Source organism: Pezoporus wallicus, unplaced genomic scaffold (genome assembly GCF_028554395.1).
Source record: "Pezoporus wallicus isolate ANWC-B61680 ecotype Strahan unplaced genomic scaffold, APGP_CSIRO_Pwel_v1 contig_1181, whole genome shotgun sequence".
NCBI classification, from domain to species: domain Eukaryota; kingdom Metazoa; phylum Chordata; class Aves; order Psittaciformes; family Psittacidae; genus Pezoporus; species Pezoporus wallicus.
In genome coordinates this window covers 600,401-708,430 of record NW_026641428.1, presented here as the reverse complement: position 1 = coordinate 708,430, position 108,030 = coordinate 600,401, and the positions used below count along the sequence as shown (strand labels likewise).

The following is a 108,030-nucleotide window of genomic DNA, read 5'->3' as shown; positions in this document are numbered from 1 at the left end:
CATAGACTGTGTAAATACTAGTAAAATTGGATGTGCCTGGGAATATTTCCAGGCACTAGAATGAGATTGCCTCTGCTATTAAACTGCTAAAATGCTCCCTGTCATGAATTTGACCTCTTTCAATTAACACTCTGCAAACAATTTCTGGGCACAATTTGGTTGCTAGAATGGCCCCAACAGGCAATTTGCAAGCATAAACTCAGGTCTTTCTGTGCCAGTTGGCCTCAGTGCCCAGGAATGTTTTCAGGCGTGTTGAGTTTAGTATAGACCTATCCCTACCTTTATATCCTGCCCCAAGACTGCAGCTACCACCGTTCTGAAAACAGAGGTCTGAGCCTGCCAGTTTTCTTGGTGAGAGCAACCTAGTCCTTGTGAGCTAACTTTGGTAGGGTTTCTGACTATAGAAAAAAGGATACATATTTTCAGGCTAGCAACACCCACAACAAAATTACAATTTTATGCTGCACTGTATAGAGTCGCGTATGATAAGAGAGGGGCTGTCCTGAACAAATGATTTTCAAAACAGACAATAGCAGAGCATGAAAGATGGGGAGAGATGAAATCTACAAATAGGAAATTTTATTTCCTTTTAATAAGGTTGTAAGAAATGCATGTTTTGCCTTTTCTTCCGGGGATCGTGGGGGAAAGAAAGATATCAGAACTTGTTATATCGTTATATCTAAGCTGTAGAATATTTAGTCACTTATGACATAGAGTTAAAGCTGACATGAAGTTTTTTCCAAGCAGTTGCATAATTGAGAATGCAATTATTCCTTCTTCTACATATTAACAAAAATACCACAACTGCAGCATTTCGTTTTCAGTTTGCAGTGTTAATAAAATAAATGTACTCTCCACCTCGAACCACTGAAGCCAGGTCCTCAATTATAATGAATGATTGCTTTTTTGCATTTGTTTTTGTTGTTTTTTTTTTTCCCACAGGCACCTTTAGAAGTTTTGCTCCACAACAGGAAATCTGAAAAAATGGGATTTTTACATCTCTCCAGGTATGCTCACTTGGTAGTCGTAATGCTCCATCGAGCTAGCACACTCCATGAGGGAACAATAAAAGGCGTTATTTTAGAGGAGCCTTTAAAGAGTTGCTGTGCACACAAAACCCCTCCGCCTTGGCTGGGTTGCTCTAGGACCCAGAGTGACTGGGATTGACAGAAATCTGCACCTGAATGAATTTCCCCTTATACCTTATAAGGAATCCAGGGAAACAAGGAAGTGATAACCATGTTCATGTTACTTTACGCACAGCTTGCCTCTTTACCTGCCCAGGTAGCCCTTGTTTTCACTTTAGTCATACTCTGTGCTGGTAGGGCTGAAGTTTCCTTGCAATCTGGTGTAGGTGACACCTGAAAACATACCCTCCAGGACTGAGTGATTTTTACGACATTCTACCTTTCTGCAGATGATAATTAACACGCTAATACTTTCTTGTCACGCAGCCAGCACTGAAACCGAATGGGGATTGAATTGCTTTGCCTCTGTTTCCTGTTTCTGCACAGAAATAACAATGTGCAAGGTAAGGCTCAGGGACAGAGAAATCCATTTCAAAACCATTTTTGCATTGTTTCTTGCTTGAATTTGACACAAAATCACTTTCTGTCTTCAATATTTAATCATTGCTTTTTGTTTAATGACTTTTTTTTTGTTTGTTTGACAGACTGCTGTAGGGCTGCCCTGCAAATTCGCCTAAGATTTATGTGGTCATTATGTAGCACGACATGTATGAAAGAGATGGGCATTTGAGCAATTTTGCTTATATTAATCACAGCTTGATTTGCTGAGAAACTTGATACTATATATGTGACTGAGTGTTTCATTGGTACTTGCATGATAAATTAAAATCATATCAAGTATCTACAGATGTGAGTGAAACAATTTTAAGCATATAGAGTGAACATAAATCTGCTCTTTTAGTACCCCTGCTTATATTGGAAATGTCGTACCTACACCATAGCAGAAACACATGTAACACTATCAGGTGCACAGGAGAAAACAAGTAACATTTTCTCAGTGGATGGCATCCATAAAACATGCAAAAGTGAGTATGCTGATTGCCAGCAATTATGTGATTTTAATTTTAATTAGATGGTAAATCTACTAATAGAAATACTTTTACAAAGGAATTTTATCAGTAATCTTAAATATGGCTAAAAGTGTCCATTTTTCACCTCTCACATTCTCTAAAAGCCAACATTCTTCATGTGCTGAATGATTAAACACATTATTAATATTTTTCTTTATCTTCTTGGATTTAAATTTAGGGACCTGTTCTCAGGAAAGTGCAGTGACTTGTGAAGATTGTTTGCTTTCCGGACCACACTGTGCTTGGTGTTCTCAAGAGGTAGAGTAAATGATACAAAAAAATTTCAAAGTAAGACTTGAAGTGGATGTACTAGCTCTGAATGATGAAGTATTGACTTAATTGGGTCAGTCTGTGGTTTTGTAATGCATGCAGTGCTTAGTGAAGCCTTCCTGGGAATCAAAAGTGGAATTTTATCTAGCCTTTATGGTCTATTGTTCACAGTTTTGCTGCTCTGTTTTTGTTTTGTTTTGTTTTTTAAAGACAACCTTCCTCATCTAAGGCAGAAATAAAAGTGCTAGCAGAGGGGCTCAGTTCATCAGCCTCAGGGCTGACTCACTCATGGTGCTGATGATGAAGAACTAGACATCAAGTCAGAGACCAGACTCCATCTTATACATTACATGCAAAGCCAGACACTGTAAACAGAAGGTGCTTCAGTCAGTTTGCATATACAAACGACTAATATGTGGTTGATTTTAAGTATGATAATACTGTCAGTTTAATAACTAGCATGATATAGTTGTAAGTGCTTTGGTTAAAACATGAGGCTTAAAAAAGAAACCTGGATTTTTCCCCATATACCTGTTGCAGACTCTCTTTGTAACCCCATACAAGCCACTTAACATGTTTGTGTTTAAAAATTTCACCTGTAAATGATGCTAAATAATATCTCCCTACTTCACAGTAAATGTTCTAGGACTTATTTTGTGTAAGCAAGATATCAGCTATCACAATTAAAAACTTGCCAGAAATAATAAATAAAGTCTTTTTCATTATAGATTCTGATTTACATCTTTGCTGTTAAAAATATTTCTTGCTTTTCTGAATAGCAAAATGATAGCTAGGATGATACTAACACAACTGCTTCATGAAGTAGCTGACAAAGACTGAACAGCAGGGTTTTTTTAAAAAAAAAGTTTTCCAAAAATAATATAGCAGTTTGCAAAAAAAGTTCCTATGGGGAAAACCCCAGCCACAGTAGTGTGTTTGCAGTATTTTTTATGTTTATATTTAACAACCAAAGCTGAAATGAAATTTGATCACAGAACTTTGACTCCTGCCAGGGATTTTCAGAAAACAAAAATGAAACACAATTTCATGATAATAAATAAATAAATAAAAGTTTATCCATTGAAAGCTTCAGAGTAGTAAACATGATTTTTCAACTTCTTTGTAGGCTCATTCACTTGTTTCCTAGACAGCAACACATCAAGAGTGCCAAAGACATAGGAACTTTAGTGTCAGAGTAAACACAAGTGCCTCCAAAGAAACCATTGTTTACTGTAGGATAAAAACGCACCTTGCAATTGTATTTGAAACATGAGTTTGACTTTTCACATGTTTTGAAAAGTCAGAAAGCATGTAACTAAAGGAGATGATATGGATGTCCCTGTGAAAGTTTTATAATGGTACATGACTTCTATGAGCATTGTATTCAAGAAGTAGTTGGTGAGATTGAACCACTTTTCAAATCAGGTGTCTTCCCATAAAGTATATAAGATCCCTGATAATTTTCAGGCATGAAGGGTGGCATTTTGGTGGACATAAGGGTCCTAGTTCTGGTTTTAATAGGTTCTAAGTGAATTTGTTTTGCTTTGGATGGGAAGTTTTTCAGTGGGCTGAATTTAGGAATATCTGTGGCTTAATGGCTGAACCCTGGATTCTCACCCAAATCCAGGAGAAAAGAGCAGCCCCATGTATGGGCTCATTACCATCATCCAGCAATTGAATGTTTTGGTGCTGTTTCTGCTGGGCATTGATGAGATTTTGGTCAAAAGGTCTTGCAGGCCAGAGCAGTGTCCAGTTCAGAAGGCAGCTGACTGATTTTGAAGATCTAAACTCTAGACATAGCTCTAGGAAATGGTAATAAGGCACAGAAGCCTCTTTGTAGCCATTAATTTCTGCAGCAGTGTTGTGGAAAGGAATGCATATCAAGTGCTTTGAAATGGGTAACAAAAATAAACTGCAAGCTATCTAACCAGTATTGATAGGGCTTGTGATTTCCTCCAGATGAGAAAAGGTCAAGTAGGATGGTGGGCCAAACATAACCAGATAGATGTGGGCATGCCAGCAGCCCTGCTGATGCTGGGAAATGAGGAAAGGAGGCTCTGGGGCTTGTTAGGCACCAGGCAGAGTAACAAGGACTTGCTACCTGCTTCAGTGAACATGTTAAATGGATGTTGAGGAGAATGAGTAGGTCAGAATAAAACCAGTTAACACTAGGTACCGCACTATTTGCAACAAAATCTGTAGGAGTCTATTAGCTGCAAGACCTCTTCTGTTATTAAATGATGCTGTTCTATCAGCAGCTCAAAATTGTTCATGGAAGACTGATGAATTTGTGGCTTGATCCTGTCATAGAAAAAATATGGTCTTATAGGGGTTTGTGTTATCATTCCCAGTACTGTAAGAAGCCAAACGCAGTGAGTGGCACAATTCCCATTCCCCAACAACAGAGCAGTTTCTCCCAGAATACCAAACTGGTGTAAATTACATTATTTATACACCTGCATGACACAATCCATGAAGGGCAAATTTAGATTTCTGTGCCACCTATATTTCTTTCTGCACTAGTTTGCACTAGCTTGCACCTTTGTTTCTGTTCCCTGCATTGGATTGACCTTTCATCAGCCAGATGCTTGTGGCTGGTCAGTAAATATGTTTAACTCATCCCTTCCTTCTCCTGTTTGCTTTAGAATTACACAGACTCAGTTGGAACTCACGGGAGGTGTGATACCCCAGAAAACCTTTTGTCAAAAGGATGCCAGTTGAATTCGATTGAATTTCCCTTTTCAGAAGTAGAAATTCACAGAAATAAGCCCCTAACTGTAGCGTCCCAGAAGACAAATTCTGATGTTACACAGATATCTCCTCAAAAACTAACTCTCAGGCTTCGACCAGGTAAGTCACTCAGTTCATAGACGTGGGATATAAATGTTTTCATACTGAAGCTTATCAGACTGATTGGTCTTACAAAAAAACATAATCTTTATAGAATACAGATAAAAACCCTGTGTTGAGTCCAAAATTATCTGTTGACTCATCAGATGAAAACTAGGTTTGAGTGAGTGAGCTCAAAACACTTCCAGCAGTGCTGGGAACATTCAGAAGAGCTGGGAACTCTATTGAGATTGCAGGGAGAGAATGGAAGCCCCATATACCACCCCAACCCTGTCCCTCTACGTTTCAGGTCTGACAAACAGCATACCTCAGAGGCAGCATAGAATCTTGCTTTGAGGATTTTCAAGGTACCAGTGACGTTTATGGAAACACTCCAGACCTACTTTGTGGTCCTTAAGATGTGAATTTTTCCTGGAGAAAATTTGGAATAAAGAAATGTAGGAGACACTCAGTTAGGTCATATCATAGTGTTGGAACTGAGAGTAAAACCGGTGTGTACACTCTGGTTTTCTTCAAATATCCAAAGTATGTCCCATTAAGCACTACCTTTAGTTTTAAATAGCTACATAACTAGTTTTCTGAAGCTACATACTGCTGAAGTGATTTTCTCCTATTTTTTCAAACAGAGCAATCAGTTGTAAATCTGTGCTTACAGCTTTACTGAAGAACAGTTTAGGAAAAAACCCACTAGAACTGCTTTTCACTTTTTAGATCCCTGTTTGAGATTTTCATTGACAGAGAATTTTTAAAGTGATTTTCTTTATTCTGCTGGTGATTTAAAATATTAGATGATTTTCACCATATATATATTTAGGAAAAGTTGGCATTGCTCATAACTTCTGTGTAGAAGCACTAACATGTATCCCACTTTCTCATGACCTTAATAGGACATGAAGAAACAATACAGATCAAGGTTCGGCAAACTGAAGATTATCCAATTGATCTATATTACCTCATGGATCTTTCAGCCTCCATGGATGATGATCTGAATACAATCAAAGAATTGGGCTCAACTCTCTCTAAAGAAATGTCAAAACTGACAAGCAACTTCAGACTGGGCTTTGGATCTTTTGTTGAAAAACCAGTTTCACCATTTATCAAAACTACAGCTGCAGAAATAAGCAACCCTTGCAGGTAGGCAGCAAAAGTACCCGCATCTGTTTGTATGACAGCATTAAGTCATAATATTAATCTTTAGGATAAAATTCAATTCAGCAACCTCACTAGAACCTCTTCCAGCTGTAAATGAGTCAGTTTTGGAAGCAAGATTTAGTTTTTATTTGTTTCACACTCTCCTCATTATTCTGTTGAGTCTTACGTTATTTGGAGAGAGGAATCTGGGAATGATTCTGCTTTCTAGCTTTTGCTGCTAGTCATAAATATCCTTAACAGGTTAACACATAGGTACGCAGAATATATATTTTTATTTAATTTGCTAGAATATATAGATACATATAAGAATTTTATGGCACTGCTATACTAAGCAGGTGCAAGCTCAAACCCAACGCAGAATAGCATTTACCCATCAATGTTGTTTCCCTGCTTTTTTTTCCCCTTAAATTCTAGCAGTATCCCCTAAACTGCGGCTGCCCTAACCATTTTCTAATTCACGTGGAGGAGAAGCTGTGCTCTACAGCCTGAAGCAGGACTGCAGCAGCTTGGCGATGCTCTCTGTATGTCATTAAGGGACTGAAGATCCTAATGTGCTTCTGAGTACTAAAACAAAGCACAGCAGGGAGCATGGCAAAGACTGCATGTGTTTAAATGGCTGAATTACTCTGATCTCAAAGACATTTCCCAGGCTTTATGCAGACCGCTTTGTACTGCCCACCCTACTGGATGCTCTTTGATCTTATGTTTTTCACTAGATCTGTCTCAGACACAGAAGATACATGACAAAAACTTAATCCAGACAGGCCTGCGAAGTAGCCATTGAAGTGATTTTTCACTCTGTATTATCCATAAGCTGTCTCACTTGTCTTGTAGAAGTGTTCCCTACGATTGCTTACCCACCTTTGGATACAAACATGTTTTGCCACTAACAAATGATGCTGAAAAATTCAATGAAATTGTGAAAAGACAGCGGATCTCTGCTAATATAGACACTCCAGAGGGAGGTTTCGATGCAATTATGCAGGCAGCTGTTTGCAAGGTAATTGAAACTTCTCAGGTATTTTATTATTCTGTTTATTTCTACTTCTGGTATCATATGGTTGTATTTCAAAGCAGCAGATCATTATTTTTCAGGATTTTGTTCTAATGCAGTCCAAGAGCCTCATTAGCTTTGTGTGAAAATACTTTTGGCTCTATCAAGTAAAACATGCGTATTGCAATACTTTAGTGTTTCTTTTTAGTCGCCAGGGATTAAAAAAAATTAAACAACTGTGTAATTACTGGGTTCATTTTCTTGATTGTTTTTTTCTTTAAATATTTTCGATTAACTATGTTTAGAGTGGTAAGCAGATTGCAACGAACACGGCCTGCCCATATTACTAAACACAAGAATGGGGAGACAAAATGTTAACCAAAGACAATGGAATGAACATTATCTCTTAAGAAATGTTGTGATGATTTTGACACTCCCTTGAAAGTTATTCTCTTCATTTATTTTGAGGAGCTGTTCTCCAGACCTTTTGCTGCTTTTCTCTATTGTGTGTGCAATACAGCTTGCTAAACTAATGCATTTTAAATGACAGGAAAAAATTGGATGGAGGAATGATTCTCTACATTTGCTGGTGTTTGTGAGCGATGCTGATTCCCATTTTGGGATGGACAGCAAACTGGCAGGGATAGTTATTCCTAATGATGGGAACTGTCATTTGGACCACAATAATGAGTACTCCATGTCAACTGTTCTGGTAATTTGCTATGAATCTTATACAACTCTTACATTCTGGAAATTAAAGGATGGACATGAGAAAATTAAAAAATTAATGAAAGTATACCTTTACCATTGAAATGTGTCAAAGATGGGGAATCCAGATATTGCATGTAATGTATTTTATTTGTAATTACAGATTTCAGTGAAAAATGTGTTTCTGTGGAGCTAGGATAGACTACAACTAGGAAAAAAGGAAGCACAAATCTTATTCCTACTAACCTGGAAAACACATGGAAAGGGACTGACTGATATTTCCTTCTACAGAGAAGGCAAAATTCACATTAACCTTGTTCCCTGTAAGGGTTTGGTTTTAGGAGTTCAGTAACTTGTAGGACAATGTGTAAGAGAATTTACCATCTTAAGATTTCTATTAAAAAATGCTGAATATATACACTACGGTGTTCAGTGTAGGACAAATACCCAGTTGCTCTGGTGCAGTGTTATTCTTTGGATTATATATATATATATCTCACAGAAGCTACTGAGCCAAGCGTCAGTACTGAGGCCAACACCATACTTTTCTCAGAGGGGTTTCCTTAAAAACAATGCAAGGAAATTATATGCGCTATCTTTTATTTTGTATACTTGTAGTGCCTAATTATAGTTTATAGTACACAGAGAACACAGTGCTAATCATGATTACTTGAATGTGTGTTTCATGGGAGATAATTAGCAACTGGATGCACATGAAAAATGGGTTAATGCGGCTCTCTTCTGTCTGTTTGCAGGAGTATCCCACAATCGGACAATTAATTGACAAACTTGTGCAAAACAATGTTTTATTAATTTTTGCTGTAACAAATGAGCAAGTTCACATATACGAGGTAAGCACATTAAAACATTCAGTTCACCAGTACTTGTTTTAAAGGTTACCCTTTTTCACAGCTGATACAATAATTCTAGTACTAAGGACTGAATTCTGCAAGATATCTATGTAATAAAAGTAGCTGGGAAGTTATATATCACAGTAAGACTTTTACTTAGGAAGTGCTTCTTCATGTAGTGAATTTGATATTCTCAAGTAACTCTTACGCTAGATTTTAAGTTGAATCACACTAATTTTTTAATTCAAGGATTGTCAAAGTAAGCAATGCATAACTATTCAGTGCAATCATTATGATTAGCCTTTTGTATTTTATAAGGCTAAAGAAGGACAGTTGAGCCTTTTCCTACATTTCTAAGACACATTTGCATTCTGAAAGACACAAGTTTCCTCAAGCCCAACTCTGAGATTGTGGTGTTTTTTTTCCTGCTGATCTGAGAGTTTTATTAATTTTTCTTTGTTTCTGTGTCTCTTTCCAAAGAGACAAATAGGAAACTAGGGGCGAGATTAAAAATACCCAACATGATGGACAAAGTCCTCTTCCTTCATGTGTCGTTCCTCATGTCTACTGAGGGGAAACACTTCATTACAGGAATTTTTGACATTAAGACTGGCAGAATCCTGCTCTGTGAATTAATCTTCTGCTCTGTGAAGTCATGTCATGGTAAAAGGGAGCCAGAAGAGAGGAGAGAGTAGAGCAGCAGTGCTCACGGATATGCAAAAGCCTTACTTTTAATAAATTTTATAGCATTCATACCCGCAGATCCATCAGTCATTTGTGCAGGCACCCATTTTCAGCCTCCACAGATATAAACCCTCCTGAAGCCCCATGCTTCTTTTGGCCTGTTGGATATTCAAGCGGTGAGTTGAGGCAAAGTCGCAAACAGCCACTTGACTGCTTTTTGCAGTGAATATGAGCAAAACCCCTCTATGATAAAATCAGAAGGGTATTGGCAATTCTCATTTCCTTTTCTGTCCAGTCCTGCTGCTGGGGAGAAATCTTCACATGCAAAACCAAATTTTAGATAAGAATTCAGTGAAGATAAAAAGGGCGTTTGCAGCGTAAGCTTGGCTGCCTGGCCACGTGCTGCTGTGTGAAAAGGGGACAAGAGAAATTGTGCCTCTGAATGTATTCAGGTTGGTTGAGAGGGAGTCAGTAAGGGTGATCCTGGTGATGCAATAAATGTAACTTTCCAAAGGAAAAACCTTCACTTGGCATTCCTCATTAAAAACCAAGAGTAAATAAAAGTGCTCCTCCAGTGTGGTAACCTCATGGAAAACAGAAAAGCTAGGGGAAAAGGCCCTGTGTTACAGCAGAGAGCATATGAGTCCTTGAGGTACTCACCAGTATGATTGTTTTCTCTATCTGTCCTCTCTGTAACCCAGGGAAGACCCCCCAGTGCTTCTGCAACTGATTCCAGTTGTAGAGTCACCTTGAGTAAGACTAATGCTCCAGGAGTTTGAGAAGAGTTACAGGAGTCATATCTTTCATAAACTGTTTCTCAGATTACACACTTGACAAGGGAGGATGCAATCTGCATCTTGGAGCACTGACTACCTGACTGTGTTAAATACTGAGCTGAAGTGTGAAAATGTGGATCAACTATGTAGAAGTCAATCACTTAAAAGTGAAGTGGGATTCTATAGTCATAGCATACATTAGACAAAATTTGCGCATTAAAAACCTTTCCTGAATCTCATTCTTGCTTAACGATTTCTTAATAGGGGCTCAATTAATGACAAGTGAAACAGTTTTTCTGATTTTAATAGGAACTGCATGAATAAGGGCTGTTCTAGGAGGTAGTTCGGAACTCTCTCTTTGATTTACAAAGCCTTATTTAGTCCAAAGAAGCTTTCTATTACTGATGGCATTATATTTTCCCTTGGAATTGGTGGCAGTCACCCTCAGAGTTGGCCAACAGTGCTCTTACCAGGAAGGTTCTATTTCAGTAACCCTGTGTCAGTGTTACACCAGTATCAAAGTTATCAAGTGGCACTCTTTGCTCGCTGGGAACACTAAACAAAGATTTATACCTAACAAAAAGTGTAAGCCATTGTTAATTCCACTGGGGAATGGCTTGTTCTTGTTACTTTCTTTGTTAGGAAAAAAAAAGTGCAACTATCTTCTATCTTGTAGGGTCTATAGTAATCCCGCTCAGTATATTCTATCTGCTGCTTTTGTCTTTTAATACTGCTTTCTGTCACTTAATAGAATAGCTATAGTTGTTATGGTCTGCTTTCTGTCCTGGAGGTGATGCAGAAAATCAGTCATAGGAAGCACAAAAATCATGTATGTCTCACAGTGCAGATTTTCCACACTACAGTATACTTTCAAGGGTATATGTACAACCTGCAAACAGAATAATAGTGTTGTGTATTCATTTGCATGGTTCAAATTTGTAATATAAATACAAACAACAAGGTATTCATGCTTAGGACTGTAAAAAGAGCAAAGCAAGACAATGAGAGTTATTCTGGTGTTACGACAACTGAGGTAGCCTGGAAGAGCTGGGAGAGGACTCTAAACTGTCACTTGGGCGCCACAATTAAACCACTCTTGTCTTTGTGTTTTGTATCTTTTCAAACACCTCAGTGATGGAGATTCTGCATTCTCTCTCGGAAAACCCTCCCAGATTTAATTATCCTTTAAGGTGGGAAGCCTCTCCCCAAATATTCTGAATCTACTTGAACTCAGCATCTTACTATATCAGACCTCAAAACCTGACCACTGCTATTGATAGTTCAGTTCTTAGGGAAAAATGTACATTAAAATGACTGTCAGGACTTAGAAAGCACCTCTTGAAATAGACTTGATGGATTCCATTAGACTTAAGTGCAGTTTTCTGATTGCCAAATATGCATTTTATATTTCTAGCCCTGTATAATCCCCAACAATTTAGCCCCAAATAAGTCAGTCATCTAATATTCTTGATCCTCTTTAACTGAATTTTCAGTTTATCCACTTACATGTATGTGTATTATTATCTAACACAGAAATATTACTGATTGCACAAGCACAGAATATGTATGCTTGTAACATAGCTGGTGTTGGTTTTGATCCTTCTATGCAACCCAACAGCTACTGCACTACAATGTAGCTGCTATTACTGTAGATACTTGTTTTCAAGTAGAATTCTTTAAAAATTTATTCAAACTTAGATAAAGGAAAAGACTCTTCTTTAGCCCTGACTAAGCACCACTTCTCTTGAAAGAGAAATTGCTCTGCTTTGGACAAATGATTTTCTTTTTATATCACAGGAGAATACATCTTGAAAATTAGGTTTTCAGCCTGATTTCCACTGCTGAAAATTGAACTAAAAATACTCCAGTCTCCATACTTGTGCAGAATATAAAATATTTTTTATAAATTTGGCATGGCACTCTAGTATGATGAAAATTCTTAGATATGACCGCATTGAACTGAAATACATAATTGTCAAAGCTCAGTAACACTAATCAGAGTATCTACATAATGGCAGTTCACCTTTTAATGAGTATTTATTAAAAGGCTAAATTCTGTTACATCCCTTGGATGTTTTACAACAGTATCACTCCAAAAACATCAGTCTGCCTCACCTTGTTAATGGTTAAACAAAAATATTTGCTAAAAGGTAAGATTTAACCAGTGGAGATACACACTTAGACTGGCCTTGCAATGTCATCCTTGTGTCACCATGCAGAAAATCTTTGTTCAAAGAGGAAAGATCAAATGAAGTCTCCAGAACAGTATATCCTTGCTGTTTGGTTTGCATACCGCAGATTAAAAGGTGCTATACTTTATATTCCAGGTTTATCGTATTTTCTGTAATTACCTTCCAATCAGTCCACGCGTACAAAATGAGGAGTTTCAATATTCTAAGAATTCTTGAGAGAGCACTAATCACAGAAGGAGCCAGGAATACAAAGTCACCAGCTGTAACAAAAAATGCAGTTAAATCCCATTGATTTACAATAGCACTTTAGAAATCTAATGAGTTATAAGTATTCCTTATATAATATATAAAGTAATCACAGGGCTTTTGGAGATGTGAAGTATAAAAGAGATAATAGGGTAACAAAATATCCATGTTTATTAAAAGCTCTCTTGATTTTTTTTTAATTAAAACCACAGCATTGTTATGACAAATTGAAAAAGAAAATGAACATTGCAATGTGTTTCTTTAATGATGAACACTTATTATTTTCCAAAGCATGGGTACAAGCAAGAGGAGTTCATGCAGTTAACAACCAGGCAACATAAATTTTAATTAAACGTATTTAAAATCTGTCTGTCATGTTAGAATCACAATGCAATTTAAGGGAAAAAGAAAAAATAATTTATCATTGAAATAAATTGTTAAATTGGCACTACATTATTAACACGAAGTTAGCATACAATTAATAATAGCCACAGACCACTGGGGTACATGTGGGGTGTGCCTCAAACATAAATGAGCAACAGTTTTTTAAAGAGTCTTTGTTCTAAGTTCTTGTAGCTCTTAGTTTAAACTCCTTAACTTCTGTGCCCTCACTAATCAGAATCCAAGATTTTCAGCTGCTTGCAAAGGTAAAAAAGTGACTGAGGGAGGGTTGAATGGAGGGCCCAAGACTCTCGAATAGTACAGCAACAGTAGAGCAGCTGAATCTGATTTTGGTTATTTTTATTAGAGAAAAACACAGCTGTTGAGAGAATATATCTTCCTACTAAATCTGAAAAATCAGAGCTGAAAACTACTGGAGTATCAAACCTCCAAGCACATAGAGGTGATTTAGCAATATATGTCCCACCAATTTTCAGTGAAATCAGAACTTCTGCATAGGACTTTTTCAATAGGACATGTGTTACTGAGCCTGCAAGGGTCCTTGAAAACACCAAAAACTTCACTATTGTTTATTTTAGTTGGCTTCAATATATTTTGTTGCTTGTTTTGGTTCTGTTTTTTCAGATAGTAGTTTCTTGTCACCTAGTCTCTTTTTTTGCTTTAAATTCTTTCTTGTATTTTCAGAACTATGCAAAGCTTATTCCTGGAGCTACTGTTGGACAATTACAGAAGGATTCTGGAAATATTCTCCAGTTGATCGTTGCTGCATATCAGGTAAGATGGTTATAATGTGTTTTCATCCTGCATGTCTGTATTCTCAAAATTAGATTGCAATTTGGTAAAAACAAGCGTCTGATTCTTCCTATGCACTGATTCCAAGAGCATAATTTTTTATGCTTAGGTGCTGATCTTAAACAGTTTTGTTCACTCTGAATTTTAAGAGCACAGAAACAAAATCCCAATAACCTTCCCAATAATTCCTTAGTCCTGGTGGAACGCTAAATTCACATCAGTGTCTCATCTCTCTTGCCTTCTTCATAGTCCTGTATTTCAAAATTACTTTTAAGCCTTCTTTAACATAGGTATTTAGTTTTATATCTCAATAGAGACTTAACCTTCTTTCCATCAGCAGATGTCAACAGAGCAGATGCACGATTGGTCTGCAGGAATATCTGGGGAAAAAAAGCACTATCTTCTGCTCAGTGCTCTTCTCTGCTTTAGCAACTTGATGCTGCCCCTGTGAGGCTGTTCTGAGGTTTTTTAAAAGCAGAATGCAGGAGCTGAAATGGGTTTGTTTAGATAATAGCAAGAAATGTAAGGATGACAGGAACATAAACACAATGCTGCTCTTCAGAGTTTTGTTTGTAAAACGCATCCTGGCTGCCTGGTTCTCTTCTGTCAGGGGAAGTTTTTTTGACAGTTTTACACGTATTCCCACAGATATTTTAATTCACATATATGCTGATATGGATCAGTGATGACCTTGGTACAGCTCAGGTTGTTTTGTTCAGTCCCGGTTTCAGCTGGGTTTGGTAGGTGCTCTGCACTCAGTGCTTTCTCTGATCCCATAGCAGCAGGAAGGAAGCTGCAGAACAGTGCTCCTGCCTTTGGGCCATGAGTCGTGTCCTCGTTCAGGTACAGCATGTCTGGACTATGTGCCAGAGTTGCTCATAGGTTCATAAAATCCCGCACATGTATAAAGTGACAGTAGCAACATGTCACACTCAAAATTTCCCGGACACCATTTTATTACACTTAAAGGTTAAAAATCTTATTGATTCATGATTTAAAATGTTCCAAGCAGGACACACTGAAAGCCACCTTATTTGGCATAAGTTGAGACATCTGAATTTCTGGGGACTGGGACTGGAAAGGGGGAAGGCAGACCTATGGTTAAAAATCACATGCAAAGCAGAAGGCATAATTCCATTTTTGTCAGTCTTTCCATGATACTCTCAGCAGTGTAATTCAATGCCTGGTGTCTCTGTTTCTTTACTCACAAGAAAGGAATAAACAACTATTTGCCCCCCAAGAGTAGAGAGCTAGGCTAAATCTTTTAACACTTTGAAAGTGCTTTCAAGTCTTTGCTGGCTGTACAAACACAAGGTTTGCTAATGCCATTCACCATGTGCTGCTATCTAAAAGCTTCAGAGGAGGAAGTAAGCAAGTTAAGAAAGTCTGAGCTGTCAAAATATTTGTTACAAGGAGATCTTGTGTTCTTTCCAAGTATGATTCATTTTCTTCTGTAAGCACATTTCTGCCTGCTTTGTTTAACATTGAATTCTGCATAGCTTTGCAATGCAGAGCTGTGCGCTAGAATGCATTGTGACAGATATCAGGCCATTTGATTGAAGTCATTCCAGGATTTTAAAATTTCAGAAAAAAAATCCACTCTTCTTTTTTCAGTGCTTGTCCTTTAACTTACAAGAAGATTAGACCAAAGAAACACAGCATGTTAAAAAAGGACAGGTAACACACGGACACAAGTTTGTAACACTGCTTCATCTGTTGTTTCATTCAGAAATTCTTTTGAACCACAAATGTTTCTCTGTGTATGGCTTAAAGCTCACTAAACTGTCCGCAGTTTGTCCCCAAACTATGGCCAGGCAGCTTAGTAAATTTAAAACACCATTAGAAGTCCTCACATATATTAAGATCTAATAAACTTGAGTTTGTCACAGTTTATGTGTTTATTTTCATGATGTAAGATGTGTAGTTTGACCTCCCACAACAATAAGGCATATTCAAATGGCCCAGTACAGACCCCAGAATTCAACGTGTTACTCAATGAACATAATTATTCAAAGACTTGGTGTTCAGGAGCATTTAATTTTCTCTCACAGTTGCTTTCTATTTGAGCCTTGTAGTTTTGCTGCTGGAAGAGGAGGGATTGTTTGGTGATACTTCCAGCAACATTAGCACATACCAGCATCCACAGTTTTACCTAGAGGTTTGCAGTATTTGGTTCTTTTGTGAGAGCCCAGCTATTGCAAACTGTTTCAGTAGCAGCATAAGCACCTAACTCTAAAACAAATGCAAAGGCAAAATTGGACATATCCAGAGCTACCAATATTACCAACCAGATGCCCAGGGCACAGTTCTACTGCTTTGGCTGTGTGCTGGAAAGAGCACTGTGTCTTGCATGACTGTGTCTTGCTTTGGTTTACTGACAAGGCTTTCCAAATGAAAAGACGTTACCACCAAAGACAACCCTAAGAAAAATTTCCAGGGAAGCCAGAACACATACATAGGACAGGGTGTTGTCATCCGTGCAGGTTTAGACCTATTCTACTTTTAGTTTGTTTTACCACACCAGACTTTTATTCCAGTGAATCATCCTGATGCCTTGACTAGAATGACTCACTGAAGGAAGGTCAGCAAGCTCTTCATGGGGGTATTTTGTAAAGCAGTTAAGCTGTATGAGCCAAGCCAGTGAGACTTTTTCTCAGCAATTGCTAAGGTACTTTTGAAAAGATTCCACTTGCTGGATCCACAGCCTAGTGAAGTCATAGGGAATTTCCCCACGGTGTGCTATAGGCTCGGATTAAGGTTAAGCTGTGTAAGCAAAATTGCTATATAATATTTTAGATAGCTGAATATAAAAACTTGGTATGAGAGAGTTCAGGAAGTAAGATTTTCACTTAAGAAATGAAAGTTTGATTGGACAGATTGATTTAAGAAATGAAAACATTTTTGAATACAACTTGAAATACCACCAAGAGCTCGTGAGGCAGGAATTTTCATCAGAAGAAAGGAAGGGAGCAAGCCTCCTGGCTGTGGGAGCTCACCATGCCACTCAACTCTGGCTCTGGTCCAGGAAACATTGGGCTAGCTCATGGAGGCCCCGCACTAAGGCAAAACTGAGCTCAGAGCCTGCACTGCTGTGAAAGAGATTGTAAGGTTTGATTCATACAGTCACAGAATACCAGGTTGGAAGGGAAACAGTCTAGACAAGATGGCCCAGCATCCCATCCAGCTGAATCTTGAAAGCATCCAACATTGGGGAATTCACCACTTCTCTGGTGAGATTATTCCAATGGCTGATTGGTCTCATTGTGAAAAATTTTTCTCTTGTGTCCAATCAAAATCTCCTTGGGATAAGCCTGTACCCATCACCTCCTGTCCTTTCCCCGTGACTCCTTGTAAAACAGGAATTCTTCATCTTCTTTGTAGCTACCCTTTAAATACTGGAACATGATGATAAGGTCTCCCTTGAGCCTTCTTTTCTCAAGGCTAAACAAACCCGGTTCTCTCAGCCTTTCCTCATGCAGAAGGCTTCCCAGTCCTTTGATCATCTTTGTGGTCCTTCTCTGGACCGTCTCAATGTATAGCTCCTGAAGAACCCTTTCTTGTAGTTTTTGGCATCTCTGTCCAGTTTCAATCAGAGCTGAGATTTTGCTTTTCTAACTTCACACCCTGACAATGCCTTTACAGTTCTCAATGGTTAATTGTCTGCTTTTCCATCTCCGGTACACTTCTCTTTTGGTTTTGAGCAGACTCAGAAGCTTGCAGTTAAGCCAAGCACGTCTCTTGCTCCACCTACTTCCCTTATCTTTAAAGGTGATGAACTGGGTTTGTGCTTTGAGAGCAGTCTTGAAAATGTCCCAGCACTCACTAGCTCCTCTATACTCCATACGAACTTCCCATGGAATCCCTCCCAGCTGAGCTCTGAATGAGCTAAAGTTTGCTCTTAGTAGTAGCCTTCAGCAGGTTCAGCCAGATCCCAAACTCCACAATATTTTGATCACTGCAGCCAATATTATCACTGAGACATTACAATGCAGGTTTTCTCTGTTCGTTAGTAGCAAGTCCAGCAGTGCCTCATTCCTGTTGGTACATCTAACATTTGTATGAGGAAGCAGTTCTCTGTGTATTCCAGGAACTTGATGGATGACATGTGAGCTGCTGTATTGTTCTTCCAGCAAATGTTTGGGTGGCTGAAGTCACCCATAAGAACCAGGTTCTGCTGATCTGACGCTTGCTCAAGTGACCCAAATATTGCTTCATTGGCCTTATCACCTTGGTTTGGAGGTCAGCAGCAAATGCCTACTGTAAGATTCCCCTTGGAAACAACCTCTCTGATCTTGACTCACAGGCATTCAACAGGACTTCTGCAATCACCATAGTTGACTTTTATACATCCAAGGTTCTTCTTAACATAGTGCGGCTCCTCCTCTTCTACCCTGCCTGTCTTTGTGTAACAGCCTGCCAGGAAATTCTACCAGAAGAGATAAAGAGGGAGCAATATTGACATAGGCTAGCTAATCAGGAAAAGCCCAGTGCTAGCAATGCAATCAGGGAGACAAATCCTTTCCTCAGTAAGACCAGAGCTGAAGGAAAACCTGTATCAGCCAGCAGAGCACTTAATAATGAAAGATGATTTAATAAAACATTGAATTTATTCTCCTGCAAGGGCAGGAAATAAGCCCCGTGATAGTGGATATTAAACTGATACCACCATTGCTTCCCACTGAAAGCTGGTTCTGTCAGCACTGGTTTTGTTCATTCCCCATTTTTTTTGCACTAGAGAAGTTCTGTAAATAAAGTGCCAAATCCACAGATTTACCTGTGTAAGTCAGGGTAAGTTACAGTCTATCTTCCACAGACATGGAGCAGTAGTGCTCTTGGCAGTGTTATTGCTCCATTCTTCTCACACCTTTTTCCTTTAAGGAGCTGAGGTCCGAGGTGGAGCTGGAGATCCTGGGAGAGACAGAAGGTCTCAATCTCTCTTTCACAGCCATCTGTAACAATGGGACCTTTTTTCCACATCAGAGGAAATGTTCTCATGTAAAAGTGGGAGACACAGTAAGTAAAGCACAAATTCTCAAAAGACTTGAAGCCCAGAGAAGGTAAGACACCAAGGCAGAGAGGTAGCTCTTTAAGAAATCTTCCTCTGAAAAAGTTACAGAAAAGTAGGTGGTATCTGTGACCCTCCTGTTCTGTCCTCTGCATGTGCTTCCAGAGTACCCTGCAGAGCTACGTGTGCTGCAGCTCCAAACAGACACCATCTTCTCTTCCAGGTCTCTTTCAACATGACTGTAAGTCTCTCCTCTTGTGAAAAAAACAGAAGGCATATTGTGATAAAACCAGTGGGGCTCAGTGACATGCTGGAAATGGAGATTGATCCCCAGTGCGGCTGTAGCTGTCAGGCAAAGGCTGAGATGAACAGCCCAAAATGCAACAACGGGAAAGGATCGTTTGAGTGCGGGGTGTGCATCTGCAGCCCAGGGTACGTGGGGCCACACTGTGAATGTGACGAGAGCTCCCTCAACACCAGCTCCTGCAAGGGCTCAGCAGAGCAGAGCTCCTGCAGCGGGAGAGGTGACTGCTACTGCGGGCAGTGCGTCTGCCACCTCTCCCTGTATGGAAAGGTGTACGGGCCACGCTGTGAATGCGATGACTTCTCATGTGTGAGACACAGAGGGCTCCAGTGTGCAGGTATGGTCCCTTGATGGTATTTTTCATGTCTGCATTTTAGAGTTTTATTGTCTAGCTCTTAGCTGTGAGCTTGTGAATCTGCATTTGCATCATATCTGCACTTGCACTCAATGCTGCATAAAGTGTACTTTACCATTTCTGAGTGATCTTAAGAAGCAATTTTTAACTCTGTTTTCAAATTTAAAAATGAGACACCTTTAACCACTCCATAGCTAGTCTAATTGGTATGGCTTTACTGGGCCATATTGGCTACCATCACACTCAATCAGACTTTTAATGGCTATTGATGATTGTAGCTCCAAGAAAGTTTAGGTGAGTATATTGACATACATCTGACATACATACATGACATTAGGTAAGTGTATTGACAGTGTACAATTTCACTCCGACATCATTATCAAAGCATAGCAATATTAATTGATTAATCTTAATCACTTTTTAGGATAATTCTGATCTTTTTAGAATTTTAACACAGTAACCTCTATTATTCTTGGTTTGCCTTAGTGTCCTTGTTAGTAGGATATAATCAGAATTTGAGAATTTGTTTTTATAATTGTTTTCCTGGGCTATGCCATTATAAATCAGAAGTGATTCTACTAAAACAATGGGAATAGTTAAACTGTCAGGAACCAGCAACAAGAGTGCTGAACAGATAGGCTGAAATTCTGCTGCTATAAATGAAAGAGGATTTACTGATTAGGTTGTTTACTGTTGGGAGATACGATCTGTGTGGAGGACTCCAGTGAAGAGAATGGAGCTGCATTTGGCTTACAGCCAGTCTAAGTGAAAATTTGATCCTCTGGCTTAACACTGCAAATGCTGTGGGAAGAAGAAAGACGTTTAAGAGTGAGAAGAGTTGGAGAGGGGAAAATATCTGCTATTAAGGAGAACAATTTCAAAGGCTATCATTCAGATTCATACTAAGAAACTGATCTGAAGTATAATAAATGTTTTTTCCAGGTAATGGTGACTGTGACTGTGGGGAATGCATGTGCCACAGTGGATGGACTGGTGAATACTGTAATTGCACAACTGACACCAGAGCTTGCATTGCTGAGGATGGGACACTGTGCAATGGGAGAGGCGAATGTGTCTGTGGGTCTTGTGCTTGCACCCATCCAGGAGCTTCAGGCCAGACTTGTGAAAAATGTCCTCTCTGCGGTGACCCTTGCAGTTCCAGGCGGTAATGTGCTAGTTTTATGTTTGTATCATCCAGGTGTCTCTTTCCTATGCTGCCTCAGCAGTGTGCTTACTGTCACTACTGTAAACTGGATTTACAGACCAGAAGCCAAGAGCTTTTTTGCCCTTTGAGAGGCATAGTCATGACTTGTACATCTACCATTTATTGGTATTGCTCTTGTAAAAGAGCTTTCTGGAATACGATTTAATCCTCTTCAAGCAGCAGAAGTAAAGCATCACGCTTCCACTGCTGTCCCTGGCTGTCCAATTAACCAGAATGGTGACTTTATGTGATAACATCAGATAAAACCAGATGAATCTCCTTCCAGTTCACAGTACAGATTGAAATCATCTCAGTATTGCTGATACAGCAAAAATGAGGACTCGCAGAAAAAAATGGCATTTGTATTACTGCTCTCATGCCTATGAATAAGGTCACACTGCCTGCTCAGGCTTTATACATGTGAAATTCATAGTCCAAATTCAGTTAACTTGGGTGAATCAAAGAGGCCCAACTATGATAAATTAGGTTGCAGTCTGGGGATGAAATCAGTGGGTAGCTGTATGTCATATATAATTTGATGATAAATTGATTGTAAATGGTCAAGTGTCTTCTGTTCACTGAGCATACAAAATTTATGTAACTTTCCTGCTGTGATGCATGGTGTATGCTACAGTGCATGATAGGAAAAGCAACCAAAAATATGTGTGACATAAAGCTGACCACTCAAAGTAAACCCATGCTTATGCTTGTATTTTGTGAACTCTTGCAGGGCTAAAGTCAGCCCAAAATAAGCAGGTTTTAGTAGAAATTTAAGCTAGAAGACAAATCAGGCTCCACAGAACGTGTTATTAATGCCCCTATTTTTGCTTGCTGAGTGCCAAGTCAGTTTAAGTTGCATTAATGTTTCATGACGATGTCATGTCTACTTACTCAGTTGAAGCTCATTTCTCTTCCACAGCCACTCTCCACCAGTGTTTTTCGCATGTTTGCTGTTGCAGCCAACCCTGTATCTGAGATGAGAAACTCTTCTATGGCATGTGATTAAATTGCCACTTATATTAGTGCTGAATTTGACCCACAAAAGTGAGCCTATAGGTTTGTTCAAAGCTTTAAATAAAGAGAAATTCTGCATGCAACTACTCTAAACATGAGGGATAATGCTGCTGCTTTCTTCTGCCCAATTTGGCAGAGAATAAGAAATATAAAGTTACACAATGGGCATTACATTAGCCTATTTAAACATGTATATTGTATGCAGTGTTAGATCTTTTCTCTCTGTTTCAGTGTTTTTCCTTGCTGAAATACAAGGCAAGGAAAGTCAAAAGAGAGAAAACATTGGGAATACCTGAGTAGGGTAACTGAGAAAGCTGAAAGACCAGGTCAGAGGGGATGGAGATCAATGGCTAGGCAGCTGAGGAAAAGAGTGGTTGTATGAGAAACATGGCAAATATGACAAAAACACCAACAACACTGAATTTTTCTCCATGAGATAGAGGCTATCTCATTACCTGCTCGCTTTTACTATTTGGCCATCTCCAGAGTGAGTGGTAAGGTCATCTGCATCTTGTGAAGATAATCTCTGCAGTCTCAGCATATTCCCATGGATATATGTAACTCAGTGCAACAGGAGATGGCCAAGGGTTTTGGGGATGTTTTGTTGCAGTTCCTCCTTTTCTTTCTTTTCTTTTCTTTTCTTTCTTTTCTTTTCTTTTCTTTTCTTTTCTTTTCTTTTCTTTTCTTTTCTTTTCTTTTCTTTTCTTTTCTTTTCTTTTCTTTTCTTTTCTTTTCTTTTCTTTTCTTTTCTTTTCTTTTCTTCTCTTTTCTTCTCTTTTCTTCTCTTTTCTTCTCTTTTCTTCTCTTTTCTTCTCTTTTCTTCTCTTTTCTTCTCTTTTCTTCTCTTTTCTTCTCTTTTCTCTTTTCTTTTCGCAATCAGTCCTTCAGGCTGCTTCTCAGAGTCTCAGCCCATCAGTTGAGCTGAAGTTGTTTGTAAAGAATCAGCAAGATACATTTTGCATCAGAAATTTTCATATATGAATATTTCACTGTTTTCTTTTTCCATGAATAAACTCTGGATTTATTAAAATCCTCACTGAATTTCTGGGAAGATTTTCAATGATTTCTAAAGGAATTGGTTTAGATTCTGTGTTTTGAAAGACTATTGCAGTCATTTCACCATTAAATAAAGTAAACAATTTTACAGTAAATTGCATTATTATAATTAGGATCTAAGTAAATAATTCCTGAGACAAATAATTGCATTCAAGAGACATCTGCTGAGATACCTGAATAGTGTTTTAATACATTATTCAACAGAGTTTCAGCAAAGGAAGAATTATAGTAGGTGCCCCAGCTTGATCTCTCTGAAGTCTATTTCAGATATTGTTCATCCAATAGACATTCCTTTGGCTGGTATTTAGCGTAAGCGTAGTTCAGAATATTTCTTTTTGAAAATGAATGTTATGTGTGAGTAACTCCATGTCTTTGATAGACCGACATGAATAATGTTGCCTGGGGTTCTGTCTGGTAGCTAATTAGCTGGGAGAGAAAAGAGGACAAGAAAGAGCTTATCCACAATACCTTTATTTGGGGGGGGGGGGGTGTTGGTGGCAATACCTATCATATTTCTGAGAACTACAGTATCCATAGTACAAGACCTTTTGTTTAGCTTCCTTTTAAAATGCAGATGCATACGCTCAGGCTTTTGTATTGTTGCTTTGTGACAGGCAGAGATTGATGAGCTACTGAATTATTTTATACAGGAGTTGTGTGGAATGTCACTTGGCTTCCGATGACAAGTCACCGGGAGAATGCAGTGAAAAATGCAAATTGGTTGATGCAACTGTCAGCACCACAAAGGGTTTGTACACTCAGTCTTCCTTTTCTGTGTGTGTGTGATTAGTGATAGTTTCCACTTTCAGTAGCAGAAAGTAGCCTCGTTGTTCTGCCATGGAATTGTATTAAGGCTTATGAGGCAATTGCTGCTTTTCTACAGTTCTGTGGTAAGTAGGAAATACAGACCACGGCTGGTATTATCCTTCCCGGTTAACTCATTGGATCATGCCTGCTTTCTAAGCAGTTTATGTAAAAAGCATAGGATTTAATAAATCAGTGGCTAATGAAGGCCCCTCAGTTTATATCATGCCTGTACCAGGAGCTCCAGTGTGGCTTTTTTTATCATACGAATGCAAAACCTGGCTCCAGTCCTTATGCAGACTCTTAATTACAGCTGGCAACTAGACACAGCCCTTTAACCTGTGGCAAAGACTTTTCTAGTATTCCAGAGACTAAGCACATCTTTCAGTTGTTTGCTTTAATTCAAAACTGCCTTCCATCAATTGGAATTTGTGGAGTAAGAATTAACCTTGAATAAAATATTGCTCTCAGGAAAAGAAAAAAAAAGTAAAAGAAAAAAACCACAACCAAAACCCCACCAAACTTTAACTGAAATAGTGCATCTTTTTCTTTACTGTAGCGGAAGGGACTTGCCTGTTCAGTAGGCAGTCTGTACTTATTCTAATGGCAATTCTGGTCTCTATCGCATGGTAAAATGCAATTGTTAGGTGAAGCAGGACATAGCTACAATCTATCCACATCACAGATGTGGATAAGCATTAAGTAAGACATATGTAAGAACTAGGATGACAATGCAGAATGCTGTATGCACATCTAAGGTTTGTGCCTACAAACTGTTGGAAGCCCATTCAGAGCTGCATGTATGCATGCATGCATGCATAAATTTCACTGATGTTCAACAAAGATCTGCCTTTTGGTTTTGATGTCATTACTCCATAATGCAGAGCTCAAAAGTTGCAAATGTTGCCTTAATGAAAACTAATTGTAATGTTGTGGTTTTATTAAAATTATTATCATGCTTTGCCTTCCTAGACATCAATATTTGTTTATAAACATAAAATTGTCCTTGCAAGCTTCAAAAGCATATAAGCACTATTTAGTAAAGTTTTCGGGTTGTTGTTGCCAGATGGCATATATTTGTGGCTAGGAATATATAATATATTCTACTTTCAAATATAATGAATAATAATCAAGAGCAGAAACAGTTGCTTACGTGGCTCTGTTCACATACACAGAGGTCACAGGAATATGAGCATGACAACACCATCTCCTGTTCCTGCTTATTTCCTTTTTCGCAAGTCCTGTGCTTCGCTGATTGGGACTGTTAGTTACCACTTTAGATTTAAGATTTATTTGCAGCAGTTACAGCAACTGCTGTAGTGAGGGCTGGGTAACTGTTCCCATCCTAACCCCTCAAAACCCCCCCCAAAACAAATGAAGAGGCTGTTGCAAACTCTGTTTCATCTTAAATGCTTGTGTAATAGCTCAGAGGATTTGGCAGAAAGGTTGCCTCATTAAGAAGTCCCGAAAGGTAAAAAAATTAGTTTTCAGAATAATAGTAAAGCACTTATCCCGAAATCAAAATTGTTTTACCTAAACAAAAAAAAAAAGGATTTTGAAAGTGGTATAACTAGCCCACCACATATTTCAGACAGATTATTGAGCAGCTTCATCCAGTAGCATACTGCTGCTTTCTGGTTTATATTTCAGTTTCTTTAATGCTTCAAGGCTTTTTGAAAACTAGAAACAGCTCAAGGTTAAATAAAATATTAGCACTTTAAAGATTTGCTTTCTCTTTTGCATGCGTATGTCGCAACCCAATGACTGGAAATGTGGAGCAATAAAAAAAGCGTAGGCTTTGCATTTTCCTTTTTCATGGGAATGCATGTTTTAGCCTCTGAGCCTGCCTGGGGATCCAGTAGGACACAGGATGGTACAGCAACTCCAGAGGTGCTGATGGGTTCACATTTACTGGGCTTATCTCCACAGCAGGCATCACTTTTGAGTCTTTATTTTCAGCCATTTTTAAGATTTGAATATTAAATAGGGATAATCCTCCTTTGCCAGATGGGTGTAAGAGGAGCCCCTGTTGCTCTACTTGCTACCCAGGAAGAACCGATTACTAAAGTGGCTCCTGCCACCACCCCAGCCACAGGGCACCAGGCTGCTTCTGCCACAAGCCCAGTATGGACTCTTACACTTTCCTCAGAGAAACTGAGTTTTTCCTACCCTAGAGTGTTGACACCACAAAAATTCCCAGTACAGCAACAAACTGGATGCTAGAGCCTGAATAAATCCCTGTGTTAGCACTGCTCTGTTGTTCTGACTCAAAGTGACATGAAGCTGTTCAAAACCAGCATTTTGTTGAGCAAAGGACAAATAAGAAAGGGTATAATGACATTTAAATTTGCAGTCAATTTTTGGTTGTTGTTGAATCTTTTATCTAAGTATCTGCTAAGAAATAGCACCTTGGAGCTCCAGCTTACCACTCTTACACAATTATTCTTCCAGTGATTTTAAATACCACTGAAATTAATGGAATTAGGTTGCAGGCAGAAGTGGGAGAAGTATGATGGTTTACTGCAGAATGCAGAAAATTACACAGGTGCAAATTACAGCAGTTTACCTACCTAGGCAAATTTTAGTGCTGATGAACTGAAAATCATGTATGCAATAGTCTCTCTTAGTGATCCTTCATCCTAAAAATAACATCAGAGAAATGAAAATACTAAGCGTAAGCAGCATTTTGAATGGCTTGAACTGGCATCTTTGCTTTAATTTCTTCATCCTTGCACACGATCAGATTTCTTCTCCCCTTGGTCTGAAATTAAAAGTTACAATTTAGATATAACTAATATATTTGCAGTTACTGCCTTTTGGATGATATTTGGAATATGCCTGCAAGTTTGTCTCTGCCTTCAGGACAGCTAACAACTATCCTTTTCCTTTTTTTTTTTTTTTGAGCAAGCTAATATTCTCTGGATGTTCTTGCTTGAAAGAATTGGGAAACAACCAATATTGCAAAACTTGTGACAGCATTACTGGAGTTGTGACTAGTAATGAGTGCTATTAAATCAGCACACTCAGTCTGCAGTTTGTGGCTCTTCTAACAAAACCAAATCTTGTTAAATCAGCAAGTCTTGTCTGTCTGTCACCTTGATAGACAACACATTGCTCTGCCACTCAGGACAGGCAACAGGTTAAGTACAAGAGTATCACAAATCATTAGCATGTTTCCATTAAAATCTACCCAGATGTGATTATCTTTTTATAACAAGCAGAGAAAAGGTCTCTAGGGCAGTCCCCTATTTATACTTTCATATTTTGTATGGTGTTCAGCAGTGCTGTCTGTAAGACCAGACTTTCTGACAATAAGCAATATAGACAAAAACACCAGAAAGAAAAGTGAGCACTTTTTTAAAAGCACTTTTTTAAGCACTTTTAAAAATCCATATCCTGTCTGATTCCTGCTTTGTATTTCATTACTAATTTTGAGAACTTAAGATTTTCAGCACAGTTGCTTATGAAATTTTAGAAAGAGTTTTAAATGGCTAAGAAATAATGGAAAGTGACAACTATTTTTAAGGAAATGCTTGAGAAATTTACTGTTTTTTCTTACCTCTAAAAACAACACCTAAGAAGATTTTCTAAAAAATGTATTGAAAAGCATACCTAGATTTCCAGTGCTGTAAAAATAGTGGGTTATACGGAAATATAGTAAGTCTTCAGCCCCAAAGGTATTGTGAGGTCAGATGTTTTGCTCTATAAAAATACTATGTAATTGTTAGGCTTCAAATTACGGTATTTCTGGCTCTGGACCTGCAGTCTCGATTTTCAATCATTTGCCTTACATTGTCTCTTAGAGCCAGCTTCCTCCTGCCTCTCTGTTCCCTGTGGATGAAGTTTTCTCAGCAGAAAAGGCTTCCTGGTTAGAAATTATATGGAAAAAAAAAATAAAATATATAGATTTTTTTTTGGTGCAGATCTGCATGAAATTGAGAGACAAATAAATGGGGCCAGAGTGTCATCTCAGATCACTTTTTATCTGCTTCCCTCAGAATCACATTACAAAGATCCTAGAATCACAGTTTCTGTTATTAATCTATATTTACCATTGTGACAGTGCTGGACACGCTAATCTTTGGGAGGGCTACTGTGGAAGAAATAAATGCAGCCCTTTTAACATTATCCATTGCTGTATGTATGTCTACTTCTGAAACATAATCTAGACATGGTAAGAGTAGCTGTAAACCAAAGAGAACATACTGTTTACTTTGTCCTGTAACTGGGGACTATTACATTTCCTATACAGCTGGTGGTAAAGCATCTTGGAAGCACTTCCAATTCATTGAAATTCACAGTACACTATGTGGTCAGTGCAGATTGACAACACCTGAATCTGCTCTTTGAAGATAGAAGTGGAAAACTGGAAACAAAACAAAGCTTGGGTTAAAAGAAAGGTTGTTAAATTTTGTAGAAATTCTGAGGTTATTTCTGCTTTCATCCTTCACTCTTTACCATCCACAGATGAGGCTGTGACAAACACAATGCCAGCAGTCTCTTTTGCTATTACATGTTAAATTTCATCTGATTTGAACAATGACTTTCTCTCCTTCCCTCTGCAGATTATTCAGAGGATAAATCCATTCCCTGCTCTTTGCAGTGGGAAAATGAATGTATAACCACATTTCTACTGGCTGTGGATGAACAGGGAAGGACAATCATTCATAGCATAGAACAGAAAGGTAAGCGGTGAATATTGCTTTTTCTACATAAATCGAATTTAAAATGCAGGCAAGGTGAGCTATCTAGAAGCTGAGCATTTTTAAGCAGCACTGAACTTCCTTGTGTTTATAGCTCACTTCTGCCCAGCTAGAAGACCACCTCCTCAAGTACTTGTTTCATGCACTAGTAAAATAAATACTTGGCCTTTAATGAAAGATTGTCAGAATGATCCCTGGGCTGCAAGAGTAAGTTATTTTTTCTAAATCCTTGTGTAAATCAAAGATGATAATACCAAATGTCTTTTGCATTATATGAGAAAACTATAAGTCACTTTGAAATTACATATATTTCGAAAATGGACAAATATCCAAGACAATCTAAGTGGGTATACCTGATGAACACATTTATAATTACCTTTATTGTTCCAGTACCATTAAGTTTTGAATATTTTACATAACTGATATTCAACAGATCTCTTTATATCCTTTCATTTTATTGCTACTTTATTTGCTGCTACTTCACTACTGATGTTTCATTAAAGCTTCTAATTATGTAGGACAGAAAAGAACACAGACACTGCTTTTCATCTGCCAAACACTTTAGTTTCCAGGCAATAAAAATACTTCTGTTTGTTTGCTTGTTTTGACACACCCAGTGTCTCAGGGTTAAATGTTTTTTAGTTTTAGAGAAAGCAGATTTGTAGCCTTGTTCTGTTAGCACAAATGGCACTGATTTTTTAACCCTTTCTGAAGCCTTTGTCTAGCATACATGTTAGAATAAAAGTGATCTCACTGCACAGATAAAAGCAGCTTCCACCATAAGAGTGTTCTGCTGGAACTGTAACCTACACAAAACCAAAGACAGTTATAACAAAGCTAGTACTAAAGAAGCACATCCCTTTGTAAACTACACCCCTAAGAGTCAAGAATTTAAGAGTAAGATTTTTCTCTTTATTAAATACATTTACTATGCATTTTATGTAGATCTGAATAAAAGAAAAAGTGAAATAAATATCTTAAGGGAGACCCAGCTCATTAAACCCTGTGTAGTGGCCCTCCCATCACTCTACAATAACCAGCTGTGTAGTCATATGCTGTTCAGCTCCTGGGCCTTGAAGCTACTGCGCTGTGGTGGCTGCAATGTGTGCAAACGTGAACTGAGATAAGGCCTCCAGAAAAGCTCTATCCAGCAGCTGTTAACTGACACAGTAAACTACCAGGGGAAGAAGTTAGCAATTAATTTTTGTAACATTTTAATGCAGTATTTTTCAGCCAGTTTCACACTTAGCCAGTTTAGCAGCTAACAGGAGAAAAACAACATGGACTTGAAGTAAAAGGCATGCACAGTTCTCAGTAAATGAAAAGCCCAGCATGCCTCTTGGCTGTTTTTGATTGCCTAGAATTTATTGATTAGATATCCACAGTCATAATTGTTTTTGTTTCCACAGATTGCCCACAGCTTCCAAATATTCCAGTGATAATGGTGGGTGTCATCCTTGCTATCCTTCTCATTGGCATTGTTTTACTTTGTACATGGAAACTACTGGTGTCAGTTCAGGACCGAAAAGAGGTGGCCAAGTTTGAAGTGGAAAAATCAAACGTTAAATGGCAAACAGTATGTTATGAATGAATTTTATACAAGATTCTTTAATTTAGTTGCATGGTGCACAACAGCCTTTAAAATCATCTGTCTTGGTTTTGTTCTTTTACATTGATAGATTTTACTTGTAGCTTTTCACTGCATACAGTATTCCATAAAGTGCAATTAGGATTTTTTTAGGTATGAAAAATAGCTAGAATTTGATCACCTGGTTTAATTCCTTCCACATGTCAAAGCATGTAGATAACATTTTCTATTAGTTCTTTTTTTAATTAGTACCTTAACTTTGAGTAATCTTAGCAAAGTTATTCACTGCCTATGTGATTATCAGAGGTGTACCCCTCTTCCTAGAAACAGAGCCCATTTTAGGAAAGAGACATTACTGGTGACCCCTGTGTAATAATGTAAGCTGACTTACACAGAGCAGCAATGAATGTAGGCTGTCCAAAATGCAGGTAAAAGAACAAAAAAATTCAGGCCATATTTCCTATCTATAGCTTGTGGGTGCTTAATGCAAGCTTTTACCACATGTTCCCTTTTCTTCTTTCCTTTCTGCCGTTGGCTTTTTTGTTCTTTGCAAAATCTTTAAGACTTCTGAGGTTCTTTGGAAAAAAGTATGTTGAGTAAGCATTTTTGGTGGGTGTCAGAAGGACAAGTGGTATGCTGGCTTTCTCATATTAGTGAGATACCAAGCTCCAAAGACGTCAAAAGGCATTATTACACAATACGTGCTTAGGGCATACCATTTGCTTCCAAAGATATTCTGGATGATAAAAGTTTGCATGGATTCAAAATGTCTACAGACAAATCCATAAGGGGAAGACAGCCCCTCTGACCCTGGAGATTTGTGAAATGTGTGTCAGCTTTTCCTTGGCAGCCTGATTTGCCCGCTGTTGGAAGTACATTGCTGGGCCAGGCAGGTCTCTGGCCGGAGTTTCTCACAAAGTAGCATACAAATCATCTTCTGCACATCGGGAAGCAGAGTGATACTATCTGGTGCATGTACAACCTGCACTGTAACGCTGGGTCAGGAATCATGGACCAAAATGATCCCTTTACTGCAGAGTGACACTCAAGGCAACGGTATGCAGCTACTTTTGCTTGCAGCTGAAGCTATGACAAAATGAGTTAAACATTGCCTGACTCCCTTTCTTCTGTTTGTGTTTGCTTCTTTTTTTTTTTTTTAGGAAACAAATCCACTGTACAGAGGCTCAACAACCACTTTTAAGAACGTAACTTACAAGAATCAAGAAAAGCAAAAAGGGGCCATGGCTGCAGATTCCTGTTAGCACCTCCAACACTACAAACTTAGTTTTACTGGAAGGAAATCTAAAACCACTTGTTTCTTCTCAGCTGATTAGGTGATGTTTGTTTACACATTACAGTGGTATAACCATTTTGTCAGAGAAAATCTGTCTTGTGTTGGCAAAACTATAGATAACATATGAATGGTAAAAGTTAGAAATATTAAAAAAAACACACCAACTTTAATATTAAAGCCCTCAATCTTAAAAAAACCAAAATAGCATCACAAATATTTTTATTTTTTTCATTAATAGTGAGGATTTAAAATCATAATATGTATATTGTATAGCCTATTTTGTGAAATTAGGTATATACAATGAGCTGTATACTGAATTCCAATCCCATATATTTGTATTAAGGAATGTATTTGTACCAGTCTATTTGGTGGGCTGGATTAAATTTTAGAAGATAATTTTTTCAGGAATGCAGCTTAAACTACTGAGGTTAGAGGTTCCTCATAGCACTTGTGTGACCCAGTAGTCTTTCATCAGAAACAAGTAGTATTATTACCCATCTTCTGTGCACCTAAGGTATACAGAAACATCTCTCTAATTCTTCTTTCTTGCTGTGTTTCCCTCTTTCCTTGTCCTTGTTGCTGTTTGATGTTCTTTAAGAAGCCAGTCCCTGCGGTTTTCTCAGGGAAAGTTAAATCAAGCCCTCATTCACTTGCAGAGTTGTTTCCTGTTCCAGACATAAACTGCTTTTTCTTTTTAATTTTTTTTTCTTTCTTTCTTTCCTTTAAATTCCAGTAGAGAGGATCCAGAGCAAAAGAGAAACAATTGTAGATTAGAGACCCTGGTAAAGAAACTTTAAACCAGAGGATTATCAGAACTCCATTTCACCCTTTAGGCACTCAAAATAAACCTTGCATGCTGGACCATTACATGAACAGTTGCAGAAGCCCTTTAGATGCGGGAAAAGATCACACACAAAGACTCAGTATCACACACAAAGACAGTAATCTTTTGTTGATATAACCAAAATTGTGAGGTTCTTTCAATGCCCAGCACTCAAACCATTTATTCATGTGTGAAATAATGTATTCAGCTTTTTTTGGGCCATTTTCTGTTTTTTTTCCAAACTGAGTAACAAACAGATCTATGGATGCCACTTCATATTCATTTCCAAGACAATAATGAGCTTTTTAAATCTCAGTTGTAGCTAGTTACTCCTGACTTGCCATAAATTCTTAAATTGTAATGCCGTTATCATGCATAGAACCAGGGGGGAAAAAAAAAAACAACAACAAAATCAGCAAACATGCTGGCATGAAAAATTACATTATTGGGCTATTTTAAACTAACAATATGTACTTTACTTTTTAATACCACTTTTCATCTGCATTTTTAGTACTCTGGAACAGACAGTCAAAATGTACATATGAATGTACTTACAAAAGAAGACTTCTTAGACATCAAAGGTACATTGACACAGTCACAAACTTATGTACATTCCCTATAGTAAATCATATATTTGAACTAAAAAACTTGATGTCCATTTTGTAATAAATATTTACAAAGTCTGTGCAACTTCAGTCTCTATATCCTCTACAGTTCCTGGATGTGAGACTGATATATTAGCTAGCTCTCACCCACGCCTGTTTTAGGGCCTGATCCAAAGCCTACTGAGTCAATGGCTACAGATGAGGATCTAGTTTCAGTGAAACTATTAATTTTGGTTTACAAAGATTTTTTTGTTTAAACAAACTGGTTAATACTGTCTATTAGTGGATTAGAACCGATAGTATATATTTCTGTGCGAAGATAAACAGTATCAGATGCCTTTGGAAAGAAGGTGATACTATAACCACATATTAAATACAAAATTATTGCAGTGTGAAGGAAATGATGGCTGTCATTAAACTGGAACAGATTAGTTACAGGTTCACATCTGTACCCTTCAGTATTTCTACGTATCTCATAGTGGAAACTGTGCATGGACAAAGGCTTGCATCTGCAGCCCTTGCAACCACTAAACTCCCACAGATGTCAGCGCAAGTTACATGTGGGACCAAATCCTGTTTTCCTGGCACATGGATAAACTGACAGGAGGCAAAAGTGGACCCTGAATTTTGTCTTGGATTCCAATTGGGTCACCATTGCCTAAGGGACTAGGGAAATCTGGATTTAGTTCATGTAATCTGTTACTCTTTTGTTTTTCAAGTAGAAGTTAACAAATAACAAACCTTCTCTGAAAGAAATTACAATATTTTTATTACTTTTAAAGTAACAAAAAGCTATACTGTTTATTAAATACCTTTTAAGTTCTGTTTCTGAGAAGGCTGATTCTGCTACTCAATATTAGGGTTGAAAGTCCTTCTTCTGTAGGTCACTCATTTCAATATTGAAATGCATTTCAGTATTCAAACATTATTAACAAACTGGTGCCCGCATTTCATATCAAACACTTGCTGGTCTACATTCCCTGATCCTAGAAGAGGTTTCATTTCACAAAGCTACCCACTCTCTTCCCATCAATTGCACCTTCTCATCATGAGCAAAGTTCCAACTTGGTATGCAGACAATGTTTACAGTTCAATTACTCCTTCTAGCAAAATATCAAAAATGTACAGAAATCAGGCAGTATGTTTTGAGATTTCACTGCTGTGACTGCCTGTACAATGAATGGTCAGTGCACCTTCAAAGAATTCATCAGAAGAGAGAAGGGCTTGGTGAGGAAGGTCTCTGTTATTGAGGGATATTAAAGAAGTAGGCTCATGTATATGAGCCATCCTTTTAACAGCAATAATTTAGATAATAAAATTTTACTAAACCCTCAGATCTCAAGAACTTTCAAGACCCTACTTGGCATTCACCCTAAAAACAAGAGTGGTGTTCATCTTATTTTTATTGACTATATTGCTTTTATCTTGTAGCATTTGTACCAAAGTTCACCTTCTTTATTTTTTCCCTCCACCAAACGATGAACGGGTTTGTGTGTGGTGAGTGAGTCTGCTGATTTCATGAACATTGTTTTGTCCTGAGGCTGGACCTTGAGAGTGGCCAAAACATTTTTTAATAGTAATACTTTTATTCACTGAAGAGTTAAACTGAATAAAATAATCATAAGCAATTTCATGGTATTTGTGTATCTTTTACACCCTGTAGAATGGTAATTTCAGTAATACATGTCAAATGGATCATTTTTCATTTAATTTATAAAAGTCGCATATTAACCTGTATTGTATGTGTCCAGATTGCATTTAACTTTGTTTTGTAATATAATTAGCGGGCATGGAGCCTGGGATACACGACTTGGATGTCAAGTGCAATACCCTCCATGTCTTGTCTGCCTTTATAAAGGAGTTCAAGTTTGGTTTGCAATAGGCACAAGGGAGTTATTGCCCCATAAAACTTATCACACACAATCTAAAAGTAAAAAAAGAGACAATTTTTATCGTAGTCTAGCTGAAAGAAACAGGTAAATGCTCCAGCTTTTTTTCTGTAAAAAAGGAGCTATCTAACCTTGAATAAAGATTGTAAAGTCAAATGCCTTTTTAAATGTATTTTATTGTTCTTTCTTCATTTTTCGTTTTGGCATGTGTCTTTATCATTGTTTTCACAAGATTTGATGCCTCTTAGCAAATATATCGTGCTTTGGCATACCTTAGACCTTATAACTCCTCCCCCTGCTTTTTTAAGACAGCACATGAGATTTCACATCTGGATTTTCTTCTATTTTTGATCTTTTTACTTTTTAAGGAAATGAGTTAATGAATGAATGCTGTAAGCAACCTATTTCTGGAATTCTGATTGATTACATATGGCATTCTTTTATAGAGTGATCCCTAAATTGTGTAACTTGCTTAAAGCTAAATATCCATCCATTCCTCAAGTTTAACAGCCGTAATATATTTTTGGAACTACACAGCAAAATGCATATTTTCTCTTTAATCTCTTCAATTCCTTTTTTTTTTTCCTCTAATGAAAAGTCATGTATTTTGATGTCTGCTAATTTCCTCTGAGAAAGAGAACATTCCTCTGCACTCCTGACAGAACTGTACTTAAACTTCATTGTATTCTCCAGGCAAACAGTAAAATCATTCTCTTGCATTTCACAGTGGATTGTAAAAACTGAAACAATTGCATAATGTATACTCATGGCAAGTAATTTAGAATGTATGCTAGCCTGAAAAGTCTGTACTTTTTTGGTGGTTTTTGTTTGGTTTCAGGAATGGTTCATGCTTAGAAACTTCTGTGTTTTCACTGACATACACATGTATCAGCTAATATTGACAGAGAGATAAAAAAGCACAATAATGACAGGTATTGTACATAACTGTAAAGGCTTTGGCTTTTCAAAGGCCTTGGTAGATGACAATTTTGTTTCTTGAAGATAGCTCAGCCTCTCTCTTCTGCCAATAACTATGCCAATGCAAGAAAGAACCAAAACCTGATTTTCATTGCAAGCTGTCCCTTCTTTGTCCTATTTATGCTACAGTTTTAGTATAAAACTATTTATTTTTAAAAATTCAGTCTTAGTTTTTTTAAATTTTAAATATTTTAAATCGTGTTTTTTACTTTTTTTTTAATTTTTGATCAAAATAGACAATTTAAAACAGTTTTAAGACATTTCTGTATTCAGGTGGATGAAGTTCTCGAGGTATGATGTATCTTTTTAAAAAGCCATTTCTCCACAGGGAACTTTTCTCAACAGTAATTTTTTTCATTACTGTTTCCACATTTAGAATAGGTAGGAGTGTAAATAAACCCAAGGTCTTTTTGCATGAAGGAACAGGAAATTTCTATTTGCTGTTTAGCAGTTGAATGTTACCTGTGTTTGGAAAAGTGTTTACCACCAACTTCAGGCTACAATGTTAACAACTCTAGTTCAAAGTCAGATTGTACCTCCTGTCCATCTTCTTAAGTGAGAGGTTAAAACTTGCTTTCTCTAGAATTCTCAGCTGACATGAAAAACCAGACCTATATGGTATAATTACCGCATAATAAACTCCCAGTTGCTTCTATTTTAGGTTATTTATTATATGAAGAACAGATTAAAAAAGGGAAAAAGAAAAATAAAACAACAAAACCTGGGAATTTTATTGGTTTTCTCTATACCAAAGGCCAAGATACCTGGCCTGAATGGTTTAATAGCATTGGTGGCAAGTCATTCCCACTGGTTAGAAAATGTTTTTGCTTTTTCTATTGTCTTACCAGCATAAAATTCAGAGAAGAGAGTAGAAATTTTAACAAGTGGTTCCCTGCTGCCTACCCATATGTGCAAGTGTGGACATAGTATAAAAATATAATTATATAAGTAACAAAGACACATTCTACCACCATGAAGGCAATGGGAGCTCTGGCTTCCAAACTTTCTTAAATCCCAGCTCTTAAATCCTCAGATATGAGACTGACTGTGTATCTGATTTACCACAAAACAGAAAGATAACAAATAAATGTCTAAACCTTACTTTGTAGTCAATAAAATGTACCTAATGCAAAAATTATTCCGAGAAGAAACTGTTAAAGGAAAGTAAAATTGCTTTGGGTTTCTCTGTATATTCTCTAATGAGCACAGTAAATGTTTCCATTACCTGCAGGGTTTCTAAATGTAAACACACAGCTAAAAAAACAGATCAGCTCTTCTGAGGGGGAGTGCACAACGTGCAAAGGCACACCTACTCCCAACTTGTAAAGTCATATCAGCACCAGGTACACATTATGCCTTAGAATTTGTGCAAGCATATATCCTTACATCCAGACAAGTTTGTTGGTTTTGGGGGTTTTGTTTCCTTTTGGTTTTCCCAACGAGGTTGATGTTAAGAGGTTGTCTATCCTTCCTAAATTGTAGTTCTTGGTCTTTTAGTAAATAACAGAGCTTAAGGCTATGCTCAAGCCCCACTTCTGCTGAGTTACTGTCTAAGCAGACAGGAGAGTGTTGAATGGCTGTGTAGAGTACCTAAATAGAACGACAGATCAGCTCAGACAAGTGCACATATATATATGGGCCCAAGTATACACAAAAGAAAGAATGGATCATCAACAGAGAAATTAAGAGAAAAGTATTTACAAAAAGTGGGTTCCAGACAGAAAATGAAATAAAGGAGCCAAATCACTACAGCAAGTGCTTTGAAGAAAAGCAGGTAAAACAAACAAACAAATACAATTGGAAAGTTACACAGTTTGATGTGTAAAATAATATAAACTATGTCATCAAGTTTTCTTCAGAAAATGTTGTCAACCGTGTTGGTTTTACAAGTCACTATGCCAGCAAAGATGTCTTACTATGGTAATTAAGTAGGGATAGCTTAGCTATAAATACCCAGGCCAGTATAAATGCAGCTAGAAAGGATTTACCGGTTTAGAAAGACTAGGACAGATTCTAGACAGTAAAAACCTGTTTAGTCAAAGAGATTCATCTGAATAGCTAAGAAAAACCACTCAGAATTAATAAATGCTCCTTTGCATTTGGTAAAATATTTAAAAAAACATTGTTGATATGTTCATTATTGGGAATCAGAATGTGCTTACTTTGATCTTACTGAGTTAAGCAGAAAAACCCATCGGAGGTCAGGAGCAGCTCACTGGCACCTTCACTTTCAAATACGGGATCACAAACACAGCGTGATCTCAGCGTGACCCAAGAGGGGGCTCTGGAGCAGCAGAGCTCTTTGCTGAAGCTCACGACTCAAAGCAGTGGCCAAATACTCTTGAAGAGCTGTAGACAGTTCTGAGTGGCCAGATCTTCATAAATGGCCATTTACAAGCTTCTCTCTCAGAATCTGAAATTCTCCGAAAGCTGCAGCTTTCCTGAGAGGAACACTGCAGTTCCTGTGGAGTTACAACCCTTCTGTCTTGCAGAGCCAGGTCACTGCTCAAACAGCTTGTTCAGCAGTTTCCTGCTGTTTGTTCTCTGCCAGACATTTTTATCATCTGTTAACCTGTTTGGAGAAACCCTCCTACTTACCTGCTTCTTTCCAAGTGTTTGGCTTCACTTGCTTCTCAATTCCTTCTACTAAACTACCAGTGAGAAACTCTGCCTAAGCCCAGAGGTTTCTGTTTCCATCCTTGTGTTATGATTGAGATGGACATGGGGGAACAGAGGCTCAGTTCAATTATGCTCCAACACTGTACGTTTATTTTTGTACATTTATGAATACATTTGTATACTTGCCTGCTACAAAGAACCATGCAGAAACATGCTTATGCAGATTAAAACCAAACTGGCCTGCTGATTCCAGTAAAACTGCTCTATCTTTAAAAGTTCTGCTTTCAAGTTTCCCTCTGCTATCCATAGCTTCCGAAAGACTCAAACTCAACCCAAGTGGGGCAGCTCCCTCGAATATTCTATTGAAGAGCCTAACAAAATGGAAGAAGGCAGTCATTTTTCCCCATTCCAAAATGTAGTGATTTCGAGCTGACAAGCTGACCCAGCTAAAAACCCAAGTCACCCAAGTGGGGTGTTTAGAAGTGAGGCTGCTCAGGGACAGCGCAGAAAACCTGCAAACATGGCCTGTGCTATTGATGATCTCCCACCTCCAGTGTCTCTGGGTATTTCTCGGTTCCTTTTTAGGATAAAAGTACCTGGAGCATAGACATGATAAAGTGTTTTCGGATGGAAAATAAGATTAATACAGAGCTTTTTGTCTGCATGAATCCACAACCCTGATTTGGGCAAGCGGCCCGAGCTGCATGAGCGGCGCTTCCCCCTCCGGCCGGCCCGTCTCCGGCGGCGTTCCCTCTTCCCGGGGAAAAAGGACGCGGGACACGCGGGACGCGGGACACGCGGCACCGGCGCGACTGCAGCGACCTCACCCCCCGCAGCCCCTCCCGCAGCAGCACGAGGGAAGCCCGCGGGCCTACCCCAGGCCCGGGCCGGGCAGCCCCTCCTCCGCGCCGCGGGGCGCCGCAGGGTGGGATCGCTCCTCTGCCCTCCCCGGGGCAGGGCTCGGCAGGGCCGGTGCGGTGGAGCGGAGCGGGAGCGGGTGGGCGCAGTGCCGCGGCGATGTGGGGCGTGCGGCTGCAGCTCCTGGCGTGCTGCCTGCTGCTCGGCGGCACGGCGCGGGGCTCCGCTGCCCTCCGCCGGGACGAGGTGCCCCCCCTTCGGAGTGAGTGACGGCTCCGGCGCCGGCCCGGGGAAGGGGGGCGGTGCGGCGGGTCGGGGGGCGGCATTGGTCGTGCAGCGGCCCCGGGCTGAGCCGTTCGCTTGCCGGACGCCTCTCAGCCCCGTCCCTCGTTTCCGCGCTTGCAGCTGTGGGGAAGCCTGCGGGCTTTGGTGCAGTGGGCGGCCAGGAGGCGTCAGGGCGGGGGGAAACTCCTGCTGGGGTCCGCCCGACCCCGGCTAAGAGGGGTTGGGTAGGGTGAAGGTGTCAGTCCGTCCTGAGGTGAAAGGGCCTGGAAGCCCTCGCTATTCCACTGCCCGTTGGTTTCTTTGCACTTAGAGGCAATAGAGGTGACCTTTTTTTACCCTTTCCAATAAATTCCAGTTATTTTCTCAATTGCCACATAAGCAGTCCTCACTGCCTTTTGAGGGGGAAGGAAGTGGGACGTGAGGAGGAAGGAAATGAACATATCTTGGTCTCCTAGTTTTGCTACAGCCATTTATTCACTGTGTTGAACCTAAGTAAACAGGAACTTGGAGGGACTGGTCTGCTATTAGCTCTTCATCTATGGCTTCGTGTGAGCTTGATGCTTCACTTCTGCGAGTTTGTTTCTTGTCACCTTGTTGGTTTATGGAAGAACCTGGGTGTAGGAGAAGCTGGCTGTTTCCAACTGACAGTGTTTCTCCACCCTCTCAATTTCTAAAGTATAAGCTGTCTTTTTCTCCTTGGGTCCTCTGGGGCTTGAAAGTTTATAAAGCCATTGACAGCTCTTTATATGCAAGACTTTGGGCACAGGATCCTCCCAGCCCCAGTGGCTTTGTAACAAAACCCTTTAGTGAGAGCACCTGTAAAACAGATGACGTAGCTTCATAAGCTGAAAGAAGGGAAGCTTTGGAGGTGTTCTGAAGGCTGGGAGCTGTTCCAGTTGTCTCACTGCCCCACTTGAGAGGACTGAGCTGGGGCCCATGGAGCTGCCATTGAACCTGCCGTCTCTCATGTCTTACTTCTCCCTTGAGCTGGCAGTTATCTGGCAGTCCTTGGGCCAGGATGGCTCTCTTGCTAATTGCATCTTCCAGTTGGGGAGCAGAAACCACATTTGGAAGGGGGCTGTGTGGCTCAAATGTCACGGTCTGGCCGTTCTTGGCATAAGTTGCTCTAGGGTGCAGAAGGGAACCATGTATTATTCACAGATATCATCCAGTGGAATTACTTGTGTAGAGTGTGTAAGACCCTTATCTTTTCTCAGCAGTTCCTGCAACTCTTAAGAGCCTTACAAAGGCATTCAAAGGTTGAGAATCCTTCATCTTCGGGTTGATGGTGTTGCTCCTTCTACCCCCAGGAAGCTGCTGCATGGAAGTTGGTATATGGTGTTGAGGCAGAGGTAGATTGGGAGTTTGCATAAGAAGTTTATTCAAGTGTGAATCCCAGTATCATGGTGAATTAACCTCATTAATCAATGTTTACTGGTGCTAACAACATCACAGCTTCCACTTAACTAGCAAATGAACAGTATTTTCTTGGCTAACCAAGAAAAGACTGCTGTGTGAAAGACATGAGAGACAGAAACCCTTTCTGGACATGTAGATAGAGACACCTGCATTGCCCATGGAGGATTGGGTTGGATAAGAAGATGAAACCAGCACAAACTGCACAACTTCACCGAAAACTCAAAGGTGGAGGGCTAGACAGGCAAAGTGTATCTGGCACAGTGTTGTCTGATGGTTTTTCAGTGAGTTTAGACACCTCAGAACTGTAGAGATACAGTGATTAGAGGAACCTTGCTTAGCCCCAAAGGGTTAAGGACTTAATGTCAGACAGCTATTGAGTGCTTAGGAGCTGCAATTATATATAACAGGCTGGTTCTCACCTGCTGTCAGTCAGAAAGGCTTATTCCTGCTTTCTACACCATTGCAAGCTACTAGTGTCTATAGCTATGTGGAAAGTGCCCTTGCTACCAGTGCTATGATTTGCAGTGTGACTGTCCTCTTTGTAAATCGGACTTCTTGATGTGCTTTGTGCAGAATTTGTAAGCAAAAACCTCCTCATAATTTATATCCTCTTTGTTCTGCTTGTCGTGTGTGCATCTTATTGGTGAGCTGTCTCCTGTCTGTTACAGCACTGTCCCACTGCTGCTCGAGAGAAATCTTTCTTCTCTAGAGATACACCTAAACTGTATGTGCTAAACCCAAGATAGCATCAGGATGGACCTTTACATCTCGTATTTTAGGTGTGGGCTGTGTCAGTTTGAGAGGGTTTGGATTTTTTTTATTATAGTTACTGCTTCAGAATGTTAGATGTAGTGGATTACAGTAGCTAGAAAGCACACGTGGCAGAAATCATCGCTGTGCAATTTCAAGATAAAATGGAAGTATTGCTCAGGTTTTTCAGCACATAATCTCCTGAGGCATACAATAAATATCTCACTTATAATGTGAGAGGAACTCCATGGGTTAATTACCATTGGATTTCAGAGTGAATAAAATAGATGAGCTGTTACAGGTTTATGTTTTGCTGATAACCAGTTCCTCAGCTTTTATTTTTTTCAGTCTATATGCTCAGTTAAGCATTTGCTCCCAAGACATTAAACAGTTGGCTTTTTTTCACATACTTAAAATGTGATGTCACATAATTCAGGGAATTTCTACATGATTCCAAGAAAGCTGGGATGTCAGGCTTACCCCGCAACATCTGCTGTGGTCCATGGTAGTCATGTGTGGTTGAACAATATGCATTTTGTAGGGAAGGCATACTCTAACCCTTAGCCACCAGCTCTTGTGGTATAGATGAATCCTACCCATTCTGTATACTCTTGTATTTACTTGTATTTATTTACTCTTATGTAAATATTTTCTTTCTGCCTCTTTAGTTGCAGAGGGCAAAGAATGAATATGGCAGAGAATATGGCAATATCAGCCTTAAACTTTTACCTTTCACTTTAATTGCACTCTCTAATCCCCCTCCCTGAGAATTATTTTACAATATACAGTATGACTTCCTGTAACACATAAACCTGTACTCCATTGCTGGGTGTTTCTTGGTGACCAGTGTCTTGGTTTGTTTTCTTTGTATAGGACTGATGTTTCTGGGCACCCCTTTTTTATGGCTATTGAACTTGAGAAATACTACCTAGCCTTATTTTTGTGATCTTGCAAGTGGTCCACGTGTTAAAATCTCAGCTGGCAGTGTAGTTAAACCAGTACTATTGTTTTGTAAAGTGACAGCTATTCCGATGGATATTTTCGGGTTTCTTCATAAATAGCTCCAACTAAAATATTTGTCTTTTAAACCTATTTGATCAATTGCAGTGTTCTACAGAACTAAACATATTTTATTTTCTTTATTTCCTACAGATAAAGGGATATTTATTATCCAGAGTGAAGATTCCAACTTATGCATTAAAGTGGACACCCTTGGTCTTGTTCTGGAAGACTGTGATCAACTATCAAAAGACATGTTATGGAAATGGGTATCCAATCGCCGTCTTTTCAACATAGGCAGAAGTACCTGTCTAGGACTGAACATCAGTAGGCCAGAACAGCCGTTAAGCATGCTTGAATGTGATTCAACTCAATACTCGTTATGGTGGAATTGTGATGGAAAAGCATTAGTTGGTGTATCAGAGTACAAATTAGCCATTGAAAGCAGCAAACATATTGTGGCCCAAAAACATTCTACTTATCAGTGGAAACAGTTTATGTCCTATGATGAAGACCTCTGTGAACACCCATTTCAAGGTAAAAGTAAAATCTTGTGATAGAAATATAGATGGGTATAGTTTTTAAAAGTTCTTTTGAAGCAGTGTCAGGTGCTTGTGATCTGGCTTCTATTGTGGTTTGGGACTAGAAGTTTGGGGATTTTATATGCAATGGTTGAAGTGAGCATACTGCCACTTGTCCATGAACCAAAAAAAAGCACTAGTATCCTTGCAAACCAGGAAATGCTCATTTCAAATCCCTCATAAAATAAAAAGGGGAACTAAGGATTTGTAATTGCCTGTCCTGCAGATTTCTTTATCAGATAAACCCAAAGAGAGATAACAAAGGATTTGGAATTCCCATTGCTGAAAATCAGTCTGTGATCAAGTGTGCTTGAAATGAATGTTTGCAATGTTTAGCACCTGGACTCTGAACATGCCGAACTTTGGAGCAAAGATCAGGCTTTTGATTATTCCCACTGTACTTCTAGCAAAGGCATAGGAATGTGTGTCAAGATCCAGGTCTGCAGACCTGACCAGTTTTCCAGGTATAAGGACTAAGATAAACCCATTGACTACAAACAGCAACAGACTGTTCCTTGACCCCTTCATTGGCATTTCTGTAGAAGGAAAGACCTAATATTTGCACGGTGTGTCTCAGACTGGGGCTGTTTATTCTCCCCATTTAAACTAGGTGTTTGGGTTGCAGATCTGCTCTCAGTGGTTTCCTCTGTAGCTGGGATTGGCCTCTGCTTTCAGCAGTCCTTCCTTTGGGACCTGGGATACCTGGTAAAGCACTGTAGCATCCAGACTCTTCTTTAAAACCTGGTAAAGTTTATATTGAGACCAGACAGAAAATATTTAAACCCACAAAAAGTCTTACACATATGCTATGTACAACCAGGGTGATGAATGTAGACCTGCTTTAGCCCTAGTACTGCAACATCTGGGAGAAGAGGATCAGCCTTAGGTGGGTGCTTCTAGCCTAGTTTCAGAATCAAGGTAGTTGATTGCAATTGGAAAAATCTCTTTCAACTCCAGTTTCTGTTTTCTTCCTCCTACCTCAGTTTATGCACATGTAAATGCAAGCCAGGCTGTTAGACCACCAGGCTGGGGGAGTATCTTTAAAGAAAAAAATGTTATATAAATGTGGTGAGAGGTTTATAGCTGACAAATTTAGTTTCTTGCCAGGACTTATTATTTATTTTTTTTATATACCCATGTCCTTTGAAGCACCTGTTCATATCAGAAGGCTTTAAAGGGGATTTACAGTGTGTAAACTGCTTTTTTATATGTGCTCATCCAGTCATTAACTCTGGAAATCTCTAAGAACCTGGTGGTATGTACCAATTCTGTAGTTGAAGGACTTTGATCTTTAAGCTATCAACATGGGATTTTTGACAAACAGAAAAACAGTTTCATTGTAAGTGTGGTTGTGGTTCTTTGACCTTTTGCAGAAGCTCTGAGGTTAAGGAGACACTGAGGTAAAGCTTTTGCAACTTTTAGTTGCACTGAATTGTCTCCATGTTTTGGTACTCAAAAGTACAATAGGAAAATACTGAAAATATTTTGTAAGGCTTTAATTGATTGTGGCAGCAGGTGTATATAACATCAGTTCTTTAGCTAGGTATTATTCCCCTTGGCATTAAAAACTTAAAAAAGGTTTGTTTAATATTCCTTTGTCTTTCACATTTCCTTTCCCATAGAATGACAAAGAGAGTGGGAAAAACATTAAAAATCCACTTTATAAAGAGTGGGAGGAGCAGGGGAAATGATGCTAAGTTGCTTGTCTATCATAGACTAACAAGTGAAAAAAAGTAAAAAAGAGGTAGAGTTTGCATCCGAGTATGTACTCATTCTGCTAAGGATTGTTTTATGTAGTTGTTCTGAAGTGTAAGTGAGGATTTTATATGTTAATTGTTCAGGTTTTGGCTTTGGGGTTTTTTTTGTGGTTGTGGTTTTGTTGTAGGCTGTTGTTTGGGTTTTTTTTTCACTTGTACTAAGTTATGAGAATGTGCCTTGATCCATGGTGACAAATTTCATAAGCTTATCATTCCCAAATTCTGTTTACTGAAGTCATGCAGCTCATACTTGTAACACTGTGTTATCAATTATAAAATGAAATCCGAAAATAACTTTAGACAATTTATTTCTATCATTGCTGCTAAAAATGGGAAGAATGCAATATGGGGGTGAAGAAATTTCTGTGGTTTGCATTCTTTTAATCCCTGCGTTTTGTTTATTCCAGAAACATACACCTTGCTGGGAAATTCCTTTGGTTTCCCATGCAGTTTTCCATTCAAATATAACAACAAGTGGTATTATGAGTGTACCAGAGATGGAAAGGAATTTGCCTGGTGTGCCACAACAACTCACTATGAGCAAGATGAAAAATGGGGGTTTTGCCCAAATGCTGGTAAGATAGTGTTTGTCTTCTGTCTCCCCCCACTTCCCAAGAGTATCTTTGCTCTTTATTTGTAATTCTAAAACACTCTCTTTCTTGGCCTAATTACTTTCTGTTAAAGGGGAATGTCTTTCTTAAAAATGCAAAAGAATACTTTAGCAAATTGCATTGTAATTTATCAAGTTTGGCCTTTGGAGACCCAAATCCTCATCCCAAAAGCAAAAGTATGATAGGGCGGAAGCAGAAGGGTGTTATTCCACACAGACCACTGATGTAACCCTGCAGCTAAAGCTCTCCTCTGTCCCAGTGATATATATATAGAGCATCTCTGAAGCATGTAAAGGCTGTCCTTCCAAATTCACGTTTTGCTTTTGACTGTATTACATCTTGCACATTCTTCTGCGCATACTTGGACATGTCTTGGGCCTAAAACACATGGAAGCAATAGCCTTAAAAATAGTTGCTATCAGAAATATTTTGGATGTATGATCTCTATGGATATTCCAGCTTCTTGTATAAATAAACAAAATAGTATTTTCTCTCAGCAGAAGTGGTTTGGAAAAGGCCTCCCTGCTTAAACTACTTTTCAGATCTTTGTTGCAATGCTTCTTAAAACCAGCTGGGCAACCATTATAATAGATGGTATTTTCAGCCTTGCTTATACTTTGTAATTACAGTAAGTTTATTGTCTTGAGTACAAGATAGAAGGACACCCAGCGACTGCTTCTCTGCAAGTTGGGTGAGGTGTTCATAGTTTGAATATTTTAACATTCAGCTTTAGGATCAGCTGGTATAAATGAAAATGTAGCTCTGTGGACTTTACAAGTGCTGTGAAAATCACCACCACCTGCAGATCAACTCCCAAGTATTTTATCAGCTGTATTAAATATGGAGCAACATTTTATTCTGTTAGTGCCCTAGTTCCATATGTTCGTTAAAAAAGGAACATGAAAGGAGTTCAGAATTGTTCTTCCATTGGGATGCCATTGTCATTAATTGAATTGTTCAAGTTACTGCATTTCTGATTAGTTTGTGGTCTCGGGCTGTTGGTGATGGGTTTGTTTTTAAGCAGAGAGTGGCTGCGACGTTTTTTGGAAGAAGAACCCTGACACAAACCTTTGCTACCAGTTCAACCTTGCATCTGTGCTGACCTGGCGTGAGGCAAGAGCTGCCTGTCAGCTGCAAGGAGGAGACCTGCTGAGTGTCACCAACCCCGAAGAGCAGAACTACATAAGCAACCTAAGCAGTGAGTAGACATTTCTCTGGGGACCTTGTAGTAACCAGAGATGTAGTTAGATTTCCTCTTTACCTGTGAAAAAGAGGTAAGCATTGGAGCTTGTGATGTCTCCCCCGTTGCTGCTTGTGAGTCTTTGTTTGAAAAAGCAAGGGTGAAGATAAGCTACCATCTTAACAACCTGAGCACAGAAGTGGTGGTGTGTGTTAATGGAGGGTATAATTGTCTTAATTATCCCTCCTCACAGAGAGTCTCATTCTTTCTTGCAGCTGTTTTATGGAGTGTGTTTGTTTTCTTTGGAGGATTATACAAGCATTTACCTTCTCCACAATGGTGTCCCTTTCTCCTGTTAAGCTTTCTTTGCAAGAAAATAAATTATCTTGCAAATGTGAACGATGAGAACATTTTGCAAGCTTGAAGTAAATATCCTGTATGGGGGAAAATGGCAACTCTGCTTCCATAAATGGATGGTAGTCCTCCTCTGATAAGCCTTTTGTTTTCCCCTGTACGGCAAGCATCTCAGACAAATTTTGTGGAGCCTTCTGACAGCGTGAGAGCCTTCTGTGGATATTCAGCATGTGTGGAGAGGACCAAATGGAGGAATGGGTGGGAAAGCTGTGATGCAAAAGGCTGCCTCAGGTTTCTTTCTCAGTGCTTCCCATTATTGCAAATTTTCAATTGCAGGATATAAGCCAACAGGAAGTTTTTACAATTATTTCATCAGCTGCTTGATATGCCTGTAAGCTGTAATGGGACTGAGCATGGTTTATGGAAAGCTGGAACAGGCTAGCATTTATGTAGCTGCTTGTCCTACATTAACTTTTAAGGTTGGCAACAGGAAGGGTTTGCAGGATAAGTAGCTTTTGAAGGATGCAGACTTCTGAGTTTATTGCTTTTAATCTGTGTTGATTAACAAAGTAATAGACATTTTCTAAGGACAGAGAAAACAGCCTGAACTTTCTGAAGGCTGATTTGAAATTTTGTTTTATTCCTACTGTAGTAAGTCAGGACAGCAGGTCTATACCTGTAGATGTTTTAAAACATGGAGAAAGAGTGAAGTATTACTTTTTTTTTTCTGTTTCAGTGCAGTTAAATGCCACAGACATGATGCTGTGGACAGGCCTCAACCACCTGGAGGAAGATGCTGGCTGGCAGTGGTCAGATGGAGCACCACTAGTATTTGTGAACTGGAGAGCAAGTACTTGATGTTCCTTTTGTATATGTTATAGCGGTGCAATTATTTGCTGTCTGTAACTGCTGCTTGATACAAGACTGCTGTTCCTACAGCTGTGTTTGAAAAGTGAATCAAATGAACAAGTGTACTTCTTTTTTCGGTCGGAATATTTATTCATATTCATGAACTAAAAGCTCCTAGAGATGTAGCATCAATTGAAATGATCTGTTCAAAGCATCGACCATCTAGCCCTTTTGTCGTTTACCTTTAAAGGCATTTTTAAGATTCCAGTTGCATATTTAAAAGCTATGATCTAGCTAGTTTAATGAAAACAAAAGGAGTTTGAGTTTGTTTACATTAACATCCTGTTAAAGCACATCAGCATGTAACTCGGTTTGCTCCATTTTGAGTCTGCCCACCAACAGGTATAAATAGATACTAGAGCTTATTTCAGCCTCTCATCTCATAGCAGCAGCCAAAGAGGAATTGCTACACATGTATAACTCATGGTCAGTGTTCAGCTGTTCATGGTATTGGTGTTTGGGTGTGCAGAGATGCATGTACATGCGTTCAGTAAGATGCAGAGCACCTTGCAACACCATCTTGCAAGAACTGATTTTTTTGTAATCTTGTGCTTCTCAAAAATATGTTTGCAGATGTCTCTGATAACCGGTTTAGAGAAAATCATTGTGCAGTGATAAATTCAAAATTGAAGTATGGTTGGCAAAGTTATTTATGTGAATCTGGATTGCCTTTTGTATGCAAAAAATACTTAAATAAGACAGAGCATGAAACACTGGGTAAGTCTTTCAGTATTACTGTATCCTGTTCATGGGTGTGGAGGGAGAACAAGAGAAAGCCACATGAATATAAAGTCAGCAGAACAGAGTCTTAGCTGGATTAAATATATAGGTTTGCAAGTTTAAGTTGAATGCAGTTTACTTTAAGTATTGTAATAACACTTCTGTTTATATGCAGTCCTGGAAAACATGTTGAGAGTCTTGAAGCTAACAAATAATTTTAATATTGGTAGCATTTAAGTGGTTCCTTACATGACCAGAGGCTTACAGAATACTCATTCTCTTTATATTACTATAAAGCCACACTTTTGAGTTTGAAACCAGGTTTTCAGCTTTGAACCCTGGCCCACAGTGAATAAAGTTGGACAAATGCAGCACAAAATTTGCAGTTATTCTTATGGCATGCTGTACTTCTGATGTACAAAATCACTGTGTTTGTATTTTTTTTAAGTGTTAATATCATGAGTGTAGGGTAGATGGTACATAGAATGCCTCAGACTCACATTCTGTGGGGAAGTTAAACATAGAATTGGGTTTATTCAGAGATTAATTCTTGTTTTGATAAGAACGGCTTACATAGGTTCAACTTCTTCCTGATAACTGTGAAGAAAGTTTTCCCACTTGTTTCAGATAAAGGACTTACCCAAGCTTTTTGTAGGTAATGCATCTGAAAAACCTTTAGCTGGCTTTGAATCAGGTTCAGAGGTAATAAGGGAGATACAACCTCTTTTAAATTGGATAATAGATTCATTAGTGTCTTTGCACTAGTCCAGCAGCCAGAATGGTTGAATCATAAAATAAAGTGGGAGTAATTTTAGTTTGTTTGGTATGTGATGTTCCCTAGGGTATGCGTTTTGGCCTTCTTAAGTCATCTTGGTCAACTCTGATTTCAGTGTATGAAGATTAATAAAGTAGATCTGAATGTGTTATGAACATAGCATAACCTTAGTAATTCTATCTTAATATACACAAATTTTGTATGCTTAATTAAAAGATACGTGGAAGTATTATGCCACTCGTTGTGATTCTGGCTGGTACCCACACAATCGCAACTGCTACAGACTTCATAGAGAGGAGAAGAGCTGGAATGATGCTTCTATCTCATGCCAGAGTGACAATAGTGGGCTCATAAGTATATCCTCCATGGCAGATGCAGAGCTGCTCCTTAACTTGCTTGAAAGTGGTAAGGTTTGGGAGTTAAAGTGTTCAGTGTTTCTTGAGGTGTTTCGTGATGCTCTTTCGTGCAGCCCTTTAGCATTGTCAGCCATTTCAGCTCTATATTACATGTCTCACCCAAACGATGTTTCCCAAAGAAAAAAAAAAAGTGTGATTCCTACTCCTTCCAGGAGTCTTAAAAATACATAGCATCACCGTCTCTAATAACCATACTTAAATTAAAGAAATTAATCAACAAGGTAACCACAGTGAGGCTATAGTAAACAAGCTGGCTTTTGTTCTTTCCTGTTCTCGACTGGTCCCTTGCAAAACTGTTGCAAAATACTCTGTGATCATCCTTACGCAAGAATTCTGCCTAGAAGCTACAAGCAATTCAGAGTATCTTTTGCTTTCAAGCTGGCCTTGTCCACACTGCAAAGCAGCTGCTGCTGCTCTGTTGGCAGAATCCGTTCTGATGGCAGCAGGGTGTATCAAAGGGGTCCTGCTTGTCCACATTGTCCTAAGAGGTAGTATAATTAAACAAGGGACGTAATGAACAAAAGCTCTTTGCAGCGACGCCAAGACCTTTGCTGTCATAAAAGCAGCAAAGAGAGTATTTTGTGCCTGCAGCTGACATCAATGTGCTGGCAGAGCTGCACAGTTTGACCGTGAGTTTAAGCTTCCCAGACCTGGGGCACAGTGACATGTTTTGTCACCCTGTCCCATCAGCTGTGGTTGCAGGATGGTGTGTTAACCTGGGTTTACTGGACATAATCTCTCATTATCATCCCTCCCACCTCCTGTCCTCTTTGCTGCCCTGTCTGTCTTTCTTAGGAGATTAACCACTTCATCATCTTCCTCATCTGTGTTAATAACCTCCATAGATACCAAATGCAATTGTTTCCAGAGATGCTGTAATGGATAGATGTAATTGTTCTCAGCTTGTATTCATCTTCAAAGTCTACTGCTTCTATTTCATCCCTTCTTCAGGCTTCTCTTCAGGAGAAGGGCTTACATGCCTGAAAGTCTGTCTGCTTTTTCTGGCTGTTGTAGCTGGCCAAGTAAGACATTAGATCAAACCACAAACCCTGCCTTTCCTGTTTGCCAGCCACTGTGGCTACAAGTGTGCTGTCCCTGGAACTTACAAACACCACTCAGAGAAACCTGAAGCTGAGTATGCCATGAAAGATTATAAAAAATAATCTTTCTCTTCCATGTCAGGCTTTCTCCCACATGCACTTCAAAAAAGTGCGTGTGCCCTTGATTTGTATTTTTCAGGATTTCAAAGCATATTATTGTGTACGTTGATCTATTTTTTCAACAGTTTAGCCTTCAAGGGCAGTACAACATTATCTCAGCAGTAAGTTTTCTTAAGGTTTATACAGCTGTCATCCTCCCCCCCCCCCCCATCTAATGAAGGTAATTCTTGTGAAAATTCCATTAATAATTTTTAATGGTGGTGTTGATGTTACAGGAGCAAAAGGCATTATTTTTTCACCTTTAAAATCTGAACTCATTCTTTTACAGAAAATGTAACTGAAACATGGATTGGGTTATACAGTAAGAACACCTCTGCTGTTTTTGAGTGGTCAGATAGCACCCCAGTAAAATTCTCTAACTGGCACAGCCAGGAACCTAACACCTTTGAAAGAACAGGACAGCTCTGTGTTTCAGCACAAGGACCTGTAAGTTTCCTTTTCTTTTTGAAAGAATGAGACAAACACTCTCATTTTAGCTCATGATAATTTCTTTTCTCACTGCATATTTTTTTAAACCATGACCTGTAGTATGACTGGGTTTTGACTCCTAATATGTTTATGTTGCGATAAATGCAATGTAGCCATTAGAAACTAATGCAGTTTGCAGTGCTGATGCACAGAAAATTAGTCAGAGATTTTGAGCTTATGTTCAATAAAAAATGTTACATATGTAAAGCTTGCCAAATGGAAGAGAACAAATAAGGGTAGGTATTTTAATAGACAAAGCAATTTAATATTCAAGTAGTCTATATCATAATTTATGATGCATCAGTTCTTGCCTTGAAAGCTTCAAATTCAAGTTTTGACTGTCAGCTGTGTCTATTTTATCTTCTGGTCAATAAATTTTATGTAGCATCTTTCAAAAGCAGATAGTAGCCTAAACCTACATAAAATTACAGAAATTGACAGCAGGAAGACTGACCCCAAATTGTTCAGTTGTTGTAAAAGTAGGAGTAATGTTCAGATAACACTATGTCCTGTCTTACCGGTATTTGTGGCCCTGTTGGTTGTGTGGGGTTTTTTTTGGTTTGGGTTTTGTTTTTTTTAATAATTTGGTCATAAATTTATTTTACAATTACAGTACTTAAATTCACTAATACGTGACTTATGTAAGTAGCACTATAATCCTTTATTCTTTTTTTGAAGTATGTTTTGTCTAAGTGTGAAAACTGTATCACAAAGAGTTTCTGTTATCTCTCTAGTAGTGGGTTCATATTGCAATCTTAAACTCACAGGAAAGCCAAGACAGTTAGAGTGACCTGGAAAAGTGGGTTTCCATTGGAAGCAGTAAAATTGTGGTGTTTAGATACACAAAACCATATTTTACTCAGCTTATAAAACACAAAGGGAAAGGAAGTTTAATATATGTGCAGTGTGTATAGAGATTTAAAAATTATATCATACAAACTTTGTAATATTTTACGTAAGAGCTGTTCAAATATAAAGATTAATCTGACAAAGAATTAAAATAGATAGGAAGAAAGTTCCTATCTATTCTGAAAAATGCTTTGGCATGGCCATAGTGTTTGTTAATTAAGGTAGATTACATCCCAAATAGTTATTCAAACAGACATTATTGATTTGCAAAGTCCGTCTGACAGTGTTGATAGAAATAAATGATCCAGCTAAGGATAAATAAATAGAGTGAGAAAAATTCTTTGGTTTTACTGAAAAGTTAAAATAGGAGGAGGAAGTGTAATAATCTGATATGTGTATAGATATGCAAGACAGTATGAGTATGTACAGAATATGCTTCTTTTTATTCCTTAGGAGGGACGCTGGAAGATTAAAAAATGTGAAGACAGATCTTTCTATGTTTGCAAAAAAGCAGGGGAATTCAATAATGTCTCTCCTGAGCTGGAATCAAGTTGTCCAGAAGTAAGGGGTTTTGTGGGTTTTGTTTGTTTTAAAGCCTTAATATTAAAATAGAATTCTATAGGAAGCCTCTAAGTGTAGCTACCAGACACATCATGTAAATAGGTAGATAGTTTAGTTTTTCATTCTAAAGACACACATGTTTTGCTAGGAAAAATCTCATTGTTTGCCTTAAAAGTATGTAAACTAAATTTTAATGTAAGATTAAAAGCTTTCTCAAGATGCCTTTCATGGCTTGTTGCATTGCCAGCAGTTGTGACCCAAGTTCCTATTTCTTTCTAGATCAAAAGTGAAAACCCTTTGGTTCACCATCTGTGCAAATAATAGCTGTTATACGATGCCTTATCCCACACATGGTTTTCATACATTGAAATGGAATGTCAGGGTGAAAAACAATCGCTTTCATTGACACGGAGAGTGAACTTTTCCACTCGTATATTAGCATTTCTTTTGCCTTCAAACACAAATAGGAAGGAGCACAGCTATCTAAATGGGGCATTGCAGCAGGTTTTCAGGTTTTTATGCTCTGCATCCTGGCAGTAAAAGGTAATGTGTTGAAGTGTGATTTTATTTGCCATAGGTTCCTTTTCACAGTGTGAAAAGAGCAAACTTGGAGACTTTGTATTTTATTCAAAACTCTGGAGTAGTTTTGAGAACCTCCTTTTCTGTCAACAAAAATCTCTCCAACTTTACTTTTTAAGTCAGTGTCTTCCTTTTTTAATTTCCTGTTCTTTTTCTTGAGAAATCAAGAAACCCAAGCAGTTCAATTGAATTATAAGAAGGTTGAAGCTGAACTGTTTGGAGTTAGGTGCAGTCTTTCCCCAGATGTACAGTGATCAGATCCAGCATCTGGTCATACTGTTATGGAGGCAGAAGTTACTGCTTGGTTCTAATGTAACATGTCCAAGAGTTTAGTGTAGCTGTCTTCGTTTCATTTGGACCAGTGTATTCCATCACTCATGAATGCTGTGTGTTATTAGTGTAAAAAAGCTTTGTCACAGTCCTCACCATTTGGAAAATGCACAGAGTATCCAGACTTCCAGTTGTAATCGGGAGCTTGACAGCACTTGAACTTCTGGTACCTCACAGGATTGAGACTCAAGAGTTCGAGTCATAAGTAGTTTGGTCTGGTCTGGCAAACTTACTCAGGATAAATGCCTGCTTGTTGATGTTTCACACCCTGTACAAATATTTGCTGAATCCTGTTGTAGTCCCTTGGTTTTGATAGATCCTTTTCTTTCTAAAGTGAAAAGTTATATTCATTTAATCAAAAGAAGTTGGTACTAAGCTTACTCAAAGCTACATTTCATTTCAGACATTTGAGTTCACTCACTCTTTTACTGTTTAGTGTATCTGTTGTTCTTAGTTATTGGCCTAATTTTCTCTGGCTAAGTCTTTATTTTATCCAGATTTACCTTTTTTTTTTCCTCCCATTTTTCTGTGGCTGCCTTACCTTAAATGTGCATAGTATCTATTTTCTCACATTTGATCTTTTGCTTTGTTAACCTCTTACTGTCATTCATGTTGGATTGCTAGTAGATTCTCAGGGAGCTTTGGCCTCCAGCACAGTTGTTTGCTTTTCTAAAGCTTTATGGTCTTATGTGTTATTACTGAGCTTTCATCTCATGTTGGCTTTGTGACTTGTGCATCAGATGAACTGGCCTTTAACATTTTCTGTGGTTCTGCTGATGGCAGTTTTTGCAGAACGTCCATATCAAGTTACCGGAAACCTGAGCCCTCTTTTTTTTTTCCCTACTCCTCTGTCATCCTAAGACGTAAAAAGTGCTTAGCACTTTCTTTCCTTAGCAGGTCAAATACTCTTTTTAGTCAGCAGGCTGTTACTGAGAATAAATATTTTATTGCAAAGGTCAGGTTCTCTGGGCAGTTTTCCCCAACACTGCAGTAACTGCTTTAAACATTTTCTTTCAACCAGCTTTTGAAACAGGTTGTGGAGCTGTCAGCTGCTTAATAATCAAATTGGAGGTTTCTGTGTGCAGAACTTGACTGTGATTGTACTGGTGATTTTCTCCAGTCCTCTGCACTTTAATTAGTGCATCAAAAGATAAGAGTATAGTACTAAATTGAGCATCTGTCTTTACGGCTGCTGTAATGGGAGAGAATTGTACTTTTAAGAAGACAATCGCTATTAAGGCTACAAAGCCTCATAAAGAGCAGAAGGGCAGCAGCTCAGAATAAGGGTCCATTTGGCCTCATGTTCTGCCTCCACAGGTGATGTTTGGGGAAGAGGACAGGACAAATACAGATAATACTTCCCCCAGTTTTATCTTGATTCCCCAACCATTCAGGGGATTTCCTGAGCCCTTTAAGGTTTGTGGTATCTTAACAGCCCACATTGGGTGTCTCCTCCAAGTGCTTGTCAAGTTTCCCCTTGAATTCATGCTAGGTCTTCACCTTCACAACATTATTTAGTAAACATTACAAATATACTACTCTTTGAATGAAAAAATGCCACCTTCTTTCCATGTTGAGCCTTCCTCCTGCTAGTTTAGTTTTGTTTGATGTTCCCAAAGTCTTGTACTGAAGTAGCTGCCCACCTTCATGGCACTTACCAGTTTGCAGGCCTGTGTCTAGTCTGCCCTCCCTAATGCGTCTCCTTTTCCCAGGCTGAAGAGTCCCAGCCTGCACAGTTACTGCTTATGTGGAAGCAGCTCCATGCATTTCATTATCCTTGATGCTCATCTTTTCTAATATGCTTTTCACACAGTATAAGGATTTAAACTTTAGTAGCTTTTTCAGACTGCCATCTTGTCTCCTTCGCACGGGGAGTTTCTTGTTTTCATTTGTGCATCATTAATAGAGTCTTTCTTTACCCACATTTTCAGTGGCATTGAGGGTAGCTACTCTTGAACCACAGCAGAAAGGAAAAGGGATGTAGGGATGTCAGTGATGATCAGACAGAAAGTACAAAAGGGGATCAAGCTTTTAGCAAGTATGTAATAATTAATAATCTATAAAATAATGTTCATTTCTTTTAAGGGATGGGAAAGACATGGTGGATATTGTTACAAAATCGACAGTACCCCTCGAAGTTTTGAACATGCTTCCAGTGGTTATTTCTGCCCATCTGCACTTGTATCAGTAATGAACAGGTAGTTAATCCTAATTGATAGCAGATGCCTCTAACAAGAGCTACTCTAACTTTATAAAGTATTGCATGGCAAAAGATATTACCGGTATGAAATAATGTTTGTGTGACAGGCAAGCTTAATTACTAACATTGGCTAAAATCAAAGCTGTGCTTTGCTTTGTTGTTTAATTGAAAATATAGTAAAAAGCAACTGTTAGGCTGATAAACACTTGTAACAATATGCACACATGAGTTTGCAGGAATCTAAGCAAAATGCTTTCTACAGAGACATGTAACATCTTTAAGAAACTTTATCATTGCACTTGGAAAAGATACTGAAAAATGAAAGTATATTTGATTGTTATAACCAAAATATATACAATTTTAATCTAAAGTAATGTTTTATAAATGTTTCTATTGATGTTTGCATTTTATGCAGAAACTAGGGGGAGAAAGTAAATATTTGAAAGCATCTGAGGTCTGTCCTCCCTTGCTTTGTTCCTCTTTACTTGTATTCAAGCCTCAGCAAAAGCTTTCTCCTCTGCAGATGTCCAGATGCTTGTGTTTTCTCTGCTATCTTTGTGATTTACCCTGTATGTTGGATTCCCATTAAAATTTAGGTCATAGTGATAGATATATTTCATACATGCTTTAACATCCATATAAATGCAGGGAAGGTTTCCTCCTTCTTTTTTAGGATGTGGGAAATATGTAACCACCAGCAATCAGTGAATGATAGCTAGAAATTTTAGGCAAATACAAGCTACCCCACAGAAAGATTTCTATTGGGAATTGGGCCGGCCAGGTGGTTTCAGACAATGCAGACAGCACTGTACTGTGGTACGAGAACAATAGGATAAAAAGGGTAAAGCACACAGCTGAGCATTTGCAGCTCAGATGTCACAGGGAGCTGAGGTCACTCTCCACGCCACTGGAAGCACATCTGCTGTCTTTTTCTGCTTACTTCTCCTTACTTGATTTTTGTTGGGTGTAGGCATCACTGTTTATGATGTTAGTTTCCAGTTCCAATGCTGGAGTGGCAAAAAAAGCTTACTTTAACTTTCTTTTTTTAATTACTGCTGAGGTTTGTTCTGTTGTGTAAAACGAAAAAGCTTTTCAGTGTATTGATCCATCGATCCTAAAATATTCACTAAAAGGTAGGTTGCAGAGGAAGGGGAGTTGGTACAAAAAACAAGAACACACAGGGGAAATAAAAATACTAAGAGTTTTCAGTCACTCTCAGTGTTACCCATACATTCAGATTTTTACATTAATGGCATCCTTATGGTATTTAGCCGTTCTTTTCAACAATGTGTGAAATCAAAAGGCTGTATACTCTTTATCAAACCGGGAATTTACCTTATATATTTTCATAGGAACCTGATTAAATGTGCTCATAAAGTAAAGCATTTTTGTATAATTCTATACCAATTACATATGAATAAATTATGTTTTAAGTGACAAATGGGTTACTATATACAACAATTACTACTTTCGAAAAGGTGTAAATCTCTCATATAACTTTAATGAAGAAGTTAAAGAATGAAAAAGTGATTCTTTCCTAGTCAGATCAGCTTGTGCTTTGAGGGCTTCAGCTCTGGTTTCTTAGTGCTGGTTTTTGTGTCTGGTTCCAATAGGATACATCTGTGCAGAGCTTTTTCTTTTCTTTCTTCTGTAGCTTTTTCAGACTCTGCCATCTTTTCTCCTTTATACAGGGAGTTTCTTCTTTTTATTTGTGCATCATTAATATATTATTTCTTTACATCTTGTAGTTCAAACAGTGAGCTTATATCTCAATCTACTGTCCCTTTTATGTGCCCAAACACTGGAAAAAATACCAGTAAAAATTTTGGTTTATGCTGCAGACTTGTGCCTGAAGTTCCCCACAGCATTCTATAAAGAAAATTAAGTACCTCTTATATGTTTTCTTTTCTCACATAATTTATATCATTTCATGAGAGCTATTCACCGAAATACCAATTGTTCTACTTTATTCTAACAAACCTTTTCTCTTGATTATTTTATTAAGGTTTGAGCAAGCTTTTATCAACTGCATGATCCAGAGCATGGCAAAATCTGAGAGAACTTATTTTTGGACAGGCTTGCAAGACCTTAACAACACAGGAGAATACTTTTGGCTGAGCACAGCGGGAAGGAATCACTCTGTAAGCTACACAAACTGGAACAAGTACCAGCCACGTGAGTAACATGTCAATAGTAAAAGAAATGGCTGGGGGGTGGGGGGGCAGTGGGCTCTTTCCCCTGTCACCAGTGGCTTATTATTGTGAGAGGAACATGTCATGGTTCATTTACAAACTCATCAGCCAAGACAATCTTACAAACTGGTTGCTGATGGAACCATTTGCTACTTTCATAGGTTCATTCTAGATTTATCCAGAACCCAATGTCAATAAAACAGTTACTTCACCAAAAATTCGCAAACTTCAAATGCTTTATTCTGAGACTCAACACTTATTCCCATCTCTAGGCCATTCTGGAGGATGTGTGGCTATACGAGGGCAGGAGCCCATTGGTTACTGGGAGGTGAAAAGCTGTGATAACTTCAAAGCAATGTCATTGTGCAAGCAAAAAATCAACTCTTACGAAGAACCTGAACTTACTTTTCAAAAGCATTTGAGTTCCTGCTATTTTGGATGGGAGTCGGAAGCTCATCTGCTCAGCTGCTACAAGGTATGTCACAAACTTGCTTTGGATTTTTCTGATGCTACATGCCAGCTTAGGGATAGTCTGTTCCTAAAACATTTTTGGGAAAGCGTTATTTCTTTCAGCCAGCAAACAAAAATTAACAGTTACCATCCCTTGCTGCTTTGGAAAGTGAATGAAAGTCCTGAGAATCAGAACTAGATTTGGAATTCATATGGCTTTGGTGTAGGAAAACCTGTGAACAATATTTGATTTTTATGGGTTTCTGAAACAACTGCTCTCCAAAATCAACAGCATTTATGACAGTGTTTATTTTATTGCAGATATTTCACAATGAAAAAGTTCTGATGAGAAGAACATGGGATGAAGCAGAAGCGTTATGCCAAGATTTTGGAGCACATCTTGCTAGTTTTAGCAATATCTATGAAGAGATATTTTTAAACAATTTATTATATACAATTTTTGATAGGTAAATCTGTATTTTTAACACCAATAATATTTATCTTGATAATAGTAATATGTAAAAATTATCCACAACTTCAGTTCTTCCGTCCTTTTTACTACTGGCTGAAGACGTTTTCACCTTTTAAAATATAATTCAGCATTTCAGTAGGAAAACCAGAGTTTACTTCGAGGGTACTAAAATGTTAGGAAATATATTGCAGAATGATCCATTGAATTCAAGAAGAAATGATTACGGGTGTTTGCACTATTTAAACAGTAATTTCTGATTTAGTTAAGGAAAAAGTGCGTAAGAAATGACATTTTTCTTTGTTTCCATCATAGGACAGAAGAAAGACAGTTCTGGATTGGATTTAATAAGAGAAACCTGCTTTCTGGAGGGACATGGCAGTGGTCTGACAGAACACCTGTAACTGTCTGCATACTGTATATTTCAGAAACCGGTCAAGTCATATCTGAGCATAAGTTCAAAAAATAAGCCTTGTGATCAAATGTTGGCCAGGAAAACCGTTTGGCATTCATGCCCACATAGTCCAAGTAATTGTTACAATAGGATTAGCAGTACACAACTATGAAAACAGCAGCCTGTGCAAAAGAGCTGTGCAACTGTGAAAAGGAATTTGGTAGGATTATGAAGTCCTGCAGATACGTGCTTTCCTGCAAAGCACGTTGTGTTTAGCCTGAACCAGGCATATGCAGAGTGAACATTTGTTTATAGATATATATATTTACATATATAGACATGCACACACATTGGAAAGCCTTTGAGCTGTGCTTACATATGCTTTATTTGTTCTGCAGCTGTTAGGTTGATGCCTACACTCAGAGCTGAGTCTTTCCTTTTTTAATACCACTTTTTATTTTGCATCCTTGAGCACTAATGGTTAGTACCTGGGGTTTAAACATCAAGCAAGAAGGTAATTTGATTTCAGCCTCAAAGAGCAGTGCCAGCTCTGCCATTAAGTCATTTCAGAATACGAGTGTAAAGTTCAGTCATGCAACATGTTGAGCCTATGTGGGCCACTACTGCTAATCATGTAAAAAAATTGTTAGGTTTCATAGCCATTCAATTATTCTTACACAGATGGAGTCTGATATAAGATAGGAAAGTTGAGGACATTGAGAGAACATGACTGTTGATCCTAGTTCTTGGGTTCTACCACCATAGTTGAAGTGGACCTCTAGTTGTTGCTTATGATTTTCTTACCATAGACTCATCTCCAAATGCTTCCTTTTTTTCTGTACTGAGATTTTTAAATGCTTCATCTGGAATTGTTGGCAAAAGGTAATGAATGTGCTGTTTTCAGGTTGTATCTTCATTTCTGGAGGGCAAGTATGTTGAAGATGATTCAAGAAACTGTGGTGTGTTCAAAGTAAATCGAACAGTCTTCCCTGCACACTGCAATGAAAAGCGTGAATGGATATGCAAAATACCAAAAGGTGAAATGTTAATTAACATACATTGTCTCTTATGCCAATTACTTGCAATTCAGGAGAGTCAAGGAAAAAAAATACCTAAAAGCCTGCTCTTTAGCCACATCTGGAGTTCTCCTCATTGGTCTTCTAGGTGAAATCATAGGAAAACTATATGTGAACAATAGGGTTTCTTGGCCAGTTAGCACATCTAACATCCAGTCAGTTCAAAAATGGATAGCAATGATTAGCAGTTAGTTATCAGGAGTTAATCAAATTCCTTATTTATTTTATTGTATTCCATGTTAAGCTCCTTTTTTTGTCCCTGAACAAGAATAGCAATATTCCTAATGTTTTTTATTGAATCCTTACCAAGCAGAGAAAGCAATTTCCATGAAACACCTCTTTACATTCTATATCAGCAATGTTTTAATGTATCTGTGTATTTTTGCAGGTGTTAAACCAAAGAACCCAGATTGGTACATAGCTGGTATGAAAACATTTCCTTTTTCAAATCTTGAAACATTGTAACTTGGAAATACAATTCAAGTCACTGGTAAAAATAACAAAAATGTCCTAATTTAAAAATGTACATTAAAGAATTTTGTAGAAACTAGTTGCTACTGATCAAAATCTGCACTCCTTTGCTTAATAACACTGAAGCATCAGATACTGCTTCGATTAGGTAAAGGAATGTTGCCAGTAATAAGACAAGAGTTTGATAACCTCTCCCTTGCATTAGAGCTGCCTTTTTGCAACAGTTGGGCAAACTCTTTTAATATTACTACTCTACAGAATGATTTTTAAACATACAGTGCATTTTTAGTGCTTCCCTTCCTGCTCCTCCACTCAGCCACCCCCAGCCCCCCCCAAAATTTGTATTAAATATGGCTTTGCTGTTAATTGTGGCATATTTGTCCTCTGACACATGGCTAAAGGCAGGCCATGGTGGTTACAAAGAATAAGACTTGAAATGAGTTTTTACCACTGCACACTACTGACACTTTTCATTGTTTTCTAGAGCTGCCATGGTCATATTATCAAGGAGCAGAATATCTCTTCCATGTCAGTCAAACGGACTGGGAAACGTATGAATTTGTCTGTGGCTGGCTCCGCAGTGGAATGGCAACAATAAATAATTCTGGTGAACAAGCCTTTATTCAAAATAAAATTAAGAAGGTAACAAAACCTACCCCTTTGAAGAAATAAACCCTCAGGCAGTAACTGGCTATTTTCCGCTGCATCTTTTGGAATGTCTTCTTGCTGGTTGCTCCAGACAGAGTCCCAAACACATTTTACTTTAGAAATAATTCTTTTGCTGTCTTCATTTTCCACATCCCTTCCTGAAGCCCTATTTAGCTAAAGAAGCCAGTAACATATCAGAATCATCTCTGCTAATGTGCAGGTGGGTGGCTGTACCTCAAAAGACCCTGGAAGGTTTTAGCATGGAATTTGAAATCACATTTTTCACTGTTTCTTCAAAAACTGTCATGTGTAGGCTGAGTGCTGTGATTAGAAAACTAAACTCAAGGGGCAGGCAATACCAAGTTGAACAGCATTCCTGAATCTCTTCTTCGTCAGAAATGTGTAATTCCTTCATTTGTGATTGCTGTATAAGGTGTAGGCTGTTGAAGTCCTAACTGTAACTCCAAGGACAGTGTGGGTGCCACAACATAGGCTGTACTTCAGTTCTTTCTGGAAAAAAAGAATATTATTTTCAGGGTGGCTTTTCCAGTATCCTGAACATTCAGAACTTTGTTGTTGTTGGCAGCTCTTTTCCAAAGACCCCAAAACTGTGACTATTGAGTGGCTAACCCTGAATGTAAAGCCTGTTCATAGCTTAAGGCAGAATCAAGTCAGCACAGTGGGTGTTTGAATTACATTATTTCTGTGATTTTCCATAATACTTTGCCTTTTAGGATTGAAGGTCTAGAGCCTTCCATGAGAGCAACAGTCAGTCTGGAAAGGATCTTTAGGAATCTCTTGTATGAGATATACAAGCTCAGTAAACATTCATAGAAAATGTCTTGGAAACATCCAGAAGTATATTAATGCTAAAAGGAAATATTTGCTACTTTATTTTTTTAGGAATTGGGGAAAAACAAATTCTGGTCTAAGTGTACAGTCCTTTTCAAGCCAGATAGGCTGCAAATTAACAAAATCATAAATTCTTACTTTACAGCAGATATATCAGCAGTCCAGTGGAAATGGGGCTAAATAATGCTCTGCTTACGTGAATAACCTTACTGAAGTGACATAAATTAACATGGGCAGGATTTAGCACCTGTTCTTCCCATTGGAACCAAATAGAAATTCTGTTAGTCTGGACACTGAGTCTGAGTTTAGAGTTTGTTAATGCTTTGGTAAGAAGACAGCAACAGCTAAACATATGGCAAAATGTTTTTTTTTTTATAGCTATCAAACAGTGATGTTCACTGGTGGATTGGATTGCACACCGAAAACTTCAGTGATGAATTTCGGTAAGAATACCTACACTTCAGCTGCCGTTAGTAGCACTTGGCGTGCCCTGTTTGCAGGCTGCCATTCAGTCTGATGCACTAGAATAGTTTGATAACTGAGTGGGATATCCAAGAGATAACGTCGGTTCTCATTAAATATAATTCAGAATATATTACAGTTAATTTATCTCGGTGTTACAGTATTTCTTCTGAAAGGGTTATAAAAGAGACAAGCTGAATGCATGAATATCAACCTTGTTGTTGTTCGTTGTCTGATTTTTTTTTTTTTTTTTTTTAATGCTTAGTTAATAAAGGGGCCCTTTTTACCTTGTATCTTCTTTACAAGTGCTTGTAATGGAGAGTATATTTTTAGGTAAAGATAGGAGAAAGTGTAACTTCACTCTTAACATTTCTGTGCAGCTGGAGAGATGAATCACCAGTAACATACCAGAACTGGAACGAAGGGAGGGAAAGAGATCAGGAGAAACCAGGGAAAAGATGTGGCTTCATTTCATCAGAAACAGGTTTATTTCATATTTCCTTTTGCTGCTAAGTTGTTGGCCAGAGGGGTTGTATATATTTTATAATGCTCTGAGGAAGTGCAATCTATATTCAAGTCCCTGGTTATAATTTGCATAACTGCTTTTATGGTTATGAAAAGAATAGTGAAATATCATTAATATGCCCAGAGACTAATCTGTGGGATTTAAAAGTATATTAATAGTTCCAGTTCTCTAATATCAAAATACAAAAATTCCAGTGATACTGATACTTCAGTTTTACTTAAGAATCTGTTATGTGGCGCAGCAAAAATGTTAATGCATTGCTAGTTTTCACAGTTAGTTTTCACATAACCAAATGAGCCAGATGGGCTGAGCAGCAATTTTTCCTACATTTTTAAACTGTTTTTACATCAGCATACAACTTCAAATACTCAGGTTTCTAGCTTATTTCTGATCTATCAAAGTCATGTCCTGTGCCCCATCTGCTGAGGGATTTTGAGGTACTGTGTTCTTGGTGCTAGCCTTTACATCACCACATAACTGTGTTTTACTATAGTAATTAAAAAAAAAAATAAAATACAGTGCTGCTGGTCCCAGTGATTTTTGTCATCTCACAGTGTCTGTTTTCTGAAGATCTGCAAGTCATATGATAAAGTAAACATGTCAGGTTCCATGGAAAGAAAAAATACCCAGCTTTGTATTTGTGAGAAGAGCTGGAAAAAAAAAAAATCCAGTTGCTGCTCCCTTGTAATCTCAGCCTCAAAAGCCAAAACTGAAAAGATTTAAAACCTTCTTTTTTTTTTTTTACCACATGTAATCTTGGGGTTTTGATTCATGACTTTCAAATTGTTAAGTTTGGCGTTACTATAGCTAACATCAGACAAAAGAAAGAGATGCCCACCCTAACCGCTCAGCTGGCTGGCAGATGGGAGCTGGTCAACAGCTTGTTCAGTGCTCTGAAAAATGTATTTTCCTCCTAAGCAGGTCAGCATTTTATGTCAGTACCTGGATCTTGCCAAAAAAATTCAATATTAAGGCACTTGAACTATTTTATCTGGAAGGCATCATTTCTATACTCTTTTTTTTTTTTTTTTTCCAAATACATGACCGCACAGGCATATGTTATGTGACTTAATGTAGAGGAATTGGTTAAATTTAATAAAATCAAACTGGGGATAAAAGTATGAGCCCCATGGACCATCAAATCCACTGTAATGTGATTTGTTCAAATGTGTTTGATGTGGAATGTCATCTTACTCAACCACTAAAGGATACCCTTCTTAACAATGTCTAAGCTACCTAAGGAAAAACTCGTTCCAATTCTTAAGCCAGTATTGAACTGTGATTTTTCTTTTTACACAGGACTCTGGGGTGACGAAAACTGTACTGTCTCTCTTCCCTGTATTTGCAAACGTAAATTTGCATGGAAAATAGAGAAAGAGATCCCAAAAGACCAGAGCCAACAAGGAGTATGTCCCAAAGGCTGGCTGCACTTTGGATTGAAAGTATAACATTTTTTCTGCTGTTTGATTATTCAAAATGCTTTCCATGTTTATGGCAGAAATGGGACACTTAAAGCTTATTTAATGTTTGAAGATTTTCTCCCTTTTTGAAAGCAGGGCCCTTAGGTTTTAACTACTGAAACAGTGATAAAGAGGTTTGGACTGATTAAGTAGCTTTGCACAGAGAATAAGGTGTCTTAATAAGGTGTCAAAAATTTTACTTTAGTTCAAGGAAATGAATACTCAGATATGCAAAAGCTATCTTGAGTGTATTTGTGCATTTGGCATAAAAAACGTGCTTCATCCTCTCTTTTCCACTTACGACAATTTGAAGAGTCTTTTATGCTCTCCAAACAGATCTCTGACCCCTTGCTGTACTAAATGGATCCCTAACTGCTGTCATCCTTGCCAAGATGCTTTTTCAAATAGGGTTTATCAAAGATAATTATAAAACAAAGTCTATTTGCAATTGAACGTCAAAAGGCAATTATTTCATCACGCTTCTCATAAATACACGCATTCCTTAATAGCAGTATGCATGGAGGTGGCCAATTTATCCCAGTGCTGAACTGCAATGACCACAAGGATAAATTTAACCCAGATTGTGTTTGCCTTTAAACAGCTGATTTGAATCCAAGCCTGATCACAGCTGAAAACTGATACCAAGCATGTTGGAGAGATCCATTGCAAGGACAGAAACTCATGAAATATTTGATATTAAGTGAAATGTTTTAGTGATTACTTTTGGTGATTGATAAATAGTTTTTAAAACAAGCCCTATTTTTTTGTTTGGTTTTTGAACAGTGCTTTTTGATACAAATTCCAAAAGATCCAGAGCATCTAAGGAACTGGTACTCTGCACAAGTGTTTTGCAGTAGCTATGATGGATCGCTTGCTTCCCTTGAAGATGAACTGGAACAAGGTTGAGTACTGAAATATTGTTAAATAAATAAAATTTCTTCTTTGTTAGGATGCTGTGGTAAAGTTTCATCTTGGATAGTGATTTAGGAAAAAAGATATTCAGATCCTACTCATGGTTCCACTGCTTTAAACAAGTTAGTGTTTCTCTTTCCCGATTTCCCAAAATATAAAGGTTCAAATAATCACTGAGCTGTGTGACAGGTACATTTTGAGGAGTAATTATAAGTTCTTTTGTGCTTACTACCATGCATTAGAAATATAAAAATATAATGGAATGCTCATTTAAGAATTTGATATGTAAAATTTCTACATTATGAATGCAATGTCATACTATTATGAAAGCAATCTCATTTTTTTCCTTTAATAGTGCTTAAAACCTGAACTATAATACAGCACATAAGCACAGTGCTAGACTTTAACTGTCAGAACTAAATGCCAGTACTTTGGGAAGTATTTATATTCCCTATTTACAAAAATCTGGGATTGAATTTCATACGTTTGTAAAATCACTTATTTGGAGGTGGGAGGAATCTCACTGGCTATCTTTAGTTGAGAAATCTTACTTTCAACTAAAACTGAGCAAAGCTTTTTCAATGGGACAGTACCCTGAACTAATACATAAATTGTTCAAGCTGCTGTGAACATTTATGGAAGACTTCTTAGTGGACTAGACCTTAACTCAACAGAAATTAAGCAGCTTAACTGAATTTATAGTTAGATGACACTGAAATACTGCTCATGTTCTTACTTCCTAGTACCTATGTAGTGTCCTTGATTAGTAATGAAATTTTTCAGTGCTTTAGTGTGTTGGAAGAGACTTCATCTATCCGTAAGTGGTTACCTGTTAATATTTTATTCCTGTTTCATTTTCTAGCTTTCATAACAATGAATCTATTTGGACAGAAAACTAATGTTTGGATAGGTTTCCAGAGTGATGATTATGAGAAGTGGGTGAATGAAAATCTTCCGATGTATTCCAACTGGTCTCCAGTTGAAGTAGTGCGTGTGAGTATTTCCAGGGGGTTTAAGAACAGCATGAGGTTGTTTTAGCCATCAAAATCATGTCCCAAAGACAAGGCCTAACTTGTTAGAGCAACTTCATCTTCTCTTAATCTTTTCATGTTCAGACAGCTGTAGGCACAAATTTATGGGTATAACTACATGTAGCAAAAAAGATGATCGAGACAGTTATTTATGCAATTTGTGGCTATAGTCATATTCTCTTGCAGTTGCTTTTAAGCACCAAAGTTTGAATTATATGGTTAGTACCATATGCTGGGTCTGAGCAAAATTTAGGAATAAGATTCTGAATTCGATATTTCTATTGTTTAACACAGTGTTAATCCATACTTGTTTCAGCATTTGAGTTAATTCAGTGAAAGTAAGCTTATTGTTTCAAATTCTCTTTATTTGTATGTGTATTGTATGTTCATTGTTCTACCTAAATATTTGTAATAGTGACTTTCAGATAATTATTCTTTCAACTTTACTGTAATGATTATCTATTGGTTTTACACAGTGTCTTTTTTAATATTAGGCTCTGTATTGATTGCAGAGACAGCGCTATAACAGTGCAAACGCCGAAGAACAACTTCCACTATGTACAGTGGTATCAAATAACCCTAATTTTTATTTTACGGGAAAATGGTACTTAGAAAACTGTCAGAAAAATTTTGGGTTTGTCTGCCAAAAGGATCAGGGTAAGGTTTTGTTTTGCTTTGCTTCTCTTTTCTTGCTATACTTTATTTTCATCCAGAAGCAACTTGTTATAGGTGTCTGTAAAACCAAGAACATAAGAGATTTCTAAGATTGTTTGATATGTAGACAGACAAGCTCTACACTAATTAATTAATAGCTGTGATATAGAATTAATTTCTAAAAAAAAAATTGTTTTCTTTCAAACTTTGAGCTTTTTGTTACCTATCGTAGAATCAGGAATAGAGATGAAATTTCATGTTTTCTGTCATGGCAGCAGAGTTACTGCATGAAATCACAAAAGGAAAAATGAGGGTAATTTTGAGGAATATATGATTATTGGGGGGGGGATTTGCAATTTTAGATTGGAACAGACTCTAGAAAATGTATTTCTACGAGTAGTGCAGATGGGCAGGTTGATCAAATAGAGTTTGGCTTTTCTTTTCACACTTGTCTAATTTTATTACCATAAAGTTCCCTTGTTAGAAGCACAAAGCTTTTGCGGGGACCATGCATTGTTTGGTTTCCTCCAGTCACATTCCTGTACTACCTCTGGGATGGGGAGCTGCTGGCTTCCCCAGGGTGCTGGCGCAGCTTTGGAGGCCTGTCCCAGGAGCAGCTGCAGACCTGCCAGTGGGAAGCTGTCAGGGCATGTTACCAGAATAGATCAGAGGCAAATTATTAACCGTAAGCAAAGGAGGGGGGGCCTGTAATCTGAGCCTGTACAGAGTGTTCTTGGGTGCTGTACATACTGCAGGGGTGATTTAATATGCCTCATCTTCATACATCACCTCTTAGTTAAGCCCTGAGTCTAAAGAGATGACCTCTCCTGTTGGCTGCCTAGGAGGCGCAGGAGAGCGAGTCGAGGAGTAGAATAAACAAATACAAACTTTGGGCAATGCTCTGGTGTGGTTGTAGCAAACCATAGCCATCATTTATTGTGAACTGCAGTTGCGGGGAGTGCTGGAGTAATCCTGCACAAGGTGTAGAAAAATAAATCGATACATTTTCCTACTGTTTTGTTTCATTTAACTCCTGCTCATTTGCATTTTAACCCCTTGTGGCTGTTTCGGGCAGGTGGAAAAGGCATTCAAAGGCAAGAAGGAAAACTATTGCCGTAGGGCAGCCAGGCTACAGGGCACTGGGGGGAAATGGGGCTGCAGTGGGTGCTCCGGGCACTCCCCATGTTTTCCTGGATGGATGAATGTAAGATGTGAAGGTATCAGTACCTGGAAAGAGGAACTGGTGCTTTGCTTCTGCCATCCTGTCCGCATCCCATTTCCCCTTTTTAGAATTGTTTTCTGTAGGAAACTAAAATGAAATAAACCAACAGCTAATCTGAACTGGGTTCTGATCTCTTAGTGGTGCTTCGCTTAGGATTGTGGCAACGTTTTACTGCATTTCCTGCCTTTTCTTTCTTTTTTCTTTCTTTTTTTTAAGCAGTGACGTGCACTCTGAAAGCTGGAACAAAACAGAGTGCTTCAGTTAGCTCAAGAGCAGAACTTTCCTTGCTTAGAAATTTCTAATTTTAAATAATTTATGCATGACAAATAATTAATTCATTTACTTTTTGAAGATACTTGACTTTTAGTCATAAGGGGAGCCAAGTCTAAAAACCACTCCAGCTCATAGTACCCCACTTCAGTTTGTAATCACAGAGAAGTTTTATAGACAGAGGTAATTAATCCAAACTGACAAATAGGATTAACATTGAGGCATTGCTTTATTTTAATAGTCTTGCTTAAAGTATACTGTGAGCATTCATCACATTAGTAAAGGCATTTGCCTCCTGTAGGAAAGCAAGCTGCACTAGCATCGCAGATGAGGCTGGGATGGAAATGGTCTCTTTTTCCTGACCTTTTTTTCTCATGGGAGACCCTCTCTTTCTTAAACCTAAGAAGTCCACTGCTGCCCTGCTTTTTTCTTTTTTAGACACTGCTGTGTTAGTTTATCATCAAGAGGAGATTGAAGCCTCTGTGCACAAAGGATTTGTCTTCAAGTGCCAGTACTGTGGTCTTCCATACATTTGCTCATGGATAGTAAAGATGAGCTCAAGAAGCTCCCAAGCGCTTGTACCACAAGCCACAGTTTGTCATCCTCTCATTGTGCCAGTACAGTCATTTGTGAGGCCAGGCTTTGTGCTGTAAACTGATCTTGGAAATTACTAAAAGTAATGTGTCAAAAATGAAGTAATCTAAATTACATGCAAGATATCTGGGGTAAGGGCACTCTGCAGCCCACTGCGGCTGGACATCTGGGTTATGACCAGATCCCAGGTGATTTCTTACTGACCTTCAAGCTGCTTGTTTTAAGAAATGAATAACTCCTTTCTTTTTGTTTATAACAGACACATCCAGACATGTCATCAATGCATCTGAAACGTACCCTGTGCCGGATACCTTAGAATATGGAAACAGAACATATCAGCTCTTACGTGGGAATTTTACATGGTCTTCAGCTTTAAAAACCTGCATGGCAAACGGCGCGGAGTTGGTCAGCATCACAAACCAGTATCACCAAGCTTTCCTCACAGTCATCGTGAATCGCCTGGGATACAGCCACTGGATCGGGCTGTTCACTTCAGATGTACGTAGTGGACTCCCTGGCTGTGAATTTGTTTCTGCAGAGGAGTGTTTCCGGAATTAAGCTAATGAGCTGCGTCGCTCATTTGAAGTCACAGGAAATTTGCATCTGGAAATGAAACCCGGGAAAATTTGAGCCCTAACAAGTTTTTTGCGACGTAGTGCGTAAATCTAATGAGAGCTGGTTTGGTGCAATGAGTACTGAAAACTAAAAGCCATAGAAAACGTTTAAAAACATGCAAAAAAAAATAAAATATCCCTTGTAGGGTCAACAATGAAATTATGTTGCTTCATTTGTAGTGGCTCAATGGCCCAAATAACCACTAGCTGAAAACAGCAGGTTAGATGTAGTTTGTGGTCTCCAAGAAGTAAGTTGCGAGGATCTTTGGAGTTCCCTTTTGTGGATCCTTCTAGATCTACCCAGCTTTCAGAAAAGTAAAAGCCATTCTGTAATAGCTGGGGAGGATGCCATCAGAAGATGAACTTCTGTGGTGCTAAAGCCTATCAGAAAGATAACCTGAAATTTGTTTTGGCAGAACGGGCTTAACTTTGAGTGGTCGGATGGGACAAGGTCTTTGTTTACCTTCTGGGAAGATGACGAGTCGCAGGCCTTTGGCAGCTGTGTTTACATCGATACTTGGGGGCACTGGAAAAGTGCTAACTGTGAAAGACGTCTGCAAGGAGCAGTTTGCCATGTGCCACCTAGTAAGTCGGAGTTCAGTTTTGTATTAAATCTGTGTAACTGCACATGTGTGCATTGACAGTGGAAGTATATGAAAAGAAACTCATTAGAGGTTAAACAGTCATGATAGTATTATTCAAAACTTAAATGTATTTCTGGCATTTCCTTGTTGCATCTCCTATTTTCCCCATGAAATATTGGCCATAAGGTCTGGTCCATAGGGAAATGGAAAGAGAACTTTCATAATAGAAAAAGATACAGGAAAATTACTTTGTCTCTTCAGCGAACACTATATTATCTGTGAAAAATGATGATTGCTAATAACCTAGCTTGAAGGGAAATCAATTCAGTTTGCTGCAATTAACTGTAGGATGGGAGAAGGGAAGCATTTAGAGCAAAGTGAAAAATTAAAGTCACATCTTCACTGATTGCACGTAAAAGATTTTGCAGCTTTTTTCTGTAAAGATAAGAATATTTTCCTGTACCCTAAAACATGTGTTTCCTGCACTGCTCTGTCAATTACCTGGGCTTCATTTGAATCCAGAATTCTGGTCTGGAGCTCCATTCAGCCCAGGACTACAGAGTCTTTGGCAGCATCCAGTTCCCAAAATAGTTCTTGTCTGGTGGTATTTATCACCAAGGGTTTGCCTACAGCTTGTTATAGCTTCAGAATCTGTTGAGAAGAAAGCTGTTTTGGAATCCTTCAAGACAAACATGATTCCTTCGCATGTTTTTTGTGACTAAACTGGCTAATTTTCTGATTTGTTTATGTCAAGTTCTGTAATCATATACAGCCTAAGGTTTATTTAGTTATTTTTAAATGTGTTTTGTGGCAAAGTAGGAAGCATGGGAGAGACTATAGGTAACATAGCCAGATCTACAGCGCTGCCAAAAAGTGATGCTGCAGTGAGCTTATGGAGTTGCCCCGAGTCAGAGGAATCTGCTGCATCATGTTGCCCACTGGAGAGGCTGCCTGCTGCTTACTGGGGGAAACCCTCCTCTGTGCCACGGCATTTGGCATCAGTTATCTGTGCAATGCCGTCCTTGGAATCCCCGGCCCTCTGGGAGATCCTGGGAAGCCCTGAGTGCTCAGATGTGCCTGTAGTTAGCTCATGACTCCCTCTGCACATCAGCACCGGTTAGATTGTCCTGGTACTGCTGTTGCAATCCAGCGAGGATTTTGATCAGAAATAAAGCCAGCTTTACAATTCTGATACAAATATATACAACTGCTACATTTTCACTTTGAAAAAATAGAGGCATGATGCAATAACATGCTTATTAGCACTACTCCAAAACAGAACGTGGAATGTGATATTAATGTGTATATTGTTGTGCCAATAAAGCCATGCTGTTATTTCTATCACAGAAAAGAAACTCACTGCCTATAAAGCCTTATGTTCAGAAAAAAGTGTTCCCTGGATCAAATTCAAAAACAGTTGCTACAGCTTTTCCACAGTTCTGCAGGGCACAAGTTTGGATACTGCATATGAAGTCTGCAAAAATCAAGGTAAGTAACTATTCTGTAGCTATAAAATATCATTGTGATACATATTATCTGAAATTACTGAAATCGTGGCATGAGTTTTCACTAGCTCAAGGTGCTGATAGTGAAGTTCATAAGCCAGCTACAAAGCTGGATGCAGTTTACATTTAAAAAAAAAAAAGGTCCTTTCCATCCAAAATATTGATTTCTGGAATAACACATAAAATTAGTTTTTCCCTTCAAACTTCTTTAAAATCACGTGAGAACAGTTTTGCATCAGCCTGAGCATTCTCGCATTAATTACAAATTTAAGAATTTATACTGTATAACCAGACTTTTCAAGCTTTTCAATTCAGGCTCGTAATATTAACATTTTGAAATGCAGTATTACATTTCAATGGCATAGGTTGTTTGAAAACTTGTTCTGTGTTTACTTTGTAGGATCAAATCTTCTAACTATTCAAGATGAAGACGAAAATGCCTTCATTTTGGAAGAATTGCACAGTTTTGGTTATTCTGTGCAAATGGTTTGGTTGAACATCCTGCTTGTTACAGACAGTAGGTTTTGAATCTGTTCCGTATTTTGATTATTTTAACGCTACCATCTTCCTTTGAGATTTTGGTTTTTTTTGATGCTTACCCATTTAAGATGCAGTAAAACCAGTCAAGTTTCTTGTAATCATTACTTCTTAGTATACTGAATACTCAGTATGGATATGTGCATGTGAATGCCCTTATCTCCGTCTTAAAGATGCACTACAGCCTCTTACGTCTAATACATAGAATGTTTTTAAATCCTTCAAGTAAAATAAGGAAATGATATAGTGGTCAAACAGACAAAATCCTGGCATTCTGTAATACAGTCTTTTTTATGTGAGGGTAAGTCCAACTGAAACAGATATTTATCAAACTGCTGTGATATTTTATAATGATTTATGACTTCTGCCTGTAGATGAGACAGTCTCCTGGTTTGATGGCTCTCCCTTAAACTACTCCAACTGGGGCATCAGGGAGCCTGAATTTGATCATCTCAAAGGGAATTTCTGCATCAGCCTGAGGACTACAGATGGTGTCTGGCAATTATCTTCATGCAGAGAAAAAAAGGGATTTGTTTGTAAAATGGATGCAGGTATGGGCTTCCATAAAAGAAGACAGTTGTGTCCTTATAACCATTGTTTTACATGTTCCTTGTTGCTTGCTTACTTGCTCTTAGTGTTCATGAATAATTCCATCCCTTGGTATGATTAAAAATAGAAAAAACCCAGCTGGGGTACCCTCCTTTTGAGGAACCTGGGCAGCCACTGTGTTATTGCTGACTGCAGTAGACTTGCTGTTGTATGGTTGAGCCATGTGCAGAGCATCAGGTTGACCTCCCTAGACCCCGTATGATAGGAAAGCCACAAAGACACTGCATTAGTAGGAATGCGAGTCTGTGAGAACTGGAGTGTTTCCAGAGCTCACCCCAAGTGCCTGAGTCACTGCTGGATACAGTAGCTACCACTGCAGGCTTCTGCTCATGCATTTATACTTTAAAAAGTGGATAAATACTGTTGCTCATCCTTGCATAAGTCTCAGTTAATATATCCTGCCAAGTTTAAGGGATTTTAGGTAACAGATTAGATCATGTTTAACTTGGCCATTTGGAATCCTATTGACATGGGTCAAATTAAACAAAGAACAGTCTGCTCTTGTATGGTTTTAGATAGATTGTCTTCTCAGTATGAATTCTACAGTGAGTATGTATGGTAACTTCTGTTATCTCTGTGGGCAATTTTATGATGGTTCTGGATTCTATTTCAGATATTAATGCAACAGAACCCTCTGAAAAAGGTAAGTTGTCTCTGTACTTCCTTTCTTTTTTTTTTATGTAAGAAGTAATAAAATATTTTGAGCTGGTATTTTGTGAGGTAACATTTTTTGCTGTTAAACCTGTAATTTAAAATGTGTGACATATGGGGAGTAATAATATGTTTTCCATAAAACATCTATGTGTTTATATTTAGAATTATCTATTATAGCTGTATTTTCTTCTGAACCATTTCTGTCCTCCCTTTCAGCATCAGACCGTAGACTTGTCGCTGTGGCTGTTCTCGTGACACTGGTGATGCTGGCTGCCATTTCCCTTTTCCTGTGGTGCCTCTACAAGCAGAATAACCAGCTCTTCCGCAGGATGCTGTGGGTCAGAAATGCTTATTTGCCACAGATCAATGCTGATGTTCCTGCTTTGGAAGAAAGCATCCTCATTTCTGATTTTGAGAGAAGTGACAACAATTAATTGATCAGAATTAGCAAGCAGTCACATCTTCCATGTGAAACTCCATGATCTGCAGTGGTTTTCTCCTTCTTGGGAGTTTCCCCAGGGCACCCATATCCAGAGAAACTCTTGCAGTCATTTGTATGAATACCATAGGGGCTCCCTACCTTGGAGAGCTTTTGCTTTGTGTTAGGATGAAGTGAGGATGCAAGGCAGAACCACTGGGAAACTGGCTCCTTTGGGGCAAGCCAGGAACTGTAAATACTCCCACACTATAAACTTCCAACTGCTCATGTAGGGCAGTCATGTCCAAGGCCCCAGAGCAGCAGGCATTCTCATGAAACTTTTTCCTTTGGGAGCAACTGGGCTTTTGTTTTGTTCTTATATGTTGCAGAATCTGCTCATGAGCCAGCATTAAAATTTGGCATCGAATTTAGGAACTCTGAAACATACCCCAAGGATTATGGGATAGATTTTATTCTTTTAATAGCCATTCCTTCTGCAGAATGAGCAGTTACTTTTCAGACCGTGGATTCCTGCCAGGTGGATTTCCAAGCTTGCAGAGAGATGAAGTCACTTTTCAATTGAGGGTGCCAGAGTTTTGGAGTTTGGCCTGTGATACCTATTTCGTGTTATAAAACAAGTTAGTCTAGAGATATAATGGCATCTGGGGTTTGTCATCCCCAAGGTAATATATTAATTTGAGATGCATCCAGTGCCCTGTTAAAATGTAACTGGGTGATATCTTGCCTAGGTTATTTCAGAAATGGAATCCCATCAATCTCTTTTAAAGACACTTTGGGGCAATATCTGTTTGAAGAAAAAGAACTGCTGCTGAAGTTATGGTAATAAATTGCTTTACTGTTCACCTACAGTATTTCTGCAAGCAGTATTGATGTGTGCTCTTCTGAGACCCTGCTCTCAAAAGCTAAGGATTATACGTGGGGAAGCTGTTCCCAAAGGGTGCTGTAGTCCTATAAGCTGATGTAGCAGACCCTCAGAAGGACACTTTTCACTTTCAGTGTTCATACTAAGGTGCTAACAAAGGAGGTAGACTTAGTTGACCAGTTGGTCTGCAGGCTGGTGGTTGTGAAGGACCCAGCTCAGGTCTCAGCACTACCTCAGTTACAGCAGCCCAAGATAGCAGTGCTTACTCTCCATGGGATCACCCTCAGGAACCCTTCACCCGCGTCTCTTGGAAGTTCGTGGCAGGTTCTCAGGGATGTTATTTCTTGTTTTTATTGCAGTGTGGAAAAACAAAAGGTTGGTCAGGACAAGCCATTTCAGAGAGGATTTACTGTGCCTTCAGTGGCCTCTGTGAGCTGCTGCACAGGGCTGCATTTGTTGTGGGGCTTGTTGGTTTGCTTGCTTTGTGATGACTCATTCTAGCAATTTAGCAAGAGCCCTAACATGGAGGTACATTCCTCTGAATTAGGGAGCAGCCAAGACCAGCTGAAATGTTTTTACACACAGTTTGTGCACATGCACAGGAATGTATGGCTGCCTTTCAGTTACATTGCTAGAAACAAGAATTGCCTGTTCGTGTCATGATTACATATAGGGCTATTTTTAAAAAGTATTTAATACAGACAGTATTTCTGTGCCGGTTTACAGAACTGTTAAAAAATGTTGTCAGAGGCTGCAGATGGTTTTGATCCCAATATAATTTTCAACTTCCTGTTTTCTGTAATTTCTATGGGTGTAGCTATCGCAAGTTCTTAATCTGAGGTTTTTCTATCATATAAAATATAAACAGCTTTTCTGTGTATATTTTGGCTAATGGCTTGACCCCATACATTAGTATTCAGTAATGTTTTAAAGGTTTGGGTTTAATCATTTAGATTTGTCTATGGGGCTGTTTTTATATGAAGTCTGTCATTAGAGTTTGTGGACTGAAACCTTTGAGTACAGTTGCCAGATCATCTGCAGTTTGTATGTATGAACTGTGATAGCTTCTTTACCACCAAGAGAAGAGAAGAAAAAAGGTTGTGACCATTTCCCCCTTGCCCATGAGTATTTCACCTGTGTAAACTAGCAGTTGGAGGAACTTAAACCAACAAATCCCATTCTTCACATTCACTGACTAGCATGTAAATTCTGCCTTCTCACAGTACGGCAAGCAGAGTGGCTTGCAGGATGGGTTTTGTTTGCCAGAGTAAGCTGTGTTTTCTCCAAGGATGTGTATTCATCAGGCTACAGTGTTGTTACCGGTTACACGGGCTCTTGTCAGATTTTGATGTAATTAATGAAGGTGTATATTCTTTTTCACAAAACTTGACATAGGCATTTTATCAATTTTCCTTGAGGAATGTTGTAATCTCTTGAATATGAATGTTTGAAGGGCAGTGGCATAATAAATAATCCTAACCTCAAAATAGTGATCGTTGATTAATATTAACTCTGATGTAGGTTACCTTACATTAAGGGAAAAATAGTTCAAGCAGTATTTTCTCACTCCTTTGAAATGGTTTTGAGGGAACAGACCCTTAAATATTTATTTTTAAATCTTTCATCATTAAACTTTTATAATTGCAGGTATTAGTCACTCAAGAACATAACTGTTGATTGCTTTCTAGTGTTTGTTCTGGGTTTTGTTACCCATCTTTTGTTTTCCCTTAATCAGAGGTCTCCTGTACTGTTCCTCATGAGAGTATGTGGTGACTATGGTTTCGCTGCTGACCTTGCTGATACTGGCAGTGAGTTTCACTGTATTATTTCAGCTGGAAAATTAAAGTGTCCTTCATAAATTTGTGTGCTGTAATTTTCTTGACTCTTTCCCCAGCTTTAATTGGCTGCAGGCTTTAGTGTCTCATAGCAGCAGTCCCCAAGCTTCACACCAGCTCATCCTGGTAGAAGAGGAACAGCTTGCACCAGCCTCCTTTCTTACCATGTGGCTAAACATAGGTCTGGGCATTGCAAACAGTCTCCACATGTGGTGGTCTTAGTGTATAGTGGCTTCAGTGTTTCCCAAAGCATGGACAAAGGTGTCCCAGAATGTGTGTGCAGGAGGTGCTGGGAGGAGGAAGGAGCCACAGCATCTTCAGTAAGGATGAAGGATTAGAAGCATGGTGCTGGCGCACAGATATTCTCCCAGCCTACTGCCTGTTCCCAGCAGCCCTGGGAGCTGGAGCCATGAGAGATGAGTGATGGGCTGGAGGTATTTTCCTGCTGGACTGTAGAGGCTGTGCTTTGTGGGAGCTTCTTGTTTCTGCCACAAACAAGGTAGAGATGTATGGACTGTAGCACAGTAGCTTCCATGCCTAGCATCAAAGTGCTTCCCATGTCAAGGAACTGGGTTCACCAGAGTCTGAGCAGGTAAATGAATGTTGCATTTTCTTGTGCCATGCCAGCTCCTTTGACAGTGTTTACTGGAAGGAAAGTGTTGGATATTTTCATACCACTTGGGGAATGGAAGGGTATCTCCACCAGAGGTAGATACATTCAGGTGAACATATGACAAACTTTGTCTACCAGATGTTGGGGTCTGGAAAAAAATCCATGTCCTTAATTTCTGCAAAATCCATTCCGGGAGAAAATTTGCCTCCTGGTCCTTTTAGCAGTACTTGCAGTGTGTCTCTGAGGGAAGGAGATGCCTCATGCAGCTGTCACATTCCAGCCAGATGGGAGTCTGCAATGGGAACATATGTATCCTGGAGAGGTCCAGCATGAACAGGCAGAGTGAAGGGCTGTGGCACAAGGCTGTAAGTGGGCAACATGACCCTCAAACAAAGCCCCTTCCAGCTGCGCCTCTCCTGGGTGCAGTGCTGCCCTTTGTCCAGCGATCCTCCTCTCTTCTGCTCTCCTTCTCCCTTCCCCTACCTTCACACACACTTCTGTGGCTGGGTCATGACAAGAGAGGGGCCATGGGGCTGCTTGAAATCTGTGGAGTGCAGTCTGGAAGGTCTGCAGAAAAAAAGGTAGGGGTTTGCATGCTCTGTGAGACTTGACCAGCTCTGGTTCCCTGGGCACCATCGCACAAATTCCTGTTTAACTTAGGCTCCTGCTTTTTTCTTTCATCACGTTGCCCCTCCATTAGTGTAGTAACAGGTATCCTCAGTATCTTGTAATAATAAACTACTGTGATGAAATCCGTGGCATGCTTTTCCTCCAGGGCATTGAGAATGTTTCCCTTAAAAGCTAAATTAGCACCTTTTCTTGAGCTATAATAATAATATAATATTTCCGTTGTTAATAAGTGGAATGTTGGTTTTAAATCCCCCCAGGCCAGCGCTGATCTATTGCAAGCTGATGCAGCCCTCGTGTAGATGACTGTCAGGTGCAAATTCACAGGAGTTAACGATGCTCTGAGATGGTAACTATGTTCTGAATTAAAGTTATCTTGGGGCTTGGAAACACAGTCTCGGTTTGGCCACTAGATGGCACTGGAACACACAGAGCTGGAAAACTGGGCTGTGCAAGAATAAAAATCAGGGAGCTGCTCCGGATCCTTTCGAAGTTTTAGTTAAATGAGCAGCAAAGTTCCCAAGTTACGGGACTGCAAATACCTGTGTCAGCTCTTAGCCATAGCTGGAACATTACAAAGCTGTGTTAAAACAGCTTTCCAAGTCTCAGGGTTGGTTCTCAACAACTTTAAGGAGATGCATTGAAATGCTCTGATTGGAATAACACAGGTTTTTAAGTTGGTCTGTGGCTATTTCTTTTGTTTGGTGAGTGATGGGAAAATCCACTTGGGTTCCTGAGTATTAAATGAATAAGTAAGTATATCCTTGAGGTATGTTTTCATTCTGATCCCTTTGCTGGAAAGGTAGTTCATGGAAAATGCTCCAGCCAGGTCCCTGGATTTAGTAAATGGATTTGCTTTAACGTTTTATTCCTTGACTGTAGCAGTGCAGGCCTTTACTTACTAATGTACACGGGAAAAAGAAAATGAAGACATAGAAATTGAAATAACATAATAACATTTTAGACATCCATTCCATAAGTAAACTTTCCACAGCACTGTTGAAAGCAGATTCATTTTCTCCTTCTCTCAATTTATTCTGTAACGTGCTCAGAGTGTAAGAGTTGCTGATCCCTTTCTATAGCCATCATCTTTATGCAGGATGACTATGATTTGGATTCCAATAATATAAATTTAAGCATAAAAAAGGATGTTGAGAATCATTTTGGAATAAAGCCTCACTGCAAGGTCTTAGTTTTTATAATGTTATGCCCTTATACTGCAGCTCTTCTAGACCTTCCCAATTTTCCTGTGATGAAGCAATTGCAGCTGTCAAAGGAAGTGTACTAGACCCAGCCTGCCACAGTGCTTGCAAGTAACACCACAATAATTTGTAACTACTGAAATGGTTCTCAACTGCAGTCATTTCCAAAAATGCACAGTTAGATAATAGTAAAAACACTTCTACTACAATTTCCTTTATTTTTGATGCTTATTTTTGTTCCTTGGCTTGTTACTGTTGTAACAAATCCTAACGTTTTCTTAACCTCAGCCTACAGACTAAATCTCTACTGCTGTTCTCAGAAATAAATGCTTCAAAGCATAGTTTTAGTGGCAACAGCTAAAACTATAGATACAAGGTAAATCTTCAAATGTGTAGTGGGCTAAAAGTCACTCTTCTCTGCATGCTAGTAGGGAAAGATTCTTTCTCTGAATCACACATATAAAGCCTAACAACCTGTATGCCACAGAGGCAGCCAGGCTGCAGCTAATGGTGGCAGTCACTGGGTGGTTGAAGGCCATCTACCACTACTGGGTTCACTGGTAGAATGCAGTGGCTGGGTCAATGTCTCAGAATATACACTGGAAAACAAAAACTGTCCCCCTATCTTCTCAGATTTTTATACATGGATGTTCATCTTAAAAAATTAATGCTGTACAAAAAATCCTCTGTATTTTACAGAAAAGTAGTCCATCAAGTACTTTTGTAGAGCTATTTATTCAGGTCATTTATTCTGAAGCATGATCTTAGGCCACTGAAACGATCCATAACCTGATTAAACCTGCTTTGCCATTTCTTCCTGTCCTAAACTTTGTGTGTGTTGTAGGTGAGAAGCCCTTGCTGGAAACCAAAAGCAAGCTTGCATGGTGCTGATAAAAGGCAGACTTTACCTCCTCAGCAGCTTTGGGCTGCATGGCTTCACCAATGCTGGATTTGGGACTCCATCCCAGATCTTGATGCTTCTGGGTTCATTCAGGTATGCAAGCAGAATCTCTAACATTGGACACTGCCAATAAGCTGGAGTACATAAACTTTTAATATAAAGTAAAAAAATATTCTAAGTCATGTAAGGCTTCATTTGTTACGGGCCTAGCACAGGTTACCCATAATTCTGCTTTATCTGTACTATTTTCTTTTGGGACGTTTCTCCTGATCCTAACAGGTTTACCTATTATATATCTGAAATCTGTCACCTACCTAAATGCTTACATGACCTAGGCATTATATATTATGCTATTTAATATTCAAGAACATCAGAAGGATTCTCTCTGAAAAAGTAAGAAGGTGTTGTTTCTGCTGCCACATATCATGTCCTGGTATTCCTGTGGGATGACAACTGTTGCGAGGCAAATTAATTGCTTTAATTATTGTTTCAAAAATGAACATCGAAGATGGAGTTGTACACATGTGACACATTGTTACGATAAAAAAAAGTAAGGTTCTCTTCAGTTAAATGTGGAAATGCATCAGAACAGCTTCAGTAGGCTTTCCATCTGGAAAGAACAAATTAATAGAATACCTACAGAAACAGCAGCTGCTTTACCCTTTAAAATAGCTGCAGTATAAATAGCAGAGTGGCTCCTCCCCACACACCATACCCAGGAATGCAGCTGACATTGGTTTTACCACTGCAGGTTTCTGGAGTGCCTTGCCCCACCGAACACAGCACCTCAAAACCAAAAGGACACATGCAAAGAAGGAACTCTTTAATTTTAGTTCTGTTTTCCCCCAGAGAATTCACAGACACAGGTGATGGGGCACCTGATGACCTGTTCACGTGGATTGTACTTTGAAGTTGTCTTTGAGATGTGCCTTTGAGTGGTCCAGTTGCCTTAGCAAGTCTGGAGCTGGATCCCAGGTGGGGATAGCCACCCGGGAGAAGCAGCAGCCCTTGCAGGAGAGAGCCATGTCCCGGGCTCCTCCTTCCTCCTCCTTTGTAACACTTGGTGGAAACAGCAACTTCCCGCACAGCAACTGCTCAGTTTAAAGCTGGCAGGTACGACTGACTTACAGGGCAGCTTTTGGCAGACTTACAGATAACTGTTCCTAGTTCCATGTGGGTCTGCTGGAGTGTGTCTTTGGCCAAATCTGGTTCAGGAGCTGCTGGACAGACTGTAAGGCCCATGACATTCAAAGCAAAGCCGTAAGTTATGAGAAAGGGCAGGAATGGTTGCCCTCAGTTCTACCAGGATCATAAAATCATTAAAAATTTCCTTCTTGAAGTTAGATGCATTTAATCCATTTGCATAATAACATCAAAAAGAAGAAAATTAATTCTGACTTGGACATTATTCAACATTTATGGATATGGTATTTAAATAGAGCTCTAATACAGCTAGGAGGTTTTGTGTCTCCCTCTGGAGACAGAGTAACATTCACTAGATGCTGAAAAAAGCTGGAGCCCTAGAAAGCTCACATTGGAACATGATACCAAATACAAGGACACCCAAAACAAATGCAAGGCTTAACCTAAGGTGCACAGTGCTATATCAGTGCTAGTGTATTGTTTTTATGACTGCATTTTAAAGCAGTTGTTCTTCTGATCCACACTAACTGCTGGGAAAGAAAAATAAAGCTTACTTGGACAATAATAAGATTTTCTGGCTGGAGGCCAAAACTTCACAGGAGAATACTGAAGCATAAATATGCTTTGTTTGACGTCTTTGTTTCTGATAGATGTTGAGTGAATTCAGGAGGATGACAGCACTTTGAACAAAACCAGCTGGGGGAAGTCAGTTCGCTAATTATTAACCCTCTAGAGAAGAGATTGAATTGGAAATGAGCATACAAAACATTCTGGGAAAATATAAAAGGTAATGTGGATCTCTCTGGAAAAGAAATACCTGTTCTGTGGCTTGTATTTTATGCAGAAAGGGAGGAGATAATTTGTGATATATAACTGAATTTAAGATGGATAACAATTCAGTCTTAGACTCATTTTCTCCCTGTAGTATGATTCAGCAGTTCTGAAGCAGAAATAAGTCAAACACCTAAGGAATCATGAGAAATTATACATTTATAGTCATATAAATCGGGGGGGGGGGGGAGACTGTGTCTGCCTCTTGACCACTTTGCAATAAGGAAAAGTGGGTTTTCAAAGCTCTAAAGAGGAGAGGAGCACCAAGCTGCAGACTTGCCTTAGAAAATACTATTCAAAGGCTACTGTGGTAAATATTCAGAACCCTAATGTCAAAAAATAAATCACAAGAAGGTGGGTGGAGGCAAAGCATAATATAATAATCTTTGGAAAGTAGACTCTGCTGTTACATATTTACGTCTTACTCTACCTGGATGCTCTAATCCTTACACTTCAACTTGGACAGAGAGGTGGTTATGTAGTCTGTACAGGTATTTTTCGTAAGTGTTTTAGGGACAGAAAAAAGGAAGCATTAGATATGGGCATTACACTGAATTCCAGTGCAGTTCAGTGTTTAACTTGTGGCCAGTCTTAGCTATAATTATATCATGAAATGGAAACAGAAAAAAAAAATAGATTAAAGGAAAAAAAAATCCTGGTACAAAAAAAAACAAAACAAAACAAAAAAAAACAACAAAAACCCAACCCAACCTGAGGGGGGGAAATATAAAAAAGAACCAGCAAAAAAACACCAAACACAAATCGAAAGATGGGAGAAGAAAAGATATTTAGGAACAGCTTTCACCATTTGCTTAACATTGGAATTCTTTTCCTGGTTGGTATGTTGGTTGCAGCACAGAGACATCTGCTGTTAGCAAGTAAGCGCCAAAATAGACATAGCAGAATGCATTATTTAAAACAAATAGATCATGTGGGATGCCAAACTGATTCTTGTTTTCTTCCCCATAATTCAGTGTGTAGTCATTTTAGGTGTCAGGCTGTTAGAGAAAAATGTTACTGTTAGGCAACCTTTTTAAAGCTGAATTGCTTGATAATTAATTTCCTATCAGAGATGTGGCAGGAGGCTTGGAACTGGATGATCTTTAAGGTCTCTTCCAACCCAAACCGTTCTGTGATTCTATGTGCATATTTTTGACTTTGGAGTGCTGTAGGTGGTATTACAAGGTCAACTAAAGTCCTATCCTGTAGCCTATACAGTAGCTAGCAAAGTACATTCTGAACTTGTCCATTCCGTGATTGTTTGCAGCTCTCTTTAGTTATTTTGATGTCACTCGTGTGTGTGTGTGTGTGTGTGTGGGTGTACTGACAGATAATAGAAATGATGAACTGGAGTAATTACAAAGTGTGCCATTTCCAGAATGCTGCAATAGTTTCCTGTCCCTTCCAGGACTGATTTAAATTACAACTAGTTATGTAAAATGAACACTTACAGTATTTGTGACCAAAAACATTAAACTTGAGCGTCTCACAATGACCATGAATGACAGTCTTAGAATGTTACCAGGCACTTCAAGATCAGAGGGGAAAGCTGCATATTTGCACAGGAATTCCTGCAAAAGGGACCCAGCCCCTCCTGCTGGTGAAGTGCCAGTTGTGTGAGATGCTTCAATTGTGGGTCCTGCTGCTTTCATCCTGCCCTTGTGAGAAAAAAACAAACTTCCAACCAAGCAAACAAATCTAATGGGTGGAATATTCAAGATATGAGGGCATGCATCACTGTTTCTGTGCTTAAGCAATTATAATACTAATAACAAACAAGTAGCCGAATGACATCAGAGCAATGGTCAGTCATTGAATCCATGAATCAACCAGTCTTTATTCCTGTATCTCAGAGAAGAGCTGGGCAAAAAGAAAAGAAAAGCTGTGCATTTTACTGTTGTGCTGTTTGGTGGCAGGTACAGGCAAAAACCTCTGTTTCCTGCCTTTACTACTATTGCTATTTCATCTTGACCAGCTCACCTGGTTTTTGCTTTGAGTATTCCACCTATAAAATGAGGGGGAATGGGGTGTCTTCTAGGGAGAATGATTGCCAAGTACTATGCAAGTTGCAAAAACATCTTGTTACTAAAGGGAGCCCCTTTTGCATGAAATACCTTATTCATCACTGTTTCCAGACTACTTCTGAAGGCAAACAGATACGTGTTATGCCAGAAAACTCTTGGTAAAATTTCATTTCCAAAGCTATTTTTTTTCCAACTAAACTTGAAATAACTTTTTTTTTTCTCAGTTAAGGCTAATAGTAGTAAGAGGAAGGAGCTAAAATGATGATGTAATGAAATGGATAAACTAAATCTATTTTCAGTTATGTATTGGGTTAAAAATGTGAGATTACCATCCCAAGATGTTTCATTACAGCGTTGTTATGGTGTTATATTAGAGCATTAGCAATCTTTCAAAATCCATGGTATTGTTTATAAAAGTAAAGTAATTGAAGGCAACTTCTGTTTAAAGGGATCTCTAGCACTGTGTTTGTGTTTGCTCATGCTTTCTTTTTACAGTATCACACAGTATCACAGTATGCTAGAGATTGGAAGGGACCTCAAAAGATCATCTAGTCCAATACCCCCTGCCGGAGCAGGAACACCTAGATAATGTTACACAGGAATGTGTCCAGGCGGGTTTTGAATGTCTCCAGGGAAGGAGACTCCACAACCTCCCTGGGCAGCCTGTTCCAGTGTTCCGTCACCCTCACTGAGAAGAAGTTTCTTCTCAAGTTTAAGTGGAACCTCTTGTGTTCCAGTTTGTACCCATTACCCCTTGTCCTATCATTGTTTGCCACTGAGTAGAGCCTGGCTCCATCCTCGTGACACTCCCCCTTTATAGATTTATATGCACTAATAAGGTCACCCCTCAGTTTCCTCTTCTCTAGAGACCCAGCTCCCTCAGTCTTTCCTCATAAGGGAGATGCTCCACTCCCTTAATCATCTTTGTTGCCCTGCGCTGGACTCTCTCCAGCAGGTCCCTGTCCTTCTTGAACTGAGGGGCCCAGAACTGGACACAATACTCCAGATGCGGTCTCACCAGGGCAGAGTAGAGGGGAAGGAGGACCTCTCTCGACCTACTAACCACCGCCCTTCTAATACACCCCAGGATGCCATTGGCCTTCTTAGCCACAAGGGCACAGTGTTGGCTCATGGTCATCCTGTCGTCCACTAGGACCCCCAGGTCCCTCTCCCCTACGCTGCTCTCTAACAGGTCGTTTCCCAACCTATACTGGAACCTGGGGTTGTTCCTGCCCAGATGCAGGACTCTACACTTTCCCTTGTTATATTTCATCAAGTTATTCCCTGCCCAACTCTCCAGCCTGTCCAGGTCTCACTGAATGGCAATACAACCCTCTGGCATGTCAGCCACTCCTCCCAGCTTAGTGTCATCAGCAAACTTGCTGATAGTACACTCAATTCCCTCATCTAAATCATTGATGAATATATTAAATAATACTGGTCCCAGTACTGACCCTTGAGGCACTCCACTAGATACAGGCCTCCAACTAGACTCCCCCATAGACTACAACTCTCTGGCTTCTCTCCTTCAGCCAGTTCGCAGTCCACCTCACTACCTGATCATCCAGTCCACACTTCCTCAATTTAGCTGTGAGGATGCTGTGGGGGACTGTGTCAAATGCTTTGCTGAAGTCAAGGTAGACCACATCCACCGCTCTGCCATCATCCATCCACCGTGTTATTTCCTCATAAAAGGCTAAGAGATTGGTCAAACATGATTTCCCCTTGGTGAAGCCATGTTGACTGCCCCTCATAACCCTCTTATCCTTGATATGCCTTAAGATGGCACCAAGGATAAGGTGTTCCATCACTTTCCCAGGGACGGAGGTGAGGATGACCAGTCTATAGTTACCCGGGTCCTCCTTCTTGCCCTTTTTGAAGACTGGAGTGACATTTGCTTTCCTCCAGTCCTCAGGCACCTCTCCCATTTCCCAAGACTTGGTAAAGATGATGGAGAGTGGTCTAGCAATGACTTCCGCCAGTTCCCTCAGCACCTGCGGGTGCATCCCATCTGGACCCATGGATTTATGAATGTCCAGATTGCTCAACTGGTCTCTAACCCATTCCTCATTGACTAAGGCAAACCGCTCCGTTGACCTGACTTCATCTAAGGTCTCAGGGGTACAGGGCTCTTCAGGACTGCCTGCGGCAGAGTAGACAGAGACAAAGAAGGCATTCAGTAACTCTGCAATCTGTATCTTCTGTCAACAGGGCACCCATCCCGTTCATCAGTGGGCCCACATTGCCTCTGGTGTTAGTTTTATCTGCCATGTATTTGAAAAAGCTCTTTTTGCTGTCCTTGACCCTTCTCGCCAGGTTTAATTCTAAGGAGGCCTTAGTCCTCCTAGCTGCCTTCCTACATCCTCTAGCAGCAGCCTCATATTCCTCCCAAGTGGCCAGCCCCTCCTTCCATGACCTGTAAACTCTCCTCTTCCACTTGAGCATACCCAGCAATTCCCTATTTAGCCACACAGGTCTCCTGGCCCTCTTCCTTGACTTCCTACGTGCCGGGATGCTCTGATCTTGAGCTCGGAAAAAGCAATCCTTGAATGTCAACCAACTATCTTGGGCCCCTTTACCTTCAAGCAGCCTTGCCCATGGGATTTCCCCTAGCAATTGCTTGAAAAGGCCAAAGTTTGCCCTGCTAAAGTCCAGGGTTGCAATTCTACTTGGTATTCTACTAGTCCTACCACACAAGATCCTGAACTCCACCATCTCGTGGTCGCTGCAACCAAGGCAGCCCTCAACCCTTACTGCTTCAACCAGACCCTCCTTGTTAGTGCGGATGAGATCCAGCAGCGCTCCTCTCCTGGTCGGCTCATCCACCATTTGCAGGAGGAAGTTATCATCCATACACTGGAGGAACCTCCTGGACTGTGGCTGGGTTGCCGAGTGGTCCTTCCAGCAAACATCAGGGAAGTTAAAATCCCCCACGACGACCACGGCCTGTGACTGTGAGGCCGCTCTCAGCTGCCTGTAGAAGGCCTTGTCAACTTCCTCACCCTGATCCGGTGGTCTGTAACAGACACCTACAACAGTATCCCCCCTGCCAGTCTGCCCCTTAATTCTCACCCACAGACTCTCAACTCGCTTGTCATCTGTCCCTGGACAGAACTCGGTGCACTGTAGTTGCTCCCGCACATAAAGAGCAACCCCACCACCCCTCCCGGCTGGCCTGTCTTCCCTGAAAAGGACATAGCCCTCCATGACTATATTCCAGTCATGTGAGCTGTCCCACCACGTCTCTGTAATTGCCACCAGATCATAGTCTCCTGACTTAACACAGGTTTCCAACTCCTCCTGCTTATTCCCATGCTGCGCACATTGGTGTACAGACATTTCAGGGAGCGAGCTGAGCACACCGATTTCACCCTAGGATTATAGGAGGCCTCCCAGTCTTCATCAATTCTGGAGTGCTGCCCCACTGGGGCAAGCCCAGCTACAACCCCATCCGCCTTCGAATCTAGTTTAAAGCTCTCCAAATGAGCCCTGCTAATTCGTGCCCCAGCATCCTTTTGCCTCTGTGAGATAAACCTTTCCCACTTGTCATTGTCCAGACTGGTGCCCTATAAAACCAGCCGTTATCAAAGAATCCAAAGCTCTGCCTGTAGCACCAGTCTCGAAGCCAATCGTTTATGGACTGAATCTTCCCATTCCGTCCCACATCATCAGTGGAAGATGGAAGGAGTGAGGAGAAGATCACTTGAGCCCCAGACTCTTTCACCATCCGCCCCAAGGCCCTGTAGTCTTTCTTCATCCCCCTCAGACTGCGGGAAGCAGCTTCCCCCCCACCTGTCTGGAAGACCAGCAGCGGGTAGTAGTCTGTCGGGTGCACCAGGTTGGGGAGCGCCCTAGTGATATCCCTGATCCGGGCTCCAGGCAGACTACACACTTCCCTATGATGAGGGTCAACTCTGCATATCGGGCCCTCTGTTCCTCTCAGAAGGGAATCCCCTACTACAATGACCCTTCTTTCTTTCTTATCAGAGGCAGTACTGAGGTGCAAAGTTGACCGCCTTTTCCTATGTGGCCTTGTAGGCGGGCCTTGCCCCACATTCTCACCTACCTCTCCTTCAAGATCCAGGGCCTCAAACCTATTAGGGAGGGACACCTGGGGAAGCACGGCAGGAACCAACCTTTGCATTTAAACGTGTTAAATGCATAAAATATGCTCTGACTTGGAGTCTCCACGAACTTTTGCTTTTAAAGTCAAGATTCTTGGCTTCCCTTCTGCTTGATCCTGTTTTGCCTGTCTGTCATGTCCTCTCTGGCAGGGCCTGTGGCTATAAAAGTGTGTGGGAGTAAAGGTTAAAGATAAATGCTAGGTTTAACAAATACAGTTATTGTTGCCATAAGGATTCCCTTCTAAAGTTAGTGGTTACATCACTAAGTTAATGTTAAAATCAATATACTTTTAGCACTTTGTCTTTCTGAAGAGTACAGGTTGTCAAGTCAGTGGCTAGATTCAGAAGGGGAACATAGTCTAACTAACTGTGGACCCTACACTAGTAAGTAAACATTCAACAAGAAACAATGAGAATGTGAGACAGTGCTCCAGTAGTAACAGTACTCATTTGCAGGGAAAAGGAAGAGGGAGCCCTAAATTCCACTTTGTGCTTGAAGAAATATTTCAGTGCTTAGAATAAAGCAGATCAGCTCCAAAAGGAGACACTGAGAACTTGTTTTAGCCTGGTACTTACTGAATTAAGAACAGATTCAGCTTGAACACAGCTGATGATCTCTATAATGTATGTCTTTCACAGAGATGATCTCTGAAGTGACCAAATCCTGAAGGCTTTATAGCTTGAAGTCTACTCTGAAGTTTTGTCTAGAAGCTTATTACTGGTTAGTGCATGTGTGGAGCACTGCTGATCTCAGTCATAAGGGATCTGTACTGTTATGTACTATCTTCATCTTCTTCATTCTCCCTCATATATTCTGAGTCAAGTACATGAAACCAGCTCACCAGCAGTACTTGTGCAGTGATGAAAAGCTGATAGCAATACTCTCATAGACTGTCCCTGATTTACCTTTGGTGTCAAGTACAGAGAGGAGTTCTATAAACTCATTTGTATGCACTGTCCACCCACAAACTTTATCTTGAGTTGCGCGAGCGTTGAGTCACAGACAGGTAGTTCTTGTTCAAGTCCCAGCTGCATGTGGGTAATAACAAAAGCTATTTCAGTCTCACCCTCAGAAATAACAAGAGTAAGGTACAAATAATTTCTTTACAACAAAGCCCACTCACTTCAGTAGAAAAATGTGAACAGCTCCAGTTAGGAGTGCCTGCTGATTTGTTCACCCAGTAGGAGTTTTCCTCCAGATCAAGAAATTACATGGTGGACCATGTAATTTGATCAGCCAGATCATTCTTGTCTGCATGCTTGCTAACCTTGTAAAAAAACTGTCTAGAGGCTGAGATGGTAAATACTGCATTTAGAAAAGATGTGTTGGCACTGCCCAGATAGATCATACTTCTCTGGATGCACATTAATTCTATCCTTTATCACAGCTCTTCTGCTTTGCCTGGCACTGATATTAGGCTTACCAGCCTTTAGCGTTTTCCATCCTGTCCCCTCATTTCCATCCTGAAATCTTTTTTTAGAGATCAGTGTCACATTGCCACCCTCCAGCCTCCCAGCACAGAGAGAGTTTAAAGAGAAAGGTAGAGCTATTAGTAGGTCTGTTATTTCACCCTTATTACAGCCTTTCACAATTAGCACCTTTCAGGCAGAGTCTCTGCAGACTCCCTCAGAAAGAAGGGCTCAAGTATGGGGTTTACGTGTTTATTCTAGTGTCCACAGGCAAATACATCGTTTAGCTTCTCTGAAAATGTTTTGGCCCCTCTTTTCCTCTTTTTTTTCACTTTACAGTTGTCATTTGTGCCATCAGACTCCAGTGGGCTTCTTGGTCTAGATGTGTCTAAGGAATGATTTAATATTAGCCTGGATTCCTTTTCCTAGCTGCTGATCACACTTTTTTATTGTTCTTTCACTGTACATTCCTTTAATGTGTTGGTTTATGAATCTTTCTGTGGTTTTTATTTTGAGGTGACTTAAACTTCTTGTTTCTAATAATCTACCCAGTGGTGAGATTATCTGTGCTCATTTCCTTTTACCAGTTCTCAAAACTTTAGCAGATGGCATATGCTGATGCTGTGCTGTGCATCCCTCATCAAATTCAGCTCCACCTTTTAGAATTTACTGTTTCTAGTTCTCCTTTTTGTTTCTTCTTCACAAGCTTCCTCATTTCTATTGTCTCTTTCTTTTGAAACTACAGGTAACTGCTGTGAATGCTTGACCTTTGTCGAGCCTGTGGGAATTTTAAATATAAACACAGGAACAGCAACTGTAAGCAGAAGATGTAGGACATGACTTTCCGTGTTGGTGAGGACCAAATGAAGGGCTGCATCTCTTCAGTGGCCTCCCTGTCTCACTACTCCATGAAGCAGTATTGACGGAGTCAAATGTAGGCTGTGTTACGTTCCAATGCTGCAGTGTCCTGACAACACAGGGATTATCTGAAGTACAGTTTTTGGTTGTATTCCCCACACTATTTGCCCTTTTTGCCTATCTTTCTCTCTCAACATACCCATTCTGCCCTTCTGGTCAGGCAGGCAGTCTGCAGACTCAGTACTACAGATGCTTAAAGGTGGCATTTTGGTCTATGTGGATTCTATGTCAACTGCTGGTTCCCTACTTTTCTAATTTGATTTGACTGTAAGATCTCCTTAATAAATTTCACTACTCCATCACCAGTAGAGGTGACTTATATTTTCTATATATTTTATGTTCTGGTATGGTAATATCTTACACATGTCTTGGATGTCATTGTCTCTGCATAAGACTAGACACTTGATTTCCATCAATTTATTATTTGGCTTTTTAGCATTTGTGTAGAAGTATGTGTGTTGCAGTGTTTGTCTCCTTCATCTCCCATTTGAAAGGCACTTTGGTTTTCATTCCTTATTCCTGCGCTCTGGCCTCTCCTGCACCTAAAAGGCAATTTCCAAGCCTTGGCTGATTGCATGGGGACTAGTGTGTTCCCTACACCTGCTGCTCTTCAGATCATAGCTTAATCAATCACAGCCTTTAAATGCCAGCAGTTTAGCCCCCAATGAGTCCACCCTTTTCACGCGGGCTCTTTTAATCTCAGAAGTGCTCCCGAGTCCTGATCAATCCGAAATTTTGTTCTTTGTAACATCCTTTAAGCTGCATATTGAAAGTTTGCCCCTTTCTGGTCACACAAAAGGTGGTGAGAGCATTTTGGAGAGTGCCATTGGAGAAGGTCTTATCTTCATCTTCCCTTCAACAAGCTAAATTTTGCCTCCAGAACATCATGTGAGACTCAAAACCATAGGCTCTTCCCCAGCACTTTTATTGAAACTGTTCTGCTCTGTGTGTAAAAAGAAAAAAAGAAAAAAAAAAAAGCTTTTTCATTTAAATGTAAAAGCTCTTCCACCTGAATGAATTTGTGTTTGCTAAATAACTGATGTTCTTTTAAGCCACTCCTCCACACTATGTGTTTTGCAACAAATGTAATGTGGTACAAAATATCATTTGAGTTGTAGCCTGCTTCTACAACTGTAATTTGAGTAATAGTCCTACACTGGTACAGTGACAACAGAAAACAGCTTTTGAGGGGATTGAGCACATATATACTGCCAATAGAGCTACTACACCAAGGTGTAATTTCCATTAAAATTGCACAGTATGGGTGTCAGAGGCCCCTTTTTAAAGTGCTACAAACCAGTATCATTTATCACTTACGGCACAATTTTAAGCAGTTCTCTGAATGTTGAAGTACCACTTGTATTATTTTTGTTGTTCCAGGAGCACACAGAGATCCCAGCAGGAGTCAACGCCAAACCAACACCCAGAGAAAGACATTCCCTCATATCAACAGCCAAAGATGCTGATGGGGTGTGACAGCTGGCCCTGGCAGCTTCTCCAAAACTCCTGTTGACCAAGTGCAGTATGTCTGTGCAGAGAGATCCAGTTGATGGGAACTGGCTTGTACCGCCGTCAAGGGGCCAGGAGGATGGTGTCAGGCTCTTTTCAGTGATGCCCAGCAACAGGACAAAGAACTGTGGACATAAACTAAAACAAAAAATTTCACCTCAACATGAGGAAGAACTTCTTTATATTGAGGATGGCAGAGCACTTAACAGGCTTCCTAGGAGGGTCGTGGAGTTTCCCTGTCTGGAGACACTCAAACCCTTCCCGGACGTGTTCCAGAGCTGTAGGTGGCTCAGCCTTGGCATGGGGGTTGGACTAGATGACCTGCAGAGGTCCCTTCTAACCCTAACAATTCTGTGATTCTGTGATTCTGTGTGACATGTTAGCTGAGGTGTGTGAGCCAAATATGCAACTCTGATACATACAGGTAGCAAAGAGCTTGCTGAAGAATTTCCTTCACCTGCAGCATCCAAACAGGCCTGGTTTCAGTGAACACTGAGCTTTGCAGTTCACGATAAATTTGACAGAAAAAAACATGTCCCTTAAAACCTATAACTTGGCTTGCAGTTTTGGAATGAGTTGGGTGTTGTTTTCTAAAATCTTTCTGGTAAAGAAAAACAGCAAGTCTGCCATATGGAATATGTTGCATTTGAAACAAATTTTGTCAGCTAAACTTCAGAGTCTGGCTGTTGTCAAACAAACTGAAAAAAAATAAAATAATTGTTAGGAAGTCAAGCTCCCTCCCTATGAAAATAGCAGTTCCTCATTCCTGTCTACGGTGGCCATATTTTAATGGTACAGGAGTGGTTTAAAAAGGCTGTCACTTGTGTCATTTTCTACTCTGATGTTTGGCTGTTGTGAAGTTCTTCCCCAGTGAGTGAGTGCTGTGAATCAGGACCTGGGAAAAGGCCGAAAGGTTCTGTGGGGCACTTGGAGGCTATGTGCCTAGTTTTAGTCATTCAGAAAAAATCAAGGTGCTTCATTCTATCTATCTTGAGAAAAACAATCAGGTAACAAACTAGCCATGTGCTGAAATTTTGATTTTAGTCACATTCTGCAGTAGATGGCAAAAACGGCTGCTGATTCCAAATGGCAAGTATGAGCTAGTGTGTGGTGACTGTGTTTCCCACAGTAAAAACAGCTAGGTATGGCATTTGAACTGCTGGTCATGCCACTGCCTCCATGGAAAACGTCAAGGGAGAACATTGGGTAAATGTTTCACATTGCTAGAGGCAGTGCAGGAAAAGAGGGATTGGCTTTGAGCATCTTCCATTACATGAATTTAAGTCTGTGTTGTTATAAGTGTTTCCTTCTTTACATTGAATTTTGGCACAACTAGATGATGGTTGTTCCTATTCTTTACTGATACATTCTGTAGAGATGAGCTGTTACTTCAGTTTTTCAGATAGGTCTCATCTTTATTCATGAAATGCGTCCTGACTACACTGGGTGCTGTCTTTTGAAAATGTGAATAATGTAGTGTCCAGCAATCTGGTTGGCACAGATCCCATTTGGCATAACGGCAATAACACTGTATGGGCGTTAGATGGGTGTGTTGAGGTTTCTGGTATCAACAAATTAAATGCTACATAATTTATGATTCTGAGGCTCTATTTTTAATCAAAGAAACTGTCACTGCAAAGCTTTATTAGGCACTGGTGTGATGTCAGATGCTTGTGTAATATGGGGGTTTTTTGATTGGCAACATGATTTTGCAGAACTTTTGCCAGCTTAAACTCAAATGCTGCCAGTCATATGATTAAATTTTTTCATCAACAAACTAAATTGGGCTTATTTCAGAAGCTGCCAATGTACAACACAGTGATTAAATTTTAAAACTCCATGACTGAAAAAATGCCTCCTTGAAAACCCAGTGAACTGTTTTTAGACGCGCACAAGTCATGAAAATGACTCAATGTTTATGTTAATAAGAGAGAAAACCAAACTTGCATGCTCTATATATAGATGGTTTCTCTTGTATAAAATCTTCTAAATAATGTTTGTTTGGATAACATAATGAAGTGATGGTTTTAAATTACTCAGAGGTGGTGATTATATAAGGTATTTTGGAGATCAAGAGTTAAGGGTAACTTGTTTGAAAATAAGCTCATTTGAGAAAAGAGAGAAGAAACCAAGTGTATTATTTCACCAAGAAAAAACAAAAAAAATAAAATAAAAAAAGGGTAGCTGGGAGAAATCATCCTAAGATAGCGTTAGTGTGATTAGCTGCTGAAGTGCACTGGCACGCAGTTTGTCCATGTTCCTTGCATTTACTCGGTGAAAACTCTGACCTAAATTATTCATTCAGTGCACTCACTTCAGCTAGCCACACCTTGAGGATTTTTGGTTTCAGGTTTCTTACTCTTGACTTGCACAGTTCTCTGGTGACTCACTGAGAGCTGTTTGTTTCTAAATGTTAGCAAAAGCCGGTTTGGTTCACCAGGGAAAGGGCAACTTGCATAGTCCATTGTGTTCTTTACTCAGATTCCACCTTAGAGGCAAATAAGAGCTAGAATTGTGCCAGCCAAGTCAGGCTATTCCCATTGGAAAGGAATATAAAATTTGCCTGCCAACCTTCTCCTGTCTGGGAGAAACAGGAGATAACCTCTTTTCACTTTGAGGGACATGATACAGGCAGAACAGATCCGGTTCAGTTACTTCCATTCTTTTGGTATCGTTTTTGTGAGCATTCTGCAGCTGATAGCTGGCAGGGATGCTGGATGCAAGGAGAGTAACAGCTTGGATTGGTTAGAAATAACATTTCAGTGAGGACAACTTACTGGAAAGAAATCGGTTGCCTTTTATATGCATATCTCTGCTGCTGTAATTGTTCTGAGTCTAGAAATCCCCACTAATGCTTGAGTTTGCAAGAGAAAAATGATCTTGACACACTGGCCAAAACAGCAATAAAGCTGAGATGCTCTTTTCCTCTGCTAAAGAATAGGTAATTAGCAGGATGGGGGTTCAGCTAGTGGAAGTAGCCTAGTGCAGGGGGTCAAGTGGCCTTCATATACACTTTTAGGCCAGCAATGCCTACGATCAAATGGTGCCTTAAATTGCACCATTAGGGAGTTGGCTCAGAAGTAGGCATGTTACCTTGAGTCAAGAACTAGGCTGAACTACAAGTCACAGTAACTTCACTGAAGCTCTTAATCTTGTGTTGGAGCTGATATAAGGGACAGAAAAAATACCCACATTTTTCTATTTCAGCAGCTACAGTATAACAGTAGAAAAATGACTGGTTTATATTCCCTTCATACTGATACAAACTATATTTATCCGCTCCTGCACAACGTGGACTTTTACGAAGTTTTAATTTGGTGTGAGAGAAAAGCCACTGGTATTCTGCTGGGATTGCTGGAGATTTAGGGCCTTTCGTTGTTAATCAGCATGGAGTTCATTGTAAAGCACAATTTGTACCTATTTTTTAGGTTAATACTCAGCATCATCTAGGTTTTAGAGGCAGTTCTAGGAATGTAGCTCAAAGAATACTCTGGCACTGATAAATCCATTTCTCATATCAGTCCATAGGATGGATTTTAAATGCTTTGCAATGAGGAGACACCTGAAGTACAGCAAATTCCTTGCTGCAAGCTTAGTTGAAATAATCTCTCAATTCATATTAGTCTTAAATAGTTGGTGTAATTCTTTTTTGCAATGAGATGATAGTATGATTTCAGAAGGTTATCAAAAGGCTCTAGTTAAGCTTCAAAGTGCTGTCCAAGATAGCGTAGCAGTTACTGAATTACTCATGGTCATGTGTGAACAGTTCCAAAAGAAGCAAAAAATTTACATTCATGTGTAAATGCCCAGTCGGCTGGAAAACGCTGTTGTGTTTGCCGGCCAGTAATTGTAAATTAGGAGTTAAGCTGAAGAAATTCTTAACCTGACACACTTTATTGGTTTTGTTGTTATTGTCGTTGCTATTACTACATAAAAGCCAAATACGAATTGAAAGACTTTGAAAAATTGCTCTAGTTCCTCAGGTAATTACTGCAGATCCTTTTGAAATGAGTGTCTCAGATTTTGTTTTTAGTAGATATTCCTCTGTGATGATCAATTGCTTGAACTACACCAAGCCTGTAGGTGATGATATGGAGGGGAGGGTTAAGCAATATCTGATTCATAATTGGAAAGAACAATCACAGAAAAGTAAAATCCTAAAGGCAGATTGCCAAAAGCCACTTAGCTGCTTGACAGCTGTGAATGTTTGGCTCACAGTTTTCCCTCTGGAGTGATATGGGGCATTTAGGTTCTTTAAAGGCTCCTTAGTGATATCTTTAAAAGCTGAAAGACTATTCAGTATGATAAGATCACACTGGTGTGATCACACTATCACAGTAATGTCAGAAAAATAATACTGAAGTTGAGAAAAACCCAAGAGATTCGTTGGTGGCTGATGCTTTTCTTCCTAATGGGAACCCTACCAAATGAAATGTTGGATTTCATGTACTTAGTCCATATACTCTGGGCTAAAATGTTGTTTGTTGGTGCTGCACTGTCAACCGTTTCAGGCTCAGTGTAGCATCTGTATGGTGATATATGTGGAAAGGTAGTGGCAGTCTTGCCAAAGAACATTGCACCATGCTTTCATAACGTTGTTTATGCAGGTCAGTTGGGGTCTGAGTCCATCCCTCTATGTAATAACGTTATTTTCATAAACTTTCCAAGTTCTGTCTTAAAATCACTTTATCAGCACTACTTCTCTGTGAGTCTTTTCCAAACTCTGACCTCTGCTGGTCAGACATCTCTTTTCAGTTTTGAGCCTAGATTTATTTCTGAGTTGTGGTTCCTTCAGAAATTATGTCCTTTTTGCTTAAATAGCTTCTCTTCCAGAGGATTTAGTCTTCTAATGTATTGTAAAGAATAATTATGTCTTTTCCCTCTCTATCTTTGTCAAGGCTAGACAAGAAAATTCTTAATCCTTGCTAATACCCTAAACTCTAGTTTCCTCAAATATTCTGTATTCCTTCTCTGTATTTGGTACAATATGAGTTTAGAGAATAGTACTCTCGATACAACTTTACAAGAGCCCTGTACTGTGGCATCAATACTTTACTACTACTGTCATGCCACTTTGATCAGAGTGCCTTTTCCTCAGATCTATTACAATAGGGTTTCATGTAGTCTGTGATTTCATAGAAAACTCATGGTCTGCTCCTTGCAGAGGATATCATCATTCAGGAAAGTGTCTGTTGCGTTTCTTGGGCAAGTGAATTATCATAAACTTCATTACATAGCACAAAAGTGATATTTTGAGAAGCAGAGGTTGCATTACAAAACTAACCTTGCAGTTAGACTAGCACATATTTCATAGTGTTATAATATCTATAACACAATGTATAGTATCATACGTAATAGTATCAATAGTAAATAGTATGGTAATGGCTGTTACTGCAGATGTAAATATTTGCATTGTAAACCCATTTTTGTGGGAAATTTTGTATCCTGGAGCATAGCTGAAATGTTAGCATCCCCTGCTTATGAAAAATGAAGAAGTAAAATCTAGGAAAAAATATACATTTCTGATTGTGATCCTGTAATATGGGATAAAGTATCTATTGCCATTCTTTTATGAATGCATTGGAGTCAGTGGTGTTATGTGCTCAGTTATGTCTATACTTCTTTTATGAAGGTACATAATTGAAATATGTGCCCGTGCTTGGTCTGCTTAAATCAGTGAGAAATTTGAGGGAATACAAAGCCAGTTATTCTGTACAAGTAGAAGGTTTTGTGTGGCTTAAGGGAGAGAGTATATTTGAGTTGATGGTGTAGAGAGAGATAACCCAAGATGGACAAGAGAAAGAAGCAAGCCAAATAAACACAGTGCGTGTGATTCTGGAAGAAAAGTGTAGGAAAGAAATCTTTATAGCAAGTGACAACCAATGAAGTGATGATTCAGCAAACAAAGGAATTGCCCAATTTCGTTAGTTTTCTTTGTGCTCAGGGAAAGATAACCTATAGATATTCTTAAAGAAAAACACAGAAAAGGTCCTAGCCATTAACGCCCATATTTTCTTTGAACTGCTGCAGCTTGTAGTAGTAAACCTTTGGTTTTGCTGCTTGATCCTAAATAATGCTGTGACATAGGTCAGTCTTTCTATTAAATGAGCTGAAGCATATACTTGGCTTAAGATTTTTTCTTGTTTATATGCAGAAATGACAGATGGGTATGGATTGGAATGGATAAGAGGAGTCCAGATTCTCTGGGAACCTGGCAATGGAGTGATGATAGACCCGTAAGTTAACTTTTAACCAGGAAATGTCATGTCCTAATTTGTTTCAGCTTGGACTGCATTGAAAGTAAATTGATAAATATTTTAATTAAAATATGGCAGGTCCTTCAACAGATGAATAACACGAAAGAAGATTGTTCATTTAAGAGCTGCCATCCAGGCAGATTTCCAATTAAAAACATATCTTTAATAAGGTTGACCTGATTTCTGTCTCTATCGCCTTAAAATATTTTAACAGAAATATAGTAGAATCATAGAAACAACTAGATTGGAAAAGACCATTAAGATCATCAAGTCCAACCTTTCCTTTAGGACTGCCAAGTACACCACTAAATCATACTGCTGAGGGCCTCATCTATACAGTTTTTGAACACTTCCAGGGACAGTGATTTCACCACTGCCCTGGGCAGCCTGTTCCAAGGCCTGACCACACTTTTGGTGAAGAAGTTTTTCTAACATCCAGGCTAAACCTCCTCTGGTGCAGGTTGACGCCATTTCCTCTTGTCCTATCACTTGTTACCTGGGAGAAGAGACTGACCCCCACCTCACTACAACCTCCTGTCAGGTAGCTGTAGAGAGAAGCCCCTCTAGTAGCAGGAAACATCTGAGAGCTGGTGGAGAGAACAAGATGTCTTCAATGCCATAACAGAGGGGAGGCTTTATCAGTTCATCTCCTTGATATGTCAGACTGCTCAGAAATCATGTTTCTCACTGTGACTGATTTATTTGCCTCAAATTGTGAGTTGTCCACCCTAACCCCAGTAACAGGTACTCAGACTCAAAACTGATCTAGTAACTGCTATTTAACAAGAGGAGAGCAGTTTGAAGGGGACACTGTGAATATAGTAACCTTCTTCACCTACTTGTTAGGTATAGATATTTTCTTTCACTAAATGATAAAAAATTCTCCTTACTGGAGAGGTCACCAAGAATGAACTGATTGTAAGAAATAAGCTTGAATAAGAAAGATTTCTTCTTTTTGGTTTCTTCTTTTGAGCAGACATGAGAATAATTTTGGGTAACAAATTGCAATAATAAGCATTGGTGAGATCCTGTGTGCTACAATCCTGTGTGCTACAAAAAACCACTAAAGAAACAACACTGCAAGAAGAGACTTCCCTGTGTAGGCTGGTCTTAAGCCCTTTACCTAATAGCCTCACAAGCTAGGCTAGCATGGAGAGTTATAGTTGAAATGTTACAGTTGTATCTGCTAATTTTTTGCAAAATAAGTTTTTGCAAACACTGTGTTCTGGTGTGGCATTACCACCACCATGTAAGCATCCCATTGTCTGCAAACACTTCACTAACAATTGTGCCAGCTCTTAGTTTTATGCATGGGACAGCATATCATTTTTTCACCTGATGAGAGGATTTAATTAGAAATGCATGATGGTCTGATAGCCTTTACTGAAAGGGTTTTGTAGTGTTCATAGCATGAATGTACATTCTTTTAAGCAGCTCTGTTGCCACCTTTCTTCACACTACTGCTTATGAGACAATGCTTTGTGAAATCAGCAGCCTGCAAGCTCTCTTTATGAAATTTCTCCCAACAAGAAGTTGTCTGGAAGGAAAAATTCCAAGGCAGGAGAAATCAGGGATTTGACCTGCTACACCTCTAGCCTTTTCATGACCTATTTGTTGTTAGGATATCTGCTGGAAGAAAAGGATTATTCTTTGAGGAAGAAAGGAAGATCCTGTGGAACCACATCAGCTTTAGGCAGCTTGAAGCTATGTCCTGGTTGTCTGGTAGAGTTCCTGCAAAGAATTTTGTGGGATTGATGTATCTAGCACATGCTTAAAACAGTGCTGCAAGATTTCCTGGAGCTTTCTGCAGCACAGTGGAAAGTATGAGCTGTTTCTTATAGTAGGTACAGGGGTCCACCTACTTGTCTTGAGCAGTATCCCTTTGTGTTGCTGAGGAATAGTAATTCCTGAACATTTTAGGAACATTTTAAATGAAAACTAATTTTGACATTGATTTATTCTTGGTAGAGACTGGACCTCTTTTCTTACGGGTTGTAAGGTACTGGAGTGTTTGTTCTTTGTTTCCACAGTTATCAAAGAGCAAACAGAAGTGGTGGCTGAAATTTATTGATTATGGCTACAATTATAATTTATTTCCTAAAAACAAAACAAAACAACAGCTGTGCAAAACACTGAAGAATATGCCCCTGTTCTTCAATCTCAAATAGCCAAGGAGATTTTCTCACCCCTAACGCAAAAAAATCTTCTTGATTTCAGTGCCAAATACTTCTGAAGTTCTAAGTGTCCAGACTGGAAGTCTGGATGGAAGAGTTGTGGTCATAAAAGTTCGAAAAGGGGATATTTTTATGAATAGGAGGTTGACAATATGTATGTGTAGAACAATATATTATTAGTCTAGGCTGACTAAAATACTAAACACTTCTTCCCTGCCGCAGCTGTAAAAGACGTAATGAGAAATGTTTTAGGACTGCCAGAGAATGTGTCCTGGTATGGTCTGGTCTGATGTCCTTGTATGAGGGATCTAAGTACAATTCACATTGGAAGGGACTTCAACAAGTTACAGGGACAGCTGTGAGAGAGTCCAGGTTGCATTGGACTTTATCCTAGGGAAAAAGATGATTCATGTTCCTTGGAAATCTTAGCATGACTATGATTTGCACAACTTCTTGAGATATGAATCATTGGCAATTACTTCTTTCAGAAATGGACACGTCCATCACTACTTTGTTTCCAATTTGGTACCCTATGATGTGTGATGGCACCCTTAGTTCCATGGTTCTATTTTGTAGCTGTTTACCAAGTGAAAGCATTTAGCAGCAAGAGACAAACCACTCGAAACATTGTGTTTCAGCCTTGTCACTTTTCTGATCTATTGAAAGCTGTAATTGTCAAATTAATACTATGTTTCTGTCTTCCTGTATTTTGGAAAATGGCCTTGTCAGTCAAGCAATCATTTATATGTTGTTATTTATAGCATGATTGTGCCCTTCCCCACAAATCTTTTTCTGTTTGAGGTATTTTAAATGTCAGGGCATCTCTCCTTTTTAGAGAGCCAATTTATTTTTGGTCAAGTACAAATTTTTCTGGAGTTACCAGGTTTATATGCTTTAATTTGCAATCCATGGGAATGATTGCATCTTTTATTAACTGCAGTTGCTATGCATCCCCGAGCTGCATGCCTTCAAGTATGAGGCTGATAACTGTAATAGCGCTCAACGCTTAGAGCATGAACACTGAATTATACCTCTCCTTATGCAAGGTGGATTTTCTGCAATTAGTTAAGCACATGTGGAGGTAAAATCAATTCCCACTATATTCATGGATGTCAATAAGGAATTCTGGGACTGTGCTGTGCTAAGATCTGCATAGACAAGTTTCATAGCCCATTAGATTCACATTAGCATAAGTCTACAGGCTCCACAGAGATAAATGAGTCAAGTTTAGCTGTCGCTGTATTGCAACGGAGAGCAGTTGCTCTCTCCCATTCATGTATTTAATTAAAATTATAGAATATGGGTTTAATTCAATGAATAGAATTCTTAACATAATTTTGTAGTTAGTAAAAAAAATAGCAAATATAAGAAGATATGAACCTAAACTGAAAGAAATATATATAAAAATAATCCTTATTCTTTTATATATTTTTCTAAGGTGTTACTGATATTTTGATAGTTACTTCTAACTATAATTATTAGCATAATCTACTAAGATTTAGTTTGTTGGGGTTTTTTCCTCCATGGGAATTCAAACAGGTTTTTCTGTTCATTACAGATAAACTGGAAGTTCTGAACGTATTCCAGTGTTTAACCACTTAGTCACTGGATTTCTTTCTTATGTATAGGAACTGCTGATAACCAGACAGAGCAAGTCCTTAATGAAACATTGAGCTATTAGTGTACTTGGAAACTATACTGAAAAATTAAAATAGATTTGATTTTTATAACTAAAACTTACATCTTTTAATCTAAATTAATGTTTTATAGATGTTTCTATGTATGCATTTTATACGAGTTCTTAGTAACCAATGGCTTCTTCTTCTCCTTTAGTTTGCTGATAGCTGGTTTGCTTTTTGCATGAAAAACTTGATTTAGAGTAAGCCCTACTTAGCAACAACTGTTGTATTATCACCAATATTCTCTCACTAAATCCAAGACTCAGCACTGTACCAGATACTGGAAAGAAAATTAACTTTATCCCAGCCAAAACCAGGACAGCTTGTTTGATTTTGTGTCTTTTATAGTAATCCAAGAAAATGTACCAAGAATACAAAAAATGAAAAAGTGAAGTAGTTGTTCAGCCTTTGAAACATAAACCTCTTAGCAGTACCTGAGAATAGAGACATAGAAAATAATAATGAAGACACTCCATTTCATTAATTGCTTCTCATTTTTGGACTCATAATTTATTGCTTTACTATAGAAGTTTGCAAAAGTACTATCTGAAATTACATTTCATCTCCTATATTTTGTGAGCAGAACCCTTCATCATTGTTCATTTACAAACTCGTCAGCCAAGACAATCTTACAAACTGGTTGCTGATGAAGCCATTTGCTACTTTCATAGGTTCATTCTGGATTTATCCAGAACCCAATGTCAATAAAACAGTTACTTCACCAAAAATTCGCAAACTTCAAATGTTTTATTCTGAGACTCAACACTTATTCCCATCTCTAGGCCATTCTGGAGGATGTGTGGCTATACGAGGGCAGGAGCCCATTGGTTACTGGGAGGTGAAAAGCTGTGAGAACTTCAAAGCAATGTCATTGTGCAAGCAAAAAATCAACTCTTACGAAGAACCTGAACTTACTTTTCAAAAGCATTTGAGTTCCTGCTATTTTGGATGGGAGTCGGAAGCTCATCTGCTCAGCTGCTACAAGGTATGTCACAAACTTGCTTTGGATTTTTCTGATGCTACATGCCAGCTTAGGGATAGTCTGTTCCTAAAACATTTTTGGGAAAGCGTTATTTCTTTCAGCCAGCAAACAAAAATTAACAGTTACCACCCATCGCTGCTTTGGAAAGTGAATGAAAGTCCTGAGAATCAGAACTAGATTTGGAATTCATACGGCTTTGGTGTAGGAAAACCTGTGAACAATATTTGATTTTTATGGGTTTCTGAAACAACTGCTCTCCAAAATCAACAGCATTTATGACAGTGTTTATTTTATTGCAGATATTTCACAATGAAAAAGTTCTGATGAGAAGAACATGGGATGAAGCAGAAGCGTTATGCCAAGATTTTGGAGCACATCTTGCTAGTTTTAGCAATATCTATGAAGAGATATTTTTAAACAATTTATTATATACAATTTTTGATAGGTAAATCTGTATTTTTAACACCAATAATATTTATCTTGATAATAGTAATATGTAAAAATAATCCACAACTTTGATTCTTCCATCCTCTTTACCAGTGGCTGAAGAAGTCTCTACTCTAGCATGAACTTGGAAATGGGTGAAAAATATATTAGCAATACTGCAGTGTGATTCTTTTTGAAGATGATCTTTACAGTAGCTGTTGAGCAACTGTAAATGTCAAGGTGATGTTCTTGTGAGCTAACATTCCCCACTGAAATGAAGGTTTGTCAGTTTTAATCCTGGTTTAAATGTTTTCATCTTTTAAAATATAATTCAACATTTCAGTAGGAAAACCAGAGTTTACTTCGAGGGTACTAAAATGTTAGGAAATATATTGCAGAATGATCCATTGAATTCAAGAAGAAATGACTACGGGTGTTTGCACTATTTAAACAGTAATTTCTGATTTAGTGAAGGAAAAAGTGCGTAAGAAATGACATTTTTCTTTGTTTCCATCATAGGACAGAAGAAAGACAGTTCTGGATTGGATTTAATAAGAGAAACCTGCTTTCTGGAGGGACATGGCAGTGGTCTGACAGAACACCTGTAACTGTCTGCATACTGTATATTTCAGAAACCGGTCAAGTCATATCTGAGCATAAGTTCACAAAAATAAGCCTTGTGATCAAATGTTGGCCAGGAAAACCGTTTGGCATTCATGCCCACATAGTCCAAGTAATTGTTACAATAGGATTAGCAGTACACAACTATGAAAATAGCAGCCTGTGCAAAAGGGCTGTGCAACTGTGAAAAGGAATTTGGTAGGATTATGAAGTCCTGCAGATACGTGCTTTCCTGCGAAGCACATTGTGTTTAGGCTGAGACATATGCACGTGTGTGTATATTCATATGTATATTTACATATATAGACGTGCATACACATTGGAAAGCCTCAGAGCTGTGCTCACGTGCTTTATTTGTTCTATGACTGTTAGGCTGATGCCTGCATTCAGAGCTAAGTCTTTCCTTTTTTAATACCACTTTTGTACAACAACTGAGGAATTAGAAATTTGGAGATGCTCAAGACAAGCTTATATGGTTCAAAAATATTCCTTGTAACCTTACCTGTGACCTTTCTTACAGGCTAGCCACAGTATTCTCATGAGCATCCACCAGCAGAGCTGCTTGAAGTCAGCAGTAGTGCAGGTTTCTTCCTTATAGCTTAGCAGATGCATCTCAGTATCTTTTCTCATCTCATGCTACTTGCAGCCACAGACCTTATTTGGGATATGCCACAAGCACTGTAGGCCTCATCTGCAACACCCTCTGCTTCTGCAGATCAACTCTTGTGTCAGCATAGGATTCAGAAAAGATCAGGAGGGGCTGAGATCCACCGAACTACTTTGGCTTTGCTTCTAAACATAGCTGTAAACCAAGCATGTTAGACATGAAACGCAGGATCCCCAGTCTCCTTGTTCTTTTCCTTGCTCTGATGTTTAATATTCATTCTCCAAACAGGCCTAATATTTTTCATCTCTGCTGCCCATTACATTATCAGAAACGATGGGGCAAATGCTGTTATTCCACTCACTTAGGTCCTGACATCTAACATTCAACAGTGTTTGGCCATCACTCCTTGGCTTGCATCAGTGTCGCCTAGAAACCTGGAGTGGGACCACTGAACTACTAACCCCATGCAATCTCCTTACATGACAAGGCCAGACCTCTCTTTTATTTCCAGTACACAATTACTTTCCTGAGCCACTCAGGCTCTGAGAGCAGTTACTTTTAGGGGCCTGAGGAAAAAGGAAACTGGAGGAAGATTCAGACTTTCTGAGGTTATTTCTTCACTGCAGAAACATCTTGAGCACCCTTTCTCTGGTCCACACAACCCCTACCCACACCTGAGTTCAGTAATGCTTTCAACCTGGGCTAGCTTGTCTGTCTAAGGCTAGTGGCTAAAACTACTAGCCAGTTAGAGACAACGCTCCATGAAGAGACTAGAGATGAAGCTTTTCCTTCCCACAGCTTTTCTAGAAAACAGAAGACCCCTCTTTACACATTTGTGAAGAATCACAGAGATTCAGCTTGATACAGCACACAGGAATTTTTTTCTCTAAATGCTGGCTATGCAATGCAGCACAGGATGAGTGAGAGAGCAATTGTCCAAGTTAGATTTTGTAGCATGGCTGCTCACTTTCAACAGAGCTAAGTAGCTTCTGGTAATCTGAACTAACTCTGCAGTTACTTGCTTTCCAGGAACACATACCATCAGCAGTTCATGTTGGCTGTTCCTATGTCATGCAACCAGGTGTAGCACCTCTTCTGGATCAGCCACCCCCTTGTTCATTAACTCAAGGCATTCCCAAAGGTTTTCTCTCCATCCTCTCCCATGAGGAGAGCCAATAAGTGCTGTCCTCCTCCCTCCCCAGCATGCTTGTCCTATGTTTCAGGCCACCCAGGAATGTGCACTGAAAACACAGGCCTGCAGAACAAGCCCAGCCACAGTGTGAAGGATTCAAAAGCAGGATTATGTATTACTTTTCCTTTCCTCTCATTCTCTCCCTTCCAGGCTTGTCTGGGACTAGAGCGGCTAGCTGGGTTCTCCAGCCTTCTTTTTCTTCATGGGAGAACATGTGCAAAATCTCCAGGTGCTCACAGAGAAACACTTCAGACTCTCCAAGAAAAAGCAGAGCCCCCAGCTTTCACAGAAAGAACACACCATGAGCTCCAGCTGCATGAAGGAAGGTTGGTTTGGACTTTGTGTGAAACCACACAAGCTGCACTGCTTAAAGACTTGGCATCAGACCCAGCTGCACTGATATTTTTGTCCCCAGAACCTACAGTTTTGTACATCCAAAGTTTGTGCTGAGTCCAGTCAGAAAACAGCTTCTCCTTGAAGGGTAGGAGCAAGCCTAATGACATGGAGATATGTCTCAAGCAGGGCTATGAATCCATCATCCTGCATCAGTATTCATTCCTGATGGTCTAGCAAAAGGCTGGGCAACCCCTACCCAGAAAGAGTTGGCAAGTGCCATCCCTGCAGCTGGGATATCTGCTGTGTTTGGGAGCACGGCTTCAGGAGTAATGATTTCTTAGTGTACTTGTGGGATCACACTGTAAAAGTGGCTGCTGCAAAAGGGGGAGCACAGGCAGAAAGCAAATGACAGGGTGTGTGCAAATCAGAGCATAGATGACATGCACACACACATGCACAGTCCCTACTAATATCCTGAATTCTTCCTTGGGAAAAGAAATGCTTTCTCCCTGTATGCCTTTAACACAGGGATTAAGTTTGAGACTAGCCTGGGCCATTCAAAGAATAACCAGACCTGTTTTCCCAGCATTGTCAGCAAACTGAGCTCTGTATGTGTGTGTGAATGCAGATTCACTCTGGAATCTCAGAGCACTTCAGTTCTTTCCAAGATAGGCCCCAAGGATACTTAAATAATTTAGTATGAAATTCTACTTGTAACTTTCTATTTCCCTTCCTCCACTTTCATTCTGAGAGCATCCGTAAAGGGGCTCCATTTTCCAGCTCATCACAGAGTTTTCAGCAAGTTTTATGTTGTGACCCATTTCTAATCTCACCACGCTTCTGTCCTAAACTAAAAAAAAAATCCCCAAAAGGATGTGCAAATGCATATTCAATCCTGACTTCTTTTAAAGCTAACTGTATTTTCTCCCACGCAGTCCTCCTTTGTACTTACAGCATCCATATCCTGTTCCAGAGAGACTAATGCTGCGGGGCCTTCTTTGCCCCAGCCAGCCGTTGCCTGAGCTTAGCTTTGACTTTGTGTGTCCTCAAAGTTT

At 39.2% G+C, this 108,030-nt stretch overlaps 3 protein-coding genes across 7 annotated transcripts; all 3 read left to right on the top strand.

The window, feature by feature from the left end:
• The first annotated feature begins 939 nt into the window (after positions 1–939).
• ITGB6 (integrin subunit beta 6) lies at positions 940–31,398 on the top strand. Of its 3 annotated transcripts, XM_057423851.1 has the most exons (16): positions 940–1,007; positions 1,455–1,531; positions 2,277–2,356; positions 5,014–5,218; positions 6,106–6,352; positions 7,205–7,370; positions 7,915–8,076; positions 8,828–8,923; positions 13,908–13,997; positions 18,894–19,028; positions 19,244–19,661; positions 20,622–20,844; positions 23,604–23,701; positions 28,323–28,442; positions 29,870–30,036; positions 31,209–31,398. In XM_057423851.1, exons 2-16 carry the CDS (start codon positions 1,471–1,473, stop codon positions 31,308–31,310), a joined length of 2,370 nt encoding a protein of 789 aa, XP_057279834.1. In that variant the 5' UTR covers positions 940–1,007; positions 1,455–1,470; the 3' UTR covers positions 31,311–31,398. The 3 variants fall into 3 exon arrangements, with proteins under 3 accessions (XP_057279834.1, XP_057279835.1, XP_057279836.1); XM_057423852.1 differs by lacking the exons at positions 940–1,007; positions 7,915–8,076 and having other exon boundaries at positions 1,138–1,531; XM_057423853.1 differs by lacking the exons at positions 940–1,007; positions 1,455–1,531; positions 2,277–2,356 and adding an exon at positions 5,508–5,565 and having other exon boundaries at positions 5,148–5,218; positions 31,209–31,397.
• Positions 31,399–39,237: 7,839 nt separating this feature from the next.
• LOC130607069 (secretory phospholipase A2 receptor-like) lies at positions 39,238–75,548 on the top strand. Of its 2 annotated transcripts, none has more exons than XM_057423850.1 (30): positions 39,238–39,376; positions 42,721–43,104; positions 45,313–45,480; positions 46,541–46,714; positions 47,787–47,900; positions 48,533–48,676; positions 49,671–49,859; positions 51,359–51,516; positions 52,861–52,968; positions 55,963–56,075; positions 58,083–58,252; positions 58,542–58,744; positions 59,041–59,186; positions 59,504–59,588; positions 60,487–60,619; positions 61,047–61,082; positions 61,614–61,771; positions 63,008–63,072; positions 63,472–63,575; positions 64,917–65,059; positions 65,861–65,978; positions 66,852–66,982; positions 67,533–67,677; positions 70,020–70,258; positions 70,791–70,959; positions 72,306–72,446; positions 72,864–72,980; positions 73,375–73,551; positions 74,223–74,252; positions 74,480–75,548. In XM_057423850.1, the coding sequence occupies exons 1-30, from the start codon at positions 39,274–39,276 to the stop codon at positions 74,695–74,697; spliced, it is 4,383 nt and encodes a 1,460-aa protein (XP_057279833.1). In that variant the 5' UTR covers positions 39,238–39,273; the 3' UTR covers positions 74,698–75,548. The 2 variants fall into 2 exon arrangements, with proteins under 2 accessions (XP_057279833.1, XP_057279832.1); XM_057423849.1 differs by having other exon boundaries at positions 46,538–46,714.
• A 5,079-nt stretch (positions 75,549–80,627) lies between these two features.
• LOC130607071 (secretory phospholipase A2 receptor-like) lies at positions 80,628–105,103 on the top strand. 2 transcript variants are annotated; one of them, XM_057423854.1, is made up of 4 exons: positions 98,835–98,937; positions 103,594–103,796; positions 104,093–104,238; positions 104,739–105,103. In XM_057423854.1, exons 2-4 carry the CDS (start codon positions 103,677–103,679, stop codon positions 105,025–105,027), a joined length of 555 nt encoding a protein of 184 aa, XP_057279837.1. In that variant the 5' UTR covers positions 98,835–98,937; positions 103,594–103,676; the 3' UTR covers positions 105,028–105,103. The 2 variants fall into 2 exon arrangements, with proteins under 2 accessions (XP_057279838.1, XP_057279837.1); XM_057423855.1 differs by lacking the exons at positions 104,093–104,238; positions 104,739–105,103 and adding an exon at positions 80,628–80,835 and having other exon boundaries at positions 98,856–98,937; positions 103,594–103,734.
• The last annotated feature ends 2,927 nt before the right edge of the window (positions 105,104–108,030 follow it).

What these genes read in the sequence shown, in the direction of transcription:
- ITGB6 (XM_057423851.1), top strand. Translation starts at nt 1,471, where the DNA reads ATGGGGATTGAATTGCTTTGCCTCTGTTTCCTGTTTCTGCACAGAAAT. An exon ending in AGCAAGTTCACATATACGAG is followed by an intron (nt 8,924 to 13,907) that starts GTAAGCACATTA and finishes TTGTATTTTCAG; the next exon opens with AACTATGCAAAGCTTATTCC. An exon ending in CAAACGTTAAATGGCAAACA is followed by an intron (nt 30,037 to 31,208) that starts GTATGTTATGAA and finishes TTTTTTTTTTAG; the next exon opens with GAAACAAATCCACTGTACAG.
- LOC130607069 (XM_057423849.1), top strand. Translation starts at nt 39,274, where the DNA reads ATGTGGGGCGTGCGGCTGCAGCTCCTGGCGTGCTGCCTGCTGCTCGGC. An exon ending in CCCAGATTGGTACATAGCTG is followed by an intron (nt 61,083 to 61,613) that starts GTATGAAAACAT and finishes ATTGTTTTCTAG; the next exon opens with AGCTGCCATGGTCATATTAT. An exon ending in TGAAGTCTGCAAAAATCAAG is followed by an intron (nt 72,447 to 72,863) that starts GTAAGTAACTAT and finishes TTTACTTTGTAG; the next exon opens with GATCAAATCTTCTAACTATT.
- LOC130607071 (XM_057423854.1), top strand. Translation starts at nt 103,677, where the DNA reads ATGTCATTGTGCAAGCAAAAAATCAACTCTTACGAAGAACCTGAACTT. An exon ending in ATCTGCTCAGCTGCTACAAG is followed by an intron (nt 103,797 to 104,092) that starts GTATGTCACAAA and finishes ATTTTATTGCAG; the next exon opens with ATATTTCACAATGAAAAAGT. An exon ending in TTATATACAATTTTTGATAG is followed by an intron (nt 104,239 to 104,738) that starts GTAAATCTGTAT and finishes TTTCCATCATAG; the next exon opens with GACAGAAGAAAGACAGTTCT.